This window comes from Sphaeramia orbicularis, chromosome 17 (genome assembly GCF_902148855.1).
Source record: "Sphaeramia orbicularis chromosome 17, fSphaOr1.1, whole genome shotgun sequence".
Taxonomy (NCBI): Eukaryota; Metazoa; Chordata; class Actinopteri; order Kurtiformes; family Apogonidae; genus Sphaeramia; species Sphaeramia orbicularis.
The window spans coordinates 26,547,573-26,668,731 of NC_043973.1; the positions used below are offsets into that span (position 1 = coordinate 26,547,573).

The 121,159-nt window shown below is 38.6% G+C and overlaps 9 protein-coding genes across 16 annotated transcripts; 3 read left to right on the plus strand and 6 right to left on the minus strand.

Moving 5' to 3' along the window:
* Nucleotides 1-13,609: 13,609 nt before the first annotated feature.
* On the minus strand, nt 13,610-31,461 carry mylk4a (myosin light chain kinase family, member 4a). 4 transcript variants are annotated; one of them, XM_030160532.1, is made up of 15 exons: nt 31,292-31,461; nt 21,595-21,792; nt 21,218-21,314; nt 20,602-21,016; nt 19,876-20,129; nt 19,681-19,786; nt 19,108-19,201; nt 18,657-18,766; nt 17,383-17,524; nt 17,216-17,286; nt 16,995-17,123; nt 16,758-16,910; nt 16,554-16,632; nt 16,305-16,359; nt 13,610-15,241 (listed from the first exon to the last, which is right to left on the minus strand). In XM_030160532.1, exons 1-14 carry the CDS (start codon nt 31,436-31,438, stop codon nt 16,306-16,308), a joined length of 2,049 nt encoding a protein of 682 aa, XP_030016392.1. In that variant the 5' UTR covers nt 31,439-31,461; the 3' UTR covers nt 13,610-15,241; nt 16,305. The 4 variants fall into 4 exon arrangements, with proteins under 4 accessions (XP_030016392.1, XP_030016390.1, XP_030016389.1 ...); XM_030160530.1 differs by lacking the exon at nt 31,292-31,461 and adding an exon at nt 24,813-25,731 and having other exon boundaries at nt 21,655-21,792; XM_030160529.1 differs by lacking the exon at nt 31,292-31,461 and adding an exon at nt 24,813-25,731.
* Nucleotides 31,462-34,977: 3,516 nt separating this feature from the next.
* wrnip1 (WRN helicase interacting protein 1) lies at nt 34,978-43,814 on the plus strand. 2 transcript variants are annotated; one of them, XM_030160535.1, is made up of 8 exons: nt 34,978-35,648; nt 37,572-37,766; nt 38,445-38,683; nt 39,518-39,735; nt 40,691-40,846; nt 42,851-42,930; nt 43,035-43,363; nt 43,401-43,814. In XM_030160535.1, the coding sequence occupies exons 1-7, from the start codon at nt 34,983-34,985 to the stop codon at nt 43,314-43,316; spliced, it is 1,836 nt and encodes a 611-aa protein (XP_030016395.1). In that variant the 5' UTR covers nt 34,978-34,982; the 3' UTR covers nt 43,317-43,363; nt 43,401-43,814. The 2 variants fall into 2 exon arrangements, with proteins under 2 accessions (XP_030016395.1, XP_030016393.1); XM_030160533.1 differs by having other exon boundaries at nt 43,035-43,814.
* Nucleotide 43,815: 1 nt separating this feature from the next.
* Nucleotides 43,816-45,468, minus strand: LOC115437321 (chymotrypsin-like elastase family member 3B). The gene is made up of 7 exons (XM_030160536.1): nt 45,429-45,468; nt 45,127-45,298; nt 44,792-44,917; nt 44,409-44,545; nt 44,185-44,327; nt 43,949-44,101; nt 43,816-43,833 (listed from the first exon to the last, which is right to left on the minus strand). The coding sequence occupies exons 1-7, from the start codon at nt 45,466-45,468 to the stop codon at nt 43,816-43,818; spliced, it is 789 nt and encodes a 262-aa protein (XP_030016396.1).
* Nucleotides 45,469-46,816: 1,348 nt separating this feature from the next.
* dhx30 (DEAH (Asp-Glu-Ala-His) box helicase 30) lies at nt 46,817-55,553 on the plus strand. The gene is made up of 20 exons (XM_030160527.1): nt 46,817-47,007; nt 47,169-47,305; nt 47,421-47,531; nt 47,621-47,884; nt 47,967-48,116; nt 48,196-48,348; nt 48,811-49,281; nt 49,860-50,228; nt 50,325-50,403; nt 50,513-50,617; nt 50,716-50,891; nt 50,992-51,198; nt 51,303-51,384; nt 51,478-51,671; nt 51,775-51,934; nt 52,023-52,180; nt 52,907-53,010; nt 53,101-53,240; nt 54,678-55,030; nt 55,093-55,553. Exons 1-19 carry the CDS (start codon nt 46,836-46,838, stop codon nt 54,935-54,937), a joined length of 3,492 nt encoding a protein of 1,163 aa, XP_030016387.1. The 5' UTR covers nt 46,817-46,835; the 3' UTR covers nt 54,938-55,030; nt 55,093-55,553.
* Nucleotides 55,093-62,164, minus strand: LOC115437373 (alanine aminotransferase 2). Its single transcript, XM_030160601.1, has 11 exons — nt 62,060-62,164; nt 61,890-61,979; nt 61,672-61,780; nt 57,474-57,607; nt 57,139-57,382; nt 56,985-57,064; nt 56,769-56,905; nt 56,133-56,307; nt 55,873-56,028; nt 55,635-55,747; nt 55,093-55,460 (listed from the first exon to the last, which is right to left on the minus strand). Exons 1-11 carry the CDS (start codon nt 62,162-62,164, stop codon nt 55,370-55,372), a joined length of 1,434 nt encoding a protein of 477 aa, XP_030016461.1. The 3' UTR covers nt 55,093-55,369.
* A 2,809-nt stretch (nt 62,165-64,973) lies between these two features.
* sharpin (SHANK-associated RH domain interacting protein) lies at nt 64,974-73,645 on the plus strand. 2 transcript variants are annotated; one of them, XM_030161200.1, is made up of 9 exons: nt 64,974-65,459; nt 68,545-68,719; nt 69,077-69,169; nt 69,264-69,405; nt 69,505-69,595; nt 69,678-69,963; nt 70,966-71,069; nt 72,605-72,718; nt 72,800-73,645. In XM_030161200.1, exons 1-9 carry the CDS (start codon nt 65,196-65,198, stop codon nt 72,848-72,850), a joined length of 1,320 nt encoding a protein of 439 aa, XP_030017060.1. In that variant the 5' UTR covers nt 64,974-65,195; the 3' UTR covers nt 72,851-73,645. The 2 variants fall into 2 exon arrangements, with proteins under 2 accessions (XP_030017060.1, XP_030017061.1); XM_030161201.1 differs by having other exon boundaries at nt 72,608-72,718.
* Nucleotides 73,646-73,982: 337 nt separating this feature from the next.
* On the minus strand, nt 73,983-80,039 carry gpaa1 (glycosylphosphatidylinositol anchor attachment 1). Its single transcript, XM_030161294.1, has 13 exons — nt 79,933-80,039; nt 79,485-79,564; nt 79,204-79,383; nt 78,410-78,521; nt 78,101-78,248; nt 77,787-77,888; nt 77,502-77,698; nt 77,211-77,407; nt 76,971-77,124; nt 76,780-76,851; nt 76,505-76,698; nt 75,017-75,187; nt 73,983-74,931 (listed from the first exon to the last, which is right to left on the minus strand). Exons 2-13 carry the CDS (start codon nt 79,556-79,558, stop codon nt 74,688-74,690), a joined length of 1,845 nt encoding a protein of 614 aa, XP_030017154.1. The 5' UTR covers nt 79,559-79,564; nt 79,933-80,039; the 3' UTR covers nt 73,983-74,687.
* A 603-nt stretch (nt 80,040-80,642) lies between these two features.
* On the minus strand, nt 80,643-85,012 carry exosc4 (exosome component 4). Its single transcript, XM_030159368.1, has 3 exons — nt 84,803-85,012; nt 81,476-81,682; nt 80,643-81,383 (listed from the first exon to the last, which is right to left on the minus strand). The coding sequence occupies exons 1-3, from the start codon at nt 84,971-84,973 to the stop codon at nt 81,024-81,026; spliced, it is 738 nt and encodes a 245-aa protein (XP_030015228.1). The 5' UTR covers nt 84,974-85,012; the 3' UTR covers nt 80,643-81,023.
* A 1,553-nt stretch (nt 85,013-86,565) lies between these two features.
* On the minus strand, nt 86,566-95,833 carry prkacbb (protein kinase, cAMP-dependent, catalytic, beta b). Of its 3 annotated transcripts, XM_030160110.1 has the most exons (11): nt 95,488-95,833; nt 92,642-92,650; nt 91,938-91,999; nt 91,724-91,852; nt 91,387-91,485; nt 91,211-91,293; nt 90,982-91,108; nt 90,802-90,897; nt 89,898-90,020; nt 89,605-89,769; nt 86,566-86,832 (listed from the first exon to the last, which is right to left on the minus strand). In XM_030160110.1, the coding sequence occupies exons 1-11, from the start codon at nt 95,531-95,533 to the stop codon at nt 86,707-86,709; spliced, it is 1,065 nt and encodes a 354-aa protein (XP_030015970.1). In that variant the 5' UTR covers nt 95,534-95,833; the 3' UTR covers nt 86,566-86,706. The 3 variants fall into 3 exon arrangements, with proteins under 3 accessions (XP_030015970.1, XP_030015973.1, XP_030015971.1); XM_030160113.1 differs by lacking the exon at nt 92,642-92,650 and having other exon boundaries at nt 91,938-91,993; XM_030160111.1 differs by lacking the exon at nt 92,642-92,650 and having other exon boundaries at nt 95,488-95,832.
* Nucleotides 95,834-121,159: the final 25,326 nt, after the last annotated feature.

Genomic DNA, 121,159 nt, shown 5'->3' on the forward strand with positions numbered 1-121,159 from the left:
TTACTGCGGTAAATTCATCTTGGGGGAGGAGGAATGAATGGGCCTCTTTGTTTTATTATTATTATTTCTGGCACAGAGAGCCACACACACGTCTGTGCAGAGCTGACCGAAGGTCTATACCCAGATGGCAATGGTGCTACAACTTATTGTATAACAAACACATCTTTCAGGCTTTCCAGCCAGCACCGGCCTCACTATGGGCTGGGACAAGGGCCAAACAATGCATTACCTCTCACCGCCTAACCTCCACTGCTTCCATCCCACATAGCCCTCCTCTGAACAGGAGCATCCCCATCCCCAGGCTGATTTACTGTCTGAGGGATGCTACGGGTTTCCTGCTCCAGAGTACACAGAAGCCACAGTAGGACATAGCATGCAGACTAATATCCTTTTACACAAAAGGAGAGGGGAACATTCATATATTTAATTGCTTATCAAATATTGCATACTTGCCATTGGATGACAAATGACTATTTGGAGTTGAGCTGGTGGGTCCTTGAGTGCTTGGGCGTGCGGTTCTGTACAGTCTGTCTTCTGACAGCTGGCAGAGGAAAAAATTAACCTGGCAGAAACCTGCACTCCACAAAAAAAGCAGTCAATAACAGGAACTCAATCAAACTGCCCTGGTTTCCGGTAAGCTATGCACTCTGGACTGCCTGGTCTGACAGAGGCTGGCTCGCTGAAAGACTGGCTGGCTGCAGGTCGGCCCCCACCGCAGCACGGAGAAACTCTCAGTTGGCTCTATTGTACCACACTCATTTGTACCTCGTCTGAGTGAGGTTTCATCTTTTATTCAGCTGGGTAAAAAAATGTGCCTAACACTGCAGTGATTTGCCAAAGTAAGTACTGAGCCACAGCCTCAAGTCAGGTTAATGCGACCTAACATTTTGAGTTATCCCATGCTTGCTTTTCAGGTTATAAAAGGATTAAAAATAGATTTTTGCCTTATATGTAAAAAAAAAAAAAAAAAAAAAAAAAAACTAATAAAAAATAAAAGAGCTGGGTAGGAAACCATGATTTTATAATAATATTAGTTATCAAAATAGCATAATAAAATATAATTTATTATATTTATTTATATTACAGCATATTCTACTTAAAATACACTTTGGCAGAATGAGACATTTTAACACAGTGTCCTCTGAAGTAAAGGGGTGTGAAAAGTTTGCTGTGCTATACTTAAAAAAATAAAGTTTGTGGTCTAGTTACATTCATGCTTTTTAATAAATAGTTTTGAAATTGTTTAATGTTAAGGTAAGGTAAGGGATTTCTGTACAACATACCTGCATCATGGGTCCAGACTCATAAAGCACTGAGGTTTTGGATAGTTGTAAAAAAAAAAAAAAAAAAGTCAACAAATATTATTTCAAAATAAATGTAAAATCTTTCAACATTTTGCATGTCAGTGATATGTAGAGTGGACATTCCTGTATGGATGCATTTGTCATTGCAAAACAGGAGTAGATGGTCCTGTTGTCAAGATTTTTCAGTTGCTAGCCTGTTTTTTTTTACTTACAAAAGTCAACCAGAGTTTTAGTTTGATAGGTCTAGTGAAGATAAAAACAACTGACTCCAGATTTCATCATGTGCTACTAGCAGTCCCTGAGTCTACAGCAGAAAATCAGATAATATAGGATGGATTTAAGTTGTTACTCCAGAATCAACACATTTCTGTTTCTGAACATGGTAAGAAGAAGAAGAAGAAGAAGAAGAAGAAGAAGAAGAAGAAGAAGAAGAAGAAGAAGAAGAAGAAGAAAGAAGAAGAAGAAGAAGAAGAAGAAGAAGAAGAAGAAGAAGAAGAAGAAGAAGAAGAAGAAGAAGAAGAAGAAGAAGAAGAAGAAGAAGAAGAAGAAGGCAGTTGTCAGTATTTAGATGGATTGTTATACACTGTAGGTCAGAGAAGTAATTGACATGAACGTAGCAGCACACGTGGCACCTAATGTCACAGCCAGTCAACCTCCGGAGCGACAAGCAGTGTTGGCAGCGTTGGCTTTCCACGCTTGGATTCCACAGCACCTGTCATCACCTCCACTTTGTTTAGTCTAAGTGTCACTGTCTATCAGCTCACTGTAACGCAGAAATATTCCTCTTTCTCCCTGAAGACAAGGGAGGGGTACTGAAAAAACAAAATCTAGATAAGGTGCTTTCCTTTAAAAGTGCAGTGTATTAACAAGTAAATCCAATGTAAATACAACATTTCATTCACTGAATTCTTTGCATTCATAACCATTATCTGCCAAAATTAGATTGAGAGGTACAGGTATCATATGCAGTCTCACCTACCATCCCATGTATCAGTTGAAGCAAATCACTATTAAATACTCATAATTTGAGTATGATATGTAACCAACATCAATTCTTTGCAAGTTGTTGTGTTGTCTTCACTGTTTCAAAGAAACTGTGTGCTTTTTGGCAAACTGTTAATTCAGATTCACACCTGTTCTGCTTCAGCTGTGAGACGGCATCACTTCTTCAGACATGTGTATGTATGTTCAGCTGGCAAATAAACATCAACCTTTTCTTTTTTGTTTTCTCTGTTGTTTTGTCCCATTTATCTTTCCTTGAATATGCCACTTTTGTTTATCCTGTATATTTAACCCATAAGGACCCAATGTGACTTTTGTGTAAGTTTCCAAATGAATTTTTCTCTCTAAAGTGATTTATCAAGATTTATTATAATATTGTAATCTGAATTTTGCATTTTTTTTCTGGTGAAAGTCATCTATTTTCCTATGTATTATTGACTGATCATGTAAATGTTCATAAAAGCTCAGAGTAAAGTCAACGGTCATTATATCAAAACAGAAAAAAACTGACAAAAAAGTGACTTTTTCAGTACAGTCCATCATTAGCTGAACATTAACCAAGTGTCTCCATTCACTGTCATTGATCCAACTCCATGGGTTTTACTGGTGAATCAATGTTGTAGAAGTTGACGGTGTTTCCACATTCACTACTGAGCCTTTGAACGTCCAAATGGGTCAAATCTGATGACCATGAAAAGATGACAAACTTTATTTTACAACAATTATTTACATGGATTGATAGGATTAGTAGATGAAGAGTTTAGATCATTTGATGCTTTTGATCGATGGTGGATGTTTGGGTCTTTATATTAACTGTGAAGCATTTTTTGCCAAATGTTTAGGAAAAAGGGAAGAACATGACTGCATACTTTCAGAGAAATTCATTTCTAGTGATTAGGATTCAGGTAGCTCAACTGCCTCAGGGAATGTGGTTTGGACTTCAGCTCACCAATGACCCATCTGGGCCTCTCATGCCCATTTGATCAAGCTCCCAAGCTTATTAACACCCACTTATGAGATGTCATGTAGGCGCCACCCTCTGGCCAAAGACCTGATCTACGCTTAGCAGTAACCCAATATCACAAAATATTTTCAGTCTCATTTTAAGGTTTTCTCAATGAAAGAATCTGAATTCATGATTTGAGGTTCAGTATAAGTGGATGCAGCTTCAGCAGCTGTCCCACAACATCACCTCTGACACACACACACACATACACAGAGACCACCATCCTCAGACTCTACATTTTGTTTCTCACACTCTTTCTTGCCCTACCATGTTTAGAGCCACGGTTCCATACTAATTGAATAAGCAGCGACCCTGTGGACTGCCTCTCTGAGGGATTAGGATATGATCTCAAAAGAGCACTCCTCTGAGGGCAAACACAGCCAATTTAGAGCCATTTCATGCTCTGTGCTGCAGCACACAAGAGGCCAACGTGAGGGCCACACACACACACACACACACACACACACACACACACACACACACACACACACACACACACACACACACAAGAGAAAAGTAATTCATGGTCTCTCAAATCAAGTATGCTTTAAATTCTGTTCTTTCTCTCGAGGAATGCAGTTGTTTTTCTTTTTGTTTTTTGTCCAATTTGCCTTCCATAATGCAGCAGAGATCATAAAAAAAATAATTTCTCTGTAACTCTGCACATATAGCAGCATAAAGATGATTAAAATCTAATGTTAATATTTGTTTAGAAGAAAAAATGAGCAAAGAGAAGACTGTACTTTTATGTATTTCTAAGTCACCCAGCATTCACCCCTGTAACTCGTTCACCAGTCTGGCCGTATGCCAGGTCTTTGTTTAATCAAATTAATTGTCCGAATCCTGTTTTTAATTATGCTTGTTTCCATTATGTTAATAAAGATGCCTCTATAGACTGTTTCTTATAACTCAAATAAAGGAAAGGATTTAATTTACAGATAAGAATCCCAGGAGATACTAAGACTCTGTATTTTATTTTAGAAAATTTCTTGCAGCGTACATGAGCAGCACAAGCTTTTACTCACATTCCAAGATGTAGATCCCAAATAGTTCAGTAAATGAATTATTAGAACTGATTCAACTTCTCTCTTTTTTTTTTTTTTTTTTTTTTTTAGAAATATACTGTATTAAAAATGTTATGTGTCTGTGTGTAAGCCTTTATCTAAATGGCAGATACAAGAAAAGATAAACTCTAAGTCCTCCAGTCCTCTAGTCTTTTTACCAGCCTGCTTCAGCGTTTCTCTCCCTTTCCTAAATATTAAATTCATAACCATTCACATCACTTTAAACACCATTTCTGGGGCTTTAGGGTTCAGAGGAAGCAAGTCAAACAGTGTGTGTTTTATTACATGCCTCAGTAATCCAGGAAAGGGGAAGCACATGTCCTGGTGAAATACGATCGAATTCAGATTATCTGTGGATATTTTGCCCCATTTTAACCTCTCACATAAAATGAATCATATAAAAGTCTGCCCTAATTCGTTGTACGTTATTTGTTATGTGGAGAGTCCTCTTCTTCTGAGAGAGGCCAGTGCTGTAGTTTATGTCTGCCTTTCTTTTTCCAGCTGCCTATTAGGATTGTGGCTTCCCCTGTGGCGGTGTATTTCTCCCCCCTGGCAGAAGGAGAAGTATGCCATTAGTTCACCAGACCTGCCATTGCTGTCAAAATATGAGTGGGGAGTAGATCTATTAGATACCTATATTTCCTGGTAGAAGAGACGGCCATCTCTGCCTTCCCCTTTGGCACATTAAATAGAGAGACAAAACCCAGATGACTGGTTCTGAATCTATCAAAACACGGACTAAGTACACTGCTTTGGATGTGGATTCTAAAAGAAAATAATGAAAAAGCCACTGGTGGAAAAATTGTTCCTCAAAGGACAATTCAATTGAGAATACACACTTTGCTGTCATGGTTAGTGGTGATGCCAACTGGAGGGTTTGGAGGTGCTATTGTGTTTATTCTCCATCTTTATGTTTGCAAAAAAGCTAAACTTTTATCTTCTCTACACACAAAGTAAATCATTTTACCTGCCACTCGTCTGTGACAGTGCAAATCCTCTGTGAGATTCCACCTCATCTATCTTTATCAAGAGAGTCAAAAGCAGTAGGAAGCCATCTATGGTATTCAGTACTGGGTTTCAGTTCCACAATGAAGCGAGTCTGATTCCTTAAGTAGCAGAGGGAATGGTGCAAGAAAGATTTGTAATAAAAGCACGCTCAGGTAAATCACTTTTCAACCTGTCATCACCCGCAAGGGTAATATTATTGGAAACAGGCGGTGTGTATAACATGTGGATATTGGCTACTCGTTTCACGGTCCCTTCAGACTTGGGCACTGGTGGATTCCACAGTTCTTTATGAATTGTCTTTAAACCACATTTTGGCAGTTATATTGATTTTTTTTTTCTTTGACAATAACTTGATGTGTCAACTGTTTGTGTGCAAAATAAAACTGGTTCTTTGATATGTCCATTAGTTGGAAATGAGGTGTTCACTGAAATATTGAAATATTAAGCAAAAAAGTTGAACAAGTGTAATTAATTGACTTCTGGTGAAAAAGTCAAGTTTGTTCTCTCAGGAAAATTAATTCAGCAGTTATTTGATTACCCCCACTGTCTGGCCAAAGCTTTATCCACTAAGCTGAGTCTCAGGGCGGTCCACTGTTTGTGTGAGCTCTGAATCTGCAGGCTTTACAGGCTTTCCTCTAGCCCAGGCAGGGCGGAGAGGCTGCTGACTTCACATTCTCATCCCTCTATCCCTTCCTCCATCCCTCCATCCCCCAGTGTCCTGTTTACTCTCTGCAGGCCTGTGGCTGTGCCACCTCGGAGACACTCCAGACCACCAAGGTCCTGGCGGCCGCCTCGGATTGGCCAGTGACGGCCCTCGCCATGGGAACAACGCAGAGAGGTGCTGGAGTGGGTGGGGGAGTGGCGCTGACAGTGGCTTGGTGGTGGGGATTTTTTATGCTGTGTGGACAAGGAACGAGAGTTAAGGTATGATTAAATGTGGCCGGTCCTTGACATTCAGAATATATAGAGATGCTGTTGCATTGTGTGGCCAGGTGACCTTTCATATAGGGTTCCTCTACAGAACAGGATTTTTGAGTTTTTAAGCTTTTGGTGTTCTATGTCCTTACAAAACCATAAAACCATTAGGATAAAGAAATTGTATTTTGCTCTGATTATAGAGAAAACAGACCTTCTTGTGGAGATGTTGCATTTCTCATTTATACAGCCTTTAAATCTGAATGATTTCTTCTTGCAGATTCTAAAGTTACATTTTCTCTCTGCTCTGGTTGGCAGGAGGTTTTCATACCATCTTACTTAAATTTCCTCTATAGCCATGAATGTAATAGGAGATGTTATTTTTGACACTCTGAGAAACAGGAGGGGAGGTCATGTTGGCCTAATAATGTTCTGGGATTCTTTCCAGAGCTTTGACCGCCCTCTGCTGGCTGAAGTGTGCACTGTGTCCTTTTTCCTTATCAGCAGTGTGTTGGGTTTGAACACAAATACACACTACCACAAACACAACCACAGTGGGCTTCGTCGTGACATCTATTTTTGCTTGGGTGGTCCGAGTTTACATTGTTGAACTCAGTGACAGTGGGACCATTTAAATGTAAAATGAAATTGCTTGTACAATTTTGAGCAGTAAAAAAAAAAAAAAAAAAATTCTGCTTAGGTCAGTCTGTCAACGACCCGTCAAAGCAAACAGTGTTTGCCAAGTAATGCAGCTATTGAATTTTTTCTTGAAATGTTTGCTGGCAGGGTATTGTAGTCTGCACAAGAAAGTTACCATAGCAGAATGATGGAGTAAAAGGGATATAGGTTTCTGTTTTGAAAGCATTGTATATGAGGTGTTCAAGGGATACTTTTAGGAGCAGACATCCAGACTGCTGCATGGAGGGGGGGGGGGTACAGGTGTGTGTGCATTAGCTTCAACATTAAGCCACTCTGCACTAATTTTCTGCTGACTTTCTGGAAAGTGGGTTCCCGCTCTGAAGTAATCAGCAGAGTGTTTTCCCCATGCTGATGTGTGCTAATGTGAGCTCTGTGGGCCTGCAGGTTCTGATGGTCTATCCCTTTCAGACCAAAGGGAGGGGGTCTGCTGAGACAGCACATATAGAGAATGGTCCATGGAGTGAAAGGCCTGTGACGGAGTAAATTAGAAAGAATTTCATTTCAGTGCAAGCAAAACTCCTACTGAGCTTGGTACTTTGAAAATTAGCTCCTTGATATCCTAGATATATACTCGCTCAGATTTGACATCTCCATCAAGATAAGGAATCAAGAGGAAAACCAAAAGCATGTTTCTAAAAAAGATACACACACTTTTGTGCAGAACAAAGAGAAAGACTGCTTTCAAGATTCTACAAAAGCAAACTTAAACTGAAACAAAACCTGGAAAGCTGATTAAAATAAAGAGAGGGTATTGTGGGACCTGACTCCGAGTGTTTGTGTAAGCTCTTTAAGATTTTGACAGCTACAGGATATGTGTGGGCCATTGTTAGTTACTCCAAGTGGTACCTCAGTGTTACAACTTCCTCCTCTCCCACCAACCTTCATGCCCACACACATGCAAACACAGACAAATAAATGTACATATCAGTCACAGAGTAAACCACAATTCTGCATCACATAAATAATTGTATTTAAAAGCTTTATCACATTTATTATATTCATTCATGAATTCATGATTCATCCATGAATGAAGGAATGAATAACTTTTATTTTGTGATAAATATTGTTACATTAGGTAAATAGAAATTATTTAATTAAAATTATTTTAAAATGTTCAATAAAATATTCACATTTAATTTTCTACATGTACTATTTATCAAAAGTAGAAATATTTGCACTTTTGTGAATCCATTTTTTAAAAGAACATGTTGGACCAGAATCTGATATGATATGTAATTAGATTTCCTATCTAACACTTCAACAAAACTACCCATAAAAGAATAGAAATGTAATGGATATGAATTCCTTGGAAAGAAGAGCAGACAAAAGTTTTCCTTTTCCACAATTTAAAAAAAATTAAATCAACTCAACTCTTGGGTTGAAACTCTATTTCAACTCGACCCTGTTTATTAAGAAAAATCTTCCTTACCATAATAAGGTGTTTGCTAATGACCCCATTGCAAATATCTGTATATGTCATTTGTAATGAGATGAATAGCTTTGTAAAATTAAAGATAATTACATATATTACAGTGATTTATGGTGATTTATAACTTATTAATAGCATTTAATGTTGTTTAAATACCTGTTTAAAAATTACAGTCATTGTCATCAACAATTTACCTGACTTCCCAACAGCAATAAATCTTCGGCCCTTACCAGTAAGAGCATGAACATCATCCAAAACGCCCGTGAATAGACACAGACACAGTAAATCTTTTTTGCCTGCGCTGCCTGCCACACAACACATAAAATGTCTCCCTCAAAATGGGCTCTTTGTGTGGTCAAGTGAATATGGCCTGAAGAATGAACCGCAGCCCTGTGACTCTTTTCCTGTTTCCCCCATCTAAAAGCAGACTGGAGTGAAATGAAGGCAGGCTCAAAAAATGCCTAGAACAAACCGGCAATGAATTTAAAGCTTTAATATGGTCAGATATTAGCGATTCTTCAAGCAGACATACCACCACCCTGCTGTTCACTGCTTGAATAACCCCTGCTAAATGTTGGTGGACAGTGATAAAAATGATTGGTTGTTTCGCCTTCTCCAAGCTCTCCAAGCTCTACAGTGGTGCAAATGCTTTTTAATTTCTACCATATTGCACATTATGTCCTAATAAGATTAAAACAGACTGAAATTAAATCATTATATTGTCTGCTTCACCTCAGTCTGACCCTTAGGTCTCAATTTCGGGTTGTCTTCCTTCGAATCTTCCTCTCCTCTGATATTCTTGAGCTCGTGGGAAACATTTCACACCACAATAAGAGGAGCGTTCGGGTTGCCATTTGGGTGCCTTGTGCTGTGTTTTTGTTGGCCATGGGAGCTGTTTTTGGGAGTCAGACAGAGAACAGGCTAAGGGTCTTTTCCCCTCAGTACGGTCCCTGCTGCAGAGAGACCAGCGCTCAGCTCATCGATCACTCTGCACCAGGAGGGAGGACAGACACTGTGGGTGGGATGGGAGAACATAAGTGAGAGATGTATAATATGGATATGTATTTCACTTATATGTCTAGAATGTGCTATTCTGTAACACATGAAAGTTATGCAAGCATGTGTGAGTGTGGGAGACTGTGTGTGTGTGCAAGTCTGTGGGGAGTAGATAAAGAGGATCCAATAAAACATGACAGGGGTATGTGGTGGGCAGGAGATGTTTGCATGGGTAAAGGTCAAGAAGGAGTTCATTTGTCTGGCTGAAGTGATAAAATATTCGTACGAGCAGCATGTTCATACACCCACGCCCACACAAAACCATGTGTTAACGCACTAACCTTACACTGAGCGAACATGCTCCTTTAGCCTGTTTGAACAAGATGCTTGGCTCCATTTAGTTCCTTCAGCAAAGACTCCTCAGCAAGAGCTAAACCATAAAAGAGAGAATCACGTACACACACAGAGGCCTGATGGATTATGGCACTCTCAGCCACAGAGGCCTCTCAGCAGGCCTGGCAGACTGAACAGAGACCCCGTGCAGGCCGAGGGGTGAGCCAAAGGGACGAGTAAATACAAAGCTGATGGAAAGGGCCCCAGTGTGGGACTGCCTCACCAGCAGTAGGGCCCAACCTGGACATGATATGGAGCCAAGCAGATGACCCAACAGTGGGGAACCTCCAAGATCATTAAAGGCTTCAACGCAGCCATTTGATCAGTGTTGAAACCACAGACCGAAAACACTGGACACAGCAAGCTGCTGTGTTTCCCCCTCATCTGGAAATCAATCTGTGTGTGGGTGGGAAATGACTGTTTTCATTTCAAAAGTCCAGTTGTGCTCTTAATAAAAAAAACTAGCAGAGTGGAGCTCTAATCATACGTTTAATCCCACTTCCAGACTCATTCAGTGTATTGAAACTTATAAAAATAGAATACAAGTACAATAAAAATGCAAAATGCAAAATAATGTTCATGAAATCATCAAAATTAGCAACATGTATGTTAAAGATGACTAACCTTAGGGGACACTGTAAAGAGATAATTGTGTTCTTATTGGTGGCAAACCTCAGCAATGTTAAAAACAAATCATTCACCCAGCATGTTCCCACTGCTGGACGTGACGACACGTGTACTGCTATTAACTGAACATAAACGTGGTCTGTTCCCCCCACCTCACAAATCAGAACCACCTGCCCCTGGGCCCTGAGAACTGGAGGGTCCTCTCTCTGGACCTCCTTGGAGAGGCAGAGCACCTCTTGTTTGGACAAACGTCAGGGCCAGCTCCAGGGTTCTTACATGAAACGAACAGTGGAGCAGAGAATCTTAGCCTTCACATACCCTGCTACAACCCCGGGCCCCGTCCCCCTCCCATCTAGGCAGGGCCTAATATTTTTTAATTATACTCAGGAAACTAGTGTTACAAAGGACACTTTCTTAGTCGATCTGCGGGGAGGCTGTGAGGAGTTCTGGGGTCTCCCTGCTCTTTCTTGTCTCTCTGTCTTTTTCAGTCACTGTGTGTGGGTGGTAGGTGTATCAGCTAACAAACTGTAGAGCATGCCACCCAGAGATTCAGGTCACTGCTGACAGCCTACCTTCCCAAAGCCAAGATGGCACCGTCTCCTCAAATGTAACCTTCTTTTCACACACAAACCCACCAGAAAACACTGCATTACCACCGGCATCCCCCCCTTTTACTATCCCCCTCCCCAGGCCAAACAAAGCAACCTCAGCAGCAACTTCTTGCTCATTCTCGTTCATACAGTATACATTGTAGTGTAACACTTGTCAACATCAATAATATTTTATATAATAGGACAAAAAAGTAGACATGTCAGTGAGGTTTTTTTCAGTTAGCTCTCTTTGCTCTGGTGGTCTCTAACTGACAGGAACTCAGGCAGTATTTGTTATCTTTAGGCCCAATAAGTCCATCTGGTTTTGGTTTGGCTTTTTCGAGATCGCCCCTGGAGATGTGGGATGGAGGGGACTCAGGGGTGAGGCCGGGTGATGGAGGGGCAGCTCTTGGAGTTTTTTTTTTTTTTCTTAAATTTAATTTCTCACCATTTCAATCTGGGCCTCGGACCAGGGACTAAGCAACAGCTTCTAACCCGCAGGCTCACAAAAAACTATGTAAAAAAAGTTTACAAAAAACCCTCCCTTGGATGAAATCAGTATCACCTGTTTTGACAAACAACTTGCATGTTCACAGTAATGGCTATTAACGGACTCTGATTCTCTCTGCCTTTGTTTGTAATAAAGGAATGTCTGAACTCTCTCTGAACCGTTCTTGACATGAAACCTTTTTGCATCTGATGAAATGATGTGTGAAAATAAACAAATAGCAGACTAAACAAAGCTGTCAGTCCTCGATAGAACTGTGGATGGAAAAAGTGGAAAGTTTATAATAGTTAACATATCATATTTAAATGTTTTGGATGTTTTATGTCTATTTTCAATGGCAGGCTGGGAGGGGTCATTTGCAAAAGCCATGATCTGCAGCAAAGGCTAATATAATATGAATATAGCCTTTTTTTTTTTTTTTTTGGAAGTTTTTGTGAATTTTAATATTTAATGTATTGCATGAACTGGGAAAATTTGCATAGATTATCATTAAAAAGGAGGTGATTGATCATAGTCTTTCATCCAGCAGCTACATTAACAGTGAGACCTGGTGCTTACTGCAACAAATGCCTTAATAATTGAAAAATCAAGTAACTATCTCAACATTTTTCTCTTTATGTTTTTACTTTTCCTTTTATTTAAGGTTATTTTTTAAAGTAAATGAACAAATTTAGTTGTGTTTGGAACCTTATCATATACGTTGTTATTATTATATTATCTTTTTCACTTGGCTGTAATATATGACATATGCAGTTTTGTAAATATTCCGAAGGCAGTTTTCATTTTTGGCTCTATATCTCTGTTCTTATCCACATGTCAGAGAAGAAACTTCCACAAATGGAGCTTCAGCTCAGTCAGACTCAGTTTTTTTTTTTTTTTCTTGATGAAAGTCAGTTTGTCTCCCTCATCCATCTCTCTTGACAATGTCCAGTATATGCAATATAAATCAAAATGAAATAAATATGAAAATAACCCAAAACTGTGAATTATTTCCTCAACCCTTACAATTTTATAGCTATGACAGGCTTAAACTACTAGATGTAAATGTGGTGAAATACTGGGTTTCTGTGTTTTTGGTATGACGGTTTGCTCTTCTGGTATTTTTGTACAATTAAATACACGTTTCTCATGGTATTCCCCCATAAAGTCTGCACTTATCCCTCACTAACTCTGTGGGTTCAGTAAAATAAGACCTTACTGTCTTCTAAAGGACAGAGCAGGCTGAAAGTTAAGGTATACTTTGTGGAAATGTAGCTTGAAATGGTCACAAACTCACATTTCTGTTTTCGGGCTGTGATTCTACTCGATTTCTTTTGTCTCTAGGTCCTTCTTATGACCTCTGTAGAAATCCTTGATAACCCCCCCCCCCCTTTTACTCCATCATATCTGAGTCAAAGCCCCATTCCTCCAACATCATCATCCCACACACAACGTTTATTTTCTCAGGTGAACAAACTGTGTTGCTCACACTGGCTCCCTCAGATGCTCTTTATTAGGCTCCTGGAATCAGCTGTACTTTCATCTTGACAAGACTATGTGTTTGTATGTTTAAGGTTTAGAATATCACCAAAAATAGTTCTGTACATTGTCAGGGACAGAACTATGACTTAATGAAGCCTGTGTCTAAATGCACATAGCGAAGGGTTCATTTATTAAGAGCATAAAAAGTTGAAATGCTTGGAAGGAAAAAAAAAAAAAGAAAACAGATATTGACTGAAAATGTGTCACTACGAGTAAAAGTTGAATTTATATGACAAGAATGACATGAATTTATATGACAAGTTCTGCATCACTAATAATAAAAAAAAAAATCAAGCTGTCTCTATTCCATTCAAACTAACACAATAATTGAAATCTACCACTTTCACCATTGATTTTTAAGTGCAACAAGTGTTAAAATGTGCTCATTTCATGGAGCAAATAGGACAAGTAAAATTACAAACTCTTTTTAATGCACTTCTTCTTTGTCCTTATTTGGAAGTAGGTGATATTGTTGATGTTATATGGTACATATGGTTTTTATTTATTTTCTATTCTTGTTGTCTTTGACGGTAAATTTGTGAATATTTTTAACAGATAAAAGCAGTTTTCGATATACTTTTTTCTGTGGTATACAACATCAAACTGACTTTTAATCCCAAGTAGAAATAGAAGGAAACATACTTTGATTTAAGACACAAAGTCACTTTATGTACGTGTGCACACTTCAAAATACATGCTGAAATTGCTAACACTCAGTGTATACAACAAGCACTCTGTATTTAACAATAATTCATGTAACATTCACATAAACAAGTGCTAACATATTTTAAGTAACTTAGGCTAAAGTAGGTAGGTAGTGTATTACATTTAGATACATACTAAAGATAAATTTAGAGTGAGCCTTCACGGAAGGCAACTTCACAATGTGGAAAAAGCATCTAAAGTAACATAAATATGCAGCTGGAGTAGCACCACAGTGGTAAAGCAGTTCAAGCATACAGTACAGTTAAAAAAAAATTACAAAAAAAAAAACATATGCTTTGTGTTACATTTAATAAAACAGATATAGACATGCAACCTCTAGCAGAGTCAAAGCAGTTACTAAATTTAACAAAGAATTTAAATAATATATTATTTCTGATAAGACATGAATTGTGTTGAACTGTTACTGTTACTATGGCAAAATGTATTTTCACACATGGATAAAGCAGAATAAAACAAAGAGATAAAGACCATACAATCATTTCCAATGAGTTGAGCTACAGCAGCTTCATTTAAATAAATAGTTGTATAAAGTGCACATGCTATGGCTTGTGACACAAATTCCTTTCTGCCGATTCATGTAATAAACAGGTAGCATTTTATGGATTTTATCAGATACCATCTATATGATATACAATTGCATCTTGTCTGTTTTTTACTGTATGAAATGAAAGCGATAACAGAGTGAAATCATGAAGGATTGTTAGGGTCACATAGTATGTATGTCCTTCTTACAGTAGCACATACAAGGCTTTATCCATGAGCACAAAAGGAAACAGGAGCATAAAGTGAAAGCACAGTCTTCATATTTGGTTAGAAATTAATTCCAAGTGAATTTTTCTGAAAGTGTCAGTGTTAAGTAAAATAAGTGCGCACAATTAATGTTTAAGGCCAAGGTGACACACAAACTCCCATATACAGTGATACAATGACATTAGAAGAGTTACAATATGATGATGATAGTTTACAGATGAGATGAGATACCAGGGGGTGAAAAAATAAAGGCAACAAACTCAATCTAATCAAATCACAAAAATAGATTTATAGACGAGCTAGCATCTTTCTGGCAGAGTTGCAATAGTAATTTACCATTGTAAGATTCACAAATTCTGCAGTTTTAAAAGTTCTGATCGCTGCTGTTCTTTTTATTTTTTCACCCTTTGCTTCTCTACTACTACAGTCTATGAGTTGCACATTCATCAAGAAAAATAAATTTAGATGAATGAATGCAATATGATGCACATTTTGCCCTATCTAGAATTAAAAGACAATTTATTTCCTGTTGATTTTGTACATTGCTGAAACTAACCTAACACAATGGATCACATCTCAGGAGCAGTGAGGCAGCCACAGTATCAGCCCATGCCAGAGGTACGTAGACCGAAATTCAGGTAATTACATGGACAGGAGGGTTGGTCCAAGTGGCCACAGCTGGAGCCATCACATTATCTTAGCCCTGAAATACAAGAAGATCACATAAATGGTACATAAACAGAATATGAAGGCCTCTCTTATACCAGACAGTAACTTCACAGCTTTTGGTTTTGTTGCTTAATTTGAGCCATGCCTCCCCCTTGTGGATAAATTCAAGACATTCAAGGGCATGGGTCTCAAACTCATTTTCTTTCAGGGGCCACATTCAGCCCGATTTGATCTCCAGTAGGCCGGACCAGTAAAATAATAGCATAATAACCTATAAATAATGACAACTTCAAATTTTTGTATTTGTTTTAGTGCAAAAAAACCCCATTAAATTATGAAAATACTTACTTTTATGAACTATCCAAACAAAAACGATCTGACTAACCTGAAAAAAATGAAATTCCTTAAGAAAAATAAGTGCAATTTTAACAATATTCTGCCTCAACTTATCACTTCTACATGTGCGTTATGGATCAGATCTACAAAGACACTAAACACCGAGGAACAGGCAGAAAATGGTTAAAGTTGTGCTTAATTTTCTTTAGACATTTCAGGTTATTCATATTCAGCTTATTCACATTTTATTGTTACAGGATAATTTGTAAATGTAAAAATTTTAATAATTTAATGTTATTTTTTTGTACTAAAACAAAGACAAAAAATTTAAGTTGTCATTATTTATAGATGTAATGTAATATTTTCTTCACATCAAACCGAGAAGAAAATATGGAGTCATTATCTTTTTGTAGGATATTTTACTTGAGATCATATTGGCCTGTATGTGGAACCTGAACTAAAATGGATCTGTGGAATTTTTGCGCTTTACAAATTCATCCCATGGGCCGGATTGGAACCTTTGGCGGGCTGCATTTGGCCCCCAGGCTGCATGTTTGAGACCCCTGTTCTAGGGGATTAAAATACAGATATGATATATTATATGATATATTATTATATTATTTTATATTATATATTATTATATTATATTATGATATTTTATTTCCGTACAAATATCTTAATTTCAACTGGTCACACAGATTGATTAAAAAAAAGGGCAAAAATAGTGTTAATACAGTTAATTCTTAATAAAACAAACAAACCTCAGCTATCTGTTGTAGGCACACATGATGATCGCCGTGATCTGCACATAGTTTTCTGTAAAATAAAGAAAAAATAAATCTAAATGATAATCAAAACAAAAAAAAACTGCTTCCTGAGGCATTCTGTATGACTGATCACTGAAATTACAAGGTTTCAAATAACGTTTGCCATACATTTTTTTTTAAGAATACAGTAAAAATAGGTTGAATTTAACTGCTTTAAAAGACTTTTTTAGGCGCTCAGCATACCTTTGTGTAAAGACGGTGATGGAGGACTGGATCAGACAACCATGGATGTCTTAAAGCTTCAGACGCTGACATCCTCCAACTATACAGAAACAAAAGGATTTAGTCAGACTCTATCTATCTATCTATCTGTCTATCTATCTATCTATCTATCTGGTCTCAGTTAACATGAGGCCAAACAATAAAACAGAGAGAGAAGCTGGATACCTTTTATTCACAACTAGAAGTCTGGAGATGAAGTTTTTGGCCTCTTCAGATGTATCCATAAACTCTCGTTCCTCAAAGTTCCACTTACAGGCCAAGATGTTATTCAGAGTCTCATTGTCATTGTCACCGAGGAAGGGACAGAGACTACTCAGACTAGAAAAAAGGAAAAAGGAAAGAAATCAGTCATCAGCATTTAGATGGTAATATGTGTACATGAGTGTGTGTGTGTTGACTTACAGCATATACGTGATGACACCGAGGCTCCACATGTCAGTGTTGAAAGACACAAAGTCATAGTTGATGACTTCAGGAGCGAGAAACTCCGGAGTACCAAAATTCACCTTGAGCTTCTCCCTTGGTTTATATCTATTTGGAAATGACATTTTTATTATCAGCATGTGCATTTGTGATAAGAGCAGTCAATAAAACAATAAATAAATAAATAAATAAACACTTACACCCTGGCAAGACCAAAGTCAATGATTTTGATCTTATTTGTCACTCTGTTAACGCACAGGATGTTCTCTGGCTGAAAGTCATAACAAAACCAACAAATTATGCAAAGTGAATGATTAAGTAAGCTTTAAGACTTTGGTAATTCTGTCATGAGAAGACAAATAGTGACCTTTAAGTCCAGATGAAGGATGTACATTTTGTGCATGTGCTGCAGACCATCACAGATCTGTCTGATGAACATCACAGCATCCAGCTCCATTAAAGTGTAGTTTTCATCAATGATCCTGTCAAACAGCTCCCCTCCACCAACACTGAGGTGACAAAAACACATACAAACTAGTAAACACTACTTGACAACTACATTTATGCATCATGTGGCTAATGTGTTACTCTATAAATTATCCTGAGAAAGTAACTAATTAATTAATATCATGAATAATATCACTTTTTGCTAAACATTACTGGTGTTTCTAGTTAAAAGGTTCAGTGTGTAGACTTCATTAGCATCTCCCTTATCCCTTTCTAGTACAATTATATAATACGTGATGCATTTATGAAATTATACAACTACATTTTAGAAAAAAAAAAGTTGAGATTTTTTCTTTTTTGTTTTTTTTTTTAGGTCAGCACTATTTTCAAAGTAAAACTTCATTACATAACAGAGATATAACTCCAGTGGCATATTGATAGGGTTACTTCAAAAATATATAAAACTAAAAACCAATGCAAATGCAACATGTCCCACTGAATCAGGCAAAAAATATGAGGCATATGACACATTTTAGTTGATTAAATGCTAATTTTTTTTTTTTTTTTCTGTGTATAGGCTGTACATTTTTACAGTCTGACAATGTAATAACCTACAACAATGTTCAAAAATAACAATTCATTCAATTCATTAAGACATGGTCCTTTTGATTTTATGACAACACTACAGAGAGAATGAAGAGAGGCTAAAGAGTTCCATTTGGCAAAACATATTTTCAGGTGATTATATCCTGATATGCTGATGAAACATAAAAATATATATTATATTCCATTTTTACTCTTAGAAAGCACTAAAATGTACACACTGAACCTTAACACCATACCAAATAAAAAAGAAAGTTACATATCCTCCTGAGACCCATGCATTTTTGTCCTCTGTAGGGGACAAGAGATTCACAGGTTTACTTCAAAAACAAAACAAAACAAAAAAAACACTGTCCACAGTAAAGAACATTCCATCAAAAAAAAAATTTTTAAAAAATCAGAAAAAAATGTTGCATCATGCTGTTACCAATCAAAAAACAATTATTTAATGTAAAAACACCTAAAACTTTTACTTTCCTGGGTCTCAGGAGAATATATTGAGGATTGATTCTTGATTTAAGGTGTTCCAGATGATATTTTGATTTTAGAAATGTAATCATAAATACTGAAAATATAAAAGAAGGAGCATACTATTCAAGTACAAGGATGATGTCATTCCTTGACTCATAAGCTGCATAGAGTTGGATCAGGTTGGCATGGTCCAGATTATTCATGACCTGGATCTCAATCTTCACCACCTCCTACCAAAAACACAAGTGCAGACAGACAGATGCAAAAGGCGGACAAACAGACACAGATGCAGACAAACATGGACCCACAAACACAAAAAACACAGACAAGCGAGCACACACACAAACACGATGAGAGTGTCAGCTGTTCTCTGCTATGAGACAATGCATCTTCTCTTCTAGGTCAAATATTTCTCACCTAGGTGAGAAGTATTCCCTCAGCTTCTGTTCCATGTGGTCTTAGCGTAGCATACGGACTAAAAATTGTCATGTGGTGTGGCTCTCACGAACCTACTGTACTCATCAAAATAGGGCTATTATCATGATGAGAAAATAGACAGGAGACATTGTACCTTCTCTTTCTGACTCCTGGCTTTGATGACCTTTGCAGCCAAAGTGAGACCGGAGGAGTTTTCAACACATTTGTGCACCTGGCCGAAACGACCCCTTCAAGAAAGAGACAGGAAAAAATTGAATCCTATTCTTGCAGAGTGACAGATGCCAACTTTATCACCTATAGGCAATCTTAGAATTCTAGGAACAGTTGTGTGGTAAGGCAGAGATAGTATTTTATATGTTTTCTCATAGTAAATGATGATCTGCCTTCAAACAGAGACGTTTTAGGAGAATGTGGCGTTTAATCTGTTATTTCATTAAATCTGAGCTGGCCTGTGTCTGCTCTTTGAAGACTAGGATTAACACTTAGTGATTAGCTACCAGCTGGCACCAGGGATACAGTTTCAAATACCGCTCAGTCCTGAAGTAAAAATAACTGCAGTGACTCTGAAGTTATGAACCAGGGGGAAGCAGAGGGAGGTGGGAGGTGGGGTTACGCAATTAGGTCTTGCGAGAAACTGAAAACGTCTTTTCTTACTGTCTTTGATCTATGACATATCAGCTGGTGGTTTAGAAAGTACAACACTCACCCTCCTAGGACCTCCTGCCAGTTGATGGTGTAGAAGTTGCTGATCTGGTTGGGCTTGGCCGATACGATGCGGTGATTGAAAGGAGCCGCTGGTGGAGGAATAGTGTCTGAAGAGTCAAAAAAATGATAATAATCAACGTTTATGCTCTGGGCAACATTAGGAGAATATTAGATGTGTACAGAGGTCCTGACTCACCAATAAAGTATCGCTCAGCCTCATCGTCATCCTCATCTTCTTGTTTTTCATCACTTTCTGTGTTCTTTTCCCTTCTTTCTCTCTCCACCATTTCTTTCAGGTCAAAGTTTAATTCAACTCCGTCTGCTTTGAACACAGCCCAGCCATCGGAGTCCAGGTTCTGTTCATCATCTTCTTGTTTGTTCTTTTCAGTCTGTTCTATCTGGTCCTGCTCAGCTTCAGGAGGCAGGCAAGAACTGTTGTGGTCTTCAGCACTGGAACAAATATTTTTGTTTCATTTTCATTATTATTTTTTTTTTTTTTTCATTTGTTTTCATTAGAGATTATTATTATTATTATTATTATTATTGTTGTTGTTGTTGTTGTTGTAAAAGTAGCTAAATGCAAATTGTCTCTGCCAGAAACTATGTGACATTTTAATACAGTCTCCAAATTATGTCTGATCTCAAATTTTATAATATGGATTGAAAAAACATCTAGATCTTCATTATTTACTGAAAACATTAAAAAAAATCATCAAATAATACATCAGGTTAAAGGTGAAGTCATATATTTTGTTATATCTAAATCAACAGGTCAGTTAGAAGTAATATATATTGTATTACATAGAATACATAACATTGTATACATATTAGAACATATTTGCCTTTTGACATTTCTTTTCTGAACTTTAGTATTACTACTGTCTAATTATTGCAGGGTTCACTGTATTTGGACATATATTACCTCGTGGCACTTGGTTCTGTCTGAGTGTCTTCAGCAGCAGAGAGTTCTGTTTTGGCTTCATCCTCAGTTGCAGGACTTTCCTTCTTTTCTGCAGAAATTTCCACTTCTGGCTCTTTTGCTTTCGCTGCATCTTCCACTAAAAGTACAGGTTCCTCTTCAGCTGGAACTCCCTCTCCTTTGTGTACCTCTTGTTCTATTTCCTCTTCTCCTTCAACCTCAACGTGTGTGTCATCCTCAGACAGTTTGGAATCTTCTTGCAGGTTGCACACATCGCTTTCTAGATCTTTGGGGGACACTCCAAGCAACAGATCGTGATATCCAGTGGTGAGCTTTAGATTTGATTTCTCTGTATTCTCCCTGTTCAGTTTCTGTACCTCTTCCAACAGCAAAACCTGTTTCTTATGGGAAACATGATCTGTTAAAAAAAAAAAAAAAAAACAATTAAAACAAAATTGATTTAATAATTGAGATTAGATGATGTTGACCTGATGTTCACAGGACCTTTGAAAGAAAACTCTGATGTTAATTTACACACTTCTGCTGGGTCTCACAGATTATTTTGACTGTAAAAATAAACACTGAAATTAATGCCATATTATTGTAGAGGTAGAATTACCTGCTGTGTCTGGGGGCTTCAGCTTCTTCTGTGTTTTCAGAGCCTTAGGGCTTAGGCTGGGCTTCTCTGTCCCATCTTTCCCTTTATGGTCTTTCAACTGAGAAATACATTTTTTTCAAAATAGCGAAAAAAGAACTTAGTGAGTCATAGTGTTAACATTTATTTGTAAAATGGTCAAAGAAACTATGGCTAAAATACATTGCCACAACACTTTATCCTCTGCTAAATGTATGGTTCATAGTTACATTATGGTTCCACAAAACTGTCTCATTTCTGTCATTTCACACTGACATTACAGCAAACAAGGAGGAACAATGACAAAAACTCAGCCTGAAGCTACAATTTAAAAAAAACAAAACAAAACTGTATGCTCTTACATGATATGTAAATAAAGACACCTTGATGTGTAGACCACAGCACATGCACAATAAACCTACAAAGTTTCCACATTTGCGAGAGGCGAGGAAATGCTTTGGTCCATGGATCTTTATCTTGCGAGAAGGCTGTGGAGTACTGTGCACACATGCAGGAGTTATGTCTTGAGCCCCTTTACTTGCTTTATTAGAGGTAGTTTTCTAGTAAAAAGACAAGATAGCAAAGCTTAGTAGGGTTATATGAAGACACATGGAATGGGAAAATGTCACATTTTAAGCATGAATGGCTATACAGACAGGATGATGAAAGCTGATGAGTCACATGAAATAAACACAACACAACAAATGAATCTGCAGCTGAACAAACCATATAATAAACAGATGACCTGATGAAGTTAGAGTTGCATGAAACAAACACAACAAATGATTCAGCAGCTGAATAAACCATATAATGACATAAATGCACACAACATTAGGAAACAAATCAATTATGAAATTAATTCAATGAAATGACAGATTATAAAATGATGAAAAAGACAAATTGTAAGCAGCACCCCCACTTTTCAGCTAACACATTAGCACATTTATTGCACATCTCCATGCTCAGACTGACTTGTATAATGGCATGCCTTTGATTATTCATGGCAGATGGATAGACGGCAGCAGGGCAGAGAATTTATAGCTTATCACTTGTTGCACTTAGCAGTGGAATGCAATGCCGACCCTGAGCGGAAAATATTACAAGTGACCGTAGGCTCTTGTTCAAATTTCTCCGCTGAGGAAACTCACTAAACACTCTCTGATCAGGTTAACATGGAAAAACCTGTCTTGAACTCGGGGTGTCTCACATTTGTTCTATGAAAGTGTCGTGAGGTCAACAGTAGAGGACATATTTCAAGTGTAGTGTTTCCCCAGAGACAGCAGCGTTTTCTGATTGGAAGAACAGGCATCGCTTGGCGTGATAGTATCTCACACCTCTAAAGGTGGTTGAAAACACCTGACACGTCCTCTGACGACAACAGAAATTCCTTGAAAGGGGAGCCATCATGCAATCAGTAATAATCAGATATGGTCTTTTTTTTTTTTATTTAAATTTTATCCAGCTTGATTATTAATTTATGTTCTCATACATGATGTTGTTTTATCTCATTTCTTCATTTTTACATTGATTTGACAGCATCGTGTTATGTTACCCTGCCCTCTTTACTCTGATTCACTTAATTTATTCGAAGTGTCATGTTTTTGCATTTGCTGTACACATCTCTCTTGTTGTGTTGCTTCTGTTTTAGTGTTTTTACTTGCATCTTGTATCCTGCTGTTGTGCCCTCTGCTTTGTCTGTCAAAGCACTTTGTAAGCTTTGCTTTTAAAGGTGCTATATAAATAAAGCTATTATTATTATTATTATAACCATAAAATCTGACTCTGCAAATTCATTATCAGAAACTTTACTTACATTCAATGTTATGTATTTACACAAGAGTGACTGTGCTCAAGTTTGACATAACAGCATGTATGTACTTCTAAGTGTGTGATAACCTTGCCCTGACGCAGCACTGGTGAATTTGCTTGATTGTAGGTCACAGAGAAAGGGACAGTTTTCACTCATGCAGCTATGTAAGCAATGTGAGTGTGGTGATAACACGCTTTAAAGTGTCTTCAAGTGCACCTCATACCTACAATGCCAGACAGCCCTTAGTGACCTTTTTGTAAGGCCACTGTCTGCCTCATGATTGGATAAATACATCAGGTTTGATTAGGCGGTGATTAGAGGAAATGGATTTAAGTCTAAAAGAAACAAACATCTCAATCTCAAGGATAAAGATAACCCCCTGGCAAACAAGCTACATCACGGTGTATAAATAAAATGATTTACTCATCTGAACCTGTGCCAACAATTCTGACACAGTGGATGCCATGTTAAATACAGACTTTTACTGGAACCTCTAAATCAAAGGGAGTTGGACAGCATTATCCGCAGGATGTCCAATAAAATTTTATGAAGGACTATTTTGTGCCACAGGAAGTTCTGCAAATTGCAAAAACAAAAAAAAAAAGAAAAAAAAAATCCCACAGTGAGGACAATGCCAACAGTAAGCCACATTTGGAGTAACTACTGTTAACTGGCACATAACTGAAATGTAGGCCTATCGTAAGTACCTTGGTGAAGTGAGGAAACTGATTACTGAAGAGAGAAGGGGGGAAGTCTGACTCATCGCAATTTGTTGACACCTGACTCTAACGCATGAAGGGGTTAAAGGCCTTTTGAACCACAAATACTGCAGCACTGGTCCAAAAACAGCATTTCTAGACCAGGCCGCTCACATTTCATCATGGCCTCACGGCGGCTCTCTCATGCTCTAAAGGAGGTCCCAGAGTGTGCCTCCTGCCAAAGAGGCCATGTTGCACTGATGCATGGTTCAGAACTCATCAAATATAGATTTAATTTAGAGCTTTATATAAGGAATAAGTGATGTATTTATTGCACAGTAGCTTATAATAAACACCCTTAATTACTTTGTCCTCAATCAGCAGTTTGCATGTTTAAATACTGTGAATTTCAGACACTACCAATTACCCCAGCCCATTACGTGGGGAATTTAAAACACAAGCCAAGTTACATTCATAGGCCTGAGAACTTTTGGATGGTCAGCTTTACTGCTATGATCATTTTCACATGTTCTGCCAAGAATAACAGGATCCCTATAAGATCTAAGAAATTAAAGTCAGCATTAAATAGCAACTTTTGCACAAACTGGACATTGACACCAACACAAGTTCACAGCGATTGAAATCCTCAAAGCTACTTTTTTGTATTTCTTTTTCTCCTTTTATGGTCATACTGTAGTGTACTCTTATTGAAGAAACCTTTCTATTTTGATCATGTGTATGTAATTGTTTATGTAAAAAGACCAACCAGGAACAAGGGTTTAGAATTAGCAGTAGCTTGAAACTCTTCGTGCCACGTATTGGTTTTCATAGTTGACAATGCAGTCTAACTAAATGAGTATAAATTTCAATAAATGAACTCATATTCAGTTAAGGATATTGAGTGAAACCTTCAAGCCAGATGAAGCTGTGTCCAAGCCAACAATAATATAAAATGACATTCTTTCAGGTTCATAGTTCTAAAAACCTATTTAGACACATATAACGCAGCCTCTGTGACTACAGATCAGGCCCACAACTATGGCACAGGAACTAACAACATGTTTGGTCTCACCTTGTCAAGCTTCTTGGTTAGAGTGTCTGTAGATTTCCTTTTAACAGCTTTCTTGCCTTTACTGTCTTTAGGTCTGGATCCCTTTCGAGCTCCAGGACCTTTGAACATCAGCTCCATAACCCGCGATCTCTTCACTGTCTGTCCAATGAAGCTGATGACCTGCTGCATGCTGAGGACCAGTTTTTCCATTCCCTCGAGCTTCTGAGCCTGCTGCTCAGACCGCTGGTTCACCACAGACATTATGGTGCTCATCTCCTGGCATATATCCCTCACCTCTTGCCCCACGACCTGGGTCTGGTTCACTACCTTGGGTGGCAAATGGATCTCCTCTTTGTCAACCTTCATATTCTCCATATCCTTCTCAATATCATCAATGTCCTGAGACATGCCATCTAGTCGGTTAAGGACCTTTTCTTGTATGTTGATGAGTTTATCCATCTTACTGCTCAATGACTCAATCCGATGTTGGATGACATCAAAGCTTGTGTTGTTGTCATTCTTCTCATCACCTGTGTTCATTACTTCTGAACTCATGGCTTCCAATGTTACAGATATCACATTAAGACACCAAACTGAAACAAAAATAGGGCCAATAATGTCCGTGAAACAGACAAAAAGAATTGTTCAAAAGTCGTAGCCAGTTCTGTTCTTCAGTGTTCCTCACACATTTAGAATTAAAAAGGAAAGACAAGAAAAAAATGCCACTCCAGGCAAAAAAAACAGATCACTCAAACAACCGTATAAAGATTTTCTGATGTAATTATCTAAATTTTTAGTAAAATGGTTTCTGTCTGGTTGGGTCAAACAAAAAAAAAAAAAAAAAACTTTTGTCACAGTTTATCCCAGGAGCCTGCTTCCCTCCACACTTGAAGCGGTATTAAGAGTGGAATGAGCCGGTGTCCCTAAATGTAAATGTACAGCCTACGTCAGCTAGGGTCAAGTGTTTGGGGAGGGGGCTTGGCACTGCCTGGGCTATGAGACATTTGAGAGCCTATGAGTGTTAAGCCCACTACCGTCACTCACCTGCTGGGTGTCAAAATGGTCAGTATACACAGTTCATGTTTAGACTGGAAGTGTGACGATGCTCTTTTTTTTATTGCTTGTCAAATGTCAATAATATACATAACACATCTGGTGCACATTCTTTAGTGGATTAAAAAAGATCCAAAGATTTTTTTTTTGTTTGTTTTGGCAAAGTGGACTGAGCTGTTTTAGATTTTAAGCTAAGCTAAAAATATTACAAAACATTTTTAGTATCATTGAATTTTCTGAAAGAACTGGGCTGCAAGACATTTGGCACTGTGAGTGAGTCTGTGTGTACAATTGTGAATGAAAACCATGTTGCAATGCAGATGTTCTTTGATACTCTGTTGAATGCCTGTAACTTGCTCCTACTGTCAGGGGATATATGAGGAAGCCTGTGGTTCCTGGCCGAGGGGACCTACAGTAAGACACTAAGTCCGTCTGCTGAAAGAAGAGATGGGTGACAGGGATAATTTATACGATGACTACTCACTGACTAAAACATCCACTGATTCATGTGTTTTCACAGCAGAGTAAGGTATCAATTTTACCTTAGCTCTTGTAATATGAATATAATCCATGATCCAAATAAATCAAAACAACAGATGTGTTGATATAATCTCAGAAGATATAAACACATATTAAATTCCTCCACAAACACTGAACTGCATCAGACAGCAAATGCTGGAGTCAAAATCATTAGAGAAAGCAGAATCAGCAATGCATCTGCAGGTCAATCTGACCTGCGATGTGAAAACTTCCCCTTCACAAACTTCTAAATCTAGTGATGACAGAGAGTAAAGGGAATCCAACTCTGCTCAAGCCACCATGAAATAATTCTGACAACAAAGACACAGATTGCAAACTGAACCATAGTGACCTCAGCCAAACTGTGAGGTGAGTTTGGCTGAGGTGACTCACGCACTCAAGCCAAAATCTGGGTTCACGATTGCAATAACCAATGAAGGGTGAGAAGTTGGCAGACACAGTAGACAGTAAGGAGCTGACCTGTCAACTTACATCTAATGTCAAGTCACCCAACCACCATGCATGTTATTCTTTTCTGATATTTACTATAGATAGGAACCAGTGCTGCTTTTTGTAAAGCCTTCAGTAATTTTCCTATAGTGGCAAGACTCCAAGGACTGCATTCCCTTGTATTTTTATTTTCATCTGGGTTCACTCTTGTAAGATGGCTACGGTGGAAAGAACAAATGACTCTGCCGGGGCAGAAACAGATGGGAATGAAACCAACCATCAATCACTCAGGAGGAGACAGAGACGCTTACACCTGTCCTTGAATGCCAACAGATGACAGACAACGTAGGTCATTTGTAGCATGTTGTGTGAATTTGTGGTGCATGAACAGCAAACTTATTGATGTTGTTGTGTGCATGTGAAGCAAACACTTTTTTTTTTAAATAAGTTTAAAAAAAAATAAAAAATTGACAATACCTGTGTTGGATCCTGCAACATGATATTCTCAGTAAATAACAAATTGCCAGTTGGGCTTTTATCTGCTACATGTTAAAGGTTAGCATGCATAACTAAACACTGTCACATTATGTGCTGCATTACTTAGAGGTAGGGGAGCATTTTACGGTGATTAAACCCTGCACGGTTTATAAACAGACCCTTGGCCTCAAAGATGTATGACATAAAGCAAATATCAAGTTTGTATCGCTTACACTTTATGGTGAAACTGGGGCCAAAGAAAGTAACAGCATCATGGGCAATGCTCACAGTCTTCTCTCACCTTCACTGCCAAGAAGCTGTATGTGTACACAGAGGCTGAGATATCACTGCTCTGTCTACTGCTGCATGAGGAAAATGTTGTTTTGTTAATGTGGCAGCAAAATTATCAAGATGTTTTAAGGCAATGTAGTTTATATAATGCGAAACAAACTTCTGTACGTGTTTGCGTCCTGGTGCCTTTGCAGTTTGAACTCTAACTGACATAAGAACATTAAGAGGGGAAAAAATTTAAAGGTAAATTGATATACTGCAAGAGGCTTAGCTTCTTTAAATAGTAAAACTTAAACCTTTTCACCATGCATGCTTTGCAAACCAAATGGTTGTGAAACTGGAAACTTGGATTTGTTTTTTTTCTGTTGTTAAAGTGTGTTTGAATACATAGAAAAGTACCACATAAACCTAACTTATACTATAAATAACAAAATAATACTGTAAGGCTTAACAGGTTAATATTGATATTTCATCATGAGATATCAAGACATGATACTTAGGCAAACATAGATTTATGTGTCTGTGCATGCAAAAAGCTGCTTCAGTTTTTAACATTTTAATCTTGCAAAATAACTAATTAAAGATAAATGCCAAACAAGCATTATTATTATAATTATTATTTTTTGGTTTCAATCATGTCTCAGACGACCTGCATGACCCCCTGTGTTAGATCATTTACTTGGGCACGGGGCATGAAACAAGTGCCTCTCTTATAAAGAACACAATGTCCTGAGAAGTACCAGAGCTGGGCCATGGCGAGTGTCCAGTCACCCCTTCAGCCTCCAGTCTCACGTCACTCAGGCTGCCAGCCCTGGCTGCACTTTCTCTTGGAAAGTTGTGCACTTGAAATTGTGTGGCAGCCATGAAACCCAACACCTCAAGCTAATGTCTTAGACATCTCAATGCACTCTCTGCGTCATCTTTTGGCATGTAAACACATTTTGCTGCTGCACTTTGACAGACTTTTTCATTTTGTTTATAAGGTTATAAAATTACATTAGATAATGTAAGTAATGCTTAATACATTACTTCCCCACACACGTGCATAAATACTAGTATGTCTTGTAAAACATGATAGATGTACCTGCTATCACATTGACTCTGGGGCAGCTGAGAGACATTGGACATGCTTGGATTATTTATGGAATTAAACACACTAAACTGTGTGTAACTCAGTGTCAGTAACTCAGTTATTTTCTAGCATGTTTTTCTTTCAACAACAAGTGGCAATGATCGTCTTTAGGATGAACAAGTAGTCAGAGCATTAAGAAGTCTGATTAAAGGTACTGTATGCTCCACCCAAAAAAAGAAAAATCTCTTCATTACGAAACAAGGATGAAATTGAAAATTTTCCCTATTCATACTAGACAAAAAAGGGTCCCATAACACTTGATATTACTTCCTCTAGCAAACTGTGAAGCATAATCCACATTTCTACAGAGGATTTCTTCTAACCAATAAGAAACATGGGATTCAAGAAACAGGAAGCAAACACATACTGTGTTGTTTGCAAACAACTACATGTGCATGAGGTACAAGCAATGCAGAACACACACAGTAGCAGTCATTATAGTTGTAATCATTTTATTTTTAAAGGTAGTAAATAATATATAACAGTCTAACAATTTTGCAGCTTCATACAGCTCATATTAAAATGTAAATATTACATTTTTGACTGTCAAACAACTGAACTATTAAGCTAACAGTAAGGACTAAAGAAACCCCCAAATAATTACCTTTTTCAGTTTACTACTAAAGTCAAAGCCATTTTATTGCTTCATCTATACACTATGGTTTATCAGTATTTTTCAGAAAAAAATAAAATGCATTGATGTTGAAATGGTTTAAATCTGGTTCACACATTCAAACATGTGCAAGTACCACCCTGATTATTCTTATGTACAAAGTTTTTTTTATTTCAGTCCATAAAAAGTAAACCTCTGTGAATTTGAGTAATACCCAAGTGTAGTACTTTGCTTGTACTTGAAAAAGATGTTCCCAGATGCTCTATTATTAACAGCATGGAAATATAAGACGCACTCTACACTAGGGGACGTCATAAAAATGTTTAGTGACAGAAAGCACCAGGTTACATATGAAGAGCTTAGTCACACACTCATGGGTATCCTACAGTAAATGTCAGTGTGGATCTCTCAAATGCCAAGAGATGAATGCGAGAAACAAGAGAGGGTGAGAGAGCTTCAGCTTATCTATGATGCATTCTCCAACAGCATTAAGGATAACTACAGAATGTCTGAGGCAGAATCCTCAAAGCAGAAATAGCCATTTTACAATGTGATTCAGCTAAGGTGACACATCATTGAAAGTTGTGAAAGATAAATAAATATATTTAACAGACAAACTAAAATAAGAAGTCAAGCTGTAGTTTTAAAAGGATAATAACAAATATCACTGACACTTACTTTCTCTGAAAACTTAAAAAATGGTTAACTGAAGTCTGTTGTATTTCTCTATTCATTTCTACACCTATGCATCCCGGACCAAATGCAAAATAATATGATTTTGAACCATTATGTGGTGTCAGAAAGGTGCAGAAAAATAGAAATTCAGAAGCTATCCAGTCATCTTGTTGGCAGTTCTGGTGCAATACAACTCTGCTCTTGAAGTAATGCTATATATTTATCACAGCAGCAAAGTTTTCAGCACTAGATGGCAGCAGAAGCCTTTCCAACCTGTGTTTACTTACTGCAAAATTATCAGCGTGTCTGACACACTCTACCTCTTGAGTTCATTGTATTTTTGCAGATTTGATTGATTCTACAGACATACACACCATTAAACCTCTTAGCTTATGTTTTATCCTTAATATCCTTAATCACCAATATATTTTTTCACTCTTCTTCACAGAATTACATTACAGTTGAAAGAATTATCCCCCCTTTGTTGAGCTCAGTTGCAAAAATAAACATGACATTTAGATGCAGGACTGAATAGATTAAAAAATGCAAAAGCAAGGTATTAAAAAACATGGATAAAATGCCCAAAAACGCCACTGCTTAGGCATAAATACACAAAAAAGAATGCATAATGTCTTAGAAAAGGATCAGACACATTAAAACATCTAAAGTTATTTTAGTAGTATGTATCCATAAACAAAAAGAGCCTCTCAAATGTAAATAAAATAGAGAAATATACCAGCATTCTAAGCTTTGTGTATAAAAAGACCAGAATAGCATTTAAATTAAATAACACAACTAAGAACACATGCTTGTGTGCTGTATGTTTATTGTTGAGGTAAAAGTGATTATAACTATGATTAAAGCAGACACCCATTTCCATCAGCTGCCAAAATTGTCCCAATCTTAAGAAATGGCTGAGAGGCATTCTCATGAAACATGACGCTACAATGCTCCTCAAAAGCAGCTCTACTCCCCGATGGCAACATGTGTATTGTGCATAATAAGACAGGTGAACTAGATGGTGGCCACAGAATTCAAAATGTTGTTGAGCATCGGTTATAATTGATGTGTTTAGGTGCTTAATTTGCCTCACAGCCTCTCCCAAGATACCAATAAGAATAGCCCAAAGAATAAACAGAACTGATTAATCTCTTGTTATGATCTGCTGTCCGAAGAAAAATATGGATGTCCCTGCAGAGTAGCTATAACGGTAATGTCCTTTGTTAACAAATTAGTGTTTCCTAACAAATGAGTATAGAATGTTATTCATCAAATCATACAGCATTATACCTGAGTGGGTGTTCTGTGCCTCCTCCGGTAGCAGAGTAAATCACTCAGCCTGCGCCAAACATACGAGGCAACCCGACACATGTTGTTCAGTAGCCAAATGTCCCAGCCTGTGACAAAGTTCCTCATGACTTTAACTTTACTCTTCATCGGTCTTCTATAACCTCGCTTTACTTATCTTTACGTACAAAGGAATCACTATGAGCTTAAGGCGCAGAGTTTCAAGTGGAGGAACAGAGGAGATGACAGGTCCTTCTCATGGCAAGAACCGCCCAAACATTAATACCACACTATGCTCAACAGCTCTGTTAATTCAGTCAACCTTCCACTCCTATCAACACTTAGGCCAGGCAGGACAGGCTAAAGGACAGAGGGTTTGTCCCCATGACAAAAGAAGGACAGGTGCCAGCAGAGGGTGTCTGACAGACAAGCACTCTCTCACCCTAATTTTTCCCCCGTTTCTGCACTTGAAAGCAGGTCTTTCATTTTGACATGTTTCTCCCCATTCTTATCTCGGTGACATAAGGTCAACAGGAAACAGAAGTCATTTTTAAAACAATACTGACATTAAAAACTGAGAAAACTCTGAAACGGGGGTCTGGCCTCCCTGTCAACACTGACTAGGATGTGGTGTAAATAAATAGCCACTGCTATAGGATTACTGCTCCAAATAGCCTATCACTCTGACTGTCACATGGCTTTCTTTGCTCACCATGGTGGGTGACTTTATAATAACTTATATATAATATTGTTTACCAAACTGAATTATGAGAAATGGTTTAGAAGATTCATTTGATTCCTTTACTATTCAGTTATGAACTGAAATAAAATCCAACTTGCAGTAAAATGTTAGGCATTGTTTATACTGTATGGGGAGTTTAAAATCCACTTCTTCCGTGCAGTAATGACATTTTGGGTGTGAAAAACCTACGAGTACAAGGCCAAGAATGCATCACCTAGTAAGCCAACCAAAGCAATGTTTAGTATGTTGGCAAGTTCTCTAGCCTCCACTGGCTTCATCTACACCTCTGCCAAACACAATAATTAGCTCATTTCTGGACAGGAGATGTGCCCTCACTGCTCGAGTGAACCTGCTGACATGGACGGAAGAAACAAAACTGGTCTTGATTACTCACAAAGTCTGTCAAAGTCACAAAGTCTTTATTTAATAGTAGACTACTTAGGCTTCAACGGCAATTTGTTAAAATCCTGTGGGACATGTTCTGCATAATTTTTTTCAAACAATACAGTATAGTCTTTGCCAACCATTCAGCTACTAAACTTTTCTGCTTGATTGTATTTTAGCGCCATCTGTAGTTTAATAAAACTGGTTTGTAATAGCATACTGTATGTTAATACATTGCCTAGAAATGTTATTTGTCATTATGGAACTGTGTGAATACCTTAGCTTCAGACTTCATCTCCCAAAAGTAACGCAAGGTGGCCAGCTTAGTCATGTTTCTGCTGCTGGCACACTGATGGACTGACTTCATCTTGGCCATCCTCCCTTAGAGGGAGACTTGGCTGCCAGGCTTTATGTCTGAGACTCTCTTCCAGCCCTGGATGACCTCTGGTGTTGACCAGCTTGTTTATTGTTGGTTATCTGATAAGAGAAAGTAAGACAGAGGAGGAATGAATGAAGAACCAACAGTGTTTGTGAGAATAACAAGAAAGAAAAATGCACTGACTAAATAGAAATCTGAGCATCTACATGTGCTCATGTGGCATATCTTTGACCCATACAGTGAAAACGTATAACAACATAATGACTTGATTCACAAATTCGAAAAGGAGTGAGAGGAAGTAGAAATGCATTTCATCCCAACCCTTTCTATGCACACAATTAATTATTTAGCTTCCTATCAGCATAAAGATATCTAAAAATTAAAAATAAATCATTTTTAAAAGTCAAACAAATAAGTAAATAAATCAATCAATCAATAAATAATTGAAGGAGACACAAAATGAATAAATAACCAAACTAGAAGCACTCAGAGAGCGCAGACCTCCGCCAAGGCTGATCAGTGGCCCCCCCGTGGGCCCCCCCACGCCAAGGAGGTTATGTTTTTGCCAGGGTTTGTTCGTCTGTCTGTCTGTCTGTCTGTTTGTCTGTCCGTTGGTGTGCAACATAACTCAAAAAGTTATGGACAGATTTTGATGAAATTTTCTGGTCTGCGCCCCCCCCCGTGGGCCCCCCCACCCCCGATCACCACCAAAATTTAATCATTTCTTCCTTATCCCATTTCCAACAAACCCTGAAAATTTCATCAAAATCTGTCCATAACTTTTTGAGTTATGTTGCACACTAACGGACAGACAAAACAAACAAACAGACAGACAGACAGACAGACAAACCCTGGCAAAAACATAACCTCCTTGGCAGAGGTAATAAAAAATTTAATAAAGTGAATGAAAAAACAACAACAACCAAAAATTAAACTCAACTACATTCATTTAACTAGAAGCACTCGGAGAGCGCAGACCTCCGCCAAGGCTGATCAGTGCCCCCCCCGTGGGCCCCCCCACCCCCGATCACCACCAAAATTTAATCATTTCTTCCTTATCCCATTTCCAACAAACCCTGAAAATTTCATCCAAATCTGTCCATAACTTTTTGAGTTATGTTGGACACCAACGGACAGACAAACAAACAAACAAACAAACAGACAAACAAACAAACAAACCCTGGCAAAACATAACCTCCTTGGCGGAGGTAATTAAAACATGTTAGACTAAGCAGTATATCACATGTATAAACACATGTCTATGTAGGCCAGGGGTGTCAAACTCATTTTCTTTCAGGGGCCACATTCAGCCCAATTTAATCTGAGGTGGGCCAGACCAGTAAAATAATATTGTGATAACCAATAAATAATGACAACTCCAAATTGTTTTGGTGCAAAAAAATGACATTCAATTATGCCAATATTTACATTTACAAACTATCCAAACAAAAAGGATGTGAATAACCTGAAAAAAATTAAATTTGTTAAGAAATAGAAGTACAATCTTATCAATATTTTTGCCTCGACATATCATTTATAGGCTACATGTGCATTACAGATCAGATCTGCAAAGGCACAAAACATTTAGTAACAGGCAGAATATTGTTAAAATTGTGCTTAATTTTCTTTAGACATTTCAGGTTGTTCATATTTGTTCAGGTTATTCACATTTTATTGTTAAAGGATAGTTTGTTCATGTAAACATCTTCATAATTTAATGTTTTTTGCACTAAATCAAAGACAAAAAAAAATGGTGTTGTCATTATTCATAGGTTATTATAATATTATTTTTGAGTTTGATGCCCTAACTTTGCACTTTACAAATTCATCCCGTGGGCCAGATTGAAACCTTTGGCAGGCCGGTTTTGGCCCCCGGGCCACATGTTTGACACCTGTGATGTAGGCTATCTCGTGTTTGTTGCGTCCAACATACAGACAGATGCTGGATGTCCCTATGGTACCTGAACGTCACAGCGAAAAAGAAAGGGATTTTACTAAACACTGGGTTAAACATATTCACTTGCAAATAATATATACCCTCTTAAAAATTACAGCTAGTATGAAATTCGGATAAAACTAATAATTATAATAATAATAACAAATTAAAAAAAAAAAAAAAAAAAAAAAAAGGAAAACAGGGTCAATCTGTGATCATGTGACCACGGGTCAAATGTTTCGCGGGAGTCAACATGGCGAACGAGCTGACATCAGCCCCAGACTCAGTGCAGTGTCCTGTGTGTTTTAAGGATTTCAGGACAGACAGAATTAATGGACACCTGGACGTGTGTCTGCTGGGTGGCGGTACCGACAGCAGTCCGTCCACAGCGGGCGAAAACGGACCTCCAGAGAAGAAACCTCGTATTAATGCGGAAAAGGTTCCGTCCAGTCCCGGTGTAAACAAAAGTACCGTCCCCTCCTCCTCCTCTTCCTCCTCGGCAGGTACGTCGTCAACAGCGGTATTCTCCATGTTCCAAACAAACAAGAGTAAAGTTTCTTCTCAAAATGAACGTAACGGACCATTCTTCAGTAAAACAAGCTCTGGTCTTGCTGCTAACAAGGGAGTTAAACGTAGTTTGCCAGAGGAGGCGGAAGCAGGACCGGCAAGTAGGCCTCCAGAGGTTCTGAAGAGCCAGCCCTCTGGATTCAACGGGCCGACCGTGAACGCATCACATCAACTGTCACTGCACACACTGCTCACAATGAATAAACCCCTGGCAGACATACTGCGACCAAACACACTGGAGGAGTACTTTGGTCAGACTAAAGTTGTAGGCCAGCAAACACTCCTCCGGTCACTTCTGGACTCTCAGGAAATACCATCTCTGATCCTCTGGGGACCACCAGGATGTGGAAAGGTGTGCAGATGACAACACGTTTTTATACCTCCATAACTGTTATCAGTACTTTTTCATATGCAGTGCACACTTCCTACAGTCTGTTATTCACATAAGAACAGCAAGGATAAATCTTAACATTCCCCTTAAAATGAACAAACATGCATTCATCAATATTTTGCTGTGATATTATTAGAAAATTCTATAAATCTACAATCATTTCTGTCCATAATTTTTATCAAAATAAACTTATGTATATTTTTCAGTGTTATTAGGAAATTAATAATGGAGTAATTAGTGCACCCATATTACAAAATGTAGCCTCCCTGTTTTTGCAGATGTACTTATTAGTAGTAGTAGTAGTAGTAGTTCAGTTCAACAAGGGATGTATGCAAATAATCAGTTGATTAGAATGATTAGAACAATAAGCATATTCAGCACACACTTTTAAGAGCCAGCTAATTTTTTTGTTGTGGGGGTGTGAGAAGATGTGGGTTACACTTCATAGAGACACTGAACACATATTTATGATGCTTTTTCTCCCCCAGTGCTGCAAAAAGTCTGAAAAACATGTTAAAACCAATTAAATGGTGTACTTCTAGGTCATCCACTCCACAGGTAATTTTTTTAATTATTATTTTTTATTTTGGTTTGGGTGGGGGGCATGTGTTAATGATGTTAGGACTAATAGACTAAGTGACTTAATTTAGCTTGATAATTTATTCACCATCAAAAAAATAATAAAAATGCCACTCCCTGGATTCATACTTCATCCTGCCTAGATTCATGGTGCAACCATATTGCAATCATGGTAACAATAATTTTAGTTTAGAAAACAAGGGGTGCCAGGCACAACAAACCCTGCCCCTCACACGTATTGTGGTTTATTTTGGTATCGATCCAGCTGATGTCATCATGCCTATGCATGTGCTGATGTCAACATAGAAAGAGACAGCATAGGCAAATTTAAGCCATTATAAGTAAATGGGGGAATAAAAAAAAAAGATTTTAAAAAATCCTAAAGAACCTACTTTTCCCAAAATGTAATCACATCTATTCTACATCACTGGCAATATATAAACCCAATTTGGTATGAATTCAACCAATAGTTTTGCTGCTAAAGTGTTAACAAATAAAGAAACAAACCAAAACCAATACCCCTTACCTCCTCATTAGGGGGGTGGGGTAATAAGAGGCTAATCGCTGTAATCAGTCAATTAATCACATGTTATGTGAAACTGATTCCCGTGTAGAAGACTGTAAGCACTGTGTTCCCTTTATCAGGCCTCAATGTTTTTAATGTTCTGGATGTAGAAGTACACTGTGGAAGTCTTAAATAGTTCTGCACTGCATGAAAGTGGCGTTATCAGCTAAAAAACAGAACAGCTCCAGGTCTTTCCTTGAGGAGAACAGTCTAACTAATTCTGCCTTCTGTCTATGTTTTTTTTTTTGTTTTACTTGTTTATTGCCTGGTGCACTTGATAGAGACAGAGGTGAAACATTTACACATGTTGAAAGGCAGAGGTATTCAATCTATGGCTGCCAGGTCAATGCTTGCAACTGTTCTCTTTATCAGCCCTGAATACAGCATGCTAATGACTTCTTAGGTATGCAATGCTTCAAGCCTGGTTTATTGTACGGTAGTTCCCCGAACTACTTTGACAACATGCTTTAGTAACACTTTATCTCTTAGGTGTCACCACTGCATTGTTATTTTAAGGAGCTCTATATTTATAGTGCGGACATGATTTACGACACACTGAAAGGATAGTGTCTTATTTGACGTGGGGAAAAAATGGCATGTTAAAGTATTCTAGATACCAGGTATTCTACTTAATTTTAGCATATTTTTTTAGAGGTATGTATCAGTTTACACCGTACTACATAAATGAGACTTTTTGACTTATTTATTTGTGTTTATTGATGTTATTGTTCTTTTTCCAGACCACTTTAGCTCACATAATTGCCAGCGCCAGTAAAAAGAATGGATCAGCCCGCTTTGTCCCTCTGTCAGCCACCAGTGCGTCTGTTAATGATGTTCGTGAGGTAATCAAGCAGGCACAGAATGAGCTTCGACTGTGCAAGAGGAAGACCATCCTATTTATTGATGAAATTCACCGCTTCAACAAATCCCAGCAGGTAAAGTATTTAGCCAGAAAAGACCAATTAAGTCTGGTAGAAAATGATTGTGTTTGCCTTAGGTCCAAAGTGCATACTGTGGAGAGAATCTTAAGATGACACTCATACTTAGTAGTAAAGACTGTCAAGCAAGCGCACAATTTAGGAGAACAAGAAGAATTTAGGTGAATTTAGGAGAAGTTTTGTATTACCTTCTATTTAGTCTCTTATGAGCATCATGTTTAATGATCATGACAAAACACAAAGAGAATTTCCCCATAAGAACAACAATGTATAGTTATGAATAGCTTGGAGCCATGTCTGCAGCCTACACCGTTTATGAGAATGTGCAAACCTTAAAAATAAACTTGGTTGATCCCCTTTTAAACAATACATAGCAATCCCTTTGTTTGGTTCTTGGAACTTATATATACTATATAAGCATGTGAAGCTACAAAGTGCAACTATTTTACAAATGAAACCTAATATATTAATGAATGAATTGAAGGTTGATGGGTTCAGTTTTGTCAAGTGTATCTTATTTTCCTGTCATAGGCATCTTTAATAAAAATCATGCAAATAGTGACTTGAAATGAACAAATCCATGAAGTGAAAAAATGCATACCCTTGATGATGTAGTCCCTTCATAGAATTATTTTCTCTACCTCTTCTCCCCACTCGATTATGTTTGACGTGTAGGACACCTTCCTTCCTCACGTCGAGTGTGGGACGGTGACGCTGATCGGGGCGACCACAGAGAATCCTTCCTTTCAGGTGAACGCCGCTCTGCTGAGCAGGTGTAGGGTGCTGGTCCTGGAGAGGCTGTCCGTGGAAGCGATGGGCGCGATCCTGGACAGGGCCGTGTCCACACTGGGGGTCAAGGTACTGGGACGTGAGCCAGAAAATTCCAAAGATCAGGACCAGTCAGATGGACATGAGTAAGTGCTACTCAGGAAACTTCTGGTGTGACGCGTCATGAGTGTGTCATCCCACTGCTCAACGTCTTTGGTGGATTGGAGGCCTGCTCCACTCATCGTGGCTATTGGGTTGTGTTAGATAACATATGGGAGGAGTGTACCAGCAGTTGTTATAGCCACAACAATCCCTGTGGCTCTTGCCTGGACATGTTGACAGAAGAGGTTTGGTGTTGAGGTGTAGACAGTGAGGCAGCTGTTAACATGGTAGCTGCAGATGAAATATGATGATGAGCCTCAGGAATATAATTGAATTTTAAGTGTATTGTTTGAGATCCCCAGAAATCTGTAGCCTGTAACATGCAGCGGGATCAACGGGTAATACCAGCTAACATGGGGCTTAAACAAGACTAAGGATGACTCATTTTTATTTAGATTAAAATCTCCATGGAAACTGCACAGCCTTACTCCTTGTGTCCAATGGGAGTTGAAAGAATTAGATCTAACTTTGCTTAATTTTTTAGTTAAACAAGCAAACAACTACTTTAAGAATTAGTCTTAATAGTGATGAACTGCTAATATTAAGACACTGCAAGCACCTTGTCTAATTTTAGTCCATGTCTTAAGTACTGAGGCTTTTTAGGAAGAACATCTGATGTATGCATCTGATTTGCTTTGTGGATTTTCATTTGTTTTGAGGTCTAAAAATTTAATTAAAAAAAAGAAATCATAATTTAGTATCATAACGGTTATAAATAGCTAACATTCTTTTTTGTGGTGTGATAATGAAGGAGTGTTAATTAAGATTTGGACTATTTATTTTAGTAATTAATTTCTTTTTTTCTTTTTTTTTTTTAGGCCAAAGGTATTAATCGAACAAAAAGCTCTTGACACCATAGCCTACCTTTGTGATGGTGACGCAAGGGTGGGCCTCAATAGTCTCCAGCTCGCTGTTCAGGCTCAGGTGAGCTTGGCTAACACATTAACACATGACACTTCATCCCTGGAAATAGTGGTGAAGGAGGAGCATGTGAAGGAGGGTCTTCAGAGGTCCCATATTCTCTATGATAAAGCAGGTAAGAGCAAATGCACTTGTTATGTATCCCTGTGAACACTATTATTCTATCACCTGCTTTGAGTAACACCAGGTCAGAGCAGATCCATTAGAGGTCCCAGTGTATATATATATATATAACGTGTTACTTAGAAACCTTCTCACCAGCTTTATTCACCATCTTTATGACAAGTAAATGTCTTTGCACTTTAAATAACTCCTGCATCTCATGATCACTACCCTGGATATATTAATGTAGTAAATGGATGCAAGACGATGATTAAACAATACACAAATTTAGGAGCGTTTATAGCCATGCCTCTGGTTGCTTAGGAGTGTCGTGTTTTGTTATTGTGGATGTGCAATGGCATTGTGCTGTGTTTGGGGTTACCACAGTCCACATAATTTACTACAGCTCTAGTACCCTTTGCAAAATGACATTAAAAAAAACTTGGATTAATTTGCTCTACAGTTACACACCATGAGTTAATCATAGTTTGGTGATTTCTTAAGTGGAAGTCAATGTTTGTTTCATTATTGTCCTTGTTCTAATGGTGCATACGCCATCAGCAGCATGTCTGCTAAGTGGTGGAGATAGTGCAATCTATATACAACGTACTGTAACTACTGTATCTGACACCTCAACTCTTTGGTCCTGTGAAACAGTCCTTCACACTGTCCTCTTACATAACGCTCAGCTGTCCCAAAAGATTGAGATTTACTGTTCCTCAGTTGAGAGTGATGAAACATCCCATCAACTTGATTAATGGCCTCATTGGACACAGTATGATTTCCTCCATTCCTGCTTAATGTGGTGTGAAAACCAGGTTTTTCTACTGCATTTTTAAAGATAAATATAATGTGCATATAATGTTTTCAGGACTATATGGGACGGATCATAAGCATGAAAATGGTCAGTCACATGACTCCTTTTTTTCCATCTATACACAATGATCTTCTCTGTGTGAACTCCATAGGTGAAGAGCATTTCAACTGTATCTCAGCATTGCACAAGTCGATGAGAGGCTCCCATGAGAACGCCTCCCTGTACTGGCTGGGCCGCATGCTGGAGGGTGGTGAAGATCCCCTCTATGTCGCTCGAAGGCTTGTCCGCTTTGCCAGTGAAGATGTGGGTAGGTGAAATTATCTGCCACTTCCTTTTTTTCATTACTGTGATAATGTGGGTGTTGTTTTGTCAGGGCTGCTCAGATGTTTAAAGTATTAAGATTCCCAAGTACCAATAGCAGAGGGCAAGTCACATACCAGAATGCATTCACAGCTTCTAAAATCACCCACAGATTAACATCTATCCACAGACTGTATCACTCACTAAATAAAATTTGAAACTCATTTTTTACACGTTTGTTATGGTATCATTCGGTTTTCACATTCTAAAAAAATCACAGTTGACATTATAGTTCTTTTATCTTAGCTCTGTTTTCAGACACAAAACAGCCTCAGGAAAACAGCAAATCTGCTCTGATTTCTAAATAGTTTGCATTGTCAATAGCTGTACTCAGGATCTGTTTGTAATTGTCTAAACAAGGTCAGAACTGTCACAGTATAGTCTGAACTGTAGAGCACCAAAAAGCAACAGCAAACATAATAAGATCATATAATAACTTCATACCTTCATAGGCCTCATAATTGAACTCACCAGTGGAGAAGAAACACTATAATTCAGCATCAAACATCATTCTTAAAATATAGTCTGTGTCCATGGGTGAAAACAGCAACAGTGATTGTGTTTTTTATTACCTCCTTTGACTCTGAAAGTTGTTTCTTACCAGTTCTCATCCTCGAGTCCTTGGCATTTATTTTCATCACCATGACGGGCCAGCAGAATGACTCACTACTCTCCCTAGTGGTCACATACACACATAGTGACACATCGGCCCATGGCTGTGAATGAATTCACTTCATATCTCTGCAATATGATGCACAGGACTCTTTATTGTGAACACTCATAATACCTTAGGTCATTTATGTGTACAGTAAAAGTAATGCACAAAGCTCATTTAAAGCAGTGTATGACTTTCATCACTAATTTTTCTTCACATTTGTAAAACTCGACTTATAGCCTAATTATCACTAATCCATTGGTCTTTCCCTGCTCATGCACCTGAATCACTTCACTCATTGTGAACAACTTTGGAGATGACTCCATCACAAGCAGTCCATTTGTTTACATACCAGACCGATACATCACTCAGGCCTTTTTGGAAATTTTGTCATGAAGTGCATTGTGGGAATGGGAATTCCACATAGCCCCAACAGCAACAAACATGGAGACAACAAGCAATGACACCGTCTTCGCTACTGGGTCATATCATACATGGACTGTAAGGAGCGAGTGAGCGGTGAGGGCCCAGCCATACCCTGTATGCTTGTGAGGCGTGTATGTTAAGCCTACACAATGACATATTCTCAAAATGTCATGAAACTAATGTCTAAGTATTGTTTTTCACGATCACCCACCCCATATTATAAGATGACACTTGACTTACAGTGGTTCCTTCCATTTTGTCTGAACCGGTAGCAGACACAGTTTCATTGCTTGTTGTCTCCATGTTTGTTGCTGCGGGGGCTGCATGGAATTCCCATTCCCACAATGCACTTCGCGACAAAATTTCAGAAAAGGCCCAAGTGATGTGTCGTTCTGGTATGGAGATGGACTCCTTGTGATGGAGTCATGTTTGAAGTTGTTCACCGTGAGGGAAGTGTTTCAGGTGCATAAACACAGAAAGGCTAATGGATTAATGATACTTAGGCTATCACTGGGGTTTTCTAAATTTGAAGAAAAATTATTGATGAAAGTCATACGCTACTTTGACATAGATATCTATTTTCCTTTTGAACACGTTTCTTTGAAGGAATGTATGTGATTTATTTCTTATATTTTTTAGTTTAGTTGAATTGCATTTATAAGTGTATGATGGTTTTGTGTGATTGTCTTCTAATGCTCTTTTTGTGGCTTTATATTTTCGTTATTTCACATTGTTATGTAATTAGGATTTTGTCCTATGACAAAGTGTATAACAGGAATTACTTAGAAGTAGTTTTTTAAATGTTTTTTTTTTCCTGTTCATCTCTTTTTATTCATTCTAACAATTACTTTCTTGTCTCTTTTCCCTCAGGTCTGGCAGATCCCTCTGCTCTTCCTCAGGCTGTTTCTACCTTCCAGGCTTGTCACTTTATTGGGATGCCTGAATGTGAGGTAGGCTCATGTGACACGTCAGCGATCATTTTACAGCCTTTGTTTAAATATATCAACCTATTGTCTCAGTGTTATAATAAGTCCTTTCACATGTTGACTGACAGGTGATCTTGGCTCAGTGTGTTGTCTATTTGGCCCGAGCGCCCAAGTCTGCAGACATGTACTTAGCCTATGATAATGTGAAGGCATGTTTGAGGAACCATAAGGGTCCGCTCCCTCCTGTGCCTCTTCATCTCCGCAATGCCTCAAGCAAACTGATGAAACAGCTGGGCTACGCTAAGGGCTACAAATACAACCCAGCCTTCAGTGGCCCTGTAGAGCAGGAGTACTTACCTGAAGAGCTGAAGGGAATTGACTTCTTCACCTGGAAGCCACCAGCCCCATAAGGACCATCATTTACAGAGCATGCTTAAATATGCTTAGAAAGCCACCTTGTGAAATGGTCACAAGGGATATACAAGTCACACATACTGTCTGATTAATACTGTTTTCAAAGTGGAAACCATTAACATAACTTTAGCTGATAGTTTTACACACCAATCACTGTTTTAGGACATTTAGTTTCCCATATAATCTCCAATGAACAATCACATGTAGGTAAAATCAATAAACTGTCACCATAATGATCTGTTCAACTTTATTTCCATGCTGTGTATTCAAATATTTACTACATTAAATGTCTGATTTCATTTATTCTTGTCCTGTTCTATAACAATTCAATCATGTTTATACTGATTAAAATATTTGTTTTATGATTGTTATATGTTTTTAAATTTAAATTTTGCTGTACTTGCAGCCCTATGTGAAATACAATATAATACAACACAAATATTTCACAGTTTCATAGTTTATTATTCAGTCACTTCTTCATTTCTGGAGATTTCCTCAGTTTTGGGCCATGGTCTGAAAGTAAAGAGCGCAAGCTTTATTTTGCAGGATCATAAATACTTAAACAGTTCAGCTGTGAAAATTCAGGTAAAATAACATTCAGTAGTTGCACATTTGGGTCATCCCTCACCTCAGTGATCCAGGGGATGAACGAGGCTACACGGGTGAACATAGTGGGCCTCTGTGGGGTGTTACATCCACGCCCATCCACAAAACTAGTCACTCCTTGGACGTACCATTTGCCATCTCTGCCCTTGCAGTTCAGAGGGCCTCCAGAGTCACCCTGGGAGACCACAGCATCCATTAGACTGATGAATCAGTGAGTTCCACACAGACATAATGCAGTTTTATGTAGTAGTCTCTCACATGACAGGCTGACTTGCTCTCTCCTCCTGCACAGATCATGGTAGTCTTAGCTGAGCTACCCCACCAGTCACTTCGACTGCAGATACTGTGATCCACCACTGGAAGAAGGGCCTGCTGGAGTGTAGTTGCCTTAGGACCACCAGCTAATATAAACAAAATACACAGAGATGACATGTTTCAGCTCCATATGAGTTGAGTGTTGGCAGATGATAAAGCAGGCTTACAGTAGAGACGACCCCAGCCTGTGACGTAGCAGGGCTCGTTGTGGGCCAGAGTTTCACTGTGCTGTGGCAGGCAAGCTGGAAGAACTTTGTCATTGATAACAGCACTAGTCTCCAGCTTTAGCAGGGCAATGTCATTCCTACACAACAAGATAGAAACACAAATATACCCGCTTTTTATGTGGTGTAATTGTTCTGTTCAAAAGCCTGCCTGTTTTTTTTTTTTTATTATTGACTTGAGTTGCATTCAGTTAAATTTACAACAGTTCTGTTTACTCAGCTGCTGTTGAACTCTCATGAAAAGTACATACTGGTTACACAAGGACATACAGTATGTTTTGGATGTCTTGGTAATAGATTATTCAGTTAAAATTATGAAAACCTACCCACAAGACACGCAGTTGTCATTCCATTTGGGATGAATGAACATTTTTTCTACCATTATAAACTGTTCAGGTCCCTCTTCTTTGTTCATGTCATGTTCTGCAAGAACCACCCGGTATGTGTGGAATCTGGTCAGAAAAGAAAAACATCAGCTTTTAAAACACTGTTCAGCGTTACACTGAAAAGGCAAATGCAAAATTACTTTTAAATAGATCATCAACCTGTAAGCCTGAAGTTACTTTACTATTATATTACAGTCATTATTATTACTGTTATTGTTATTATCAAGAGAAAACCACGAAACTATTTGTGCAAGATGTATGTGACATTTTCTTACGTGATGCAATGTGCAGCGGTCAAGACCCAGTTTGGAGCTATAAGAGTTCCTCCACAGGTGGGAAAAAAAGATTCCAGTGAAATCTGCCATGGCCAGCTGTATGGTCGGGCTTCTTCTCCGTTCACCACACGGTTAGTGTCGGGCTGATAGCTGGGTACTCCACACCCAGACACTTTGACACAGTGACAGGCAAAATCAAGACAAACTCAGACTATGTGGCTTCAACCCAAGTCAGACAAGAAACACTCATATTCACTGAATGCACTGGGGAAAATGTGTGAATTTGTTCAGTGTGAACTCACCAGCTGCTACAGACAGGAGAAGGATGAGTGCCAGATCCATCTTCTATTCACCCAGGAATAAGAACTGATGGAAGTGGCTTATGCTGGGCAATATATGGGCAACTGTCCAGACAATTTCAGATAAAACCTGGGATTTTTCCTCCCCTTCTGCAGGTGGAAAGATCACTGTGTACACACAAAGGAATCATGCCAGACTGTTTTTGTGCAATTGCAGTATAATATACACTTTTTGCTAGTGCTGGTAAAAAAAAAAAAAAAAAAGGATATTTTTGATATTATATGTAAAATAGAAGTAAAAAGCTTCAGTTTTTAATTGGATTGAAATGGGCTGTGTTGTCAGTGATGGACCACTGAAGGGATATTTGGATCCTAAGAAAAACACTGTAATCTGGATTTTTACCATATTAATTTAAGAACTTTTAATTGTAATAAAGGTGATGCCTTGAAAAACTTACAAGTAGATCAGTCATCAGGATTTGTCAGATATTTCAAATTAAATGTAGAACAAAATTACGCCTAAATCATTGTTAAGGGTTTCTGAATAAGAAATATAATGGGTAATTCGATTAAGTTCTATTGTTTATGACGCAAATATTTAAAAGGGCATCATTTACTTTGCAGTTTCCTTATAACACAGGTGTCAAACATGCGGGCCGGGGGCCAAATCCAGCCTGCCAAAGGGTCCAGTCCGGCTCTTGGGATGAATTTGTGAAATGCAAAAATTACACTAAGAAATTCACAATCCTTTTAGTTCAGGTTCCACATTCAGACCAGTTAAATCTCCAGTGGGTCAGACCAGTAAAATACTATCATAATAACGTATAAATAATGACAACTCTAAACTTTTCCCTTTGTAAATGTAAATATTTTCATGTATTTACACTAAGACAAAGTATAATTTCACAAAAAATGTAATTAACCTGAACAAATATGAACAACCTGAAATGTCTTAAGAGAAGCAAGTACAATTTTACCAATATTCTGCCTGTTGCTAAATGTTTTGTGCATTTGTAGATCCACTGTGATCTGTAAGTTATAATATACATGTCTAAATGATAGACTGAGGCAGAATATTGTTAAAATTACCCTTATTTTTTCAGTTTGTTCATGTTATCCACATCTTTTGAAAAGATAGTTTGCAGATGTAAACCTTTTCATAATGTAAAACAATTTTTTTTGCTCTAAAACATAGAGAAAAGTTTGGAGTTGACATTATTTATATGTTATTATGTTATTATTTTACCGCTTCAGATCTAATTTAGCTGAGTGTGGCCCCTGAGTTTGACACCCTTGCCTTTTAAGATAGTTAAAGTCCTCTGAACCACAGGGTGGCGCTGTGACTTCATTGTTGTGAACGGTGGCGCCTGTTTCCGCGCTTTGACGCAGAAGAAAATATGTAGTTTAAAGATGGCGCTCCCCGGTGTTTTACTCGTGCGAATGAGAGCGCTATGCAGTTTAGGCAAATGTTTTCAAACAGGAGGCAAAACACCGTCCAACTGGAGCAGAGAAGTGCAGTGGTACAGGACAAAGGCCCGAGGCTTTCAGGATCACGAAATAACTAATGTCCAGGCTAAACGAGGTGAGTGAAAACCTCCGTTAGCTAAGTGTGCTAACCGTTGACAGAGGAGTGAGCGGTAAAGCTCAAGGACACATGTTTTGTAAAGATGCTATTCATTCTTACATTTCGAGATATTTCCTCATCGTTGATCGTGCTATATGTTTGGCCCTTTTACTGTCCAGGTAAGGTTAGTTCTAAGCTGCTGAGCGAGTTTCCAAATCCTAAAAGCCTACTGAATAACACCATCTCACGGTCATTGGGCACCAGCGACCTGTCCCAGGTCATCCAGTACAGCTACACAGAACAAGCGGGTGTTAAGGTCAGAACAGAAACTATCAGAGATGAAAAAACAGACTATATCACTCTCCAACTGAGCTGAAATCAGTGGCCTTTATGGTTGACTCAGGTTTGTGAATGTTCCTGTGTTTTTACAGAAAGTCACTGTGACAGTGCAGTGGCCCTGCAGAATTCAGGAGGAGGCTTATGCTTCCAAAAAGACTGAAGCAGAACAATATGCTGCAGCTGCTGTTTGTCTCAGACTCAGGGTAAGCTCCACTGCCGTTATATTGTAAATACAGGACCTCTCCCATCACTCTGTATTGATGGGCTCCGGCTGTTTGTTTTGTTCGCACAGGACATGGGTGTGATTGGTCCAAACAATGAACTCCCCAGGAGGAGGGCTGGCAGAGGGAGAGGAGGGCTACATTCTCCCCTTTTTGATATAGAAGACTGTGAAGACAGTGTTCATGTCTCCAGAACACAAAGAGAGGAACAAAACCAATGGCTGTCTCCTTTGCAACAAACCTCTGATGTTGATGAAGCAGTTTCCATGTTTCCACAACCTAAATCTCTCCTGAACAGGGTCCTCCAGGTGGCCACGTCTTCAAACAGAACCAGGGTAGGTAGTTGAAACACTAAGACCAAAGGAAATAAATGCCGCTTGCGTGCCATGTTTAATAATTTTAGCACTATAATTACAGGAGCTGATGCAGTATAAAACAGCAGGTGGGAAGTTAAAGAAGTGTGAACTGACACTACACTGGCCCAAGGAGATGACATTCGCAGCTGTGGCAAACAACAGAGTGACAGCAGAAAAGAGAGCTGCAGCTCTTGCCTGCATGAAACTGAAGGTAACAATAACTTTAGAGATCTAGTTTTCATTTATATTTATATGATGTGCTAAAATGGATCTCTTGTCATCTGACCTAGGAGCTTGAGCTGCTTGACAATGGCAACAACCCACTGACTCATGCCAGCTATCACCGTGACCAAGTGAAGGATGCAGGAGAGAAGCATCGACGCCCAGTCCAGCTGGACATCCCAGGAAATCTGGAGAGAAGCATAAAAGATTACCTCACACAGGTCAGTTTATATCTTGTATGAAAATGAGGAGGATGACATTCAGTCTGGCCACAGTTATGGGACTCTGTTCTGTTTCAAATGCTATATCTTCTGAATTTATGTAGAAGAACTCAGCTAATCCTTAACACACCATAGTTCTATAGACTTTAGACTGGATGGGTGGAAATAATTTACAGAGGAAACAAATACCCTCCAATAATCCCAAATCTCTCTGTTTGGTAAAAAAAAAAAAGATAATTTGCAGTGAAACTTTACTTTACACATTATAGACATAGTGGATTCACATGGGTTTAAGATCACAGAAGACTTGCACAGTTGTTACATTATTACTGCAGGTAATACTACTGTATTCCTGCGTCAGTGGTGCTTTACAAGGGTGTAATTTTCAAATCCCTTCATACATTTATTCATTTCATGATGCCTTTACATCATCCCATAAGTAATATAGTGTCTCTCTACCAGTATCCAGTGGCAACAGAAATGGAAAAATTATGGGAGGAGGAAGAGAGGAAAGGACAGCAGTCCATCACCCAAGACGGTGAGGAAGAAGACGAGGACTTGGTGACAGATGCCATTACAGGCCGACCATACAGGAGTCTGTCCAAACATGAGGCTCAGCAGCTCAACACGTACCTGCAGGAGGAGTGGGAGAGGGCAAACCCTAGGCTGAGCGTGGAGCTCCCAGTCGATGCCCACCGTCAGCGGGTGGTGTCTGTAGTTCAGTCTTCCAGGGTGGTTGTTATTGCCGGTGAAACAGGATGTGGAAAAACAACCCGGATCCCCCGCTTTCTGCTGGAGGAATGTGTGAGAGATGGGGAGGGGGCTGAGTGCAACATCTTGGTTACTCAACCTCGTCGGATCAGTGCTGTGTCAGTGGCTCATCGTGTTGCTCATGAGATGGGCCCAGCTCTAAAACACTCTGTAGGATACCAGGTAAATGCAGACTTATGTACAACCTATATTTGTTTTATGCTAATTGAGGGGGGTACCATTTATTTTGTTAAAACAGCTTAACAGGTTGTAATAACACAAAATACTCATGTTGCCTTACACATATTTTGATAACCTTTTTGTACCCTTGTGCCAGTGATAGCTGTCCACCTGTCCCATTCTTGTGAACACAACTTTTCATTAACAACTTATAGAAACTTGGCTCAAATGTTCACTGCTGAACTGACTAGATTTTGAAGGTCAAAGGTGAAAATCATTGTGACCTAACTAAAAATTTTCATGCTAATTATGACAGCATTTTCACTCATAGTGTTGCTATAGGATTAAATGACTGGCCATTCAACACCATACACTACATATCGTATCTAGGTGAAGACAGCATGTTTTTACAAGACATTATGTTATTAATTAACCATCAGTAATTCTCATGTTTCTTTTTTTCTTGCAATGTTGTTATTGTTTTTAGTTGTGAGTAATAAAATTATTGACCTTATAATATCATGGTCAATAATAAAAATACTTTATTAATTAAATTTATTTATTCATTTATTTATCCTCAGGTAAGACTCGAGAGCCGACCACCAGAGCACAGTGGCGGGGCCTTGCTCTTCCTCACAGTGGGCGTCCTGCTGAAGAAGCTGCAGTCAAACCCGACCTTGAAAGGAGTCAGTCATGTGGTGGTGGATGAGGTTCACGAGAGAGACATCAACACAGACCTGCTGCTGGCTCTGCTGCGCTCTGCTTTAAATGAGAACCAAGACCTCCGAGTGGTGCTCATGAGTGCTACTGGGGACAACAAGAGACTGTCTGAGTACTTTGGAGGCTGTCCAATAGTAAAGGTACCAGGGTTCATGCACCCAGTGAAAGACAGGTTTTTAGAGGAGGTGCTAAAAGAGATGGGACGGAGGATACCAGTCCAAGACCCGGTGGTAAGACACCCAAGTGTATTCTGGATGTCTCTTTAATTTTTGTGATTTTTTTTTAAACAACAATCTGTTATGAATTCCTTTCTTATATAATTTCAGGGAGGAAGTGAGGATATTGCACCAGATCTTGTTTTAGTGGCTGATGTAATCGAGCACATTGACAAACATGGAGAGCCAGGTAGATAAATCACTATTATGGATATCCCTCATCTTTTAAAAAAATATCTTAATCACAGTTTTTGTGATTATGGCATATTTCTTGTAAAAACTCCTACTTCATTCTTAAGGTGCAGTGTTGTGTTTCCTCCCTGGATGGCAGGACATCAAGACAGTTCAAGAAAAACTTGCAGCCAAGTCCCACTTTATGTCAGGCTCACAGATGATCCTTCCATGTATGAGTATACGTTTGTCTACAAAGTCTGGTTTTCCTCATATGGATATCAATACCTTTTTAAATTCATTCTTAAAATCTTTCTCTAAATCTTTTCAGTGCACTCTAGTTTGTCAGTGGCAGACCAGCAGACTGTGTTCCAGCACCCCCCTGTGGGACAGAGGAAAATCGTACTAGCTACCAACATTGCCGAGACCTCAATCACTATCGATGACATTGTCCATGTAGTAGATGCAGGAACACACAAGGAGCACAGTTATGACCCACGAACCAAGGTCACTATCAGAGAGTAGTTGTTGGATTTTTAAAAATATCTAAAACCTTTACATGGCAATTTATAGGAAAAGACTTAACAGGCTTCATTTTTTTTTTCAGGTCTCCTGCCTGGACACAGTCTGGATATCCCGGTCAAATGTCACGCAAAGAAAGGGCAGAGCAGGCCGATGTCAGCCAGGACAATCATACCACCTGTTCCCACGGAGTCAACTTGATTCCATGACTCCTTTCCCCATTCCTGAGATCCTACGCACTCCCCTTGAGAATTTAGTGCTGCAAGCCAAAATTCACAGCCCTAACAGCAAGGTAGTGAAAGAGAACAAAGAATGTCGTCATATTTAAACTTACTGTTTTTTATTCATCCATTCATATGCAGACACTTTGAATAAAGCCTTTTCTTATGTTTCAAGGCTATAGATTTTTTATCCCAAGTCCTCGACAGCCCAGAGAAAGAAGCTGTAAGAGATGCCGTCCAAAACCTACAAGACATAGGTGCATTACTCTCAGATTATGTGACAAAGTGTCCAATTTTGTTCTTTCAGTTCTTTGAAAGATCGAATTAACATCAGTGTTTACTCTTTGCAGGAGTTCTGGATAAGACAGAATCTATGACAGCTTTAGGAGAGCGTGTTGCGTGTATGTCATGTGACCCCCGACTGGGCAAAATGCTGGTCCTCGGTGCCATGTTTCGATGTGTCCTGCCGTTGCTGTCTATAGCCGCCTGTCTGACCAGAGACCCTTTCTACAACAGCCTGCAAAACAGAGCACTGGTCAACAAGGTGACATGTTCTACCATCACCTGCAAATGCTCCACATAGATTTAAAATGATATAGTTTAGAAAGGAAGCACACAGTTTAATGTTCCATGTTTCGGTTTTTCAGGCTAAAGAAGAGTTAAGCGGGTTCAGCTACAGTGACTATTTGGTGTTTAGTCGAGTTGTGTTGGGATGGAGGAGACTTCAGCAGGAGGGTGATAGAGACGAGAGAGACGAATATCTAGATAAGTACACTCTGTCCAGGACCGGCCTTCGATTTATTAACGGTGAGTCTGAACCGCACACTCTCATAGACATGACCTATTAACTTAACATGCAATTAGAGTAATGTGACTGATGTTTGTTATGCCACAGGTCTCATCTCCCAATTCTGTGAGAACCTACATGAAGCTGAGCTAGTGTCTCGTGCCAATGACTGCCAGCGCCAAAATTCCCTCAACAATGAGCACAGCGATCAGGATGAGCTGATTAAAGGTGTACTGCTGGCTGGACTGTATCCCAATCTCATTCAGGTACGTGTTCTTTTTTTATTTTCCTGCAGTCCTCCATCATGATGGGGGGGCAGAAGTAATTAAAGTGGATCCAAAGTGGAATCATGAAACGTATTTACTCTGAAAATTCTGATATATTTTGACGTATCTATTAGGGATGTAAACAGTTAATTGACTGTCAGTTAATTGTCGATAAGAATAATTGTCGATTAATTGCCCTTTTCCACGGCGGTATTTGTGGTGTCGACAGTAGGGGGTGCCACTGCCTAAACTAGGCTTCCCCCGTGTGAACCTCCTCTGCTGAAATCTTGCTCTGTGTGTCAGGTAGTGATGCAAAGTCATAAATGCCCATTTCTTCCTAACTGCCCCTCTTCAGATCCACCCATTTTATTTAATTTTCTCTGCAGAGTTTATGTCATACTATATAAATGTCATTGCCTGTACTGTATACCTAATGGTACAATAAATCAATCATTAAGGAATATGACATGCTTTTTTCATGAAGTATATAAACTGTATTTAGCTTTTATTCTTATAGATGCTATTGAAAGAAAAATTCAGGTTCACAGGAAAATCACCGCTTATCACTTAGTCGTTAATCGATCGACAAGGTCAACCAACTAATGATTAATGAATTAATCGATAATTTGCATCCCTAGTATCTATTTATATGGAGACATTGTTCATCTGTTGTGAATATTAGTTGGTAAGAAATAGTCACTTCCAGCATTGTCACATTTTTATCAGGTGAAAAAAGGTGTCGTGACCAAAGGAGGGCGCTTTCGTCCCAACAGCATGTCTTTCCGTACACACACCGGGCCAGTCCTCCTTCACCGCTCCACAGTTAACAGGTTTGAGCACACTTATAAATTCAACTACATAACACTTGCTTACGGTGTCCATCCAAAACTAATGTATGCATATAAACCTTAATGTTTCAGAGGGAAGGAGGACCTGCCTAGTCGGTGGTTGACTTTCTTTGGTGCCGTCAAGTCCAACGGTAAAGTTTTCATCAGAGATTCTTCCACAGTCCATCCACTGGCTCTGCTGCTGCTTACAGATTCTGACATCAGAGAGACAGGTGCGACATTTTGTGCTCTAACTGAAGTCATAAATACTGCAATGCTCATTGTTTTTATAGTTGTAGGAATTATTCATCCTGTTTATCCTGGCATGCTGGGCTTTTTTGTTGCTCTGTCTCATTTACTCATGTCTGTCATCATTAGGGCTGCACGATATTGGAAAAAACTAATATCGTGATTTTTTTTTAACCCTACAATATATATTGCGATATGAAAAACTACTCAGCAGGATATAATAGCTGTGTGGTGCTGACGTAAATGGTCGAACAAATTAGTTGTGTTACCTCTTGTTGTGGCAACAGGTGCAAGGCACTGTCGACACATGTTTCAATATCATCCCTCTTGTAGCTGAAATAATTCCAGATAACTGACGTTGCTTTTCTTTTTCTGCACCAAGTCTTCATTTTTAGTGATTTTCTCTTGTTTGTTGCTCATTTTTAATGTTGTTACTGATAGAAAAATTCTGTGATACACGCTGAGACAAAAGATGGAATCACTGGATTCTGGAATCAGAAGATTTTACTTGCAAGGAGTCAAGTACAGACAGCGAGATGCAGCAGTTGACTAACTAACACCAGGAAGTTTAAGATCTTATAAAAGAACATGAATATAACAACCATTGGACCAAGTGTACAAACATAATGACGTTGATCAAATTCACCATTGGCTTAGGTATCCAAAACACGGTGATGCATGGGTTCAGTGACCACGTTTGTACTCTTCTCCCACCTACACTGTGGCCTGATCTCCTCAAGGGCAGCAGGCTGCTCTGGTCCCAAACTGGATGGAAAACAAGCAGATAGCGAAGAAATGGTAGACATATCCTGAGTGGATATGTCCGGACATTCTTACAGAATATGTCATCATAACCCATCCATGACTTGTGCTCTGGACACCTGGTGTTTACAGAGTAGTCTAATAGTCTAATATTTTTCTAACATTTCTCTCCTGTTTAGACTATTTTCAGTAAATATATTTTCAAATCAAAAGATTCCAGAAAATTTTATGAATGTTTTTTTTTTTTTTATCCGAATAATAATAAAAAATCAAATTATAATCAATAAAAGCGACTCGCTCCATGTGCAGGGGCGTGGTCTGCTTCAGCAAACTAATTAAGAATGATTGTGATTGGTGGATCACTGCGCACAGTGTGTGTCAGGTACCCAGGTTGAAATTAGATGAGAACACGTAGAGTTCATTTGCCTCCTACATTGCAGGACCTGCGATGTGACTACTGCGCACATGTACCTTGCGATGATGCTCAACCGATATATTGTGCAGCTTTAGTCATCATAGTTTCTAGGCTCACAGTACTTAAACCTTACTAGCATGTATTTCAATTATGTTGTTTATTCCAACAAAATAAATGTTGTAGACCTTCATATTTTTAGACTTAAATTCTCCTTGGTGATTAATGCATCCGTTTTCTGTCCCAGTGAGTGGAGACAGAGTGGAAGTCTCATTTCCTGATCATTCTCTGATGCGGTGTGAGATGTCCACCAATACCTGGGAGATGCTGTGGGAGCTACGTACGTCCATTCTGACGATGCTGCACCGCAACCTCAACAACCCCAGGAATATAATGACCAACTCTTCTCAAGATGGCAAGCTCATCTCCTTGCTGGTTGAACTTCTAAACAATACAGACTCAAACACTTGTGCTCTGAATGAGAACAGTGACAGTGAGGTGGACTGATGACACTCGACACTGTGGACTTTTTTATTTGAATGTTGTGCTGACTGATGAAGATATGGCGGCATCTCAGTTCTAAGTTTCATTGTTTTGTTTGTCTTTTTTTTTTTTTTTTTTTTTTTTTACAATTTTGAATTATTATTTCTCTGTTTACTGTCACTGTAAATTCCTTGTGGATTTGTTAGTGAATTATGTTTGAAATGTTAATTGCTTCATTGAAAGCAGAAGTTGAACTTTACTCTAAATGAGTATAAAGACAAAAGATGACTAAAAGGTCAATTAACAGACTGTATGCAGTTAATATATTTTTGCTTTATTAATTATTCACACACAACACAAATATTATTGTCTGCACTAAGTTGCAGATTTGGACTGCATTAGACTGGATGAAAAGGTCTAAGTTATGTATTTTTCCTCTTTGCCTGGTTTCTCTGCTCAAGAAAACTCCTTCATAAACTTTGTGTGGAAGCTGACCAGGCGTCTCAGTACCCCCTCCAGGGTTTCCTCTTTAATCATAATGTTCATTCTGCAAAGAAAACAGGAATATAGTGTCAAGTTTGCCAGACATACATTTGACTTAAAATGCACAACAGAGGTTATAAACTACACCCTATAGTTTGCACTGTGTTGCTACTTGTTTTTTTTTGTTTTTTTTTTTTTTTTAAAGAATGTGAGGGTTAATTGTGCATGTTTTTCATACCTGAAGTGACTGGTGCCTTCCTTTTGTTCAAAATTCCAACCAGGATTGACTAACAAACCAGATTCCTCCAGGAGTCTCACACAGTAGAACTCATCCGGCTGCATTCCCGCTTCCTATAGTATCCAAAGACATCCAGGTGTAAAATATTTGACTGATAAGAGACTTAAATATTTGTCTTAAATGATATGTTGCTCTGGTTTTGTAGGGTATACAAGATAATTTGACAAATAATTGTAACCTTGGCTTTGTGAATGGCATTCAGTGGGAGATGCAGTCTGGGAAACGCAAAACCTCCTCCTTCCACTGGTTGGCAGCTGAAACCTGGCACACTGTTGAGAACCTCAAAGACTCTCCTCACATTATGAATCAGCGTGGTCTGAATGAGCTGTGTTTCCTGCAGAAGAAGCATGTGTTTTTGAACAAACATAAATAAATGCAGCTTAGAGCTAATACATCGACACACTATAAGTGCATCAGCTGTGTTATCGTCATGATCACCTCATTGTAAAGCGAATACGAGGGATCTCCCGGTTGTGGAGGGTGCGTCATCAAATTTAAGGCAATCTGACCAGGGACAGATGCACAGGAATCAGTCGAGAACAGTTTGTAGATGTATTCCATGACAGCAGGGTCCACATTGACCAGCTCCACATATCCACCACGCAAACCACACCTGGATGGAGATGAGAGCTCAGATTTTAGGTTTGACCTTCACCATTGTGATGGCCTCCTGCTTCTAGTGTGTTCCCAGTTTTCCTTGCTCCTGGGATCTGGAGGTTTGGCTCTATATAAAGGGGCCAGCGCAGTCTGTTTCTCTCATCTGGACTATGGGTTTTGGTTCTCACTTGTCTGGATGGTCTGGCTGGTTGGTTTTGGATAACTTGGTCTCTTTGGTTTTGCACTTTCATACATGTTCACACATCCACACAATACACTCACTACTGATTAACTGATGCTAATTTTAGTTTCTTAAATAAATTTGGGTTAAACGTTACAGTCTTGTGTGGTCTCCTTTTTTTGAGCCAGGCTGTGACACCATTTTGTGATGCGCAACATTCAACAGGATGCAGATTTATGAGAAGGTCGTTCAGTAGTTGATGAAGTTCGGAAATATTGACTGTATCTGAAACGTACTCTCCGATTAAGCCCTTGGATGCAGAGTGGAAAGATGCCAGCTCCACCGTTTCTGAAATAGGAGGTCCCATCTCAGCCAGAACCTTCTTGTAGGAGACAAATTCACTCTTTTCCCCATAAATACATTCTTGATAGACCTGCAGAAGAAAACATTAGTCCAACAGATCATTTACCCTTGTATTGTGTTTGTGATCACAAGAGAATAAAGACATTCACCTCATCAGCCAGGAGAAAGAGCTTCTTCTCTGAGGCAAACTGAATAACCTCTTGGATGGATTTTCTGGTTTGAACTTGACCTATTAGTGGCACAGGAGGAAATAATAATATAATGTATATTTTATTTACTCTAAAGTATAAATAATTCACCTACCTGTGGGATTTCCAGGGTTCATAACATACAGAGCGACAGGGTTACAGACTCCCTTTGCAGACTCCAGTGCTCGGTTTAGCTCCTCTATTTGTAGCTCCCAGCCCTGGTCCTCATGGAGGTAGTAGGGTATGGTAACCCCACCCAGCTCCCTAATGGACATATTTACTTTGTCGTAGCATGGTACTGGAGTTAACACCCCTGTCTTCACTGCACTCATGCTGTTCACCAGGATAATGAAAATGTTCTAGTAAGCAGAGTAAACAAAAAAAAATGATGAAATGATGAGACTACATAGGTTACATATACATATGAGGGCACATGAGGCTGGTGGGTACCTGGAGTGACCACTGTGAACCTGAGCTGATGTAAATATTGTTGGGAAAAGAGGGAACACCACCATCTCGTCTGGTTATGAATTCAGAGATTCCCTTTACTATGTATGGTATTCCTTGTGTAGCAGTGTATGAGCCTAGAAAAAAAAGAATAGAAATAATTAAAGCCGCAAGCGGCATCTAAAGGCCCTCACCAAGGGCACGTCCAGTGGAAGTATGCACATCATTGAGCAGGTGGCGCTCTAGCACCAAATTTCAGTGTCTTCTGATGAATGGGTGTCGGCCTGGGAGATTGACAACTGATTCAAATTTGAGGGAAATCATTGCTTGTATGTCCGAACTAAGGAAATTTTTGTATAAGTAAATCTATAGGGGGCGCTATGCAGCTAAAATTAAATTTCTTCAATTGAATGGGTGTAGGCCTGCAAGATGTACCACTGAGTCAAATTTGAGCCAAATTGGTGTTCATATGTCCGAGGTGATGCAATTTTCGTGAAGGTGATTTTGTAGGGGGCGCTAGTGAGCAAAATGGCAATTTCTTTTGATAAATGGGTGTAGGCCTGGGAGATTGACAACTGATTCAAATTTGAGCCAATCTGGTGTTCGTATGTCTGAAGTGAAGTAATTTTCGTAAAGGTAAAATTGTAGGGGGCGCTACAGCTCCAAATTTCAAATTTTTCTGATAAATGGGTGTAGGCCTGAGAGATAGACGTCTGAGTCAAATTTGAGCCAAATTGGTGTTCGTATGTCCAAACTGAAGCAATTTTAATAAAAAAAAAAAAAAAAAAAAAAACTTGTAGGGGGCGCTGTAGTGTGAAATTTCAGTTTCTTTTGACAAGTAGGTGTAGGCCTGGGAGACAGATGTCTGAGTCAAATTTGAGCCAAATCGGTGTTCGTATCTCCAAACTGATGTCATTTTTGTAAATGTACATTTGTAGGGGGGCGCTCTAGAGCGAAATTTCAAATTCTTTTAATAAATGAGTGTAGGCCTGGGAGATGGACGTCTGAGTGTAATTTGAGCCAAATCGGTGTTCGTATGTCTGAGCTGAAGCAATTTTTGAATGGTAAATTCGCAAAGAAACTTTGCAAAGTTTGCGACGTTGTCACACAAAAATGGTGACACCAATCCAAAAAATTCGGCTAACTGTTGATGCCCCACTTCTCTAGATACTGTACACCGATTTTGAGCTCATCTGGCCAAACGGCCAAGGAGGAGATAGTTAAAATACGACGGCAGCGAAAACGCTGACTCAGCATTTTGGAAATTTCAATCCAATATGGCCGACTTCCGGTTGGTTAAGGGGCGTGGCCACAATAATATTTTTTGTTTGTCTCCTCATGATGAATCTGTGTACCGATTTTTGTGGCTCTACGACAAACTTTATTTTGGACATGCTCCCATTGACGTAATGCATTTCCACTTTTCAAGGGGGCGCTGCAGCAACATTTCTTTACCGACATCTACGAAACCTGTATGTAAATTCAATTTTGCACATTTCTGAATTTTGGGCAAAATTTGGTGAGTTTTCGTAAATGTTAAGGGGGTCAAAATTGAGCTCAAAGCGCAGGAGAAAGAAAAATAAGACAAAAAAAAAATAATAATAATAATCTGAGCAAGAACAATATAGCTGTTTCCATGGCAACCACGTATTTGGCCTTATTTGAAAGCTCTCGAGGTCCCCCACATGTCTGTGGGGTCAGATGTCACGTGTCGTGCACTTACACCCGCGTGACTGACCCCGACTTGGCGTGTCCCATTGACTCCCATTCATTCTGAGCAGGTGTAAATATGCGATTTGTGCACGTCATATACATCTTCGGAAAGGTCTCAGTGCCGTGAATGTGAATGTGTGTGAGAGTGGCGACAGTGGCGAAAGGCGACCGCGTCACTGGCGATTTTGTCCCCATGCGCCCACTGCAGACTCAATAGGCCCTGCGCCGGCTTTACTCGGCTCGGGCCTAAATATCTGGGTGGCCATGGCTCAGATGGTAGAGTGGGTCATCCAATAACCGAAGGGTTGGTGGTTTGAATCCTGCCCTGTCCTAGTCATGTGCTGTTGTGGCCTTGAGCAAGACACTTCAGATTGACCTTTTCTCTTCTGTTTATGCCCCAGTGAATACATGTTACTGACTTGACTTCTTCCCTGGAGTCTCTGTGCTTTATCACCTCACAGGTTTTCCCAGGATCATCTCTGGACCTGCTGCTGTGGTCCTGCCTCTCTCCTGCCTTCATTGTCATCACTCACTTATCCATATAGTTATGATAGTGTTTATTATACAGTTCCATAGATGTTCTAGTTCAGTTATCTGTGCATGAACTGCATCCATGTGTCTCCCCCTACTTCCCCCTTCTCCCACAGTCTCTCTCTATCTCTATTGCTCTCTCTTTTTCTCCTCCTTTACTCTCTCTCTCTTTAACCCCAACTGGTCAAGGCAGACGGCCATCCTTCAGGGGTCTGGGTTTGCTCCAGGTTTCTACCTGTTAAAGGGAACTTTTTCTTCACCACTGTCACCAGTCATAAGTGTTTGCTCCTGGAGGATTCTGTTGGGTTTCTGTAAACTGGCTTAGACTCTGGTTTTGACCAACTCTATATGTAAAGTGTCATGAGATAACTTTTGTTATGATTTGGTGCTATATAGATAAAATTTGATTTGATTTGACTTCACCTTTCCTTGCCTCCATTGCTGCTACTCACATTAGTGTATGAATGTTCGGTGGTGGTGGTCAGAGGAACCCTAGGCGCGAATTGTCAGCCACACTTCCGTCAGTCTGCCCCAGGGCAGCTGTGGCTGCCAACGTAGTTTACCACCATCAGAGTGTGAGAGTGAATGAATAATGGATCCACTGTACGCACTTGAGTATGCTTTCATAGAAAAGTGTGATATAAATCTAATCCATTTTTAACATTTCAATTAAAAGAAGCAAACACAAAAATAGATGTGAAATATACGTCTTTAACTTTACCATCTAGAAATCAGAGGGTCTTCAGCTTGTCAAAGACAACAACCTATGATAAAGTCCAAGTCTGGACAATGTGTAAAGGATTATGCTGAGAACCAAGCCCCAGTGTGTACCAACATTGTGAATCTTTTTTATCTTGTCAAATATATATGTGCCCCGGCCAAAAGACCTGTGACATGTACATCCAGAGAAAACATACAGAACATTGTTCTAGATCACAAACATAGAACCTCAAGGACCCTTTGTAGTTTAGAAGCCTCTAGAGGTGGAAGATGTCAGTCTGACTCTATGGATTTTATTACACTCATCTCACTTGTGCTCAAGAATTCATTTCTGGGCTGTCCATCAGCTTTTAACACTATTCAGCCTTGGATTCTAGAGGAGACTGTGCAGATGGTCACTCTATCAGAAAGTGATGATGTATTCTACAACAACTACAGCAACCAGCAGTAGAGCTCGACATAATAGGTGTTTTATTAACCATGCAGACAATACAGCATTAGTGAGACTATGTGGTGGTGATGAAACAAATGAAATAGCCATTAGTTTTAGAAAACAGCAGACCTCAATGACCCTATATGTTTACAAATGGGGAGCCATTAAAACCTGTTACAGTTTGGAAGTACCTATGACATTTGGCTTAACCAAGCTGCCAAATATGGACTACAGCCACGGAGATAGAATGACAAAGGCAAATAACACTGTCGGTGACAGGAGGCACCCTCTTGCATTTTGATACGATATGGTCCTCCCTAATCATTAAAAATGTATTTCCATTTGTTCTACACACCATTTCTTCTTTAAACACATTACACATGCAGGATTTCCATCTGATGTGCCCTTTGGTGTCTGTTGGTGAAACTCCATCTTAGTATTGCGTATGTGAGTGTGTTAATGTTTGATGTTGTGATGTGAGAGTGCAAAATATTAATTTTCTGACAAGGACAACTAAGGTATCTGATTTATGTATCTGTAGCTTAAACCAGACCTGTTTATCCGTTGTCATTCGTAGTTTTTAATGTACTTCCAATAAAAAAAGTGTCCACATGAGGATATTGTTTTCCAAACCAAGTGTTGGTGTCACATTTCATTGCATTTTTTTTTTGTTTGCAAATACTGAAGTGGAGGTAGAAATGTCTAAACCCTGATAAATGCAACAATCTATCAAATAATAGCATACTGTCAGGAAAAATGTTTTTCCCCTTATTTTTCATCTTAATCTCCACATACATCTCTTACCTGTACTCCTTCCAGCACATTCCTTCAGCAGCCTCTCAGCCCTTTGTCTGACATCCTCTGGTAATTTGTCACTGTTCAAAAGCTGAGGGTAATGGCACGCTGCAAGAACCTGGCAATTATATTGAGTGAGACAATGGTTTTAGTCCAAGTATTATAAACTCATAAACTCATACATGCAATATGTGTGTCTTAATTTGCAAGGCAGATTAACAAATTACCTGTCGCACAAATGACAGAGGTTTAATGCCTCCACCTTGTGGGTCACCCCAGGAGATATCTATCACTTCTCTGTATGGCTTCTTCACCCCCTATGAGGAAGATTCCACTTTTTACAACAAGTGTGAAAACTTATTGTATGTATATTAAAAAAAATATATATATATCGTACCTGTTTAAGCTCCCTCTTGATCTGGCGTGCTCGATTCCACAGGACCACACTCTCCAGCTGACTCAAGCGCCTCATGGTGGGACCGGTCTCCTGCTGGTCAGACATTGGTGTGAAAATGGTCACTTTCCTCTCAGACCACTTTCTATGAGGAGGTGAGTTACATCACAAATTCGTCAACTCAAAAGTTAAACTATTTCTGCAAATAAGATTTTTGTGGTTGAAGACACACATGGAAAAATGTAACTTATTAACTTGTGCCTTCTACTTACTGCCAAGTCACACTATATTTTTCTCTTAGCAGTTTGTCTTTTACTTGTTAACATCAACTAAAAATTTAACATTTGACATTCTCTGCGGCAATAACCTGAAAAGTTCCCTATCTATCTGCCTGGAGTAAAATCTATGATAATCATTACCTCCGCCAAGGAGGTTATGTTTTTGCCAGGGTTTGTTTGTCTGTCTGTCTGTCTGTTTGTCTGTCCGTTAGTGTGCAACATAACTCAAAAAGTTATGGACAGATTTTGATGAAATTTTCAGGGTTTGTTGGAAATGGGATAAGGAAGAAATGATTAAATTTTGGTGGTGATCGGGGGTGGGGGGGCCCACGGGGGGGGGGCGCAGACCAGAAAATTTCATCAAAATCTGTCCATAACTTTTTGAGTTATGTTGCACACTAACGGACAGACAAACAGACAGACAGACAGACAGACAAACCCTGGCAAAAACATAACCTCCTTGGTGTGGGGGGGCCCACGGGGGGGCCACTGATCAGCCTTGGCGGAGGTCTGCGCTCTCCGAGTGCTTCTAGTTATATGTAATTCAAGTTTCTTCTTCTACAAGTTAAAAAAAAAAAACTGATAAAAACTTTTAATATCTATGGTATCAACATTACTTAACTCATCAACTCCACTGATCCCTATAAAAAAAAACAAAAAACCTCTAATTACAGATGAATTCAATTTATTATGGAAAGAGTATAAATCCCTCAAAACTCATGTCAGTCCTGTTTTTACATTATGACCACTTGCATCTCAGTGGATCCTATTGTAAAAATGGGACTGCTGCAAGTGAAGATCCTGATGGTAAAGTGGATGTGGTTTGCTCCAATAGCACCAACTGACTAAAAGGATGAAAACATATTTCATGTCTGTGAAGGAACCACCAATGTGAAGGCATATATTGGACATTTACAGAGACATGTATGTTGCCATGAAGTCATTTTCCCCATTGAGATCCATGGATTTTTCAGCAGGATACTGCTGTTATTCTGCCCAAGTTACAAAAGGGAAAAGTGTGATTAAAAGCTAACACAATCCCAAATAGAAGGACTTATGAGCTCAGGTTGAGGCCACACAAACTGCTCTTCATACACTTGCTAATAATAATAATAATGAACCAGTTTATAATGTAGGATGAAACGATTTTTAAATGAAATTCAGTGGAAGGAGGGGCATGGGCCAAGAACAAACCCACAGAAGAAAACAAAACACAGATCATACAGTTAATGAGTCACATATTGGTCATTTGTGGATTATTGTTTGCTTTACCTTGCCTTACTTTTTTGGCCTTATGTGTCATCTATTTTGGTTTGTGACATAGCAAAAAGCCACTGTAATGTTGCTACTCTAATATTTCAGTGTTCCGGCTGAAATGATGCTTGTCAGTGTTTATGTTTATAAGGTCTTTTTATTCATTGCTTTAACTAATTGCTGATTGAATGTCCTCCACTTACACTTTTTACCGTAGTATGTTTGCAGGGTCTCAGACAATGTACTTCTCGTCTTTTTATTGGCATAAATATATACATAAAGACTCAAATTTACTTAGGGGGTCAAATGAGTGGCTATTTTTGTCAAAAAAAAAAAAAAAAAGTTGTGAGAAATGCATAGAACTGTGTTGAAATAATGCTAATACATTTGTGCACAGACTACTGATATTATTTGACAGTGGAAGCTCTATTTTCAGAAATATTGGATTTTGAATAGCACGTGTATGTGAAAACTTTTGCCAGTGGATGGACATGACATTACCCATGGTGATCTGGTCAGTACCAATACTTTTTTAGTAATAAACTTATATACTTACTGTGGCTAATTATCCTCTTATTCATAAATGTTAGTATTGTTGATCTAAAACAAAAACAGCTTAACAAAAACACAAAATGTGGCAGTGGACGGATGTGACATGGTTGTTACGGATCCCATCATACTGATGCTCGGCAGCCATGTCACCGTTTCCACAAATGATCCCTGTGCAAGAACTAGTATCAGAATTATTTATTGTATAGTTTATCAGCATACTAAAGAGTAAATAACAATATAGAATTGTTATTTCTTTATAGAAATGCTTATTATTAGAAAACTTTTGATTTAAAAAGTGACGTGTGACATTCTTAATGTATGTATTGGTGTAACATAAGTAGGATGGATCAGCACCATACTCCATATTGCAACCTGTAAAAATAAAACATGTGATATGTAGTATATAATCTTGTAAGAAAAATTGGGGAATCTAAAAGAATAGAATATTTGTTTTTCAGGTAAATTCAGTTAAAATATAACTTGGCCATTTGTGACATGAAAATATAGCATTAATTGTGATGAAACTGGACATTTTTGACCTGAAAACATAGTTCATATGACCATCAACATGTTGCAACAGAACTCAAATCCTGTAAATTTGCGTAACTTGCATTTACCAACACAAAGCACCTTTGGGGATTCACTTATACTGATTTCTTGTGCACAAAGACATAAATAAGACCTCTAAGCAAATTTTAGCCGATAAGCACATGAGAGAGGGTTGCTTTCCTTTCCAGTGCTGTTCTAGCTGTACACTTGTACACTTTTGCTGCATACAGTGAGGTCGGATGTCTCTGTGACCGTGTTGCTGGACGGACATAAATAAGAGACGTACTGCTCTACTTCCTGTTTTGTTTTTCTTTCGCTCCGTGTCTGCTCGGTTCGGGTAGATATGGAAGAATTGGCGAGGCGAAGAGAAGACCACAGCCTGCCCACGGAGAAGTTCACAGTCTTAAAACACAGGTGGACCTTATAAACCAAACGGTAGCACCGGGCTGCAGTAACACCTGCCGCGGGGCTTCAGACACCCTCCCTCCGCCTCTGTTGTCACCGACATGGCTCTCAGCTCGGGCGGCTGGGCTCCTCCAGCCCAGGTACCCGCATCGTCTCAACAGGCTGCGTGTGGCGGACCTGCGCCGGCAGCCTGCTGCAGCACCGTTTTAATGTCAGTCCGGGTTTCGGTGTGCCATTCCGGTATCCGACCCCTTTGCCTCCCCGGAGCCGGCAGCGAGGCTCTGCGGCTCCAGCTCAGCATGGACCCCAGCAGGGCCGGAGAGTTTCGACTGGCGCTGCGAGACACGAGCGGAAACCGCAGTGTGGTGAGATTAAACACATGTACATGTATGTTAACGGGCTGTACTGTCACTGTGTGTTCAAACACACTGAGCCCACTGACAAAATCGTATTTAATTTACATAGCAGTGTGGGCCTATGCACGCCATTTTATGGTGCACTCAGCTCTGTACATGCAGCCCTTCTGCAGGCTCTTAGGATCAGATTTTAAGACTGATATCTATTACATCACACATGACAGTCCTCTAAATATAAGAAAGGTACCCAACATATTCACCAAACATACAATATTGCAGACTGTAAACTAATAACTCTGATTGCTGTTTAAGTTTCACATACTGCAGTTAGGGGGATTAGGGGAATTAGGGGGAAACCCATGGCATCTCCTGGTCTGAATGTCAAAACGTGGAAATTTTCCCCACACTATTGGAAAATTTCCCCACACTTGTCAACTCTAGAGATGACCACCGGTTACAGTTTTGCTTTTGTCATATATACAAAATAATTTCTCCCTTTTTGTATCTCATCACTTACAGTAGCTTCCTCTGAATTCTTAGATCTATTTGTGAAGGTAATTACAGAAACAGAGATATAAATAACTGTGTGGCAGAATACCAAGCTCAACAGGAAGTTTTCGAAAACCCACATACCCACCTTCTACACAGATCTCACTAGCATTTACCTCGATCCTATGCCACCACATCAGCACATGATTAGCCTGCATCTGGCAAGTAATTTATTCCCTTTATGGAAATGACAAATTAGTAAACTGGTTAGTAGATCTAACATTTTGCACTTGATTAAAGTACTAATCCTTAGAAAATGCATCATACTGACTTTTCTTCTAGTGCCACAAACAAGGTGTCAGTTGTGTTAGTTGGTGAAATGTCTTTGCATTTATGGGGTAATATGGCATTATCCAGTCAAAATGTGTTTAAGAAACACAACAGAATATATTTAGTATTAAACCTCTCACAGAACAAGTGCTTAAAATTGTTAAACAGTAAAAGGTAGCCTTAAAAAATTAAAGCTTGAACAGCATACTGTAAGTATCAAAATATGGAGTTATTCACAAGGTATGCAATAATGCAATGCAATAATTAGACAGCGAGCATTAATAAACTTTAGTTCTTAGGATGTGGCAAAGATTTAAGAGGCACCTAAATGCAGTGTCCTTCAGCAGCTGGCTATATTTCTGTCTGAAGAGCCAGTCTGTAATGTTCTATAGTGACTGATTATTATGAGTCATGTCTAATTGCAACAACACCGCAATTTGGTTTTGTTTTTAATTGTTAAACTGTTCCCTTTATTATGACACAAAACTATCATAGGTAAAATTACCATTGAATTGTCATGACCTACAGTGACTACTTACTCACATCCTCCCTATAAAGTACAAACATGCCTGTCATTTTCATCACATGTAAAACCATGGTGGTGTTATTTTTATTTATTTATTTTTATTAGCTTCAGTTTGAGAAAACACTGTACTTATTTAGCTTCTTTAAACAAATCATTTGCAGCCAGTTGTTTATTTGAGTCATCAATGATTTACTCACATTGCTCTCATATTTTAAAGGGGTCATATTTTGCTAAACCCACTTTTATTAGTCTTTGGTACATTTATTTGTGTATTTTGGACCCTAATAGTTCAAAAAGTTTGAATTTGAACCCTTCAGGTGCTGCAAAGCTATCTTTATATTCATTTCGGCAAAAATCAAGTGGATTTCTACAACCTGTTTTAATTCCTACTTGATATTTTTTACGTCTATAACTAGTTATGCCATGACATTTGCACATATTAGGTCAGGACTTCTGATGAAAATTTCTCAGAGTACGCCATAATTCTTTATCAGCAGCAGCAGTTGTAGTAAAAACTGAAAATATGTCCAAATTTTGAGTCAATTACCTAAAATGTTCAGTTGTTGGTTGTATTAATGAACACAAATGGCTGAATGGGACAGAAAGCACAGTCAACCACCTGGAGGGGGTGGGATGTGAAGTGGCTCATTTGGATTTAAAGGGCCAGCACTCAAAATGACCTGTCTTGTGTCATTTTTCAGAAATAGGGTTGAAGATGGACCTGTGGGATTTAACTAATGAAGAATTCAGACCCAAGCATAGCATTTACAGTTTATGTAGACCACAGGGAAATGTTTTAAAATGCATAATTCCATTTAAAAAAGCAAAAGATCACTCCTTTAACTAAAGTGAGGTCAAGTTCTTTTTTCAGGGATATGGCTGATTGTTTATCACCACATCAATCCCAGCTATTGACCCTCATTTTTGGTTTTGACCTTACTTTGCACTCTCTGTGTCTTGCGACTCTCAGATGTGTCTTTTGTTTGTCAGATTCACAATACACTGGTTCCTGAAACCTGACACGTTTGGAATACACTTTATGCTCTTCTCAAGTTGGGCAGATTTCCCCTTGACAATTGAGATTGTTCTTGATTTGCATGGTTTTACTTTGATCCCAGCCCTTTGTAGAGTTTCTGAGTTTCTGTGCTGGGAGACTTGTGTTACACAGTCCTATGTCTGTCTGTGCCACATTTTAAAGCAGTAGGTAAATCCCTCTTTGCTGCTTTTGTCTTGCCACAACAGATTTCGATGACAGTGCCCTAATGACTCCTTTCATTGCTGCAGTGAATGTTACAGATTATGCTCTAAAATCCCTGCGCTGCCAAACTCACTTGTTTCGAAGGAGTTTACTGTCAGGCTGACAATGTCTGGAGGTTATTTCCTTTTTGTCTTTCTATGATAGTCTTTCACACTGAATTGTGTTTTACACCCACGATTTTCTAAGCCAAGAGGAGGTTACAACAACATTTGTTCTTTTGTTTTTTTTGTTTTTTTTGTTTTTGTTTTTTTTTTTTACATCCCTCAGGCTTATTTTTGCTTGTTTTTTGAATACAATTTAAAAAAGGAACGTCTTTACTGGTATTTTTTCCTTATATTTGGTTTTTGTCTAATTTGTTACATTTTATAGGTTTTTCCTTTAAATACTTTTTATGTTTATAAGGTAAAACTGTACATTTCCCTGCAGTGCATCCTTGCAGAGGGACAAGCTCTTTAAACTAAGGTTGACTATGTTTTTATTTTTACCCGCAGTTTATTGCAGAGTTTGACTTGCGCTCAGTGCAGTATGAGGTCAAGTCTGCTCGCTGCCATGAGATGCGTCTTGCTGCTCCGCCCCACGACTGTATCCGCTTCAACTTCCGCTGTGATCGTGAAGCCGAGGAATGGGCCACAGTGGTGATGTCATCACTAAGAGAGGCACATAGGGGTATGCTGGCATTTAGTTTTTGTCATCCTTCATGTTTTTTATTTGCTCATAATTAAATGATTCAATGAATTCACCAGTTTCACAGTTGAATCATTAATTTTCCAAATCCTCTGGCTGTTTGGTGTAGTAAAATAATGTGTTTTCAGCCAAAATGATGTATGAGTGAAACCAAATTCTGAAACTAAAATCAGACCAGAACCTTCATAAGCATGATTATTCTGCTGACGACATGTTCAGCAGGGCAGGGTTTTATCAGCAAAGTGTAGCTAGAATAAATATTTAAGCCTGATATCAAAGGGAGTTGACAGTTACATGTTTTAAACACCTTGCAATGTGATGCTTGTTTCCCTCCGACAGTTGCAAATATCAACACATGTGAATCGGATGGCACACAGACACACACGTCTGCAGCTATGGAGCCATGGAGCTCAGCCTCTTTGCCTCTCACTGGTGGGTATCTCTGTTTAATTTGATGTCTTTTCCTCTTTCTTCGCTCTTAACATGCTCTAAAATGTCACTTTTGATTGCTACCTCTTTGCTGTAGAGGAGTTGTGCCTGGAGCTCACCAGGGCGATTGAAGCAGGTGACGCTCAAGCCGCCTCACAACACGCATCCTCTCTGGCTCGTCAGAAAGCAGCACTGACAATTCAACTGTCTGAGAAAAACTACGCCGATGGAGAGATTAGGTGAGACATGATAGGTGTCAGGTTGAGGACTTATTTGAGGTGACAGTGACTCATAGGTTATGCACATATTCAGATTATACCGTCATATCTGTCTTTCAGTTTATCTGTGGTTGTGGAGGACGTTTCATCATCCTGTTGTGTCACAGTCAAAGTGTTTCCCTACATGACAGTGGCTGCACTCAAGCAACAGGTGAGACATCAACCTGCCAAATGTGATGCAGCTTAGCATGAAGTGGTGACTCCAACCCTTATTGGCTCAAACTTCTCTACAGGTGTTTCTCGAGTATGGCTTCCATCCACGTGTGCAGCGTTGGGTGATTGGTCAGTGCTTGTGCACGGAGCCGAGGTCACTGGCCTCTTATGGCGTGCAGAAGGATGGGGACACCGCGTACCTCTATCTGATCTCTGCCCGCCAAGCCCGAATTACACGTCAGCTGTTCCAGCAGGACCTGGAGAGCGCCCTTCTTGCCCCCCCTCTGCCCCCTGGCAACGGTCCCACCTCGCAAGACTGGAGGGGTTACAGCACCCTGCCCTCGAGGCTACCCCACAACAACCAGGGTGGGTCTACACTAGTCCTCTTCATGTTACACTGCCCTTTAAAAGTATTTACATTTTTTAAAAACGATATTCTGATGGGTTCATTTAGTACTTCAGTGTTTTTATGCTGATTTTAGTGGATAGTAGTGGTAAGGGTTATGGTGTGTGCTGGTTTAAATTTTCCATACCTGATTATGGTTTCCATATACCATCATTCCATTCTAAAGCTGGAACCACAGCTTTAATGCTTCAGCATGCAGCAAATTGTATAATATGCAGAATCTGCTGTGAAGTAAACCCTGTTAAGTGTGTATTTCTTATGAATTACCTATAACTTTCTTTGTGTATGACATTACAAGTGCAATAAGCATTTACCTGTGTAAGGACGTGGTCCTGTTACTGTGAGTCAAGTAACACAAGTTCATTGTTTTCATTGAAACACTGGATTCAAAGTATTGGCTATTTTAGTTCAATTTATAGTGTTAAAGTATGTAGTTCTTGACATGTCTGTATATCAGTTTTTGATACATTATCATTTTTTTGACATACACAGAAGTTTTTTACATTCTGCAACATGCTTAGTGATTATGCCATCTATTATGTCCATTTTTGGAGCCAGTCAAGCTCTTTATTAATCAGAGCATTCATCATACGAAGTACATGAAGAAAAATAATAAAAATATATTGTGACATAACATGAAATCACCAAAATGAAAAAAACAAACAAATCATGATATAAATTTTCGGTCATGTTTCTCCTCTCTACTGGACAGTTGTTCTGGTTATGTGGAACTAACACTGACCAGTATTATATGAAATAGAACCACCAGAGTAAGATCAGCTGTTTTATTAACTATAAAATATGATGACTTTAGGGTCATATTTTTCCTCTTTTGCGGTGTATGAAAAGGGCTTTAACTTAAAAACAAGCATTTGGGAAAAATGACTGCAGTTATTATTGTACATTGAATCAAGAAAATGTTAATCTTAAAATCAACATTTGCTCTTTTTTATCGACTACAGGCAGCTCGGGTGCAGGAGGTGATAGACCAGGCGACATTAAAGATGTCCTTGACATAGAGAATCTGCAGCTAAACGATAAAACCAACAAAGCCAATAAAACACAGGTAAGTTACGCTCAGTCTGTGCTACTGAAGACACAGACGTTAAATGGGAATAGAGCGATTTTTAGACAAGAAGTTTAAAAAGCAAAAGTTGAACCTCCAGTAGAAGTGTAAAATTAACTTCATGTTCCTAATCTTTGAGTTTGACTGTACACACTGTCAGCCTGTGTGTGATGTAATTAAAGAGGAAAATGTGATTATTTTGTTAATGTTTTGGTGCCAATTGAGATCAGTCCAATGGAGAAAGTCGGTCAGTTTATTCTTAGTTATTACTCAGGAGTATCTTTAATAATCCAGATAAATTCCAGAAGGGAAGTTCACAAGCCCACAAGATGATCGAGAACATTTCCTAACAAGTTATGACACAAAAATCACAGTTTTAACAGGAAATTATGCAATATATAATAAAGTAATTGTAGTAACCGTCACCTTAGAGCAGCTGATAATAGTAGTGCAGATAGAATTATGTTTAATAGAGAAGCTGTCTCATCTGTTTTGCAGAGTACTTGTGTATTAGTTTTGACAACAGGACACAGAAACTTTCCCAGTGAATGTTCAAAAAGTGGCTGCACAAACAGAATGTGTTCATTGCGGACGTTTGTCAGCCCATCCATAAAATAAGTTATCCTTAATGTTTCCATAAGATAATTTGTTCTGGTGCTACTTTACAGCTGCATTGACAATAATAATGTAAAAAAAAATGCCATACAGTACTGCAGCCAGACAGTACAGGATATGATAGTAACAGCAACATAACATCTGGCCACAGGAAAGATTAAAGGATTAGTGAGGTGATTTCTGGTTTAAAAACAGTAGTAGAGAAAATTGCCATGGTAATCTAACCTGTTCTGGAGCAGATTGTGTTGGAGTGTTTTGTGTTTTTAAAAAAGAGAGGTAGTAAGAAGAAGACAAGAGTTATAGAAACTATCTAATCATATGACATATTCACGTTTGTTTGCACTGTCCGTAGGTCTGGCAGCATCACTTATGTTTCTGGGATAGAACTGAACCTTTTGGGTGTTTACTGGCTGCTTCATGTTTGGCTCTGAGTGCACAATGTCGCAATAGTGCATTTTCAAAAATAATGTTGGGATACAAATTGTTTTGGTGGAACGTGCATGAGCAAATATGTCGTAGTATTTAAATGACTAAATCCCTACAAAAGACAAAGATGCATAAAAAGACGCACGTCTTTGTCAAAATTACACACTTTCAGGGTGTAGCTGCAGCTCAGAGGTGGTGGTTCTTTCATGTATCAAGGAGAACTTTCAAAGTGATCACACAGAGTTGTTAAATTGGTTTAAGTGTAGCTCACCCCATTACATGAACAGCATTCACTGGTAGTTCTAGTCAGTCTAATGCATTGATGATGTCATTCTGAAGAATGTGGAGTTACACATTCACAAAGTGGGCAATTTGTAATAAACATGTGTTATGCTTTTAAATTCCTCATATGTGTTTAACATGAGTTTGTTCCTGTAAGAAACTAGACCTGTTCATGTTTGAAGTTGATTCTCTGTCAATGCCCATCTTCTCAGCAGACGGAGTGGGCTTGTCCTTCTTGCACTTTCATCAACAAACCGTCCCGTCCTGGCTGTGAGATCTGTGCAACAGCTAGGCCAGACACACACAAGCAGAGCTGCATCCAGCAGGTACTACTTGATATCTAGGAGTCACTGACCTGCTAGTTCTGATACCTAACACTCCCCCCTCCCCCACTCTTTTTCTCAAAGGAAAAAGGAAGGAGAGAGGATCGAGGAGAGCCTGGTTTAAGCAGCAGCTGACTGCCCAGCATCACTCTGTTGTTACCATCACTCACACACTTTAACACACATGCATACACATACAGAGCGAGGATGCTCATTCTACCAGTTAGCTCACACACATGTTGAGATGAACACACTTACTTTGTGACTGTCAAGTGCACTGAGAGTCCTCACAGCTGTCTGGCTGCTGGAGACCAGAGGGTTTGAAGCACTGTAGCATGAAAAAGAGCTGCACTGGCCAGTGCTCAGACGATGACCTGCAGTGAAAGCTTTTAGTCATTATTAATATGGACATGTCCATGACATACATCAGAATTTGGCAAGACTTCTTTTATTTATTTTAAAGGTATGTGTGTGGTGCAAACAACACGGACAGCCTGATATTTATTTTAGGGGGAGGATGAGTGAGGAGCTCTTTGCATTGTATTGCAGCTGAAGATGAGGGAATGTCATACTTTGAGTTTTTGACGACTGTGACAAGAGATGAGAGGTAAAGCCTTGTACCAGAGTACCCTGTTCTGTTTAAGTGTGTCATTTGATGGTGCCAAAAAATGATGGAAACATAGAAAAAGCCATGGTTTGGAAGACGGTATGTTGTGTTTACAGGGTTTGTCAAGTGCTTTTATTTTTTTATAACATTGTATTAAGTGTATTATTTTTAATGATGCATTGAGCAACTGATGTACATTTTAACAATTGATCTAATTTTACTTGATTCCCTCTGAGCTGTGACGGCAATGGAAGGATCTGTTTTCAGTATATAATACTGTTAAAAAAAAAAAAAAAAACTTGCATTAGCTGAATAAACATAATCAAACTGAAGAAATCCTTTGTTTTGTCATTTGTTTGTCTTTGGCGTGGATGGGCATTTTGCCATGAGTGCAGTTTTTTCTCCTGTTCAAAGATGTTTGTGGTGCAGCTACAGCTCTATTACCTTTGTAATACAGCGTCTTAGGCAAGTGAATAAAAACTGATTCTAAAAATATTGAGCAGAAGAATCAAGAATTACTGTTATTGCCGTTTTAGAGTTGTTTGCTCAAAGGTAAAGTGAAAATGAATATTGATGTCTGCACTTACTGAGGTTGTACGTGGGCACTTATTTGCTCTTTATTGTAAAATAATGCTACAATGATACTGAAAACACAAAGCACAACTTTTAAGTCTTTATTTTGGCATTTATAAATAAAAATAAACATTTTAAAGAAGGTTATCAAAATAAGTATAAAACTTTAAATGTAGTGATGGCTTGTTCAACAGAGTGAGAGCTCTACAGATGTCAAAGGCCGACCATTGGCTTCTCACACATTGCCATTCTGCCTGTTAAATGAAATAAAACAAAAACAAACAGTGCAGTGATTAACGTAGATGACAACTCAAATTTCCAAGGAGGTCAACATGTTCACAACTCACTAATTTATTTTCCTTGTCTTGGAAATTTGGTTTGCTTTGTTTTTTATTAATATACCACAAAAATCAAAAAGACACTCGTGAAGTTTAAAACTTTTTTTTTTTACAGAAAGCAGCCGAAGTGTGAAATAACCTTTAGAAACAACCACCTTTCTCCACTTCTACATTTGTAAGAATGAAGTAAAAATGAGTCCATTCTTCTTGGTTTAAAAATTCCTCCTGAAAGTTCCTCCACAATGTAAAATCAGATACTTCTCAGTTACCGTTACCATGCCAACAAATGTCCAAAACTGAAGTCACTTCATCACTTCCATGTCAAGTATAGATATCCCTCTTTTACAGTATCTGCTGTGGATTTGACAGTCTTTCTGCATCTTCCACCATTGATGACAAACCTGAGAATACTTCAGGGTTTTTTTTTTTTTTTTTGCTTTTACCCCTTTGACATCTACTTCCAGAAGAGAATGTTCCAGAAAAGAAGCCAGCAAGGATAGACCATCAAGGCTATAAGTGGGTAGACCAGAGAGCCATAGAGGGAGTGGTCTAAGATGCCCTGTGAGATGACTGAGAGGAAGAGCATCCAACCGTCTTCGAAGCTGACGGGGATTTCCTGCAGGTCTTGGAAGAAGAAGACAAGAAAGAGGAGTGTGCAGGCCGGACTGAGAATGACCATGATGAAGGCTGACAGAACCCTGAGTGGAGAAGAAACAGAAACGATGTCAGTAACAGGTTGGGATGGTGGATATAGTGGAGAAAAAGATGTGCAGGTTTGATTACTTTGGTCTGTGGGGTGTGATGAATGCAGCCATGGGCACCAGGGTGAGAGCCAGGATGAAGCCCAAAGAGAAGTTAATGAGGGCGGTGCAACCCAGCAGCACAGCCATGTACAGCACAGCTATGAGCTTCAGCACCCTCCAGTCCTGCTCCACCCCCTCACCAGACAGCAGCCTGCAACAAAAAAACAGCATCACTCTGACAGTGCTCCTCATTTCAATCAGCCCTTGGACCATCAGTTCAGAGCAGTGCATCAGTTCATGTCTGAGTCACATCATCATCATTAAAACGTTGCTGAACCTAGACCTGACCAACTGAAACAACCACAGGCTTGTACTGTAGGCTCTAGGCATGATGGGTAATCACTTCATCTGCCTCTCTTCTCACCCTGATGTACCCATCCTTCTGGAACAGGGTCAATCTGGTCTTGTTAGGCCACACTTTTCCATTGAAACACTGTCCAATCTTTATGTTTTCTACAAACTGATGGTTGTTAATGAAATGAGAAGCTACTTAGTGCAGATCTACAGATGCAGATAAACTTTATTGGTCCTCAAGAGGAAATTCACTACACTGCAGTAATTCTCCAATCTTACCTATATGTTTAGTTAAATTCAGGTGGGAAGTTTTTTTTAATCAGGTTGTGTGTAAATGAAAAAACAAGACAGGAAAAAGAAAACTGGAAACTAAAATGAAACAGACTGATAAATCACCTTTGTTCTTGAGATCATCATTCTTTCGTCCAACCCTTTTCAGCTCCTACAAATTCTTTCCTCTTTGAGAAAGGTAGGGATATGGCAAAAAAATTAAGTCTCCTATTTTCTGTCAATGTTATGAACAATTTTAGTTTACCATTTTCTTCCTACATGAGGACAAAAGTGAATTAAAAAAATACTACCGTAATTTCCGGTCTATAAGCCGGTACTTTTTTCCACACGCTGTAAACCCCCGACTCAAAAATGATGCAGCTAATTTATGTTTTCCGGGCTAACGATCAACCTATCTGTTGAAGAAGGAAATAGAGCTGCTGCATGTAAGCTTGGCATCAATGAATCAATAGTGAGATGTTGGGTGTGGCTTATAGTTAGATGCAGCCAATAGTCCGGAAAGTACGGTATTTATTTAGTAAAACTATTTGCCATATACAACTGGATAAACACACTGACCTTAAGAAGTAAGAAAGGTCATCAGAGGAATCATGTTGACTTTACAAATAAGGTGTTTTTTCACGATTTTCCGAAAGTAAAACCTCTATTAAACAAATTAATTTGATATAGAGCTCAGCCCTATTTAATAACATCTGAATGACTAAAACTAGTCCCTTCTTATAAATAAAACTACTTATAACACCAAAGTGAATGAATGAATGAAACACTATAATAACTGATTTACATGTAGTGCTGTTATTAAATCAATGTTCATATTTCACCCTAGGGAAGAGCAGATCTTTGAATAGATCTAAATCAGGGTGTTGCAGGTGTCAGTATGTACCTGTGTGTGTTATGGGGCAGAGCGAGGCCAGCTGTGTAAATAGCAATAGCTGTCAGGACCACAGCCTCACTCTCAGATACTGGGAAGTGTTCCACGGCCGTCGCCTGAAATTGGATTGGGAAGAAGTACAGAGCGGCTCCGGTCAAATGGCTGATCACCAGAGGAGTCAGCACAGACAGCACTTCTGGACTCGACTGCAAGAAAAGCACATTTTTATTATAAAATCACATGGTTTCCTTTGGAATAAGTTTTATTGTAGGAGGAGAGTGTGTTACCTGCTCCAAGTCAGCAATACCATCTTCTGTTCTTACTGGTGGAGTTGCTAGTTGAACCCAAAGGTCTAAGGCCTGATTAATAGTCAAGGGCAACAACAAACCACACTGTTACAGTTTAATCACATAGATGTACTGTTTGCAATTCACTGACTTTTCCCTTTGCATTTAACTTGCTAATGGAAAGAGGATACACGAAGAAGAAGGATGACAGCGAGCAGGCCGAATGCTGGCATGTAGTATCCAATGGAGACAAAATGAGACAGGGATGGCATAAGGTAGAAAAAGTAGGACTGGTGCAGGCGCTCCAAGAGGTTATTCAGCTTACGATACATTCCTTCCAGGAGTCTATGGGACATTTATTAACACAAGAACAATGAATTAAATACAGCTTTCAGGATTTGATTAATAAAAGAGAAGTCATTTGTTCTGACCTGCCAACAGTGGTGACATCTGTCTTGTATTGTCGAAAGCTGTTAATGCCCTTAATAGTGGCAGCCTCAATGTGGTAACGTAAAAAAAGCCCGTGGTCCCCCCATGGTCGGCCGCTGGCTTGCTTCATTACCATCAGCATCATGGTCTGGACAGCATGGCTATAGCCTGATACACTGTCCCAGTCATTTCTCTGCAGCTGCACAGATAAGAGTGAAGACAGATGTAACTATCACAAAACACACACCTATTGTAGTTATTACATACATGACGTGGAAAAAAAGTATCATTACCTTTCCCTGTATAGTGCAAGTGACTCCTATTTTTTGACAGAAGGCATAGAAAAGGTTTGCTAAATCGAGGTTGGGTAGCTGACCATTGAGACCTTCCAATACCAGGTCCAAACTGGTAATGATGTCACTGCTGAGCTCTAGGGACAGGGCTGCTTGGATTGAACCTCCACGGCCTTGCAGAGGTGACCAGTCAATGCCTAAATGAAGAAGTAGAATGCATTAACGGGGTAAAGGATTGATGCAGAAATGTGTGTAATAACTGAATGAGCGCAGGTAATTAATTACCTGTGGTGTTGGTGTGGTGGTAACCTTCCAGCCAGGCCTGCATACCAATCAGATCATGCTCATTCACAAGGAAGATGATATCCTTGGCCCAGTAAATCTGATCTGTTAAGTAACACAGTAGTCATTCAATTAAAAAGTATAATAAAACTCCTCACAATGAATGAACTTGAACACATCTGGAGCATTGTAGCTGAGGTGAACCTGCATTTTTTACTTTAAAAAAGCAGCCACTTCATGAAGAGCTAAGGGGTCTTTAGAGTGTTATTTTCAGTTCCTGCATGTAAACACAGCACAGACTTGAAGGTGACACTTACTCCTGAAGTACTGGGCCAAGCCAAGCAGCAATCCCACTGCCTGGTTGTTGTCGTCACCCGGGCTGCAGGGAGCAGTCAGCACCAAGGCTTCAGTCCTGGGTGCTCTTGGGGCCCTAAGGATCCCATATACATTTGTACCTTTCACCATCTGCCAATGAGATGGCACAGAGTAAGAAGAAATGGGGAGAATATAAACCAAACAATATGAACAAGTTGTGCACATAGTGTTCTTAGCAAGAAAAATAAAATTGAACAATAGAACAAAAACTAAAACCATGATGTGCAGTTACAAATGTTTATTTTACTCACATATCTCTCTTTGTTTTCATCAGGGAAGGGCAGGGTGCGAGAGAATTTCTGAGTGAAAACCTCCAACCCTCGAGACTGCATAGTTTTCACCAGCCAATCTACTGGCATCCCACTGCAGATAGACATAAACAGCATACGTGCAGATATTACTATCCTGAGTAGAGTGGCTAAAGTCAAACACAGTAGCAAACCAAGGCTGAAAGTCCTGACTATTTTGTTCATACATACAGGGTTGTGTACGGTATTTCAATATTTTATGGCACAGACTGAGTATTCAAAAATATCTGATAAACATTTCCAAATCTAATGAGCAAATTTCAACAGTCACAGCACATAAACACATCTTTTTTTTCCCCAATAGACAACTTCAAGTCATAGTAAATAGATTTATGTTTTACGTTGGAAAAAATACTTTAAATTGAAAAATGAGTTTTGAAACATAAAAGAACAGTTGAAAAACACCACTTACAATCACATTGTAGTAAATGGATTTATGTTATGATGAGGTTTATGAGAAATGTCTAATGCAGTACAGTGGAGACAATTTGCTTCTTAATGTCTAATTTAGATGAAAGAAAACATGTGGAGGAAAACTGGTCTTTAGGAATTGACAAACTCAGTGCATCCATTTTAAACCTGCTGTAAAAATATAAAAAGATAATAATAAATGAAACTATGACAATCTGAGGTTGTTCATAATCATAACACAATATTTGCACAAATTAGTGCACTTCCTCTTTGTTGTTTTGATCAAATGTACGTCTAAAATCTGTTTGTAGTTTTGTGTTGCTTACCCAGCTCTCTTTTTATGAGCTGCAAACTCCCTGCCCGTGGCCAGTGCCCTCTCTCCTGCTGGAAAACGCTCCTCTACCATTGTGGAACCCATGGCGTTCTCTGACATGTAAGTCCGCAGAGTGAAGGGCTCAAAGGCCAGACCCATGAACCAGGCAACACCCGCAATGTAGCAGACCGCACTGATGTAGAGGGCAGGATGATGAGGAGGACAGAAAGAAGGGAACAGTGTTAACGTGAGACCTCATCTTAGTTCTTCACTAATCGCATCTCCAATACTCACCATATTGGGGCATTTAGGCGAGTGAGCAGGTTGATGAGAGCCCGTCTTCTGTTTGGGTCGGACAGAAGTCCCATGTTGTCCTGTAAGAGCAAAATATGACACCTTTCATACACCGGACTGGAGCGATATGCACAGTTGGAACGAAAGCTACAACTACATTACATGCTTATAAACAACCTATTGATACGGAAACTAACACCAATATGAAAAATACTAATTTTATCTAATCCTTACGGTCTTTAATAAGCGTGACATCTCAAGACATCCATACACCACGGAATGGTAAATTTCCACCAATCATTACTGCATCTATTCCCAGCTGGGGTTAGCCTGCTGCTAGCTAACCGGCGTCGATGAATGGTGAAGTCTTTTAAATCGATTTGCTCTATGACGCTGAGCTGGCTATTGATTCATTGTACATTATTTTACAGCATATAAGAATACAGACCTGTTTCGAGTGCTCAGTGGGTCACAGCCACCCTCGAAAGGTGGTGGATTTATGTCTCAGTGGAGCACCTGCTAAAGGTTTTTAATTTCCTTGTTTCTGCCGGAGCAATTACACAACGGACACACTTCCGGTCAGTACTGCAGGGCAAATAAATAATAAAACGGCAATCTATTGATGTGATTGTAAATTAAATTGAATTAATTTCAATAAATATTTATCAGTAAGATTTGACTTGTGTATTTACACTGTATATATTTACAACTAAATCATGCATTGCACATATCAGTACTAAAAAAGTTACATGTAAGTTTATTCGCCTTGTAGCTTTGACACTTTCTAGGATGAATTATGTATTTTAAGATTTATCAACTGTCCCGGAATATTACCAGAATGATACCTTTAAATAATATATTATATTTATTATTATTTGATTTATTATTATATTTATATTAATAGTCCAACCATTTGTTTCAGTTTAAGGGTAAAGGTAATTTATTTAACCTTTATTTAACCAGGAAGTCCCTTGAGATAAAATCTCTTTCGAGGGAGATCTGACCATGGGGCACATCAGTACAAACAGAATATAAAACTGACATACAATTAAGACAACATAAAATAGCTAAAAACCAGGTAAGAGTATAAGGCTTGTGTCTTAACCTTGGTGAGAAAGTGAATGCAGCAACTCATAAGTAAGCAAGCACACGCATTTACTGGGTTCACATATTTATTGTTAGTTTCATATGTATACATTTAAAAAAGTATATTGAAATTGCTCTGAGTGCATATAAAACTAGAATTACACAGAGTGTATACCAAGGCTCTACAGTGTCATATAAACAAATTACACACAAATGAAGACTCTCTTCATCAGGATTTACTCCAAAACAACTGGGTTCCTCCTTGACCCCATTCTCCAACAAAGGTTGACTACTATAATCCTGCCAACACAAAAATCTTACCATAACATTGTTGGTGGTGGCAACGCTTTATTCCAGATTTCCTAGGAAATATCGGTCTTCATTCAAAGTCCAGTGACACTTTCCAGGCTGCACCTGGAAGCATAGTCTAGATGTTTCTGCGTCCATCCTACATCACTCTCTAGTGAGCACTGAGACCTCCTGGAGATGCTGTCGCACTACCTCATCCAGCACTTTGCTCACACCTTTACAAGCAGTCATTGCAGCATCAATCAAAGTCTCTAGATGATCCTGATGTAGCCTGGCATCCATTTGCAGCAAAGCAATCTGCCCACCACGGGGCAGCAGCGCTAAGGCCAGTGAGCTCACGCCTCCACTTTCTTCAGCGTAGCAAAGGTCAGCAAGCGGCGTCTCGTCCACAAACCCAACCGTGCAGGCACACACGTAATCCCGCATTGGAATACCCGCATCAATCACTGCCAGCGTGGCAGCATTTACACAAACACTGTAATTTCCTCCGTCTGACTGGAGAATCTGTTTGGAAAAATAAAGTTTTACATGTTTTAGTAATAATTGAATTTGCTTTTCACTTATGAAATCCTGCTGTGCAACAGTTTGTAATTAACCTTGACATAGATGTCTATTTGGGAACGTGGGTAGAGCTGGGTCATTACTGCAGCTTCAAATGTCTGTTTCAGGTGGAGGCTCATCTCTGTGGACTTGCGGTCTCCGTGTGGTCTCCTTTTCCTCTCTGCTGTGCTGAATGTGGCCATGCTGTACTGGCAGTTGATGACAGCTCGATCATGAAGAGTCCGACTGCGGGAACCTCTCATCTAGGAGAAAAACAGGTAGTTGGACCAAACTACACCAGCAGTTTAACATATCTAAATACAAAGAGATTTGTGAGTTCTGAGAAAATACACACATTGGTTTATCAGCATTAATAAATAAAGAGGCAGCGAAACCCAGAGAAACAATGTTGGAGATGTGGTCTTTAGTGAATGTTGATTCTTAGTAATGCAAGAAAGTTTAACGGATACTGAACAAAAATATAAACACAACACTTTTGTTTTTGCTCCCATTTTTCATGAGCTGAACTCAAAGATCTAAGACTTTTTCTATATACACAAAAGGCCTGTTTCTATCAAATATTGTTCACAAATCTGTCTAAATCTGTGTAAGTGAGCACTTCTCCTTTGCCGAGACAATCTATCCATCTCACTTTGTGCCATTCATTCACAACCATCACCTTATGTTGCAGCATGATAACACACTACCCCATGCTGCAAGGATCTGTACACAATTCCTAGATGCTGAAAACATCCCAGTTCTTGCATGGCCAGCATACTCACTGGACATGTCACCCATTGAGCATGTTTGGGATGCTCTGGATTGGCACATACGACAGCATGTTTCAGTTCCTGTCAATATCCAGTAAGTTGGCACAGCCATTGAAGAGGGATGGACCAACATTCCACAGGCCACAATCAACAACCTGATCAACTCGATGCAAAGGAGATATGTTGCACTGCATGAGGCAAATGATCGTCACACCACATACTGACTGATTTTCTCACACCCCCTCTCCCAATACACTAAAATTGCACATTTTAGAGTGGCCTTTTATTGTGGCCAGCGGTCAGCCTAAGGCACACCAGTACAGTAATCATGCTGTCTAATCAGCATCTTGATATGCCTTACCTGTGAGGTGGATGGATTATCTCTGCAAAGGAGAAGTGCTCAGCAACACCAATTTAGGCAGATTTGAAAACAATATTTGAGAGAAATAGGCCTTTTGTGTACATAGAAAGTCTTAGATCTTTGAGTTCAGCTCAGGAAACATGGGAGCAAAAACAAAAGTGTTGCGTTTATATGGGCAGCACAGTGGTGCAGTGGTTAGCACTCGTGCCTCACAGCAAGAAGGTCCTGGGTTCGATTCCAACACCAGTCGACGGGGGGTGGGACCTTTCTGTGTGGAGTTTGCATGTTCTCCCCGTGTCTGCGTGGGTTCTCTCCAAGTACTCCAGCTTCCTCCCACCATCCAAAGACATGGACTAATAGGTTAATCAGTTAATCTAAATTGCCCATAGGTGTGAATGTGAGAGTGATTGTTTGTCTCTATACGTCAGCCCTGCGATGAACTGGCAACTTGTCCAGGGTGTACCCCGCCTTCGCCCCTATGTAGCTGGGATAGGCTCCAAGCGACCCCCGTGACCCTAGTGAGGATAAAGCGGGTTCAGAAAATGAATGAATGTGTTTATATTTTTGATCAGTGTAGTCACTACATATTTGCAACACGTTTGGCGCATATCCAACAAACATTGGCCTCAGACCAATTTTGAGAACGTTTTATTCCATGTTTTGGCCTTTGTAGAAGTGCAAACCACTGCTGTGGTGCTGATGCTCTTCATGGAGAACCAAGCAGATTGAATGACTGGACTAAAACATAGAAGGTGTACTTGCACTATTTTAACTTACATGAAAGAACTTATCTACTCGTTTGGCTTAGCAGTGATGCACAGACATGTAAAAAACCTATCATTTGGGACTCCCTAAACCACAGGTGTCAAACATGTGGCCCGGGGGCCAAAATCGGCCCGCCAAAGGGTCCAATCCGGCCCCTGGGATGAATTTGAGAAGTGCAAAAATTACACTGAAGAAATTAACAATCAAGGATGTTAAAATCATTTTAGGTCAATTCAATTTAAAGTGGGTCAGACCAGTAAAATACTATCAGAATAACCTATAAATAATGAAAAACGCAATTTTTCCTCTTTGGTTTGGTGTAAAAAAAAAAAAAAAAAAGTAAAATTGCACAAAAATGTTTACATTTAAAGACTAGCCTTTTACAAAATATGTGAATAACCTTAACAAATATGAACAACATGAAATGTCTCAAGACAAGTATGTGTAATTTTACCAGTATTCCGCCTGTTATTAAATGTTTTGTGTTTTTGTAGATCCACTGTGATCTGTAAGTTGTGATGCACATGTATAAATGATAAACCTAGGCGTAATATTGTTAAAATTTTACTTATTTTTCTTAAGAATTTTCAGGTTGTTCATATTTGTTCATGTTATGTTCAAGTACAGTTTGTAGATGTAAACATTTTCTTCATGGAATTGTACTTTTTTCACTCAAAAACAGAGAAAACTTTGGAGTTGACATTATTTATAAGTTCTTATTCTATTATTTATATTATTTTACTGGTCCAGCCCACTTTATATCATATTAGGCTGTATGTGGCCCCTGAACTAAAATGAGTTTGACACCCCTGCCCTAAACCGAATGACAGTAGATTCCGTTTTGGGCCTCGACATATACTTGTTTTTCAGTTTACAAAAGTGTACACGTTTAGAGTACAGCATTAAAACCGAAAGACACTCTCATCTGGGGTGAAATTACGTTGTAATAAAGCAGAATGACAATGAAGTTGGGGTAGAATAGAATAGAAGCTTAATTTGTCATTGCATAATAAATACAACGAAATTGCACATGCCCCCCCCCCCCCCACACACACACATAAAAACACAATAACATTCATACTACATTCTTCTCACTCGTAAATACATTCAATAAGCACAACACACACACCGAAACACATCAATATTAAAATACTACTATATAGGAACACAACACAACCCCCTCCCACCTGTGGCTCGCAGAAATGCCCTTACATTTGATCCAAACTGGGTACACGTTTGTAAACCTAGTATAAAGTGAAGGGAGCGGTTATGGTACCGTTACCAGAACGACTACTGTCATTCAGTTTAGTGAGTCCCTCATTTAAACCTACTTGCAACATATTAATACAAAAACAAGTTAACACAAGTCACTGTCGGTCGCACTACTTTAAACTTATATCAGAAACGCTACATTATTCACCTGCTAATGAAACCCGTTAACATTTTTTAGCCCTGCAGTTTGTATCTGTTAGCTTGATGCTACTTACTTCATGCGGACCGTACACAACAGCCAGGGCTTTAGTGTTGCCCTGCTCCAAATACGCAGAGCCGTCGGCCTGAGCAAACACACCCATACGGGCCTGGACCTTCCGTAGCTCGGTTGCTTTTCTTCCATCTAAACGGTATCCTTGATCAGACAGCAACTCCAACCCCGCCATGTTTCTGCAAATTTCAAATGAACCACAGTAACGCTACAACCCACGTGTCCTTTTAGCACTACATTACCCATAAACCCACTGTAATGATAGAGGCTACGGTGACACTTAAGGTCCATAAATGCTTCAGTTATATCTCCTTACGATATAAGTTAATGACAGCTTTTTAAAATATGATTGTGATACAGTGTGATATTGTGTATACTGTATGCAAAGAAAATATGTAAAATTATATTAGTCTATCAATTTCCTACATCTCCCCAACTACTTATATGTTGGAAAAGTTGCAAATAGTGTAAAACAATTTCAACAATGCAAGTGGCACATGAACACTTTTAAAAATAAAATTTATTAGCATCTCTAATGTGTATAAATAAAAACATATATGAAACAATGCTTATACGTATAATGTAATGAGCTTAACAATAACAGGGTTACATGTGATACAAAGGAGCAGTCTTTATTTTAGCCAGTGTATTGTGAGGAAAACTGTACCTTGAAATCAAGCTTTCAAATATGCATACCTATGAGTGGCAAATCTACATTCTTTGATAAGAATGAAACAAAGATTTGTTCATGGAAGGTAAAAGGGGGGGGTATGGTAAAGTTGTAGTTTTGTGTCCCCATTTCATTAAAATTTTAAAATTCATTTATTATATTATAAATTCTGCATTTATTTTTAAGATTTCACCAAAACTGCTGAGGCACAAAGCCGCAGCACTACACATTGAGCTTCTCAACTTTACATTACACTTAATGGCAATCCCATAAAAGGATTTCACTTAAGTCTTTTCCATTGACTGAAGTCACATTGTTCCACAAACTCGTAACAAAGGGTCTTCATAAGCAGACCTGAAATCTAGGGCCAATATGACTATAATGTTAGACATAGCGACAAAAAGTAGTAAGATACCAAATGACGAATTTTACATGTAACTAACAGACCCAAAAGGATCAAACAAACAACTTGATCTGCATTTTACTAATGTAACAAGGTTTGTCATTTTCTACAATGGCTTGCTGTGCCTGGATCAGAATACCAAGAAGACAGTGAATAGATGCTTCTGTGGAGGTCTGAGGACTTGGCTTTCTAAGGCAAAAGCAAAGAAAGGAAAAACCTCTCTTCTTGTGTCACCCAATGTTTTCTATTTGGTCATGGTTTAAAACACTGAACGTGTTCAAATGTTTTACAAAACTGACATGATATGCACATAGGACAATACTACCTCTGAAAGCTGGCCAAAACTTTACAATAGCCTATGTTATGTAGACCTGTAACAGACCATTTAATATACACCGCTGACATCTAGAGGGAAATCCCTACAACCCACAGAACTGTGTGTCAAACTGCCACAGACAAGTCAGTTACCATGCGTGGACTATTATTGGCCATTGTCTCAGTTTTTCCTCATAAATTGAAAAATATCACATTTTAAAAGGGGATTACAACATCCAAGACTAACTGCTTCAAAGTAAAAAAAAAAGTAAAACAAAAATGGTGAGTAGGTAGAAAAAAAAGAAAACAAAAAGAAACAAGTGGTGTGTCTGCTTTAATAGCAGGTGTACGTGACAGTGAGAGGTTATCGGCACCCAAGGATCATGGCGACCTCTTTCAGCCTTGAGGAATGAAGGGACTATGTTGTAGATCTGAAAAACAATGGTCTCTGCTCCATCCCAAGTCTTTAGAAGAGTGCAAAGATCCCCTTTTTTCCCTGATATATCCATGTTCTCACATCCTAAAACTCCGCAAACTCCTTTGCACATTTTTCTGTTAAAGAAACGCGAATTTCCTCTTCCTCGTAGTCATCGAAGTTGCTGGTGTCCCCTGGGCCTCTGCACTTTGGTATGAATGGGGCTTCCACCTAAAAGACATAAAAAAGAGCAGGACTGATTTCATTAGGCAGAATTTATATTTCACTCATCACTTCCAGTCAGTGGACAGACCACGACAGAAAAAGGGAAAGCAGTTGTGTTTCTGAGTAAGGTCAAGACGGTCTAACTTTAAAGAACATACGGGCACTGTACCTGGCATTGGCAAATACAGAAAAAAGACAGAGAAGAGCAACTGTAAACTGTAAAGTCGGCATCAAAAAATGTACTTGAGCCCATTAATTGTCTAGAACATATTATTCTGCAAGTAAAACATCCATTATTGAACAAACATTGTAAAAACAACAGCCACAATGCAGCACCACTGAATCAGTCCCTCTGTACAATGGACTAGGGCCGCAGTATTCACTAAAATTGTGAACTTGAGTGAGTCTCATTTTGTTTGTTTTCATGTATATTTTTCCCACATTCAAAACATACAAATTTTGGCTAGTATGTAAAAAAATGATAAATAAATAAATACAGTTTTGCCTGTATTACACAGTACCACTTTCTGCTGAGTGTCACTTAAACTAAAATATCATTGCTAAATCTTGTTAAATCCTCTTAAATCTGGACCTAAAGTGTTTGCTATATAATTGCATGGGCTCATATTTCACATGCAAATTGCCTTATTGTGAGAAGAAAGGGCATTTTATGATGTTTAAAGACTTTGTGAATCAGAACCCCACAGGTGTAAGGAAAAGCAGAATATTATGTTCAAACTCTTGTCCTCACACCAATATTAAGCCTTAGGTGTGTGCCGTTTCCTCAAAGTTGTCAATCCACATACCGCAACTCTTTATTTACAAAACAGCTAGTGTTTGACTGTCCAAGAAAAGACAATGATGGTAGAGATATGGTACACTGTAACACATAATGCTTATAAGTGTGTTTGTATGCTGAGTGAACTTTCCAAATATCGTCAGAGGCTTTTACTTTGTAATGATCCATTTCAAACAGTCATTATCAATCCTGTAAGTCCTGCGTAAATGATTTTTTACTAAGTATTAAACCAGATTATTTACTGTTCAGATGAATTACCATAGTAATCCACCTCCACAAAGGACATTGCTTTCTCCTTGTTGGTTGCGTTGTCTGGTTTGTTTGAACATGATTATGCAACTGATTTTCATGAAGGGCAAGGCACAGGCCAAGGGAGAACATATTGCATTTTCAAGTGAATCCATAAAAATGGGGCATTTTTCTTTTTCCAAACATTGTGAGATAGAGCATTTGATTGAATTACATGACTGTGAGGCCTTGTGGAGGTGTATCCCTTAATTTACAGTGATACTAATTACTAAAAACAGTGATAAACTGAAGCTTAATTATATGAAACACAGCAATACTGGTGACAATATACATAATAAAAAGTGACAAATATACAAAACTCTGCCTTTTATAGGTGAAAACAGCTCAACATGACACTTCCTGTTCTAAAATGTTGGTCTTTTGAACCTCAGTGAGTCAAACATTTAGTACGAATCCACATCCTTTATCAGGTGTTCAGTCCTCCTGTCTTTCAGTCAGATTCTGCTAAACCTTGTTCATTTTCTGACATTTCAATGTGTTTTATCATTCTGTGGAACTACTGGGCTCACATGGGGGCAGCGATTTTGTCGCATAAAACCGCTGCTACACTGTTCATTTGTTTGACACTTTGAATCCCAAATAACGTAAAACAGCATAGTGACACAACACCACCTTTTTTTCTCAGGCAGGCATTCCTTAGAGGTGGTAAATCCAGCACAAATACTCAAACTAGCCCCTTCAGAGCCTCATACAGTTCTGCACAGGCATTTCGCGGTTCTCCGTCATAGGTCAGCCCCTGAACTACTCCTGTCATGTGCCCCACATTTGGACATTCAGCCCCGATCTTCCTCCTCTCAGCCTCTTTCTAACTTTGCACCAATGTTCACAAACACGCAGTGGGTGGAGTTAGACTCAAAATGGGGGGAAGTTACACTTGAATACGGACTCTATTAATCATTTAAAGGCTGCTCTAGATTTTCACGTAAACAAAGAAAGCTGTTTATATCTCATCGAAATCCACTATGTGTATTCTGTAAGTGTAACATTTAATTTTCTTCCTCATAAAACATTTACAAAGCTTTTCAAGCAAAATATATAAAATTATGCATTGTTATCTTTCATGCTAGCTTGCTAACAGCGCTCTTATCCAGAGTTTACAATTCTGCTATTCTGATTACTTCTACAACAGAGAGTACTAAACATTCTGTCTAGTGGAAATAAACTGGCAACGTTGTTTTCACTGCTCAGAAAAAAAATCATCTATTAAGATGCAGATTTAGGGATGCATTTGAGGTTAGATTAACACTATAAATAGATCAATGAGTTTAAGCCTCGGCAAAATATCCATTTTGATTAATCGAAACACTCCATTATCACTGTCATCCTGCTAAATGGCATGTGGCACAGACGGCAGCCAGCAGTAGAGCTGGGAGATTTCCAAATGAGAATAGCCACTTGCACTGTACTGTTGTAAAATCACCAGTCACACAAGCAGTGAAACAATACAAGCCCTGTGCTCCATGTCATGACCATAAAACATAATTTTGGACAGTCCTTTAGATAACTTTCAAGAGACAACACTGTCTAGTATAGAAAGACTTTTACAGCATCATTTTTGGAAATTTTACAACTACCTAAAAATCAGTCTCAACAAATCAATATCTAATTAACCTGGTTTTAACAGGGGCAATACTATTTTTTTTCACTACCAAACATGAATGTTGCCTTGCCTTTCTCTCATAGATGGCGATCCAGTCTGTTGTGGCAAACCATTTATGGCCCTTGATGTCGCTGACTCCGTTCTTCAGGTTGCCGTAACGTTTGGTCAGATCCACCTGCAGCAGGTTTCTCAACAGATCTTTCAAATCGGAGCTGAAGTGGGATGGGAATCGTACCTGGAGGCAACATTTTAATACATTTTTACTTCACAGTAAGATTTACCGTAATAGAAATAATTTATGTACCTATAGTACAAAAGCTTATTTCAATCAGGTAATAATAATCTTAATAAAAAGCTGCTCACCTTTCCAGACACAATTTTCTCATAGATCTGAATAGGCTGATCTGCAAAAAATGGAGGGTAGCCAGCTGCCATTTCATAGATAAGGACCCCCAGGGCCCACCAGTCCACAGCTTTGTTATAGCCCTGAAAGAGTCAAGTCAGATACACAAATAACTAAAAGACAAACTAAAATGCATACATAAAAAACATTAACTACATCCCGTTTTCGTCAATTTATAATTAAAGGTACCTCACACTTAAACTGTTCAAACACCATTTATAGTTAGAATATCCCTCATCATATCACGTATGGCATATTAGTTGAAAACAGACTAATATTTCTCATATTTATCATTACATGTGTGATGCTCAAGTCTACATTTCTGTTGTAGATAAGTGACTGCTCTTCTGCAACTTTCACTGACTTATCATCTATAACATCCTTCTCTACAATTACATGCCTCGCCAGTGTCAAATACTGCCAGCGCTGTCACATAATCCATGCACTGAAATGAAGTTATTTCATGATTTACCTTTTTGATGCACACTTTTCCACAACAAAAGGCACTTCCTTTGGCTACTGATTTTCTATGTATACCAACTGTAGTTTTTTTTATGCTAACATAAATATTGCTGTGAATTAGTGTGAATTATATTTTAAAAAAGCACAGAAATATAAGCACAACTTGCATTTACACTACATTGTTGAGGATACTAATTTGAATGTGCATTAGTCTCAGACTTTCTTGATGGTCCATAAGAAAAAATGGTAAGTCTAAAAAGGAACTTGACTTGCAAACAAAAATACACAATTGTTATAACAGTTTTAGGTTTGAGTACACAGAACTTAAAGTAAGCGTTAAGGCATGAGTAGTGGAATAGTAACTAACAATCTACAATTTACATTTCAATAAAATATCCATACTTTGCTGAGAATGATTTCTGGTGCTAGGTACTCCGGTGTCCCACACAACGTCCAGGTCCTGCCTTTTACCCGCTTGGCAAATCCAAAGTCTGTCACCTAAGAATCAGGAGCATACACAAGATTTATTACCAAAGCAAAGTGTGAAAATATAAACAAAGGCTCCTTTGTACTGTGGCTCACCTGAATGTAGCCGTGGTGGTCGATGAGAAGATTCTCAGGTTTCAGATCTCTGTATATGAGATCTAGTGAATGGAGGTACTCGAATGTCAGCACTATCTGGGCAGCATAAAACCGTGCATGTGGTTCACTGGAGAGGGGCAGAAAAGCATGTTTAGAGTAGTCAAGAACAGGAGATTAAATTAAGTGTGCATCTATTATTAAAAAGTAGCTGAGAAAAAAAAACACTCACCTGAACCTTCCAATTCGTCTTAGGTGTGAGAACATCTCTCCCCCTGGAACGTACTCCATCACCATGTACAAATTGGAGTTGTCCTAAATAAAGAGAAGAGTAAAAAGTCACTTATATCTTGGTGACAACTTAACAGAGGAATTTCAATTATTACAGGAAAAAAAAGCACACTGTACCTTAAACGCATACTCAAGTTTGACAAGAAAGGGGAAGCTCACAGCCTGTAATATCCTCTTCTCATTTAATGTGTGTTCTATTTGCTTGAGTTTCACCACCTAACAGATTCAGAGAGATAACATGACCTTGTCAGGCAAACCTAACTAGCAACAGAGATAACTGTAGTTTTTAGACTGTTTTTTTAAACTTGTGTCCTCCAGTAATCCCATAATGCTTCTAGAATAAATTGTGGCTATTTTTTTAAAAGATATTTGTTACATGTACTAAGCATTAAACTTATTATGATTTATGTGAAAATGTTTGAAGCTGTTAAATAATAAACTCATATCCACTGACCTTCTGCTTGTCCAAGATTTTCATGGCAAAGTATTGCTCTGTTCCTTTATGTTTCACCAGCATGACTCTTCCGAATGAGCCAGTACCCAGGGTCTTTAATCTCTCAAAATCATCTAGGCACGTTGTGCTCTGTGGGAATAACAGAGCTATATGTGAGTCTGCTCAGTGGACAAAAGAACTGCACATTTTGAAGTTCATCTTTTTTTATTCTGACCTGTGGTGGGCATTCCCATTTACGTAAGAAGTCTTCTTTGGCTTTGGCTAGAAACTCTTTGACTAAAAAAAAAAAAGAGCGCAGACAGATGCAGTAAGCATACACATTTTCAGACTGGATTACTGGTATGAAAAAGACATTTGGGTTTTGAACAGTACTGGCATAATGCTAAAGTTTCAGAGGGCAAAAGGAAGAACTTTGGAAAATGAAAATAAACTGGAGAAGGAGAAGTATACGGGAGAAGTCAACTCTCATCTGGATATAAATTAGAAATATCACATCCTTTGATCTAATGAGTTCACATGACAAAACAAACACAAAACAACAACATCCAAGACAGGCGGACAAGTGATGCATGCCAAGAGACTCAGAATATGTTTATTTTGTGTTAATAGTCAAATTTTAATAGGGGGGAGAACACAACACTGAGAATTACAGGGAGAGTCTCTCTGAGCATCTTGTGCATCACTTTTCACAATTTGAGGGAAAGCTATTACACAGCAAAAAAAAAACAGAAAACAAAGACAAACCAATGTATGGGAAACACAGCAGACATCAGATATCCAGATTGAGAGAATGTGGATAACAAAAACACGGACTTATTATCAAAGCATACAATAAAAAGCAAGCACATCTAGCAAGTTTTCACACTGAGACCAATGCCGTTCAGTCATTCTGGTCATCTTTTGGAGGAATGAGCATACCAAAAGTCTCTATTGATCACCAAGGTTTTGCAGGAACAATCACCCACATGGATGGGATGATACAGAAGAGAAGACAGAGAGAAATATAGAGTTCATGTACATAACAACAAGTAAAACACATCAACAAACATGAAGCATATGTTGTGAATAAAGCAACACGACGTAAAGAATGAAAACACAGTTGATACTGTCCTGAGGAATTTAAACAGAGACTGACTGTCTTGAAAACAGGTGTACCAAAACGCCATGGCGCAGGAATTCAGTCGTGCACATTAGTCCCGATGAAAAGATAACACTCCATACGACAGGAACACATTCTGAAGTTACTTTTGACTTCAAAATAGCATACAAATTCTTAAAACCATGTACTTTCTACTTGTTCTCAATTTTTTGATTCAGTGCGAAGTTCCTGCAAATATAATTACTGTCAAGTATTTTTTTTTTATATAGCTTGTGTCTCCTAGTAACACTGCAAGATCAAGCTGTGATGTCATTTTTGACAAGTATTTGTTAAATGTATAAAGCCATATCAAACTTTTACATACACCACATAAAGTTCTTATGTGAAAATCTTCCATGAAATCTGACAGGCTACATGTCATTGAAAAATAAACTTATATGCACTGAGCTTCTGCTTCTTTTGCACACATATTACTCATAACTAATGATTTTTTATATATTTTGCATGTTTATATTCAATGTGACAAAGCTGTAAGGGAAGAGTTTTGAATTAAAAAAAACCTGAATGATGACAAAGTATCCCCCATCCCATCACACGCTGTTGTTTATACAGGCGTGTTTCCAACATTTTGGACTGAGACAGCCAAATGAAATGGTCCACAGCCAGAGAAGTTAGCCAAAACCTTCCTGAGTGAAGCCAGAACCAAGTCATCCATAACATAGCTGACTTATGTCAGTCTGCCCTGTTAAACTACAATGCGCAACAATACATCTGCATAGTGAAATAAAATAGATGTCATGTTGGCCTGTGTTTAATCTCCATGTACAAGTGTGATGGTGTTGTGCCATTTTAAGACAGGTGTACAGAAAACAACGGAGCTCATCTATATACAGTACTGTAGGTAACCAGGTCGTCCTGCCAGGGCAGCTATGCTCCAGACAAATCTGCAGCTCAGGGCAGAGTGTCAGCTTAAATGGTTTTAACAGTTAGCCACGGCCCAGGATCCAGGGATCATAGTTACACTCAAAAGAAATGCGTGGCAGTATGAGAACTATTACTGATCTGATCATCTCTGTCTCCCTGAGTGTGTCTGGTTGCCACTGCTCGCTGTGCCTGGCTGCCTGTTCTCTCTCAACAGGTCAATAAATCCCACAGAGGAATGTATTCACTGCATCATAAAATGACACTACTTTAAACAAAGTTCAACACATAATATTTTAAAGATCTGCAAATGCATGAAAAGTGTTGATTATTCCAGTACATCTGTGGTCATCCTATCTGAAATAAACCTAAAATTAAATGCACATATCTAAAGAAATTACATCTTATGCCCATTAAAAAACAACCAGGTACAGGGAAACATTTATGATTTATCACACAGGATGTTCAACAGTGACCAAGCGCACACATCAGAGTATATGAGCACAAAGTAACACTGGCCTAGTCCGAGATACGTACGTCAAACCTTTCAAAGCTTGTAATACCCCTTATCCTCTGACGAAGGTCTGATGACAAGCTGCTCCAGTCAATGACAAGCTGAGTGTGAGAAGTGAGCTGTGGCCGACCCCTTACCACAGCAAGATTTTAAAAAGACCCTAAATAAGCAAAAGTGACACAATTCAAGAGTGTTTATATGTATGTGTGAGAATGCTGGGAAGACCATAGTAGGTCCTGGTTTTATGAATGGAAAAAGGCCATTTGTCATTTCTTCACCATACTTGGTCATGATGCTGTACTGAAAGCAAAGCTCTGTTTATGTAGCCAAGAATAAAAATGTGGCAGTGAAGCTTCAGGGCAGAACCACTATCACACTGAATCCTAGTAAAATTTATTAGCCATTTACATCAATTAGTCATGGGTTTGTGGTTCACTGCTGCAGATTTAACATCACCAGTGCAAAGTTTGCTTGATACGGCTAGCTACAAATGCTGCAGCCTGTGCTTTAACATAAGATCTGCATCCTCATTGTTATTGTTACATCTAAATGAAGGATGGCACCGCAAAGACGATGATGAACGGAAGCTAGCCGTGTGTTGTTGTTTTTTTAATCGTTATCTAAGCGATGACACGCAATGGGTAAGTGTGTATGTACAGGCCTGAGCAGCTACCACCATCAAGAGGCAATGAAATGACAGGGGCCTTCAGAGGGCTAATCCCCCTCCTCATAGCTAAAGTTAGCAGGCTAGGTGGTCATCTGGCTTGATCCTTCTTGTGCTCCACTTAGCACGTAAACAGCATTTTACAGCGTGTAATAATCTGTATGTGTACTGTATCGCTATGCATTGTTGTCCTAGCTCTACAATAGGTTTTTCATGAGCTGTTGAAGTTGTCAGCCAGTGCACCCCTTCCCCACCCCCTTGGAACCAACATAAGCATAACATCAACTAGTCTTCTTGCTGCTAGGTAACATGTACAGGCCTTGAGTGTGTTTTATTTGCAAAATCGCGTCTCTGCATATTGACATATCCGTTAGTAAGGGCGAATGTTTGCGTCCGGTGGGATGAATATGCGGGGGATGACGGTCGGCCCTTCCCTGCTTTGCTGGAGCTGCTAGTTAGGGACAGTTTACGGTTTAAGCTAGCTACTTTGTGGACGCTTACCAAAGTGTCAAACGCCTAAAAACATCCTAAAACAACGTCAAAGCCAAACAACATCCCAGACTTACCGCTCTCTAGCTCGTTGCCCTTCTTGGCGGTAGCGGCGTTCCCCATGGTGTAGAAGACACGGCGATCGCTCCGACGGTGAAGAGATGGCGGTGGCTAGCTAACCTTACTACCGTTGATACTCCCGAGCCCCTTCGTCCTCAAAACAAACGAAGCCAAATCGAGAGGAATGTTCAGTCGGTTCAAACGTGGAGAAATAACGCCCAGTGTCCTTTCCTAGCAGCCACCCTCACTCTCCCTCTGGCTCTCCCTCTTCCCCCGGTTAGGATCTCCGCTCTTGCTAGTTCAGTCCTGCCTGTTTGGTTGACATGAAGCTAGCGGTCACTTCTGTTCTGACGGATCTGTGCTCCCTCTCCCCCCACCCCCTCCAACCCTCACTCACACACTCACGCGCTCATTCAGTTGCATTCACGGCGGGGTTGGACACGGAGATGCCGGGATCCAGATAACCAAACCTGACCTGCTTCCGCGTTTTGGACCATCACCGATTGCATTCACAGATTAGGATGGCATTTGATCAGCACCTTCCCCTCTTCAGTGCGAGATAAATGTAACCCAGGGTGGCAGAAATGTGTCCTGTTTTAGGGTAAATGGAAAGTGGATACTAATTAATCAGGGTGATGCCTTTGGGGACACCTAACTTTGAATGAATGAATGAATGAATGAATGAATGAATGAATGAAATCGTTATTTCGAACATGTAGACAGTAAAATCAAAACAAAAATCAACCAACAAAATATAAGTACTGGTACATAAATGATTGATAAGCAAACAAACAACAAAATAAATAAATAAATAACAATAATAGTAAATAATAATAATAATAATTATAATAATAATTATAATAATATAATAAAACAAATGAAATGAAATTACACATGCCCGAAAAGGAGTAGGAAGAAGTAAAAACTTATGTACTCCTACCCCCAATTTCTATTCCTTCTGATCATTATATAGAAATTATTATTTTTGAATAATAATAATAATAATAATAATAATAATAATAATAATAATAATAATAATAGTATAACAATATCACACATCCTTTTACCTATGTACACTAATATAATCATACCCATTAACAACTTTTCCTACCAGATGTTAATACCAGATATTAATAAAAACTAAAAAGAACAAAAACAAAACAAGCAAAAACAAAACATATACATACATAATATAAATACATATAATATTCTATATTGTCCTACATAGTAATAATATATTCATATATCCATATTTAAACTAGATATTATCAGATATTATATTATAGATACTAGATATTATAACTAAAGTAAACATAAGAGCAAGGAGTTGTAGCAGTGACCAACAAGCTGATATAGCAGGAGTGTCAAAGTCATTTTAGTTCAGGGGCCATATTCAGCTAAATTTGATCTGAAGTGGGCCTGACCAGAAAAATAATAACATAATAACCTATAAATAATGACAACTCCAAATTTTTAGTCTTTGTTTTAGTGTAAAAAACAAACAAACAAACAAACAAAAAACCATTAAATTGTAAAATTATGAAAATACTTACTTTTATAAACTATCAAAAAAAAAAAAAACAAACCCTGAAATTTAAATTTAAAAAAACGTGAGAAAATTTAGTGCAATTTTAACAATATTATTCCTCAACTTATCATTTGTCCATGTGCATTATGGATCAGATCTACAAAGACACTAAACACTGAGGAACAGGCAGAAAAGAGTTCAAATTGGGCTGAATTTTCTTTAGACATCTCAGGTTGTTCATATTTGTTCAGGTTATTCACATTTTAATGTTATATTTTCATAATTTAATGTTTTTTTCGCACTAAAACAAAAAAAAAAAAAAAAAGTTGTTCATTCCAGATTTTTTGGGCTTAATTAAAGAATTTTTTTTTTTTTTTTTAATTTAATTGAAGATTTTTTTTTTTTTTTTAACTTAATTAAAGATTTTTTGTTTTTTTGTTTTTGGCTTAATTCAAGATTTTTTGCTAAATTTGAGATTTTTTTTTTGCTTAATTGAAGTTTTTTTTTTTTTTTTACTTAATTGAAGATTTTCTTTTTTTTTTTTTTTTTTGGCTTAATTCAAGATTTTTTCCTTAATTCAAGCTATTTTTTATTTTTTATTTTTTTGCTTAATTTAATTCAAGACTGTGGAATTTTTGCGCTAGGCAAAACAACCCAGGGACCAAACTGGACCCTTTGGCGGGCCGCATTTGGCCCCCAGGCTGCATGTTTGACACCTCTGTGATATAGTATTAAAAACAAGTAAGATGCCTCTTGAATAAAAGTAGTGAAACTTCACCAGGTTTAAGTAACTAAGAAAGAAATATAAAGTAAAAAAGAAAAAAAAATGCAGGTTGTCTGTAGTTTCCAAGATACAGTCTTATGTCTAAATGTAAAATCCTGATAATTAATATGAGTTTTAATCACAAGGAATTTTTCTCTCAGAGCTACCAGCTATAAACATACATAAACCAATATATATGTGTAATAACACTTTATCATATACATTGAAATCATCAGCTAACCAACACTTTTCTTTTCCAATTCATCTTATTCAAGCATGTAAAATTTAGCACATTTAATCTTTGAGGCAGATAATTATTTAAAAAATTAAATAATTATTAAATTTAATAATAATTTTAAAAAAAAGAAAAAAAAAAAGAAATAAAGCAGACAAGTGTAATTAAAAAATGTTATTCATTTGACATGGGACTTGCTCCTTTTTCTTTTTTTTTTTTTTTTCACTCCTGAATAAATTAATGCATCATTCAGAAGATTTTAGTGCAAAGTAACCCTTACATGCATGAATTATTATAAAATGGAATTATTACTCCAATATGAGACTTAAATGTGTCCAACTGGATTATTTTGGGTGAGATATGTGTATATCACAGTTGAACACAAGTTTAATTATAAATATATATTTTTAGGATAGTGTCCAAAAGCCTATTTCCATAAAGAAAACATATTATTGATTGATATTGATTTGCCTATATAGGAGTAACATGCACTTCATTTGTAATATCAGTTATCTAATAATAAGGTATCCATGTAGAAATGTATGTGTTTTAGTGCTGTAACTAGGCCAAAAACAGCTAATTAGGAGTAATTACTACAAATATTCTTGCTGATAGAAGACTGAATAACACAATGCACAAAAGAATTAAAATAATCAGTAAAGTATAAAATATTGGTATAAAGTAATTAGTGAAAAAAATAACACTGATACCTAATTGACTGGCATTGAAAAATCTATAAATAAACAGATACATACATACAGATCTACATAAACTAACATTCTTATAATTTATTGATATTATGGTCATTGTTATTCAAGTGTGACTTAGATAAATGGGATTGAAATTAAAAATAGCCTATTCACAGGATATATTTTTTGCAGCACGGTGAAACTGTGAAAACACTGCATGCAGAATGAGATACCTTAAATAGACAAGCATTGTTGAAAAAAAGCCAAGGGTTTAAGAACTTTGATGTTGATCTAATTCTTTATATTTTGCCTGAAGCACAATTTGCACACTTTGATACAGGCTAAAACATGTATTTATCAACCTTAATAGAATCAGGGATGGTTCAACAGTATGCTGAACACTAACCACGGTTTAGACTTCGTGAGCTGCAAACTAAAGAAAAACAGTGAGAAAAACACATATAAAGCAGGCACGTTAAAAAAAAAATAAAATAAAAAAAAATCTGTGTTGTCACCAGACTGACTTGAGGTGGATTTCTACAAGATGCCATGGAAGGACTGTGCCAGCAGGGGTTGCTACTAGCAACAGAACACCTGGGCAACTGGAACCATCTGCTGGTGGGAGAAACTTCACCAGGCTGTCTTCCTGCTTTTCTCTTCTTTTTCCTTTATACACAGCTTACTCAATATTTGTGCCAGATACAAATTGTCTTACAAAACACAACCTGCCTATACGATATATGATGCATTATTTTACATGATATATTAGCTCCCTGTATACACACCTTTAACCATTTACAACAGTGAATTTCAACCTTGGGGTCAGGACCTCACGTGGGGTCGCCTGGAATTCAAATGGGATCACCTGAAATTTCCAGTAATTGATAAAAAAAAAGGAAAAATACTGATAAAAATATTTTTTAATGATTCAATATATATTTCATTATAATTAAAACACTACAAACTTTTCCTAGCAAAAATCACGTTGAAATAAAATGCAGGATATAATATCTGAGAAGGCATATCTTGATTGACCTGATCATGTGACCACATGTGTTACTACGCTTCAACCTGCCCGGACACAGTCACAGTCAAAAACGGGACCAAACAGAGTATATGTATGTATATAATGCACTATATAGCCTAAATGTCTTCTAAAATTAACTTTTATGTGCAACATAGTATAGCAATCGAAAAATAATAATTTTAACTAAAAAATGTCTCTGTTTTGAATGTCTGGGGTCGTCAGAAATTTGTGATGTTAAAATGGGGTCACAAGCCACAAAAGGTTGGGAACCACTGATCTACAATATGGTGGTATCAATGCTTCATCGTATAATTCTAAGAAAAGGGTTGTTCTGCAGAGTGAAAGCGTTTTATATTTAGCTGGTATGTAAATACTGCAGTGAAGTTGGTATACTTACACTGTGTGATAGTATTTTTGTTTTTGTCTGAAAAATATACCACTGTACTGTTGTATACACACTGAAGTAAGCATGTTCAGATGTCCTGTCAGCTCACTCCTATTAAAATCAATTGCGTGTTAAAATGACTGTATAAACCAGGGATAAGCTTGAGCATTCAGGAAGCACAGAGTAGTATAGAGTGTGGCTGACTTTGTAGCCGGTGCTGTTGGAGACTCTATGCTCAGCCTGGTGCAGATATCAGGGGTCTAATTATCACCAACATGTGGGATGGGAGGGTCCATCCCTCACTCAGCCAACTGTCATAAGGGGCCTTTGATAAGGAATCTGATGATCACCGTTTTCTGTTTGATTGCAAAGTTTCTTTTCAGCCTGATCTCCTCTGTGGTGACGGTTGGTTTGCTACAGTTGTAATGTCAGGGTATATCTGTATTCTATGCTTATGTCACATGATAGATATGTATGTTTTCTACACACTGTGATAACTGGAAAATTTCCTCTGTGAAGAATGGCTGACTTTGTCTTTACCTTTCCATATTCAACTGAGAGTAGTATTCACCACTTACACCACTAACATACCTTGAGCATTTGCAAAATATTCCGTCTAGTTCAGTGGTTTCCAACCTTTTTTGACTCGTGACCCAATTATACCATCTCAAATTTCTGGCGACCCCAGACATTCAAAAGTGAAAATTGCTTTTTGCTAAAATTAATTTGTTTTTGATCATGTAATAGTTTGCTGTGCTATGTTGTAAATAAACATTAATTTTAGATTTAGGCTATATAATGTATATTATTATGGATGGAGGCAGAAAAGCCAGGTGTAGATTACTGCACAAAGTGAGAATTTTATTTTCCTTGGTCAGGATATGTACAGTCAGTCCAGCTTGTATTTACAAGGCTGCAAATTAATACTGAACAAGCAATAACTCAAACTATGAATTATGAAAGAGCTGCAGCATCTGAAACCGACCACAATGAACATTTGAAAGATAAACAGTACCACAGTGCTTCAGTTTCAGCTTCACAGTTTGTCATGGCTTTTATGTATTGGGATTGTCTCTCTCAACTCATCATACATTTTTTTATTAGTACGTTTTTTATCTTTATTTTTATCAATTACTACAAATTTCAGGCAACCCCATTTGAATTCCAGGTGACCCCATTTGGGGTCCTGACTCCATGGTTGAAAAACACTACTCTAGTTTGTGTGGAAATGATTATGAAATTGAGCCAAATTGTTTTATCACTTTAATGGTCCCTTTCAAATCTTTAACAGCATGAGCTGTATATATGAATAAAATGACCAAATATTGTTGTCAGGTCAAGCCTTGTGCCGCCATTACATGCTACCACACAAGAGGGCAGCAGATCTCTATTGCATGATCTGTGACGAAACCCACTGCCAGTTCTGTGAGCAGTGATGTTTTGCATTGACCACAGTCACATCGACTTGATTTAATTTTTTGGTTCACTGTGGTCATTTTTTTTAATTTTCTGTTCAGTAGTCTTAATTCTATTACCCTTAGCTGACACAAGTTTGACTATGTTCTGCTGCTGATTTGTGTAAACAGGGCTTGCTCTTGTGAGTTAAGTTGCACTTTTTGTGGCAAACATGTGATAACATAGCGTGTCCTTTCAGAGCTGTGGTATGTGCAGTGGTTAAAATAAGAAGCATAGTCTGACTGTAGTTTTCACACAAAGATAGAGGTGGATTTTATGTTTCATGGAAAATGCATGCAATAACCTGAAAAGATATGTGTAAGTGATATTTTCGATATTGAATGTGATTCTCATCTGTTTTCAGTCTTTTATCTCCTCGTTTCTCCTTTCTCTCTGTTTTCTTCCCAACAAACAGCATGTCATGTTCATCCCAACTGACCAGCTGCACTCCATATTGGCTTTCTTATGTTTCGCTCAAACAGGCTCGGCTGTGCTTCAAAGGGAATGATTTATGCCCTTAAATGAATGAATGAAAAGCCATATCTATCTTGTTTTCAGACTTAGTCTTTTTAAAACCATAACTAAGACATATGCTGCTTTATTTCAGCCTGGTACATTTATTTAGTCTGCATCATAAAAAAATAGTATCATATTTATTTAATTTTTCAATGTACTTTTCACTGTTGTATGAAGCATTCATAACTTAAATACTATTTTAAGTTTTTATTTGTCCAGGCAATTGAAATATCGGGTTGAGTAGCTGTATTTCAGACACACCCTGCTACATATTCACACAGGAGCTGCCTACAACCACAGATTTCCTCTGTTGGCTACCGACCAACTTCACTCCAGTGGTTGGGACTTGAGTGCCTTCCTCCACAGCACATCAGCTGAATTTATAGGGAGTGGGGTGTGTGATATTTGTAGCTCTCCAGCTTCTGGTTGTCACTGGATCCCTAAATTTTCTCCCTCTTGCTGGGATTCAAACCAGCGGCACTGTAAAGCCATCTTGTGTACTATCACTGAAATCACACTGCAGCCAGGAGAGGATATTAATTTGTCTCATTCTGCTTTAATCTGTCTCTCCTTCTGTTTTGAGAGTGTGAAGTTGGCTGCGCCTGCATAAACAAAGTACACATTTAATGCTAAACATGAAAGTGTTGCTGATTCACACAAAAATAAGGGATGAAGGAAAGACAAACTGTGCAACTTGATACACACCTTAATGTGTTAATATATGCAAAATATCACACATGTGGAGTGGTTAAAGATAGAAAAATAGGTTATAGGTTGCAGACAGACAGAGATGATCTAGTTATCTCTTTCTTATCAGTCACCAGCTCCTATTAGGATGTTGCATGTGGTTTCAGGACATTACCCATTTCCTCCTCTGTATATCAAAGCCTCTAGGTCCCCCTCCTGCCTGCAACCTAATTCACTCCAGATGAGCACAATAGGACATTTGATTTAGTGTGCAAAGACACATGTACACAGCTGTGTCAGCCTGCGTCAAACAGCTGGCGGAGAGCTTCAGTACAACTTTTAATCATGAATTTGTTTATGCAATTACGATAGAAAAAACAAAGCCGAGCTCTGCGTTCTATTGTCCTCAGCTGCAGACCGATCACATATTTCAGTGTGATGTAGGTCTTATTTTTGTTATGTAGCTCACATGGCTAACACTAGCAAATGCTTACATTTTAATGACATGCAGGTGATAGAAATCATGTGCAAACAGCAGACGGTCTTCCAAGAGAGTGTCAACACGCATGACAGCTCTCCCGGTGAATATATTTCTGTTGAATATGTTCTTTGGACTCTGGACAAATGGCTCAAATGACCTGTTGCAAAGGCCTGGTTTTGTAACTAACATGTAGTTATTTTTATTACCTTTTATTAAGACGTTTAAAAGTCAAGACAGGGAAGAGAAAAAGTATGTAGAACATGACTTATCTTCACTCTACCACATTTCACTTGTGCAGCCATCAAGTATTAATCCTTGTATATGCAGTGCGGTGCCCTTTTCCTTTGTGTTAACTCCAAGCTGAGTGAGTTCCGGGCATCAAGAGGTATCATATACAGTACACACAAAATACATCTGTCTGAGAATGTTGATCTGAAAACCATAAGGGCTTTATCCATTTTCTATTCACTGTACCAGGTCTCTTGTGTGGACAAATGCAGGCAGCATCCAAGTTTTTCGTCCTTTGGCAGGCGCACTGGTGCACTACAACATAAATGCCTGTTATTTCACAACCACAAAATGTATAATGTATTCTTACCAGCAGAGGATGGTCTCAGAGTGCTCAGACAGTTGAACAGGCAACTAATTTGGGAAAGATGCACAATATCCCTTTGAAGTTCTGCTTTAGTGTTAGGGCTTAGAAACTCCCCAATAGAAAACACAACATAACAGCTTGTCTGTGCTACACTGTTTTTGGTTGCTGAAGGGGAGGTAATGTTGCATTTGATTAAGGAAAAGCTTTCATTTATGAGGAAGAGCAGAGTAAGTGGAGTAAGAAAACAGTCCAGGTCATCTTGTCAGGGATACAGTTGTAAAGTCCATTTCAAACAACTGTATGAATTTTACTCCTTGACACAATGTTTTTTGGTTGCATTCACTGGTTTCTCAGAAGATCTTTCTCTATTTTTTATTCATAGATAAGGTGATTCATTCTCCCTGTGAGAGGAGAGAGAGAGGGCAGTGCAGAGACACTGACACCCAGTCAGTGTCTTTTCCACTGCAGTGTTTCAGAGATGGCAGAGATTATAGGAGGATAACACTGCACAACATGGCCGCCCAAACCAGATCAAAGCAAAGACAATCAAAGCCAGAGTGAAAGCTACAGCAGTAAGCTCTTTTAAATGTCTGCCTCCCCCGCCCCAACTGAGCTAGAGTGTTACCCTCCTCAACTGTTTCCATCCCCAATCTTTCCACTTCTGGGACCGCCATAAGCCCTTTCTGCATGAACAGTGGACAGTGAGTAGACCCGAACATAAATCCTTCAAAGCAATGCAAACAGAACAGTAAATGACCTATGATAATATTAAACCTGAGCCGTCGTGCTGTAAAGCTTGTGTAATACCAATACTGATAAGACATGACACTAGTCATAATCATTTATGGTGCTGGGTTTAGGGTGTATAAGATCGTCATGACAAACGACTTGTCATGACTTATGTGTGGTTTTACTTCAAACGGTGTAACCAGAAGGCTCACAAACCACGCAGCCATAACTGAGTCAAAGTTTTGACCCACTTTCTCACATAGGTTAGGTAATGCTATGTAGTGCAGGGCGTACAAATCCAACAACACCTCAACATTCATCTCAAATGTCAAGGCTGCTTGACTTTCGAGCCTTTGACCTTTGACTCGTCGAGCCATGAGCATATGTTTTTAGATTGATGAATGCAGTTTTTCTACCTCCAAGACAGCCACTGGTTTCAGTTCATATGAGTATGGATGAAAAATCAACATCAGAGACTTCCTGGAGGAAGGTAATCAGTCATTATGAGCATTCTGTCAACTTCACATATTATAAGTATTATGTAGAAGCATACACCAGAAAAGGTCTGAAATATTTAAAAAATAAAATTAGTACAGATAGGATGCTATCTGAAAACACCAGAAATATTAAATATTAAACCTTAATTTTTATGGTTTTTGGCTTTCATGTACGCTACATAAATGTTTTAACGGTGTCATCATACTCATTATATAAAACTCTAAAGTGTAATGCTTCAACTTTTTTTGGAGAAAGTCTAGCACAACTGAAATGCCGGGAACTGACATAAACAAGTTTTTGGACAAAACAGAGACTGCATGATGAGTTTATACTTTATTACAGTTTACAGAGCAACATGGGCACCCATGATGAGTTGCATTTCTCTGCTGTATTTGTAAGCAAGGAGTTTTATTGCTTTCTACTTGACTTAATGAGCCAGTATTATCTCAGAAACGCATTTATTTTGGAATCCTCCTACACTCTGTAGAGCAGAAATAGCTTGCTGTGTTTATGATCCACCTGGAATCTTTCAACAGTCCATGCTTCATTTGCATTACCACATTGTGATACCATAAATAATAATTTTTACTAATATTTTAACTATTTAAGTAAAGTTTTTTGTGCTATGGTTGATTAAGTTTCAGTTTGATTTACAAACCAAACTGGGCTTTTAATCTGAACTGATGAAAAATACTGACATTGTAAATTTATTGTGTCCTTCAATAAATGAAAAATTGTGTTCAGCTAAAAAGCTGTTGCTCACTTTGCTAAAGGGTTGGCAGTTGTGTGAAAAATATAAAATCTGTAGTAAATTGACATTGTAGTCCTGTATAAATATCCTCAGTGTGCTTTAGACTCTGCTGCCTCAGATGTGTGATTCTGCCTTAGGGACAAAGGTGACAGTTACACAGAAGCACCTCCAAGGGACAGGTTTACTTTAGGGAGGAAGGATCAAATGTTTCACCTGGACCTGGAGCAGTAAGGGACAAACCTGTATCAATTAGGAGCGTCGTAATGATTACGACTGAGATCAAACAGCCGACCTGGCACCGCTTGTCAATTCCACAGACAGCAGCTTTTGGAGTGCCTATAATGTCTGGAAGAGCAAGGATGAGCATGCTCATTTTGATGATGTTTCATCAATCTGTTTGAAGTTTTTTTTTTCTATGCCTTTTTTCTTTTTGGCTGCACTCCTGCTTGGTTTGCAAAAGCTTTCAGTCTTGGTGACTCATAGCAACATTTTGCTGTCCTAAGTGTCCTTCAACATTTCTTACCAGTGTGGGTAAAAGCTGGCTGACAGCTCTTCTCAGTGTCATCAGAAATTCTGAATGTACAATTCAATTACACTGAGCTACAAGTTAAGTGGTTTGTTGGCTGGTTTATGTGAACAGTCCACAGATAGGCCAAATTAAAAATAACTATATAGACGATATGGTCTGTCTTCTGAAGATAATCTTGGTATGTTCTATATTACGGTATCCAGTTCTCCTGTCAGCCAGATGCTGCCTGTTTTTATCTTTAATTTTATGTTCTCTATTAATCTGAATCACTGTCGCTATTAATCTTATCTGATTTAGTTGTGGTAGTTGTTTTCTTATAACTTTTGTGTTGGTCTGCTTTTTCAGCACTTAGTTTTCTGATAACTGAATAAATGTCATTTTGGCATCAGCACAGCAGACTGTGTATTTCAAGCAAATAAAACGACTGCTGCTTCTGCTCTAAATATTTAGCCTTTGTGAGGCTGCAGTTCATGTGCTGTGTCCACTTTAATGAGAAGTGACTGTGTCTGGATATAAATGCTATTCACATTATTATAGTTTTTTAAAAAGCTCTAAATTTTGTCTTGGCCATGTACAGATTTTGGCTTCAGGATGTAGTGTACAATGGGGAATGGGTTGTTAAATAGCTTAAAATCAGAGCAGAAAACTCTGCACGGGCTCTCACACACAGCCCAAGACATTGCAAATTCCAGTGCTTTCTGATCTTCAGCATGACTTCAACTTTTCCTTATAAATTTAGAATGTGGGAGTGGTATTTTCAGCTTATAGCATTTTTATACTCTCCTTATGCTTCCTATGTTCCACATCTTTTCGATCTGCTTGCATGCTACTGTTGTAATTAAGAGCAAGAATTATCAGACCAGAATCAGATGAAAGGCTCATAAAGCGCTGCTGAATTCACACGTATGCCAGGGGCCAGCTCAGTTACAGACTTAATTCATATTCCCTTTGTTCCTCTTCAATCTCACAGAGGGTTTGAGGCAGCTGAAGGACTGGAGGGTCTGGTGACAATGTAACAGGTATTAAATAGACCATTTCCAGTGTCACCATGTGGTAACTGAAGGCTTCAAAGAGCCAACAATTTGCTATGAAATTAAACCTGGGATCAGTCTAGCTCACACGACACTGTAAATCTTCAGCACTGAAATGTGAAATGTTATGATGCAGACATTTAGCATGCCCACAACAGAGACCCCTAAACAACATTATTTTCCTCAAGATATTAGTCCACTGCGGCAGTCATGTGAAAGAGTTATACACACTTATACTCTATATAAATCATGATATGTTTCCTGACTGAAGTGGAGTGTGCTACATCACCCTCTAATAGGCTGTTTCAACTCGACTTCTGTAAACACGGTAGAAATTATGCTACCTAACCTTGCAAGTAAAATGATTCTGTTTGTAAAGCCTGCTTGGTATTCCAGTCATTCCCAACCAAACCATCTGGTGGCGGTCTTTGCACTCCCCCAGTGGAACATTACTCTTAGTGATCTTGTTGCTCTATCACTTGCTACCTCATTAATAAAATGAGTGATGCTAATAAATCCCATAGGCCACGTGCAATGAAATCATATTGATCCGCGTGCACAAATACGCACACACTTGCATATCCCCTCCACCATATGCATGCATATTAATCCACAAACAAACCCCAAAAGGAGTAATGTGAAACACTCCACTATTAAAATATTTAATTTGAAATCCCTTTTCACACTCCTGTACCTTTGCAGTGCATGCACATCATAAACACATACTGAAGGCTGGGTTTTTCGAATACAGACCAGAGTGGAATGTTTAATCAGCCAAGGTCACTGTGTGTTGCCATGCACTGTTGTTGAAGGAGGTTCTGGGAGAATAGAGGGACCATCTCTCATCTGTATTCTCTTCAGATGGCTTGCGTAAGTAGGATCATGCAGATATGGTTTTTTTCTCTGAGAATTAAAACCCAGATGTCATGCTAACAGACACACACATCCTCGCCCACTAAAATATTATTTATGGCTCTGCAGTCAGCATAACTAATGCCTCACACTCAGTAATCACTCACTGTGAACAATGTAAAAATAGTCTTCAATTTGAACTTGTTGGCAGTAATCCAGTTCCACCCAAAATGTGTCTGCCCTCGAACTCTGCTCATGCATGCACAAACACTTGAATGCTAATCATTAAAATATTTCACAGAAAGCAAAATATAATAGTGCAGTTTCCTTGATTTTAATCTTTCTCTGCGGCCCCTGATGTTTCTGGGTGTAAATATTAAAAACACTGCACAAGGCATAAATGTGTTTGGCTATTTCTTTAATGATTCATCTACTTTGGAGATAACCTAATCCTTTAGTGCACTATAAATGCAGAGAAACAGCCTAACTTTTGTATTTAAAATTTTCATGTAATGTATAATGTAAATACTGAATGTGATTAATTAATGATTTCATACTTACACCAACTTGAAAGATTTAATTCTCCATAGTATATATATTCAGTTCAGACACACTCACACATAAGATGCCATATATTGAAGGGTTTTTTTTTTTCAAAAGGGATTTTAAATGTGTTTTTCTTCATTTATGAAAAATTAATATTTGAAGAGTGCTGTTGTATCGGCAGATAAATATGACAGTATGACATGTTCATGCATTTTGTTGTGGGAGAAATCCCAGATCCATCCTGAAGTGGCAATTGACTGAGCTACTGATATGATGCTGCCGAGAGCCTTCCGCTGTTTTACATAGAGAACAGAGGCTTTGATGTCCCCCAATGAATTGTGTTGCAATAACTGTCTCAACACAAAAGATAACATCGACACATTGCAGGTACAAGCAATGCACCAATATGACAAGTGCGTTTCATGCAATATTTGATTATGCTAATGCACAAAACAAATAAGACCGAGGCTTGACTATAGACACCAAAGAGCAGTTTAATATGTCTGTTCTTATGCTTTGAGAAAATCAGCAAACTATTCTTGTAGTTTCTGCTCAGAGATCTAAACCATCCTCCAACTAACATTTTGTATTAAAGCTGCAGATATTACTTTTGGGTACAAGTTGAATAGAACTACATGGCTAATGCAAAAGAGATGAGGGCCTTTGTCATTTTAATGTCCACACTGGCATGTTTTGGCCAAACACACAGCTCTCAGAGACCCTATGAGTGAAACCTTTTTGAGCCAGTGCCCATATTATTGCATTCCCTGTCATGTCATTATAATTCCACACAATGGAAAAGCATTCTGTGCCTGTGCCAGCCACCTATACTTAGAGCGGAAGACATTAAATGGAGACATACCTGAAGTGACACAAACTTGGCAGGGCTGAAATAGTTTCCAGATAGTTAATTAACCTTAGCGACTGTTACAGCAGTCTTGCATGGCTGGTCAGTCGCAACCAGTGCCGGGATAAATGCAACCAGTCATGTTGACATGTCACAGTTCATACATGTCACACATGTACTGCCAGCCTTTACACTTTGTTTAGAGCTGAGTTCACAGGGTGTTTTCATCAAGGAGGGGAAAATGGTGTGCAGTTGTAATGTTATACAAACATACTAGAAGTCACTCTGGTCATAATTAACTTCGATAGTTTGCAAAATTGTAGACCTGTGATACAAGCCTATTTTTTTGTACATATTTTCAGAATTCAACAGACTGATTACCTGAATGCTTAAAACATGTAGTGTCACATTTGGCTGTCATGTTTAGCTTTTAGTTTTTGGTTGTACAAAAATATTTGTCTTTTGGGTTCCTTACTAATTTAATGAAAAAATGTTTTTTTTTATGTTTCTCTGAGTTCTTTTTACTTATACACTTTTAGTTATATGTACTCTATACCTTTTGTGATTTTTTTTTTTTTTTTTTTTATAATTGTCTATTGTATTGTGTTGTGCTGTATTGTATTGCTTTGTATTGTATTGTGTTGTATTGTATTTCTGTAGCAGTTTGTGATTCTGGAATAATCATCATAAAAAACATGAAATAAACATTTTAATACGTTTAATATTGCCACTTGTGCAAGATATTGGTCATTTTATAGAAGACTCAGTCAACTAAACAAATCGGTAGTGGGTAAATTGGTGATTAAAATCATTATTTTCAGTTGAATCTGTTATTTTATTCTTTAGCATGGTAATAGAATTAATTCATTTTTTCATGGCTGTTAGAAGGCTCTTTTAGTGCAGATAGGTAGTGAAATCCATTCTGAAGTTTGAGTTTTTGCAGTAGTTTGCGGCATGAGGTCCAGATGTCACTCTGCTCTGATTTTATGGTGAGAAAACTTCAAACCAGGAGGTGACAGCCCAAAGTAACTATTAAGTCCACATTGTGACATAAACATTTATGTGGATCACTCGCCCGCTTTTAACCTTTTCCATATTTTCCACCACCATGCCACACATAGCTACATTTCGACAAGATCCTTATCCACATCGAAACATTTCTATGAGATGATAGAGAATGAAACATCTGGTGGGTAACACCTCAGGGCAGCTTGGGAAAAAAAGTCATCTCATTTGTTGAAAGAGATAGCATGTGTCAGAAAAATGGATCTAAAGACGGTGGATTGGAGCCCAAACTGAAATGAGGGAATGATGACACTTGCTTGGCCACGATTACACAAATAAACAGAAAACAGGTGGGAATAGGATACACCCATTCACAAATGTTCATTCTTTGCAGTCTATTTCTCAACCACCATTTTGTGAGTCCTTCCCTTTGGTGGTAAAAAATATTTCATACATTCTAACAGCCACAGGAACAACATGAACGTTCCTTCAGTTATAAGGAGGATACAAGTTTCCTACATCACATTTAATGCCAAACTATGAGACCTTTCTAGACATTTGACAGAAAAAGCTTAATGGAAAGTTCAGCACACGACTCGACTTAGTTCTGCAAATGGATGCAGGAAGACTTGTGTCAAATCGAACAAGATGATTACAATATTTTGTAACAATTTGCCGAGCAACCCCTCCAGTTTGCAAAGGTATATTACCATGATATTGATGCCAAAAGCAATCATGCCTGACACATTGCCTTTTATATAAGCTCTATGAACGTCATACCCCGGCATTCATCGTCTGACTTGTCCCTGTCAAATTGCACCCTGATATTTTGTTTTTTCGCAGAGCTGAGGTGATTTAAGAAATCCTAACAGAAGAAGACATGCGGTTTGTATTCTCATGGCTGTCTCTGTTTAAACGTCTCCAGATTCTTTATGGAAAGGATTGTAGGGGGTGATTTGCTGACGTTATTTACACGGAGAAGGTTTTGTAGCCTCCCTGTTGGCCAGAACATCAGGATTTTGGAATTTTTTGGCAGTGACCTACATCTGGATTTCTGCACTAGAGGGTGCCCCACCCCCTGACAGCCTTTTCACTGAGCCACAAGTCTGCTTTTCTCTCTTTCTCCGAGGAACGCTGCAGCCCACACCATTGTGAATGTAACCATTCAGTGTTCCCTGTCACACATAACAGAGCAGAGTCCAGTGAAGTCTTAAAACAATACTTCCTGTTGTGCTCACTGGATAACTGTTACAAATGTGCAGCAAAGGAGAAAGAAACAGAAAGTGGCCTTTGGGTCTTTCTGCTGGATATGAAACAGAATGTGCAGGACCCGATCTGGTTTTCATCCTCAGTGCCCCACCCTGGCTGAAATACAATGGATTGGGAGCAGGCCTGTGACTTTTAACTCACTCTGCAGATTCCATGCTCTGCCGCCAGCCTGGCCAATCTGCAGCCTGGAAAAATCCCTTGATGTGTCAGCCAAAGCAGCTTTGAATCTAATCATAAGGCCATAGGTTCCCTTGTAAAAGAACATCCATGTTCGCTCACTTAGACACTGGGGAATTGCGTTTATGGTCAGCAATGTGGAAAAAGAGAGATTGATTTTAGCCATGAATTTCAGTTCCCAAAGTGATATACTGCAAGGTACAGATAGTTTGCTAAACCTTTTCAATAGTTAATCAGTGAATTCCCTAACGTTCACTGGCTGGACAACAGTTCCAATAATGTTAATTTTTGTCAGTCGCTGAAAAATTTTCCCATGATTCTAATATACAGTCAAATATATCAGTTGGCATGCTGCCTGGGGTTTGTAATCAAATCTATATTTGTCTTTCTTACTTCCAGTCTGTTATTGAAGCACAGTTTTCCATAATGGAACAAAAATGGACACTTTAATTAAAGAAAGCTGGAATGAATGAATGAATGACTATGTCAGTCTTTGAATCCCCGGTTGTTCATCCATCAAACTTTGAACCGCTGCTCTACAGACTTCAGTGTCTCTGCAGTGGTTTTTGAATGATTTTCTTGTTGTAGCCACCGTACAAACAAAGGCACCCCTGTAGATTTATGTCTCATCCCTCTCTCTCATATTGGACTCTGAGGGCTTTAAGGCTGTAATTAAATTCCAATCCCCACTCTCACTTCTCCACCGACTGTCCCCGTCTCTGTGGGAGGTTGAGAAGCTGGGTTTACCGCCTGTTGTGGTTTGTTTGAAAGATCCAGAGTTGTCTGGAAACCTCAGCTATTACGATAGAATTCACACATGTGGTGCGGAGAGAGAAAGAATAGGCCTCTGCTCATACACAGATCCAGGACTAGTGTGACATCCGGTCTGGTTTAGTGTTTGAGACGTTGCAGCATGTGTGCATGTTTTAGTCACATTGTACCTCTCCTTGTGAACTGCTGGATTTGAGTATTCTCATGTCAAAGTCAGGGATTTCCATTCCAGCACGCTGCTTTCATGCATATGATAGTGCTTTCAGGGTGTTAAGATGCCCATCTGAATAACTCCATCATTGTACCTATCAAAGCTTTGCCTTACCAGACGGCCACCCACTGCCAAAGCACAGATTGCTGGCATTGGCCCATAGCAGGACCAACAAACTGGAATCAGCTGCAGCAACGGGCTGTCAGTTGGGACTCCTGACAGCGATATGAGGGGCTAGACTGAACAAGTCCAGTCCGGCGGGGACCAGCGGGAGAGGAAGGATGAGTTCTGCACCACTGATCCAGAGTGACAGTGATGGACAGGTTCAGAGAGGAGAGCTGATGGCCAAGGTTTTTCTCCTGTCTGGACAGTGTTTGAAAAGATGGACATGACGGTCGCAAGGCTTCGAAGTCCAACAGGGCATGTGTGCCTGTGTGTGTGTCTGCCTGAGTGTGTGTGTGTGTGTTTTATAGAAGTGTGCATGTGCATGAGTGCCTGTTCCAGAGTAGTGATGTGAATGTGCGTGCATGTCAAACGGTCAAGCGGAGCAATAAATGTGAGAAGTGACACTGAAATTTGAGATCAAAAACTTTTCTGTGTTCAATTGTAGTTCTTTTTTAGACAGTGTAATATATGTGTAATATAAACAACTATACAAACACAGTAGAGGTAGAAAAAATATCAAGACAGGAATATATACCTTAAAATAATTATTAAGCCACTGTGACAATTTGAAAAGTCCACATTTGTCATAAATGCCATCAGAGCTTTAATGTGTGCAAATGGGAGAAGGAATAAAAAAAAAGCAAAACACATGTTTTTGCAAATTTAAATCAATGGCAAGAAAAACCCAAATTGTCAGAGACAAGTAAAATTTTAAGCAAGATCATCTGAAGAAAAAAAAAAAAAATCCAGAAAGCATTAATATTTCAAGAATAGAATATAAAAAGAGTCATGCTGAAGGGCTATTATATTATAAAAACAAAAAATCACAAGTCTTTTGGCCTAAAAACAATTTCTAAAGCTGTATTGCATTGTTTGATATATCATATTGTACTGGCACCAAATATAGATATTTTTATTAAAATGTGCAGGCAATGTAAACAGATTCTTCTGTCAATTTTACTGTGACTCACCAGAACCACTATTTCTTGTAATGATGGGGCTGAAGGCTGCAGTTATTGTGTGCATTTTAAATTAGTGCTAAGCTAAAATCCAGTGCACTTATGATTACATTCTTTCATTTCATTTGTCAAATTCTGGGAATCAGACACCACAAAGGACTGAATAGATGCATGTTTAAATCTTACTTTTTGTCTTTTTGGCTGTATTTTTTTTTTTTTCTTATTCATTTTCACAGACATTGCGTTTATAGTCTTTCAATAAATGGCTTTACACTAATACCGTCACAGAAGTGCATCATGAGTAATTTGGTGAGTTACTGGTTCTGGGTTTAGGCTACCCTCAATCTATAATCAGACACTTGAGATAATATCTCATCATTAGTTACTCTATAACCTTCTTTGCACAGGACTAGTACTACCTGAGGACTTCTGGTAATTTGTAATAACTGTGGATGTCGTCTGGGATTTTAATCCTGTGTGAATCAGCCACATCTGTAATTCGTAAAGTAAAAATCCCACCTCAAATTACCTTGCCTATTCCAGCTAACACAGAGGTCCTGTGATAATATTAGCTCTGTGAGACATCTCTGTGATTTGGTGGGATTTGCAACATTTTTTGCTTCCTCTGTGCATTTATTCAACCTATTTCCTGGTTGAGGATGGAGGCTGGCTGGTGATGATAAATGAAAGTTTTAAAAGTGTTTTGGGTGCAAATTTGGCAGGCTCATGTCACATATAGCATGGATGTTCACTGAAAGGGCAAACTTAAATCCTTAAATCCTCGATATCTCAAAACATGATGATGTTGGTGGTGAGCCTGCCCCTGACATCGGAACCACCAATAGTGTCAGTAAATTTAAGTAAAAAAACAAAAATAGATGTGGCAAGTAAGGGGTTAATTTCCAACTCCAAATCACCAAATCCAAATAGGTTCTGACTGTCTTGCATTCATCCATTCATTCATTTTTGGAACAGCTTAATCTTTGAGAGCTGTTGCGGGGATGCTGGAGCCTATCCTTCCATCAGGTAACGACTGCGTACATCCTGGACGTGTCAGCAGTTCATCACAGAGCTGACACATTCACTCTCAAATTCACATCGAGAGGCAATTTAGACTGGCCCATTAAGGTACATGTCTTTGGATGGTGGGAGGAAGCCGGAGAACCTGGAGAGAACCCTTGCAGACACAGGCAGAACGTGAAAAAGGCCCACGTCAACTGGCACTGGGATCAAACTCGGGACCTTGTTGCCGTGAGGCACCACCGTACCGCACCAATTGCCTTCCAATATATCAAATATCACGGAATTGCTGTATTGTGATACCATTGTTATCATAGGCAACAGATTGTAAGAGTTTGTACTGTGAGTTACTCTATCATTCTCACAGCTAATATATATTATAGTTTATAAAACAATATTTACCTCCGCCAAGGAGGTTATGTTTTTGCCAGGGTTTGTTTGTTTGTTTGTCTGTCCGTTAGTGTGCAACATAACTCAAAAAGTTATGGACAGATTTGGATGAAATTTTCAGGGTTTGTTGGAAATGGGATAAGGAAGAAATGATTAAATTTTGGTGGTGATTGGGGGTGGGGGGGCCCACGGGGGGGGGGGGGGGGGGGGGGGGGGGGGCACTGATCGTTAGTGTGCAATATAACTCAAAAAGTTATGGACAGATTTGGATGAAATTTTCAGGGTTTGTTGGAAATGGGATAAGGAAGAAATGATTACATTTTGGTGGTGATCAGGGGTGGGGGGGCCCACAGGGGGGCCACTGATCAGCCTTGGCAGAGGTCTGCGCTCTCCGAGTGCTTCTAGTACTATTAATAAGATAATTGTTTTGACTTAGCTTGTGCTAGAGATACAGTAACATGTTTAATATTTATAGTGTTGAGAACAATCTCTGTCTTGTTATTTGTCAGAAAACATGTTCCTCTGCAGCTCATGCTTCATCGAGAGTCAGGGTTCCCTCTGACAAGTGCGTCAAGAACAAACATTCCCAAAGGCAGCAATTAATGCTGAACTCATAACACATGATGATACCCCTGGGCCCTGGATATAATATGAACATTGGCACCCACTGTAGAGTCGTTTATCCAGTTGTCTGCTTTGATGACACACACACTTACACAGTTTTTCTTATTGAATTGCACGCACATGTGCTTGTACTTTGGCTTGCTTGGTCTTTCAATGCAAAAATATATTTTTTTGCGTCCATAATTCTCTGGGCTGATGTCCTAGAGACAGATTATATGTATTATCATACCCAAGGACAAGCAACAGAAGTCATTTTTTCCAAGGGAACTGATTTTTCGGCACATACATTACAGAATCGTACAACTTCAGATGCAGCAAGGCTGTATATCCTCTTTATGATGAAATGAATCTTTTCTGACTATGACTTCTCCTTCAAGATTTGCAGTTTCTACAAGAAATATATGCCCAGTATATTCAGGACAAATCCCTCTTTGCCTTTCTGGAAATGAGCTAAAACAGAAGCCTTGTCTTCCTTATTTCTCCTGGATGACTTCAAGGTCTCCACTGTTTCTAACACACCTACATCCAAAATTTAAGTTAATTATATTCAACTTTTGACGGGAGATGCTTTCAAAATCAATATGTGATATACTCAGTCATGAAGCTGAAAGTGAAATGACCATCACATATGTCTGGCATGAGAGATTGACATAGAGCATTTGGTATCTGCGGTTTGTGGGTCTGCTTCCTCTTCTGTGTGAGGGGGTTTAGGCTTTAGGGGCTTTGTGAGGTAGTTAAAAATGTTCCTGCTCACTTTTCCAGCTGCAGCCTTTTAACGGTGCATTAAATGACAGTTACCCTCAAGAAGTCACCAGGGAAAACAAGAAATGCTGTTTGAAATCACAGAAGGGTCAAGAACAATCATTTTGCGCTGCTCAATCACTTGTACAAAGAGACAAACCAGATATGAGACATAGTTACACCTAAAAGCCTCAATTCAGTCTTTGCTTTTTTTTTTTTTTTTCCTTATTTCTTATTACATTATTATGCCATTATATTTGTTTTAATTTAAAGCACTGTTACCAATTATGGCCAACATGTTTGGAAAATTACACACATAAACGTCCCTGTTACTCATTTGTAGACATTTTATCCTCATAGATGTGTTATTTTGTTGTATTAGGCAGATGGCCATCTTCAGATTTAGACAAGGTTCACTGCTTCTTTGCTCTCAGAATAAATAAAAAAAAAGCAGCTCACAGTCTAAGGCCACATATTACATATTTATCCTGTTTTTTAGTATATACCCAAAGAGAAAAGCTAACGCTGTGGTTGAGTAAATCTCTTGTTTCTTCTGGTACGTTTCATTCATTCAACATCACAATATGGAACATTCGTATTCTCAGCACTTGTGAACCAATCTTGAGTCGAGACCTTTCTGAGAGTAGAAAGAGAAAAGTGATAAGGAAAAGAACTGGGGGCACACAAGACATGCCCTAAGCTCAGTGGGGGATTTTCCTTCTATGTGTTCACTGAAAAGACCTATCTTGGCCTTTTTGCTCTGCAGAAGTTGAAGATGCAGAGTTCCTGAAATGCAGCTTATCATTTAAAATGCACCTTCACGGAAGTTTATTTATGAGAGAAAAGTGAAATTTGACCAAGGCAGGAAGAAGTGTTGCTCCGTGCTCTCTATAGCGTGAAATGTAAAAGACATATGGAGGTGTGGGGTGAAAACTTGGAGATTTCTCTAGCTGCCTCAAGCTTTTTACTCTGATCTCTCACAGAACAGAGAACACAAAGCTGCAGCTCAGAAAGACTTTCCATAACATATCGTGATTTTTATTCTGAGGACTGTTTTCTTACACATAAGGAAAAAAAAAACAGAGGTAAGGGGAACTGCCTCAAAACAACACAGACATATTTCCCTGTGTAAATATCATAAATTGCGTATTATCACAATTTCTCCATTTTAAACCATTTCCTATCCAAGGAAACTAGATAGTCTGAGTCAGCGTGCCCACTTTTCTTCAGCACTTATTCATATTCATACCAAGAGGAAAACTAAGGAGCAGCCACAGAAAAAGTGCCTTGCTTCTGGGCATGCTGCTAGAAGGAAGCTGAAACAACTTCCTCCTGAAATTTAATCTCTATGTCTATAAAAATGTCAGGAATTATTCCAGTGTGAATATCGGCATCAAAGTAAGGCATATTCCATGTAGTGAGCAGTCATATGAACATCCTTATTTGCAGAGAAATGTAAGTTTACACTTTTTCATTGTCAGAAAGTTTATATTGAAACTTTTTCTCATAACAAATGTCACAACAAAACATTCTAGTTATTTTGTTCTTGGTTTGATTTGTGTTTTTGCGTTAGTGGGTGGTTTACTGCATGCGTGTTATGTCTAAACTCCAGAGCCAAATATTTTGATGAAATATGAATCCTTGTTGATGTAGTCTGTAGTAAAGGTCGTTAAATGACAACAGAAAGAACAATAATAAAACATGTCACCACGTGTGGAGTTTGAAAGAAGTGTAGCTCTGCAGTTTTAAAGCCAAAACCAAACCTTTATTCAACTTCTTTTTTTATTTTTTTAACCCGTCATTTTGATTTTCTAACTGATGGCCCAGGAAAACATTGCTTTAGGCATCTTTTGAATGCAACTTCAACCATGACATTGATTATCTTAGCTTCATAATTAACTCCACATGCTACTGTATCACTGTATCTCACATTCAAAAAGCGCTTCATACACCCTGGGTGAGTTATTATAGCAACTGTAAGTAAATTAGCTGTGAATAATACCCTTTTAAATAAGGCATTAGTCAAAGACTCCCTGCAGTTTAATAGTACAGAATTTTTCAACAAACCCAACGCTGAAGTCTGGATAAGTGCGGTCTCGTCAGTCAGAAAATCTCTTACAGTATATATGTACCACCTCACCACACTGCAGAATAATTTCATAAGCAGTATACATTTAAAGCAGTATTTCACGATGAAGAAATAAATATTTAATTTCTGTTTCTGTTGGTTGAAGCTATTTTTTTGGAGAAAAATGGACATGCAAAATCAGTACAGATGTGTTTGTGTAATGGTGGGTTTTTCATGTAAATAATGGCACTAGAGTTTCAGAAATATATGAAAACCATCTGCGTGAATGATCTGTAATTATCACTCAGAATCAAAAAGGCTTTTTCTTGAAATATTTATATATTCTATAGCATACATATTTTAGCGGGAAAGAACATCTCTTTATCAAAGATGGTTTTTTTTTCTGTCAAAGTTTCTGACAATGCTGTCTCACTGAATTGCCATATCAAAAGGCTCTTTGAAGCAGAACAAAAAATGACCATGTTTTATTTTCGACTGTGTCTTTTTTCTCATGTTTGAAGTGATGCTGGACATGCATGACTAGAGCTACGCCGTTTATTCAGATAGATTTCTTATTATTGTTCTTAAGAATTGTAAAAATTACAATCATTACATTATCAATCTCCTGTCGGTCTGAAATGGCCAAAAACTGTTGTAACCAATTGCTTAAATATGAGAACATTCCTGTCTTGAGCATTTGACTAATAGCAGTCATATGTTACGTTTCTGTCTCAGGGGAGGGTTTGGCTATTATTTGAAGGGAGACAACCCAACACAAACATAGGCCTCTGTGGAGTGTTTACTGTATAATGGGTGTGACAGTCTACCTTAGCCCAGCTCTGAGGTCACTTCTGGTGTTTCCTACGAGGTACGACAGTTTTACAACTGCACGGATCACACTTGGATTGTTTCTGACATGTTAGACTGCTGCTACTCTCTGCCGGTCTCACAATCTCTCCTTCTCTTTCTCGGCGGCCTGGCATATTTTTTGCCTCTCTCTGAAACACTCTCTTTTCCTTTTCCTCGCGTACACACACAAGAAATTATATCAAGCCTTTCTCAGCCGGATTCAAACAGGACTCTTGAGCATATTTTAAGCCTAAAGTCTTAATCTCTTATAATAGGCTTCTTTGTGGCAGTTGTGGAAGGCCATTTTTCTTTTTAAACAGCCCCTCCGTCTGGGGGGCTATTTGTGGTGATATCCTAACAAGCACTACAGCAACAAACTAAAGGCTAAAATTAAAACTTTGCAGCGCAGTTAAAGTATTGCATTGCAAGGTTTTACAAGACACTGAAAATACAGATACAATATGGAAGCTAATTTGAACAGCACACTGGGATTTTCAGGTCACCGCTTTAAAATAAAACAAATACAAAAAGCTTTATGGTATTTATTTGTGCAACTTTTGCTCAGCACATTCACATCCACCGCACGACTTTTAAGCATTATATGCAGTATGTGCCCAAGCGAAAAAAACAAAAAAAAAAACAAAACTGATTTCAGTTTGTTTTGCTGTTTTGGTAGGCATGAATTCTTCTTAGTTTTAGGGCATTAAATGCACACAGAGAAGCCGAGTCAGCCAAGGCACTGCAGTGGAGTAGTGTGAGACAGTGGCAGCAGAGCAGGAGCGAGTCAGATGTTCTTTATCTTACTGCTGCAGAGTAAAATGTAGAGGAATGTAAGCTGTACATTTACAGAGGCCCTGAGGAAATATAATACTCTTTCTGCATTGTGGCTGTACTAATGTAATTATGCATAGTTCCTGCACCAGCTAAAGAAAAGATTGCTATCCAAGAATATAAACAAGTCTGCAAGAATGCCTTTTCATTTTAATAATAATGTTTTTCTGAGACCCCATGGCAAGGCCCTGGTGGAACTGGTCAAAAAAATCATCTCTGTAAACATAACATTCATCCAAGTTTTGGAAAAAGTTTAGGATAATTTATAAGAAAAAAAAAACAAAAACCAAAGCCCAATATATACTAGATATACCTCACTTCACACATGTACACTGGCTGCATAGAGACAGAACGCATACTACATTTTGGACCAGGCTCTGTGATCTGATTTTGAATGCAGCATCTTGTTTGATGTCTTTTTGATGATGGACATGAAATAATGTCCAAATCACCAGAGGCAGGAAC

Excerpts from the sequence above, each read along its gene's own strand:
- exosc4 (XM_030159368.1), bottom strand. The coding sequence starts at position 84,973 with ATGGCGGGGTTGGAGTTGCTGTCTGATCAAGGATACCGTTTAGATGGA. Across the intron at positions 81,683-84,802 it reads TTGTGTACGGTCCGCATGAA|ATGAGAGGTTCCCGCAGTCG; the intron begins GTAAGTAGCATC and ends TTTTTCTCCTAG. Across the intron at positions 81,384-81,475 it reads AAATAGACATCTATGTCAAG|ATTCTCCAGTCAGACGGAGG; the intron begins GTTAATTACAAA and ends TTTTCCAAACAG.
- LOC115437373 (XM_030160601.1), bottom strand. The coding sequence starts at position 62,164 with ATGTCTGACCAGCAGGAGACCGGTCCCACCATGAGGCGCTTGAGTCAG. Across the intron at positions 56,906-56,984 it reads TCTTTCTCCTGGCTGATGAG|GTCTATCAAGAATGTATTTA; the intron begins GTGAATGTCTTT and ends TTTCTTCTGCAG. Across the intron at positions 56,308-56,768 it reads TCCAAGGGCTTAATCGGAGA|GTGTGGTTTGCGTGGTGGAT; the intron begins GTACGTTTCAGA and ends ATCTCCATCCAG.
- dhx30 (XM_030160527.1), top strand. The coding sequence starts at position 46,836 with ATGGCGCTCCCCGGTGTTTTACTCGTGCGAATGAGAGCGCTATGCAGT. Across the intron at positions 48,117-48,195 it reads TTGCCTGCATGAAACTGAAG|GAGCTTGAGCTGCTTGACAA; the intron begins GTAACAATAACT and ends CATCTGACCTAG. Across the intron at positions 48,349-48,810 it reads TAAAAGATTACCTCACACAG|TATCCAGTGGCAACAGAAAT; the intron begins GTCAGTTTATAT and ends TCTCTCTACCAG.
- gpaa1 (XM_030161294.1), bottom strand. The coding sequence starts at position 79,558 with ATGGGACTTCTGTCCGACCCAAACAGAAGACGGGCTCTCATCAACCTG. Across the intron at positions 77,699-77,786 it reads CCACCACACCAACACCACAG|GCATTGACTGGTCACCTCTG; the intron begins GTAATTAATTAC and ends TTCTTCATTTAG. Across the intron at positions 75,188-76,504 it reads CTGCCCCATAACACACACAG|GCTGCTGTCTGGTGAGGGGG; the intron begins GTACATACTGAC and ends TTTTTGTTGCAG.
- sharpin (XM_030161200.1), top strand. The coding sequence starts at position 65,196 with ATGGCTCTCAGCTCGGGCGGCTGGGCTCCTCCAGCCCAGGTACCCGCA. Across the intron at positions 69,170-69,263 it reads AGCCTCTTTGCCTCTCACTG|AGGAGTTGTGCCTGGAGCTC; the intron begins GTGGGTATCTCT and ends TCTTTGCTGTAG. Across the intron at positions 69,596-69,677 it reads TGGCTGCACTCAAGCAACAG|GTGTTTCTCGAGTATGGCTT; the intron begins GTGAGACATCAA and ends ACTTCTCTACAG.
- LOC115437321 (XM_030160536.1), bottom strand. The coding sequence starts at position 45,468 with ATGGATCTGGCACTCATCCTTCTCCTGTCTGTAGCAGCTG. Across the intron at positions 45,299-45,428 it reads TCTCCTGTCTGTAGCAGCTG|TGTCTGGGTGTGGAGTACCC; the intron begins GTGAGTTCACAC and ends ACTGTGTCAAAG. Across the intron at positions 44,102-44,184 it reads AGAGCAAGTCAGCCTGTCAT|GGTGACTCTGGAGGCCCTCT; the intron begins GTGAGAGACTAC and ends GTGGTCTCCCAG.
- wrnip1 (XM_030160533.1), top strand. The coding sequence starts at position 34,983 with ATGGCGAACGAGCTGACATCAGCCCCAGACTCAGTGCAGTGTCCTGTG. Across the intron at positions 39,736-40,690 it reads TATTCTCTATGATAAAGCAG|GTGAAGAGCATTTCAACTGT; the intron begins GTAAGAGCAAAT and ends TGAACTCCATAG. Across the intron at positions 40,847-42,850 it reads CTTTGCCAGTGAAGATGTGG|GTCTGGCAGATCCCTCTGCT; the intron begins GTAGGTGAAATT and ends CTTTTCCCTCAG.
- prkacbb (XM_030160110.1), bottom strand. The coding sequence starts at position 95,533 with ATGGGGAACGCCGCTACCGCCAAGAAGGGCAACGAGCTAGAGAGCG. Across the intron at positions 91,853-91,937 it reads AATGGGAATGCCCACCACAG|AGCACAACGTGCCTAGATGA; the intron begins GTCAGAATAAAA and ends TTATTCCCACAG. Across the intron at positions 90,021-90,801 it reads CAGAAATCATTCTCAGCAAA|GGCTATAACAAAGCTGTGGA; the intron begins GTATGGATATTT and ends TGACTCTTTCAG.
- mylk4a (XM_030160529.1), bottom strand. The coding sequence starts at position 25,346 with ATGAGTTCAGAAGTAATGAACACAGGTGATGAGAAGAATGACAACAAC. Across the intron at positions 19,787-19,875 it reads GGCTGAGCGATACTTTATTG|ACACTATTCCTCCACCAGCG; the intron begins GTGAGTCAGGAC and ends TTGACTCTTCAG. Across the intron at positions 18,767-19,107 it reads CCAGGAGTCAGAAAGAGAAG|GAGGTGGTGAAGATTGAGAT; the intron begins GTACAATGTCTC and ends TGTTTTTGGTAG.